The 125,754-nt window shown below is 39.9% G+C and overlaps 1 protein-coding gene across 32 annotated transcripts; it reads right to left on the reverse strand.

The window, feature by feature from the left end:
• Nucleotides 1-64,006: 64,006 nt before the first annotated feature.
• GALC (galactosylceramidase) lies at nucleotides 64,007-121,691 on the reverse strand. Of its 32 annotated transcripts, none has more exons than XM_001495134.7 (17): nucleotides 121,151-121,691; nucleotides 112,623-112,691; nucleotides 112,311-112,374; nucleotides 110,477-110,590; nucleotides 108,366-108,505; nucleotides 105,756-105,794; nucleotides 102,505-102,635; nucleotides 94,800-94,955; nucleotides 91,476-91,600; nucleotides 88,911-89,038; nucleotides 82,230-82,319; nucleotides 81,168-81,254; nucleotides 78,930-79,080; nucleotides 76,723-76,903; nucleotides 72,604-72,767; nucleotides 71,104-71,180; nucleotides 64,007-65,919 (listed from the first exon to the last, which is right to left on the reverse strand). In XM_001495134.7, exons 1-17 carry the CDS (start codon nucleotides 121,343-121,345, stop codon nucleotides 65,773-65,775), a joined length of 2,058 nt encoding a protein of 685 aa, XP_001495184.3. In that variant the 5' UTR covers nucleotides 121,346-121,691; the 3' UTR covers nucleotides 64,007-65,772. The 32 variants fall into 32 exon arrangements, with proteins under 32 accessions (XP_001495184.3, XP_070105672.1, XP_070105662.1 ...); XM_070249571.1 differs by having other exon boundaries at nucleotides 121,137-121,450; XM_070249561.1 differs by having other exon boundaries at nucleotides 76,723-76,882; nucleotides 121,151-121,436.
• Nucleotides 121,692-125,754: the final 4,063 nt, after the last annotated feature.

The following is a 125,754-nucleotide window of genomic DNA, read 5'->3' on the forward strand; positions in this document are numbered from 1 at the left end:
TTCACCCGCCATTTATGTGCCAATAACTGCTGCTCAGTTTCAACCTGTCCTCTGACCTCCGACCCACATTTACCAATGCATCTTGATTACGTCTACCAATAAATGCTTCAAAGGCAACATGTTGAAAGAAACATGAGAAAACCTGTGAATCCTCCTTATCGCTTAACCCCACATATTACTGATGCTACTTTCAAACATCTGTAGAATCCATACTCTCTCCATCCCAATATGAGTGTGTCAACATCTGTTTTCTGGTTATTCCAACAGTCCCACAATTGGTCACCCTATCTAGGGATTTCACTCCTTTGATGGTGAACTAACGCAAGGGTAGTCTTTCTAAAACACAAATTTAATGGCAACACTAGATGAAACCAGACTCCAAGGTTTTTTTAAATCCTTTTTAAGGAGACACTGAAAAGAAAATGCCATGAATCAACAACAGGATGCAGAAATTCATCAGACCCGGTCCATATCTTTAAGCACTTCCCTCTCCTAGTCTGGTGAAAGATCGAGTGAGGGAGACAGACAAGGAAATGATTGGACTACATTGTGAAAAGTACTATGAGCGAAATATGCATAAGACTCTGAAAGAACCCCGGGCAAGCCCTCCAATTTAGACAGGAGGACCCTGGGAAGATTTTCAGGAGAAATTACATCCCATCTACACTCTGAAGAAGGGAGACTCTGGAGAAGGTACACTAGCTCAGCAAGGAAGAGAGGAAATGGCATTCCAGACATTAGGAGAAGTATAGAAAGACCCAGCGGTGTGATGAAGCAGTGTCCTAGAAATTTGGCATGGCAGCAAGGAAGGGCTCATGTAGAAGAGAGGCAAGTGCTGGTACTACAGATGGGACAGTGCCAGATGAGGAAGCATCTTGCTTACTAAGCAAAGTAGGCTGGATTTCCGCCTCTCCATTATCATCACGCTAGCTCTGGGTGGGGGAAAATGTCTTTAGGATAAGTCATACCACCCAGCCTGTACTACGACAGGTGTAGAATCCAAATTTATTTTAGGTACACAGTTCAAGAATATCAAGCTGAAAACTTAACGTCAAAACTGGTCATGGAACAGTGAAAATTCTGGGTCCCCCCCAGAATAAAACCAAACCTATAGGAGGTATTCCCACTACTCAAATACATAAGACTCCCACAGGAGAAAAAACCCACTGAAGATAAGTTCACAATGAAAATTTAAAAATCACAGGGAGACAAATACCAACCTAAGGAGAATCAGCAGTTGCAGCAAATAGTAGAATTAACATTCTAAGAACTAGAAATGTCTACAATACCTAAATACTAAAATTTGATATTCTTGAAATCATTAAAGATAAAAGAAAGAACAGAAACACTAATAATAGAATAGAACACTAGGTTTTAAAAAATGGATTTTTAAACAAATCAAGTAAGACTGAAAAAAATGGAAAACATGGGGACTGAAATAAAAGATGCAATGGGAAAATTAAACAACAGATTAATGAACTAGAAGGCATTGCTACATCCAGAATACGCACAGGCATATAAACAGATGAACAATATCAACAAGAGGTTCAAATATGCAGTGAATAGATTGAGACCATCTAACATATATCTAATAGGATTTACAGAAGGAGAAAATAAAGACAGGAGAAAGGCAAATTTGAATTTCCTAGGATTGAAGAAAAATTTAAGTTCCCAGATTGAAAAATCAAAGTGAGTTCTAATCTTGATCAATAAAAACAATTAGAGAAAATTATTCCTTTCAAGCATACATTGATCTAATAATAAAAAAAATCATTCTCTACAAGTCCACAAAAAAGGATCTTGACAAATTCCAAAGACTCAATATCATACAGACCAAGTTCTTTGTATGATCTTTGACAACGATATTTAAAAAGGAAGCCATAAGAAAGAGATAGTCAAGGAATTTGGAATTTGTACTAAAAGTTTTGGATGGCCATTGGAAGTCTGAAGCAAGAGAGTGACATGACCAGGTGTTATGTTTTAGAAAGTTCTCTCTAGATGTAACATGGAGGATGGCTCTGAGAATGGAAGGCTGACTGGAGGTAGGGAAGAATCTAGATGAGAATAAGTGACTGGAACCAAGACAGGAACAGAAGGAATGGAGAGAAAGGGAAGTATCTGAGAAGCATTTTAAGGAGCTAGAAACTGATGACTTATTGATTGGATATGGGACGGGGGGAACACTGTTTCACCCCACCTTTCTCACTATAAGATACTACCTCTCATATTTCATGTGAGTGGTAGCTAAAGTCATGAGTACAGATGAGGTTGCCACAGAAAGCATATAGAGTGAGAGGAGCAGAGCCCCAAGAGCACTCTGAGAAACATTTAAGGTCTCAGAGACCTTGAAAGACATCAAGAAGAAATAAAGATGGCCAACAGATACATGAAAGGATGTTCAACATCCCTAATTATTAGGGAAATTCAAATCAAAACTACAATATCACTTTACACCAATCAGAATGACTATAATTACCAAGATAAAAAACAACAAACGTTAGAGAGGATGTGTAGAAAAGGGGACATTCATACACTGCTGGTGGGAATGCAAACTGACGCAGCCACTATGGGAAACAGTATGGAGATTTCTCAAAAAACTAAAAATAGAAATGCCATATGATCCAGCCATCCCACTACTTGGTATTTATCCAAAGAACTTGAAATCGCTGATCCAAAGAGATTTATGCACCCCTATGTTCATTGCAGCATCATTCACAATAGCCAAGATGTGGAAGCAACCCAAGTGCCCTTCTATGGATGAATGGATAAAGAAGATCTGGTATCTATATACAATGGAATACGACTTGGCCATAAAAAAGACAAAACCATCCCATTTGCAAACAACATGGATGCACCTTGAGGGTATGATGTTAAGCAAAATAAGCTAGAAAGAGAAAGACAAAACCTGTATGATTTCAGGGCCAGCTAGGTGGCACAGCAGTTAAGTGCGTGCATTCCACTTCAGTGGCCCGGGGTTTGCTGGTTCGGATCCCGGGTGCGTACCTAGGCACAGCTTGTCAAGCCATGCGGTGGTAAGCGTCCCACATAAAATAGAGGAAGATGGGCACAGATGTTAGCTCAGGGCCACTCTTCCTCAGCAAAAAGAGGAGGATTGGCAGCAGATGTTAGCTCAGGGCTAATCTTCCTCAAAAAAAAAAAATGTATGATTTCACTCATATGTGGAAGATAACAAATACACGGATATAGAGAACAGATTAGCGGCTACCAGAGGGGAAGGGGACTGGGGGGTGGGCGAAAGGGATAAAGGGGCACATAGCTATGGTGATGGACAAAAATTAGACTACTAGGGGTGAGTACAATGAAGTGTATTCAGGAATTGATAAGTAATAATGTATACCTGAAATTACCCAATGTTATAAGCCATTATGATTTCAGTTTAGAAAAAAGAAGGAATAGCCACAGTTTCATGAGAAGAACCAAGATTTCATAAGATGAGGGAATAGCAAGTACAAAGGAGAATGATATAAATAGATCCTTTTCTCAAGAGAAGTCACAAACTGAGGAGAGAGGGCGTCCATTGGATTCCCAGTTGTGAGAATCTTGCTGAACTTGACAAGAAGAGTTTCAGCAAAACGTCAGGAGTAGATGTGGAAAGGATGTGGATTGAGGAGCGAGTGTAGGATGTGGAAAGGTAAAAGCTCATTGAGGTTACTCTTTCATGAAGCTTGATGGTGCGGGGAAGGAGAGAGACAAGATAGTGACCCGAGTGTTACCTGACTCAAAAGAACACGAAGTCTTTCAAATAGGTGAAATGGAATGTAGTGATTTGTTGGAAGGAAGGAAGGAAGGAAAGAAAGAAAGGAAGGGTGGAAGAGAAGGAGGATCATTTCACTGAGATTTAGTTCCTGGTACAATTTTGTTTCTGCAGATAAATTTGTATCTTTTAAGCTAACAGAGATCTTAAATTATACAACTCATCTTGTTCTCATCTTGGTTTAAAAAGTATGTACGAGTCATCCTATTCCAAGGTAGCCTCATATTTCAACATGAGCGCTGCAAGCATTCACTACTTCAGCTTCGTGCAGATTCAAGCCCCTGTTTTAATTCTTCATTGTGTTTCCAACAGGGTGTCTTTAAAGCTCTCAGGAAGTGGGCAGCGGAATTCAAACCAGAGAGAAGACAGTGGTTCTGCTCTGTCTCTCATCACTACAATCAAGAAACAATTGCTCAACAAATTAAATAAATTTCTCTAAGGCCCACCCCTAGTGGAGATAACTGAGTTGGGGGGCTACCGTATAAAGTGGCCTGCCTGACACCTTCAGGTACACATCCTTTTGATACGTAAATGTAGGGGCTCCATTCTTTACCTAAAGTCCTCTCCACTGAGAGCAATTAAATAAATTCAATAAATGACCACTCCTTAAAGTTCAGGGAATCATTTTTGTTTTGTTTTGTTTTGTTGTTGCTTGTTTGTGTGTCATAACAGCGGCAGAAAAAAAGAGTTTACCCACATAACTTTGACCGAATAATATCATACAATAGGGGTTTGGGGTAGAGATTTTAATGGGAAAAGCAGAAAAATACAGTATGAACAACCCCATTTAGAATCATGATTTATTTCACTGATTTGGATTCTCTGCCCTTTTCTGAAAAAAAATTATAAATATAGTTGAAAGCGTTTATCACCTGAGATGCACCATTTGGGAAAGAAAACAGGAGAACGTATTTTTAAACCATAAATTTCTACCGTGTTCACCCGTTGCATAAATAAGCAGCCCCAGCCTTTGCAAGAAATATTAAAGTTCATTTAAATTGCAAATCTGACCTTATTAAAATGGCTTTCTCAAAGAGCCATAAACAAATAGAGTGCGTTAGTAATACTGCAAACAACAGAATACATTCTCAACCAGTTCTGTAATTAAAGTGGAAAAATAGAATTTTCGCAGTTCTGAATGACTTAGAGATGGAAGAAGAAATATGCTATGACAATAACTTGAGGTAGGAAAAATGCGTCCATCTGGGAGGGTCCCTTTAAAAAACGTCTCAGCACAATTACTCTTTGAAAGTCCATACAAGTTCTTAGGAACAGCTTGGAAATGTTATTATATTGTTGCTCATCGAATGTGTTTTGAATACTTTTTCCTACAGCTACCACATTCCCTCTTAATGTTGAAAGCACAGCCATTAAAGATTTACTATGTTTGGGGTAAGAATAAAAATGAACAATTAAGAATGAGCTGGTATCTGCAAATGGCTAGGAAGAGCTAATAAATTTCAGAATTAAGAGGCAAACAGGCTGGGCTGGTTACCAGGTTTATGGAAAATCCATACCTGAAGGTATATTTAAATTAGTGGATTGTCAGCAAGCAAATGGTTTTCTTTTACTTAGAAAAGTAATCCACACAAATCAGATGGAGTTGAGGTGAAACTTGACTTGGTTCTAACTGAGTTTTGCAACTTTGGATTTATGGCTAAGTAAGTGCTTCCATGCAGATCCAGGGCAAAGTGATGAGTTTAAAAAAATAATAAAATAAAATGAAGGTGCAGGATGGACCACAAACTCTTAAAGCTCTCCACTGGTTTGAAATGAGATCACCACCAAAACAGGCTAACTTCTTTAAACTTCATTATGTTCTATTTAGATGTATTTTTTGGTTTATTCATTGATTCATTCAATAAATGTTTATAGAATACCTACTCTGTGCCTGATACAGAGCTAGGAGCTAAGGACGTAACAGGAGCAAAATAGAAGGATTCCTGCCCTCACAAAGTTCAAGACTGATTCTGTATAAACTCTTTAAGAAGGTAGGATACGTTTCACTCCATTTTATAAACATTTCTATCAAAAATGGTTAAAATAAGTTTTGATGCTTAAATAAGTTTTCTTTTTGTTGTGCCTTTAAGAGGTGATGGCGGGGTGTGTGTCAAAGGTATTTTCATTTGTGGATATTCTCTGAGATCTTAATGATTCCAAGTCCCTTTTGCAGAGAGCAGTTTGTTGTGTTCCTCAGACAAGCTGACATCTAACCCAAAGACATACATCTCTTCGCTGAGTTTGCCCATGAGCCCTTGCTAAATAGACCTCTTCCCTGAAGCTTGCTCTTCACCAGCTTCCTACATTGTCCCAGAATAGAGAGAGAACTACATGAGCCAAAATTCCAGCACTGAGTTCAAACTTTACAGCATACTGTCCTGAGTGGACTTAGATATAACCTCTCTGAGCCTTGATTTCTTTATCTGAAGTGAGAAAATAACTCTTACTTCCCATGGTTGTTCGGAAGACTAAATGAGATAATACACGAGAAAGCTTCCGTAAACTCTAGTCTACAGACGCCATTGCTGCATCTACCACTTTTACAAATTATCACAGTCACCACAACTACTAACACTACCTCTGATACTACAACCATGGTAGTAGAAGCCAGAAGAAATCTGAACAAAGCAATCTAAATTAGCCCAGAGAACCTAAACCTAAGCTCATTTGCTTGAGCAGCCAAATATTGTAGAGTCAGCAACTGGCAAGCGTGCAAATCCACTGGAAATTCCTGGGAGATTTACAAGCTGATGTACCCTATCACAACGGGAGAATGTAGAGGAGGAAAAATTTTCCTCTGCCCATCTTAGTTTCTCAGCCTGGGCTCTGTAATAAAAGATAGAGTCATAAGAGAAAAACAAAACAAGTTTATTAACACATGTATTGCACATGTAACACACAAGAGTTTCCAGAGATGTGTAACTCAAAGAAGTAGCTTAGAATATAGCATCTTCAACAAAGAACAACAAATTTATAGAGAAATGATAAGACAGAGGAAAGAGATTTTAATCTTCCAAGGGTGGCAAATTGTAGGAAAATAATTATGAGGGAAACAAATGGTAGATAAAAGCTAGTTAGCAAAGTTTGTTATGTAGGCTCCTCTGCTGCCATCTCCAGGCTGATAAGGGTCTAAAGTTGTCTCTGGTCATTAACTTTTGTCCTTCCTGGGCAAGAGGGACACCTCTGAAAATTTATACCCCGTTTTTAGGCAAATAGAAAGAGGACAGGGAGCTCTTCTTGTATCTGCTTCTCTATTGTCTTCAGTTCAAAATAATCCTCATGCCAAAGTGGCATATTTTGGAGTGACTTATTCTGGTTGCCCTCAAGGACAATAGCTCTCTGCAGACCACCCAGCTGTCTATACTCAGATGCTGAGATTAACCTCGAATTAGGCCGGGGTTGCATCCAGGCTCCAAAGGCAGGTATGTCTGTCTGACGCTGATATATCTAAAGATAAAAATCAACAGTTTAAAATGCCCCAGGATTTGCAGAATATCTGCCTCCATTTGCATGGAGTTGAGGTTTCGTTGTTTGATCCCATTCAGTTCAATAATCAAATGTTAACTGAGCACCTTCCTTGAACAATGGTTGGGAGTTGGATTTCATTATGGGTGCCACAGGGACCCTTTGAAGAGTTAATACATACGCATAGGTATCCGGCACAGTGTGCATTCAATTTTTCTGAGTTCCCACATAATAAAAGATTTGAATACAACAAGGCTACTAAAACAGAAATAGAAAAAGAAGCAAACCACCAGGCTAATAGAATTACCGAACTTAAGCATTTCATTTTGTTCTATACAAGCAATTCAGAGCTAGGAATATGTTTTAGTTCTTGTCATTTTTTTCTCTCTGTAACACCAGGAGAGAAAGTTTCAAATGACTAATGACTAAAATGGTCCCAGATTTCTCATTCAGAAAAGACCGTTTTCTATGTTTGAAATGTAATGAGAAAAATATCCATCAATGTTAAGCGCTTGAGTGTGGCTATTCCCAACTAATAAATCACAAACTTCGGTCAATCTGTTGATCCCAAAGCCTGTCCGGAGAGACTACCATGCTCCTACTTTTTTCTACTCCTTCCACATGTCAGAGGCCTCATGGGTAATTGCCACCAGGGAGAAGGTATGGGTATGAGCAACCCCCATACCACTATCCCTTTCTCTATATTTATATATATATAGGAATATATATATGACTCATATGATTCATGGTGCCATTACTACATCAAATTACTATCAAATTATAGCCAACGTTGCAATGTAACAATCTTTTATTATCACCCACAATTCCATCCTCTCCACGCAACCCAGTAACATCAAGACTCAGTGAAACTGAAATGTAATTCACTGGTAAGGAAGCTATTTGAACAGAATTCCAAGTGATCTGATTATTAGCATTAAAGTGAAGGAAACTGCCTCTGCTGTAGTTTACCCAAAAGTTGTGGAAGAATATGCTAAACTGGGAAGGAAAAAGAGAGTTTTGGGAAGAAGGCAGGCCCTCATTGGGCAGGCTCCATTACCCCAATAAACAACCTGTTGTCTCCACTAAGACTATGCATGTGCCCTTCCTCCCATGAATTCCAGCTCAGGAAATAAAATCAAGAGACTGGAACTGAGGGACAACAAGAGGCAAACTTGATTTAAGCTTCGATTTTCCATGTAACACAGCTTGAAAATAGCAAGCTATATGACTCCTTGAGGGGATAATAAAGAATGTGATGCATTTCTCTGAAGACTTCGAAAAGGCTGTCCCAGCACAGTATACGGTTTTGTTTTTCCAGAAGTTGTGAAGAAAACATTCTTCCCTTCCCTGATGCTATTTTTCTATGACTTACACAACTTCCTAGAAATGCCTCCTAAGCAATAGCTACAGACCAAGGCTATGGTCTAGTCTGAAAGTCGGCTGAATGAACAGGTATTTATCACCTACTGTATGCATTGTCAGGTGTCAGGCAAGAAACTCGAACATTCTTCTCCCTAGAGAAGTTAAGTCAGAGTGGAGAAGCAGTACCTACACACATAAAAGCAGAGACTAAAAGAGAGGAGCACAGAATCTAGGACTGGGGATCACACCGGTGTATGTGAAGTAGAAATAAAGGTGATCAGGACAGAAGGAAGGCCTTGGGAAAGGCACCATTGGCCCGTCAAAGTCTGGGCAGACTTAGAAGAATGCGTAGTGTTCTGCTGGTGGAGTTCCAGGCACTCATTGGGAGCTTCCAACCCCTCCACTGTCCAGTTGTGTCACACAGAGTGAGATCCAGTCTTCTGGATCCCTGCCACCTGCCACCTGTCTTTCCAAGAGCCTGTCCAGGACTAGAAAATTCCTATCTACTCAAAAATCTCAGGGTGAGCAAAAACAGGCACGCTCTAACTAATGGAAATGTTCACGCAAGCAACAATTACCTGAGAGGCGGGCGGGAATTTGGCAGGATGTTTCCAAAATCTCAAAAATATGCCTTTTTTTTACTCAATAATTCTACTTGGAAGAATTTATGCTAAGGAAAAAATAAGGCTATGCATAAAGATTTAGCTATGTCTATTTTTGTATATATAGTGAAAAGTTTGAAGCCACCTAAACAACCCAGAACAGGAAATTGGTTAAGAAAATTATGCTCCATTGATATGATGAGGTACTATTAGCTATTAAAACTGAAACAGATAAATATGCATTGGCATGAAAAGATGTTCATGACGTATTAAGCATTATACAAAATGTTATGTATAATATTCTAATTTTGTAAAAAAATAAAAAGTGTGTATAACACATGCACACACTACCTTATTATGTGTCCTTATGTGGATGTCTACAATTGTAGATATGATAAAATCCCAAGGTGGTTATCTCTGGATGGTGAGATTCAGATATGTTTATTTTGTTTTTAATTATCTGCATTTTATAATTTTTATATGACACATTTATTGCCTTGGATATTAGAGAAAGTTTATTTTTTATTTTTAAAAAATGTTAAAAAGAAAACTCTCAGGGGAAACTAATACATGAAACAAGTCTAAGAGCCACAGCAATGGGCCCACAACTCGGTCTGTGGGGGCCATAGGTTGATATATGACTATAATTCAGCTCCAAGCAAAAGTGTGGAAGAGAAAAAGAAATGCATTTTGATTCTTATTTGGTAGGCTTGGTCATTGTATCCAAGGCACCCCAAAGATGGGTCTGGAAAATAAAGTTCACTGCCACTCGAGCTCAGCAGACTGAACTGACCTCAAGTTATTGCTTGTGAATCAGATCAAGACAAGAAGCGGGCATGGACAGCAGGGTCCAGTCACGCGTGAAGGCAGCAAGGCAAGGCTGGAGTTTGTCGGATTTTAAGAGAGCTGGAATTGCACCGCTTCCTTTCTGTGCAGACAAACAGGGAGGAGATGATGGGAAGACCCCCTGGAAGCCAGCCGGAACCTTCTCAGTGGGATGAAGCGCACGCCCTCAGAGAAGTGACGCTGTTACTATGCACCTTAATAACAGTTTTTAGGCGAATGACAGAAAGCACATTGAAACCACATTACCCACTGAATAGTGTAAAAATAAATAAGGCAGAGTTTATTAACTGGTGGAGAAAATGATTATAGGGCAAATAAAAACGACTCAGGGAAATGGAGATGAGGATGTATTAAGGAAGAAAGAAAGATATTTCAGCCAAAGAGGGTCTATAGAATGAGGTGGGGAAAGGGCAGGCTGTACGATGAAGCGGGGAGGATGGGCTGGCTCTAAACACAAAGGGAAAACTCATTCATGGTTTTCCTAATACAACGGCGGGCAAGACAGAAATAAAATAGTGGCCACTCACGCCCACACTGTTGGGAAATGCAGAAATCAGTCTTGGCATGGGCCACACACAGCACAGGAAGGGACAGATGCCTTTATATGAAAGCATCTAAAGGGCATGAGGCAGACCTGCAAGACAAACTAAATGGCTTCTTTGAACAATTTCATTCATACCTGCCTGCTATGGAACGGGACAATGTAACCCATAACCCGATAGAGAAACAAACCCCATTGTCAATGCCTTGTGCGAGCAGAGGGCTTGCTTTTCTTTTCTGTCTCTCCCGACATATTTCACTCCTATTCTGGAAGAGATTCTCTGGAGCTAATCCATGTCTCTAAAAGTCACGTCAAAGACACTGGCTCCACTCTGCCAAGTACTTATTGCTTTGGACACATAGGTGTGCAAAGTCATACTCCACATGACATAGCCCCAACCTAAGCATTTTATCTAAGATTTTGTGGGTGAAAGTAATAGTAGTCATGCCTGAGCTGCAGTCCTTGCAACATTTATCTCTTTGCTTGGGAGACATCTTACTTTCTGTACTTTTCCTGACACACAACTTATGAAAAATTCCCCTATCCCCTTAACAACCAGGCTCTTTGGCAACCTGGAGGCTTTAGGGTGACGCTCCCTGTTTAAAATACTTCTTTTCACCTTGCTAACTCATGGACTAAATTCCAGCGGCATTTCCTCTCAGGAGATTTCTGTGCCAGCCCTTCCTCACTCCGGGTAGGATTCCATAGCAACCTGTCGTAACCTCTTTCTGTTGCTGGACCGACGGTTCCTTGAAGACACGGATGAAGTCTTTTTCCGCTTTCACATCTGTCCACCAAGCCTAGAAGCTGGGACTTAGAAGATGCTCAATAAACGTTCGCTAAATGAGTGAGAAACTTAATATCCAAACAGTTTCCTCTTAAAGCCACCTCCTCCCTCCTTTTGTTCATGTTTTGCGAAGAAGAATACAGACTCAGGGAGAGAAAGGCTAGAATATATTCTTGCACTGGTGGTCTCTGATTCTGCCCCAGTTGCTGGGCAGATTTCATCCCGATCTCCTTGCTCTCTATTTATCCCTTCAGAGTATGTGAAGTACTTATTGCGGGCAAGGCCTCCGCTTGGCACAATGGTTCCCAAATGCCCTGCCCTTCAGGAATCTATAGTCTAATTCTAAATTTATGGCTCGTAGTACTCATGCAGAGTTTAAATATTAGCTTCCATTTCTTTAACACCTGCTACTGACTCCCTACAACTCAAGCCTCCTTGGCTGTCCCTGAGGCCTTGCCAGCCATCATAATAATTCTGCCACCTGGTTTCCAGTGGTTAAGCCCTGCTCCCTCACCTCTATAATTTCAGGGTTCCTTCATAAATGGAGTGTCTACATAAATTACTTCTCCCTAATCCATGTAGCATTATCATTCCCTTTTCCAGATGAGAATACTAAGACACATAGATGTTACGAAACTCACTACAGGGCACAGGGTTAGTGGGTATCTGAGCTGGGATCAGAACTTCCCCGAATTTATTTTCCAAAAATACCAGAATGCCACTCTAACTCTGTAATTCATCTCTCTCTTAACCCTTTTCTTTGTGATTTCCTTTAGACAGTTAAAAAAAAAAACTATAAAAAAATAGTACAATAACTGTCACAAAACAGAACAGTTGGCGGTAAGAGCTGAGCGAGTGGCCCAGGTAATAACAGCTCTGTGTTCTGAAATTAGAGAAATCACTTGGAGGAACGGATGGAGCCAGTCTCTTTCTAAACAAGTTTATGAACTCTGCCTTCGGAGTTACATTGTCAGAAGGAGAGAGAAGGATGGCAAATTGCTTCAGAAGGAAACAGATCAATGCTGAGTCCCTGGGAAAGGTGTTTGATTTGTAGCATCTTTGCAAAAGGAATGCCTAGTGAGGAGTTGGTATTCTGAGCTATTGAGAGGCATTCTTTGGCAAAACCCACATTACCGAAGAGCAGGCTCAAATCCTTGAGCTAGCTGTCATCAAGCAAATATTTAAGAAGACAATGGAGCAATGTGGCATTTTATCTCCTCTTGACGTGACCACAGTCCTGCCAGCTAATGAACACATTTCACTCTGTTGCTTTATATTAATTGAAGGGACAAGTGATTTGACCTACCCATTATTAAAGCAAGACTCCAACCAAATAGCATGTTCAGCCACACGCATCAACAAGGTCCTACCTACAATTCTTATTATGTTAGTTTGGGTTCTCCAAGAAGTAGATGCCAAAATGGGATTAGATGTGCAAGAGATTTATTGGGGGGAACTGCCAGTGAGGGAAAATGGAAAGGGAGCAGGTGGAACTGAGAGAGCCATCAGACCAAAATGCCAGTCTGACATGTTTGAAGGAGAGAGGGAAAGAAGAAAGTTTGAGTGAAGTGTCCTCGACTGCCATGCAGTCTAAAGCTGGTTCCATCAGGCTATCTGGGAGTCCTTGAGCCAACGTTGCCCATCAGAGGAGTCCTGCATCTTGCAGAAATGAAACTGCATCTGTGTCCCCTCAGTGCTCAGTCATTGGCTGGAACAGCCTGGGGAAAGCCTGGGGAAATGACAGCTGAGGTTGTCCATGGAGCCTGGGGGCCCACTGTGAACTAGACCTTATCCAGAACATCATGTATTACCACTCCCTTAGGCCCTTACTGTAACAGGGGGCCTCAATGATGCTTTTGGTCTCTCAGAAGCAATGTCAGTTGGGATCCTGTGTCTAATCATCCTCAAATGTCTGGTTATTCCACTTTCCCCATGGTACAGTCATCCAAGTGAATGGCCACAGGGTACTTCAGGGAAAAGCTAGGGGCATCATCACGGTGCATACTTAGCATGATCAAAGAGTTCTAGATCTAAAAATTGGCTCTGATAAGGGAACTTGGCAGGGGATCATGGCTTCTTATTGAGAGAACACCCTCAGCCTCCTGCTTCTCTGTTCTTCCCATTTTGTTGTTGTTGTTGTCGTCAATGTTGTAGATGTTAAGCAGCATCCTTGTTGTCCACTTCCCTATTTTGCCTTAGGAATGCCACGTTCTATTAACTTCTTCCACAGCTCCCTGTGGGTCAAGCCCCTGTGGCCGCAGCTCTGACCTTGCCATGGTAATTGTGGCCTTCTGGCTTCCAACAGGTAAGCCCTGTCCTGTGACCTCTATTACTACAGGGCTCTGGAGATTAACAAACCCACCTCTCCTGCCATCAACCCTGGCTTGCATAGCAACCACCACTGAACTTCTTAGTGATATTGGTGCCCCTCTCACAGGCACATTCCTAATGACTTCAGTGAATGGTGTGACCTTCAGACCTTCCCCAGGGACACAGACCTCTGGTAGGTTGTTAGGCCTTATATAACGGACACATTCCAGCAAGCCTACATCCCTCAGCCCCTTTATTCCTTCCCTTACTGACTACCAGGGCAGCTCAGACATTTGACTTTGCTCAGCATTGACCATCATTTCCTCCAGCACTCTATGAGCCATCCTAACAGTGAGTTTGCTTCCTCGCCTGGCGTGCTAGCAGAGTGTGGTCTGTGTCCCAAGAAAGTGCCCCCCGTCAATGAATTCTTGCTCATCTAGTCTTATATTCTGTTCCCTTTAATCAAAAGCCTCAAAACCCAATCCCTAGGCTATTTCTCTGTTTCCTGCCAGAATATTCTAGCTAATTCCTGTAGCTCCTTTGGGATATAACCTCTTTTCTCCCTCATTGGGCCCAGCATGTTCCCAGCCAGATTATGCTGGGATTTGACCTTAGTCATCAGCCTGACAGTCTGCACGTGGGGGCAGCTTTGGAGAGGGGGCGGCTGGTTGCCTTGTGGAAGAAGGGCCTCAGCAGTGTCTTCCAGGCCACTTATGCAAATTCTGAGAGTTCAGAAGGGGTGTCTGCACAGTCAACGTCCTCAAGGGTATCCATCAAGATGTCCTCCTCTCTCATTTCAGGATCCCAGGTTTTCCCATCAAGGACCCTGGCTGAACATTTAAACTTCTCCGGAGCTCTGGAGCTCTAAATATCAGATCTTCAGTTTGCCGCTCAGCTACATCCACTCCTCCCAGGCAGAAGACAAAGGACTCTCTAAACTACCATGGAGGTACTCTGGCTCTCACACTTAGTCTTTAACTGCTTGTCAATGGCCTTGAATTTCTCATTCCTCGGGAGGGCACCAATAGAATTTAGCAGCCAACACCTCTATCTTTGTAGGCATTATTCCCTTTATATCTTTCAAATACTTGAACCATCACACCTGCTAGGGAATTCCTTTCCACCAACTGGTCTTCCCAGTCACCTAGGGAAACTCTTATCAGTTGGGCCAAGTATTAGTCAGCGCAGGGTGCTATAACAAAATACCACAAACAAACTATCGTAGACTGCTTAATCAGCAGAAATTTATTTTCTCACTGTTCTGGATGCTGAAAGTACAAGATTAGAGTGCCAGCATGGCAGGGTTCTGGCAAGAACTCTTCCTGACTTGCAGATGGCTATTTTCTTGCTGTGTTCTCACATGGTAGAGAGAGTGAAATCTCTCTCTTCCTCTTTTTTTAAGGCCATCAATCTTATCAGATTAGGTCCAGACTGTATGAGTCCATTTAACTTTAATTACCTCCTAAAAGCTCTATCTCCAAATGCGGTCACATTGGGAGTTAGAGATTCAACATATGAATTTTAGGGGAACACAATTCAGTCCATAGCAGGCCACCAGCTTGTGCCAAGGACTATCCATGCCCTATAGTCCACTCAGAACAGCATTCTGTTTGCCCACTGGGCATTGAGTGAACCAGTCCCAGGACCCTATCTTACTGCCTGTTTCCTAGGACTACTCCTGGCACCTCTTGTGTTTATTCAGGTTTTCAAACAAGTAGATGTCAAGATGGGGTTATATGTACAAGAGATTTATTTGGGAAAATGACTATGAGGAAAATGGAGAGGGAACCAGAGAAGGTAGAGAAGCCATCAGACTGCAGTGCAGATCTGGGCACTGGGAAGAAGAGAAGGAAGGGAAGGTCAAGGAAGTCTCTGACTGCAATGCAGTTCTAAAAAGTTCCAACCAGGCCAACAGGGAGTCCTCAAGCCAAGGTAGCTCATCATTAATCTTCCTGCTGAGCAGTCATTGGCTGGACAGCCCGTGGAAAGTGAAGCTTTGTATGAGGGTGGCAATGGATTCAGAGCTGAGGTCAATGACCTTCTCTGCAGCTGTGACTCTGAACAGCATATATGCATGGTCATCAAAGCTATTTGCTGCAAAGATTTACTAGAAAACATAGAAAGGCTCTAGGATCTAGCAGGAAACCAGGGGACAATCAGAACTGAAAACCAGGTAAAGAACATACTGGTCCTCTTTAGAGGAATTGCTAACAACATCTATCCCCTCGTGGGAGTCAGAATTCTAAGATGATCTCCATGGCCGTCATCCTTGTATAATCTTCCCCCTTTGAGTGTATGTGATGTCTGTGAATACAATGAGATATCACGCTCATGACCATGTTATATTATACAGCAAAAGGAATTCTTCCAGATGTAATTAAAGTTACCAAGCAGTTCCCTTTGGGTTAATCAAAAGGGAGATTATCCGGATGGGCCAGAGAGTTTTCTCCAGCTGGTAGCAGAGGAAAGAGTGAAAGTGATTGAAAGCATGAAAGGGATTCAGCTTGAGGGATGAGGATGGTGCTGCTGCTGCTGCAATGAGGTAAGAGGCCCTGTGATAAGGTTCACCACAAGAAACTTCAAATGGCCTCTAGTAGCTGAGAGCAGCTGCCTGCTGACAGCCAGGAAATGGGTGCCTCAGTCCTCCCCACGGGAACTGAAACCTACCAACAACCTGAACGCACTGAGAAGCAGATTCCCCCTCAGAGCCTCGGATGAGATTGCAGCCACCCGAGATGCCTTGAGTATGAGACCCTGAACAGAGAACCCAGCTGAGCCATGCTGAAGTCCTGACCCAAGAAATTGTGGGATAACAAATGGATGTTTTAAACTACTATGTGTGTGGTGAATTGTTATGTAGTGAAAGAAAACTAATACTCAAATGGAGTATTTGTGTGTTAATACACACACAAATTAGTTATGTATATATGATGGATGGATGGATGGATGGATAGATGGATGAGTGGATGGATGGATGAGGGGATGGATGGATGGAGGAATGGAGGGATGGTTGGATGGAGGGATGGATGAGTGGATGGATGGAAGGAGAGAGAGAGAGAGATGACAGAGATAGATAGATGGATGGATGGATAGATAAATAGGTTGATTAATTGATTAGACTCATCATAGTGCTCCCAAAAGCTTGTGTCCTCAAACAAGTTGCTCAAGCTCTCCCACAACCCAGTTTCCTTATGCATAAAAAGTGACAATGAACAAAAACAAAAGACGGTTCGTCTTGCTAACTAATCTCTACGTTTCTTTCCAGTTCTAAGATTACGAAGACTCTATTGTTGTAATGACTTGCATAACTTGACAGATCACACTTTATCATTTACTAATCTTCCTTTATTCATGTTTATTCATAACAATTTTAATAAAAATAGTGAACCTTTCTTAAGCCTTTACTTTGCACCAAATACATGTCTCATCTCATTTACTCCTCATCAAAATCCTATAATGTATAATGTAGAAATCATCTACATTCTTACACATTTGTTTGTTTGGTCACAATATTTATTGAGCACTGACTGTATAACGAACATTGATCAAGGCTCTGGGGATAAAGCGGTAAACAAAGTTTTAAAAAATCTTGCTGCTTTCATAAAGCTTATTCTAGTGGGAGAGCTAGACAATAAATGAGTAAACAAGCAAGTGAGTAGGAGAGTTTCAGATTTGATAAATGCTCTAAGGCAAATAAAGCAAGGTAATGGGGCAACGAGTGACTGAGGTAGAGAGTGGCCACTTTAGGCTGTGATCTGATTAATTACAAAGATCCCATAACCAAAAATTCTGAAGGAAGAGCATTGCAAGCAGAAGCTACTACAAGAACAAAGGACAAATGTCTGAAGCAGGAAAGAGCTCGACAAAGTCGCAGAAATAAGGGCCAATGTGAAAACTGAGGCTCAAAGTAGCTGAGGAAGTGGCCAAGTTCACCCAGCTAGTAACTTGTAGAAGTGGGATTTGAATGCAGGTCTATGTCCTGGGCCTGGGATATTACCCATGATGCTCTTCAGCAGGGGTCAGCAAACTGCTGCCTCCAGGCCACATCCAGCCCACCACCTGTCCTTGTAGGGCCCATGAGATAGATAAGAATGGCTTTTAGATTTTAAAAGTGGTTCAAAAAGTCAAAAGAAGAATAATATTGCACAACATGTTAAAACTATACGAAATTCAAATTTCATTGTCCTTGAACAAAGTGTATTGGTATACACCCATATCCACTGGTTTATGAATGGTCTATGGCTGCTTCTACACTCCAAAAGCAGAGTAGAGTAGCTATGACAGATACCGTAAGGTCCACAAAGCCTACGATGTTTCCTATCTGGCCCTTTACAGAAAAGGTTTATGTACTCCTGCTCTGCAACCTCTTATCACACCACTTAAATGAGTAGGAAAGATTTGTAATGATGAACCCCTGTGACTCGCACCATAAAACCCGAGGGAAGGAGATTGAGAAGCCACGCTTTCCCAGGGACAGAGCTTACAGGAAGGCAAGAGTACCTGAAGACCTGTAAACAGTAGTTAATGCTCTTTGTTCTATTGTTAGGGTTATTTATTCCGCTTTAACTGCTGTTACCATATCTTCAGCCCTACAGGAATGATTAGGAGAGAGAGAGCTAGAGAGGAAAATGCACGGAGTAAAAAGGGGAGTGGTCACACTTCAGAAAAGGGGACAGATGAGGCAAATTACTTATGAGCACGAGGAAGAGAGTTAGGAAATAGAGCAATTTAAATGGAGTCCTTGGAGACCCTCTGAAAGTAGCTTTGAAAGAGTCACACAGATGGCGAGGAATCCTGGCCTCATTACTTACTAGTCAGCACTAGCCCCAATTTTCTCCACTGCAAACCCTATTAGGGGAGGGGCTCCGGCTATGCATTCTCGACTCACCCTCTACCTCTGCAGCCTGGCACCATTAGACCCACACGGCTATCCTCTTCACTAGTTCTACGTGCTCACCTTGTAAACCCAGCACCTTACCTAGTATCTGCTCATTGGTAGGCACTGAATGAATAAAGAAATGTTGTGACGATCAAATTAGATGTGTGTGAAATTAGATGTAAATTAGACATATGTTAAAGCCCCTGGCCCAGGACCCAGTACATCCAAAACACTCAATACATGTTAGTTTCTTTTCCTCCTTCTCTATCATATATGAAAGAAGCCAAATCAACTTGCCTCTCTCGTTGCTGGCTGTCGCCATTTCACAAGCTTGTCATGCTAAACACCAAAATGCCACCTGCTGAAGTTTCATAAACCCCAGGGAAAAGAACAAAGTCAAAAGCAGTTTCCTTGATAAATTACCCTGGGTGTTTCTTTCAAAAGCTGTTTGCCGATGACATAATCAAGTAGAAGACCAGACTTGCATTCTCGGCTACCATTCTCAGATACAATGACTTATTTCCTAGAGAAAATTGAAGAAGAAAAAAGTGTCTTCCTTTTTTGCAATTCCTCCTGAAGAGCAGGCATTTTCCTTTTTTGTTGTTGTTGTTTTTTACTTTCAACAAAAAAGACTTTGAACACCATGATCAAAAAGTTGTAACTTAGGTGATCTGGTCTCAGAGTAGTGGGGATAAAAGAATGAGAACAGCCATTAACAGAGATTTCACAGTACCTCCTGTTTTTTATATGAATTTCCAGACCCCTTGTAGATCACAACAAACTTCTTTAAAAGCCTCTTTTTCCTCCTTCCTGTTACTTCCTTCTGTGAGACTCCCACACCTGCACAGGTGAGACGCAATACCTGGGTTTTTCTTGTTTTAAAGGCTGCAGGACGTCCTGAACAGTTAATGGCTTGTCTTCTCACTTAGCAGCTGGGAGGCTTTGGGAAAGCTGTGTAACTTCCCCAAGCCTCCATTTCCTCATCTGCAAACTGGGTATGACAATGCCTACATCGCAAACTGTCGTAATGAACAGATGTACTGATGAGAAATGTACGTAAAGCACTTAATACAGTACCCTCGCTCACTAGGGGTTATTATTGTCTTCGCAAATTATATTAATGATGTGATGCTTTATTAATGATGCTTCTAAAAGCAGCCTCATGTCATCTAATAATAGCTGTCATTGACATGTTCTAAACGCTGTTCTAAGTGTTTTCTCCACATTTTCATGTTATCCCTACAGTAGCTATGAGACAGAAAGTTTTACAATCCCCACTTTGCAGGTGAGAAAACTTGTCCAGGTTTGCTCCACAGGTGAGCAGCAGAGCTGGGATTTGAACCAGGCCCTCTGGCTCTGGGACTGGGGCACTTGACTGCTAGTCTGGACGGCTCGCCTTTGAAATACCGCTGTAGTTTTATAGTCCAGAGAGACTCATGGAGACGCTAACAACCAACGGGGAAAGAAAAAAATGTTCTAACAGTAATAATGGGTTTTCTCTTTAAATTTTTACAGTCCTTTGTTCTGATTTCCAGAGAAATTAGCTCCCCTCCTTGGACAATTTGGCCACACTTTCATAAATTTTCAATAAATATTCCTTTTACATAAACAGAAGAAAAGAATAATACAAATGACGTGTATTACAACATAATGCACCTATGTAAAATCTAAACTTTAAGAAGAGGCGTAGAAAAGGAGACTGAAAGAAAATACTCCAAAATGTTGGTAATAATCATCTTTCAAAAGTGATTCCCATCCTACCTTCTATCTTTCTGTAATTTCCAAATTGTCAATATTTTCCTATGCATCACTTTTATGAAGGAAAAAATATTATTTCATAGAATGAATATTATGCATTTTATCAGCTGATTGCACAAAAACCAGCATTTCTCTTATTATGTAAGCTATACAGTGGAGGCCAATTGTGCTTGTTTAAATATTTCAAGGTTCCATTAAACACATAAAAAATTAACATTTTCTTTTATTTAAATTCAACAACCTATTCTCTTCCACTTTTCACATGTGCTAGTTTAAGTCTGACATTTAGAAACTGCATAAAACCCTTTCTGTAAATGGAATTCTGCCAAAAAAATAAAAGTTTATTTCCTCTCTGGTTTTATCCCATTGGACTGCTTTGCCCTCTCTTGTCCAGGTGTTGTACAAAATTCTTGCATATGTTTACTAACCATTACCATTGTGCTAAATACTATGCAAACATCAACCTGAAAATAGAGAAAAGAAACTATATTAAATGTCTGTCTGCATCAGACCTAAAGGCCAGCCAACTCACCACAGTTAGAAAGCTTCATAGCTCCAAACAATCATTTTCTAAGATGTGCCAAGCACGGTGCTAGGTACGTTCTCAGACAGTTAACATTCTGAGAAGCCTGTTGTGTTACGAACAGTTTTCCGGGAAACTGAACCAACAAGATAGAGATAGAGACAGAGAGAAAGAAAGAGAGATTAATTTTAAGGAACTGGCTCATACAATTGTGAAGGTTCAAGTCCAAAATGTACAGAGTAGGCCAGCAGACTGGAGATTCAGGGAAGAGTGGCAGTCCAGTTCAAAGGCCATTTGGTGGCAGAATTCCTTCTTCCTCGGGAGAGGTCAATCTTTGTTCTATTAAGGCCTTCATCTGATTGGATGAGGCCCGTCCAATCATGGAGGGTAATCTGCTTTACTCGAAGTCTCCCAGTTTAAATGTTAATCTCATCCAAGAAAATACCTTTATAGAAACAGCCAGAACAATGTTTCACCAAATATCTAGAGACCATGGTTCAGCCAAGTTGACTTATGAAATCAACCATCACACCTGTGATGCCAGCCAAGCTTAAGGAAGGAGCCTCAAAGCAGGTCCAACTCCCCTTACTAAATCCTTATACAGTTGTCATTTATTAATATTTTCAAAACCCCTGTGCAATCTGTTTTTATTTCTAGGAATAAAAAATTCTTGAATGCAAAATTTAAACATATGAAAACAAAGCTGTCAACAAGAAATACAGAAAAATCTCATTAATTAGATTGATTCTGCGTAAGATCAGCCAGAGAAAAAAGTCCTGAATTATTGGATATTCAAAGATAGGCAAGGCTATTAAGTCCAGCCATATATTTTAGCCAAAACAGGAGGGCTACGAATTAGCAAGTCAATTTCTTTCTGCATCTGCTTTAATAATCAGATTTAAATGATCAGTAAACAGCACACCAATTATTGATATGGAAATAGATACTGAATGGACTTTCAAATATTGTGTTCTCAGGGGAAGTCAACCGTGTATCATGCAGCCTAGTTTTTGTTATTAATCAATGCAATTTTTCAAGTGTACATCTGACGTGAAGTAGACTCTACGTTAGTAAGGTCCAAATTATTATGCTCTTCTAAGGAGAGGAAAGGCAGGGTTAGTCTAACAATTTTACTGGGCATCTGGACTTTTTTCCTTTTTTAAGACACAATAGTTTCCACTGGTGCAATTCCAGAGAAGAGAACAGAAAATGTCCTTTGTCTTCCACAGTGAGGGATGGTCCTTTTAGTGTGGGCAATAGAATTCTCGAGGGGAGGAATATTTCAGAAGGACATATAAGCAAATCTCTAGCAGAGGACTTGATTAATGCCTGCTGGATCAGAGTGTGAGACCTGTATAAGGCCAAGCTGAGGAGCAATTTGCAGGTTGATTCAAGTGCAAAACTGTTTCACAATAGGCTCAAGAAAGACAGAACAAATTATGGTAGTTTATCAAATGGGGAGTGAAGAGTTATCCTAACAATAAAACTGGATTGATGGGGTCCCCTTCCAAGGAAGGTTTTTCCTAAAATTCCAAAGTTCTTTCACAAACATGACTTCGTTCACGTGTAATCTGAGGTCTCCCCTTTTAATCAGCAGAGAGATAGTCAAACAAAAAATGAAAAATTCTTTGAGATCTTTTGCATGTTACATACAAGACGTATCCAGTCTTACTTTTCCGCATCACCACAATTAATGCTTTTTCTTGATAGCCAATCATTGTCCACTCACGACTCTGTTTTTAAAAAATTTTTCAAATACATAACATAGAACATAATCACCATCGTTAGCCACACTCTTCTCAGTTCAGCTTACCCCATTCTTCAGCCTTTTTGCCTTGAACTACATTGATTGGTGATTAAACTCGCGTCCTCCCCCCCACATGTCTTGGCGAAGTTGCTGAAATTCCATTTCCTATGAAAAGTTGCTGGGTAAACATGGGGTGTGATTGGAGACCCTCTGCAACGATTCTACTTCCGGCTGGGGCTCAGAACTATTAGCCTTGAATATATTGCCCATGTATTTATATTTGTTCAGAAAGGCCCCCAAAATTCAGGAGCAGCTGTTTCCTGGGCATCCCCCTGAGGTGATGAGCAGAAAGTGGGCTGAGGGGCCAGGAAAACCTTGGTTCAAACACTTGCTTTGGCGCTGAGCAGGTTAGGTTACTTAGGCCAATCGGAGCCTCAGTTTCATCACTGGTAAAATGGGGATAACCCCACACACCCTGCAGGCATAACTAGAGATAACACAAACACAAATGGCTGAGCACAGTGGCTGTCCCATACTAGGCACTCTACAAATGTTGGCTTCTCCGTATTAGAAAAGGAAAAACGTTGACCAGAGAATTCCAATAGTTTGAGAGAATGGCTGTAGGAAGATGTAGCCAAAAGGAAAGAAATAATTTCATTGTCATATTGATGCGGCTTTTTTTGTATAAGAAGTTTGGCACATGCACTTTCAGTTTTAATAAAGAGAAGACAGATATTCAAACTGGCCGCCTGTGAATTCAGCTCAGCCTAGCTCAGCCCCTGAAGGGCATGCTGATTCAGAAAGGCCTGGGCCCCTCAGGGCTCTTCCTGTACAAGGAGTAGAGAGACAGATGCACGAGTTCTCCTGGGTATGGGCCCAAGTGGTCTTGGAAAGGCCTCGCTAATACCAGCTGCCAATGCCAATGCTCTTCCCACCTTTCTTCCATGGCACCTACCTCCCTGCTCACCTTCCTTCCCCCCGCCCCGGGGAGTCTTCAAAGTCCTGGGCAGCGTATTTCCGTGTAACACTAAAAGCCTTCCACCAAAAAGGCTAGGAACATCAAAGACCATCCGAACTTGGACCTATGCTGATCGTTGGGACACATCTGCCCGCCTGCTTTCGACATCAGAGCTAAAGGAATCATCTGGCAAAGGAAACCCCCCAAGAGAAAAGTGCCTTGCATGCTCTCTAATGCTGGCTTGCTGATTGCGCAGAGGTGGATGCTGAAATTGTTTGATGTATTTATGGCGCCTACTCCGTGTGAGACCTTCGAAGAATGCAATGACCAAATGCCACAAGGCTTCCTCAGAAATGCACTGTGGACCCAATAAATACATACATAATTTGACATTTCTTTGACATTTATTGGCTTCCCAGAGCCTTATGGTATATGAAAGACAGGCCACTTGAATTTTAAACAGTATCCTACTGACATAGATTGGGTTATTGTTTAAAAATACTTTTATCTATGCACCATCCCCCCAAGACAAGTAAAACAAAGCAAAAGGGCATTAAGGAACTACATACATGGATATTGGCAGCTGCTTGAAGGTGGATGGAGACAGATGCCCGTTTCTTCCCTGAGAAACGGAGAAGCGGCAGTGCAGAAGATGACCCCTCCTCCAGGAGTCTGACCTCCCATCTTGTAAGAAGGAACCACTGCTCTAAAGGTTTAATGGCATCCAGTTTGTTTGGGGTGAATTTAACAAACTGCATTAGTCAGTACATAAAGGCTCTCCTTTGATATAGGTGACGATAGCGCTATGAATGACCAACATTACTTCAGGGCACAAAGTCAAGTCAAGGTTTTCCATAGGAACCACCTGCACCAAGAGGTAACATAAAATTCCCAAGGAGAAGCACCAGGCTGAGGAATTGACATGCTTCCTCTGACATCTTGCATCAATATGCTATAACCCATCGAGGAAGCCGTATCTCACCTTCAAATGGCTGAGCTTTCTACTGTGGCGCTTAAGAAATGCTATTTGTAATTGTAACCAGATTGTCCCCCCAAACACACCATAGAATCTGGTAATAAAGGTAATGTTCTTCTATAAAACAACAGTTTCATAAAATGATCAGAGCCCGGCCCAATGTCCTAAACACTTACCTACCCCCTTAAAGTGTTGGATTAGATTAAATTGCCATGGGGACATAACTGATGTAATGTTTCAAAATCATAAATGCGGGGGGAGGGATGGTAAAGCTGGATAATGGAGAGAATGGAATAATGCAATAAAAGCTGGCTCAAACGCTGAGTCTGTGATACTTGATTTATTGTTTTAATATAATACTGTAAAGGCCACGCTTGAATATACAGCAGTATTTTATTTATTTGATAGTTGCGATCCTAACAATGGGTGTTTAACAATGGCTTTATACTGGAGCTCGTGGCACACACAAATGAAGCCGGATTCAGGATGCTCCCCGAGAAAAGTAACAGAGCAGCAGCAAAAGGTTGAAAAGCTGTGTTTCAGCTGTACCTGAGAGCCCCTCTAAAAAAGAGAATTCCTCACCTCCAGCATGACTCTGCAGCTGTAAGAACTGCCTTATCCCCGCAGAGCTCAGCAAGCTGGACATAAGACGAAGACCCTGGAGAACAATCACAGCCCACAGTGCTGGCCCTGAACTTACAGTTCGGAGTCCTTCCTGACACTAGCAGTGGGGAGCATACACACAGGGGAAGAGGGCCACAGGGAGCTGGGGAAAGCAGCACCCCCATGTTCCCTGTCTCCCTGATGGCCCAGCTCTGCCCTCTTGGAATGTGCCAGAGAAAATACCACAAGCCATGGAGCCAAAGTCTCCCTTCTTTCTGGGGAGTTTTCAGGTTGTCCTCAATTGGGAATTGGAGAATAGTGTTGGCACATTGGCCATCATCCTTCTTTTTTAAAAAAATCAAAACCTGCCACCCATGAGCTATTTCCAACAGTTCATTGTCAGGCTGTCCAGTGGAGGGGTCCTTTATTGCTTCCTGGGTAGCATGGCACAGTGGCGAAGAGAACTGGGTCCAAACCCTGTTCAACTCCCTACTAGTCCTGGGATCTCATGCTGATTAATAGAAACTCTCCAAGCCTTAACTTCTTCATCTTTATAATGGGGATAAGACTATTACCCACCTCAGAGAGGGTAAAATAAAATGCCCTATGTAACCAGTGATGTTGGACAAGAGTGGTTCAGGAGTTATAATCAAATCTCAAAGCTTCTCTTTAAAATTTTTTCAGAGGGGTAAGTTTTCTCTTTGCACTTGGTGGAAGTCTGTTTGAAGCATGGCCCCCAACATATGGGCCCTGGATCATAAAAAGTCTCCCAATCACATCTCAAATACAGTCTCAATTCAGAAACTGGAAGGTCCAGTTTTAGATAATAATTACATTTGACTTGGCTTGAATCCTCCCCTCCCCAAGCCAGTGACCGTTCCACAAAGAACTTGGTCCCTCTAGAAGGACCTCTTGGGCAGAGTCTCCTGTTAAATGAACCCAGACTCAACATTCTGACCAGTCTGCACCTCCGGCCCACCATTGACGTATCTTTGACCCACTTCCCGACTTCCTCCTCCCTCACCTGTCTCCTGTCCCTCCTGCCCACTCTCCTGTGTCAGATCCACTTACAACATGCCCCCAAAATGCCAGCACAAACAACCCATTCTTCAAGTGGTCTCATTGGAGCCCCTTGTTGCAGGGGAGGGAGGAATTTGGCATCAGCTGTCTGTAAAGAAATTCTCTTCACAAATCCATTCTTTCTAACCTTTTATATCCTCCTGGTGGGTTTTCCCAACATCCAACCAAAAATCTGCATTTGAAAATCTGTATTTGGCCTGCCTGGTATCTCACTTAGGAATTTCATATCTATAGTATCCTGGTGCCTCTGTTGAAATTTCCAATTTACTTCCTATCATATGTGTGCAGAGTGGTTAGCACATGCCTGGCATACAGTAAGTACTTAATAAATGCATCTATTTACGGTAATCACACAAATCATAAATTACAGAACTTAGAAAGCACAATAATATCAACCTTGAAACACTGATCAAGGCATGTCTCCACTTGGCTAAAACCCTCCCAGGGCTTCCCCCTGCACTTAGGATAAAAGCTCTCCCACCATTCACACTCCAGCCCCTGCCCATCCCCAAATGTCGGCTCCCACCACTTACCTCTCCATGCATTACCTCCAGCCACACTGGGCTTTCCATGGTCTTGTTTCCTCAATCCATTGAGCTTTTCCCATCTCAGGGCCTTTGCTCTCCTGCTCCCATTTCCTAAATTTCCCTCCCAGACCTCTGCTCTCACTCAGATCCCAAAGAGGCCGCCCTGACCATCCAACTGGAGTAGATTTCCGTGACCCTCCCCAATCCCGGGCACAAACAAGCCCATTCTTACAAAACATTTTCTTCATAGCATTTACCACAATCTGAAAACATCTTCTTAACTTTTCTAGTTGCTAATATCATGGACTGAATGTGTATGTTTCCCCAAAATTTATATGTTGAAGCCCAAACCCACAGTGTGATGGTTGTTGGAAGTGGGGCTTTGTGAGGAAATTAGATTTAGATGAGTTCATGAGGGTGGGGCCCTTATGATGGGATTAGTGCCCTTCTCTGAAGAGGGAGAGAGACCAGGTCTCAAGCTCTGTCTACACTTTGTGAGCACACAGAGAGAAGGCAGCCATTTGCAAGGCAGGAAGAGGGCTCTCACCAGAACCCAACCATGCTGGCACCCTGACCTTGGATTTCTAGCCTCTAAAAACATGAGAAATGAATGTCTGTTGTTTAAGCACCCAGTCTATGGTATTTTGTTATAGTAGGCCAAGTTGACTAAGCTTATTATCTGTCTCTTTGCCTCTCCCAAACAAGGAGTGCCTCCCTTATAATTTCCATCAGAAGAAAACCATCTCCCTCTTTCCAAATGCATGGCACTCTCCCAAGCCCATTAGATATGATAAGGGATAATAATAACCATTAACACGTATTGAGTACTTATGTGGGAGGCAAAATGATGTGATGGGTGTTAACCCATTGAATACAACAGCCCTATAAGGTGGGTACCATTATTGTGGCCACTTTCTCCTGAAGAAAGTAAGGCACAGCAAGATTAAGGAAACCTGGCCAGGATTACACAGTAGCTGGTGGCATCAGACTTTGAACACAGACCATCTGGCCCCAGAGCCTGGATTGTCATCCACCATGCAGTGTGCCATTTTGTCCTTCCCACCACCTCTGTGGGCAGAGTAGAGGTCTGCCAAGGGGGAGATGAGCATGATCACCTCGCACCACTCCACCCATTGCCTGCCTTAACAAATTCTCAGCACGGCTACAGATTTAAGGCAGAATTTTTACACAAATGCACAGAGTAGTCATTAATCTATAGATTTAAGACTCTAAAGTTTTACCATTCAAATTCTTTTTAGCTTAATCATCATTTTATGATGTTTCTCTGAAATCTGTCTGCCAACATCTGGTTGGCACTAACTTAAATGCTAGACTACGAAATCTGTTAATTGCTTACTTAAAGTGTCACCCACATGCATGTTGCTCACCCACAAGATGGGTGTGACTTCTAGATCAAGTCAACAAGGACTTCTCTCACCCTTTGTTATTTTTTTCTGAAAGAAAACAGAAGGAGAAAGGAGCAGAACTGCAGGAGGCAGACTCCAAAACACTTACTTCTAATCTCTATAAAAACATTAATAACCATCATGTATTGAAGACTTCCTTTTTTTTTTCTGAGGAAGATTAGACCTGAGCTAACATCCGCCACCAATCCTCCTCTTTTTTGCTGAGGAAGAGTGCCCCTGAGCTAAGATCTGTGCCCATCTTCCTCTACTTTATATGTGAGATGCCTGCCACAGCATGGCTTGATAAGCAGTGTGAAGATGTGCGCCTGGCATCTAAACCAGCAAACCCCGGGCTGCTGAAGTGGAGCGTGTGAACTTAACCACTATGCCACCCTGCTGGCCCCCTATTGAGGGCTTCTTGCAGTGAGGCAGACGAGGAGAGTGTCTGAAAGTATGGGCTCTGGAACAGACATGTTTTGAACATTCACTTGAGACTTTGAACAAATTACGTCTCCTTTCAGTGCTTCAATTCCTTCATCTGAAAAATTGGGATACATCCATCATAGAATATTCTGAATATTAAATGAGTTAATATATAGAAAGTGTTTAGAACAGTGCTGGTATATAAGTGCTATATAAATGTGGTAGACCTGTCAGTTTGGGGCAGGAGAGTGCAAAAGAGGAAGGAAAAGTGTCAGAAGGGTGGGGGACCCCCAAAAAGAGTAGGAGAGGGGCTAGGCTGGCCTGTGGATTAGTGCAAATTGCATGAAACATAACCCCAAGAAAATGCATTTATCCATAAAAGTATTGCCAAGTTGAGATGAAACATTACAACACAAGGCAGAGAGGAAAAGAAAAACACTCTCATTTGGGGGTGGGACAATTTTCCCCATTGTCTCCTATTTAAAAAGGCAGATTCGAAATGCCCACAGGTCCCTCCTAAATAAGCTTCCAGTCAGTACAAGTATCACCCTCTCCAATGCCCGCCCCCCGCAAGAGGTCCACATCCTAATTCGCAGACCCTATGAACGTTACTGCATACGGCAAAAAGGACTTGGCAGGTGCAATTAAGCTAAGGCTCTTGAGAGGGGGTGATTACCCTCAATTATCCAGGTGGGTCCAAAGTAATCGAGAGCATCCTTATGAAAGAGACATTTGACTACAGAAATAGAAGATGATGGGAGCAAGAGGTTGGAGGGATGGGAGGAAGGGCTTGTAAGCCCAGGAATGAAGGAGGCCTCCAGAAGCTAGAAAAGGCAAAGAAACCGAATCTCCTGCAGATTCTCCAGAAGGAGCCAGCTCTGCCAACACCTGCCCGGGGAGGCTGATTTCAGCCTTCCGGCTTCCAGAGCGTTAAGAGGATTCATCCGTGTTAAGGCACCAGGTTTGAGTCATCTGTTACAGCAGCAGCAGGGAACGAATACAGACCAGCACACCGTTGTGATTATTACTGACACAGTGGGTCTCCAACCTCGCACCTGTGAAATGCTGAGGCCTCATAACCCAGACATCCAATAGCTAAAGTTGAATAATGAATAAAGTTATTATAGACAAAATTATAATTTATCAGTTTTTGAAAATATGCTACCATTGTCTTACTCCTTTTGGGCTGTTATAACAAAATACCACAGACTAGATAGCTTATAAAACAAAAATTTATTGCCCACAGCTCTGGAGGCTGGAAAGTCCAAGATCAATGTGCCAGCATGGCTGCCTTCCGGTAAAGGCTCCCTTTCTGGTTCATAGTTGGCTCCCTCCTGATATGTCCTCACATGGTGGAGGGTGCTAGAGATCTCTCTGGAGCCTCTTTTATAAAGGCACTAATCTCATTCATGAGAGTTCCACCCTCATGACTGAAGCACCTTCCAAAGACCCCACCTACTGACACCATCACCTTTGGGGGTTAAGATTTATCATATGAATTTTAAGGGGACACATTCAGACCACAGCAACCATGACACTTTTCCCTGTGTAATTTCGTTAAATTTAATTCTCACAACAATTCCGTTTTAAAGAGGAGAAAACAGGTTTAAAATGATTAAGTAATTTGTCCAAAGTCATGAAGCTATTGAAGCAGCCAAATGGGAATTCAAACCCAGTTTGAGTCCAAAAATAATAACATTGAATTTAACAAATAAAAATATACAAAACTTAAGTTTTCCTCAGTAGCTTTTCTTATACCTTTGGGGTCTGCTATCGTTTGTCTGCTGGCGTGTGGGGCAGACAGCCACACAAAAGAACTGGGAAGAACCAATATTAACAGCAAAATTCAGAATCGCCAATGCATATGATCACTTCGTTTCTCTAAAAACAGTGCGTACGTGGGCTTGTAACTGTAATGTTATCTTGTTTTATGGAACGTACCATTGAGCTATATTCACATTTCTAAACAGTGTAAATGTGAAACAATTCATTACAGAGGGCCTGGTGAGATTGTCATTTATATGGAAGTACCTGTCATTATTACCAGGTGCCAGGCCATGATAAGCATTTAATTCTCGCAACTACACGAAGAGGCTGGTGATTTTTATTTTTCCCATTTTACAAATGGGGAAACCAAGGCTTGGAGAGTTTAAATAACTTGCCTAAAGTCAGCCAGCTTATGAGCAGCACGGTCTGATTCCAAAATCACTGCTCTTTTCTGTACCCCACTGAGAGGGGAGAAAACTATCAACTCTATCCACCTTCTCCCTGCAAAAAATGGTGCATTCTTCTCTAAGAAAGATAGCACAGCAAAAAGACCTCGCCACCCACCTCCCAAGCAAAAATCCCCTAAAACAGATTCGTAGTAAAAGAAAAGAGCATAGACTTGATCTGGGTTATACCCAAAAACAATCTATTTAAACACATACTGACCCAGGATGAGGAGTAACATGTTGCAAGCCAGATGCAAGGCTCCTGACAAGGAACCTCTGACTTTCTGACAGTGTGCTTTGGGCTTAGGTGTCCCCATGGACTTTGGTCCCATTACCATTTCTGACCAGGATGTGGGAGCTCTGTGGTCCAGTGGAGCAAGTAGAGTCAGGAATCCAGGGTTCAAGTCTGCCCTCTGCTGATTTTCTTTCTGGGATTTTGCCCTTGTGAGCTTTGATTACCTCTTCTGTGGAATCATTATTCTGTCTCACAATACTTACCTCCTAGAGTCGTGAGAAATAATGAGGAAACTGCTACGTCGCACAAGCATAACTTGCAGGATCTGATCAAGGAGCAGCTTCGGTTCTCTCACGCACCCTTTCAGATCATTCCGTGGGACTGGTTTTTCTTACCCCTGTATCAGATTTAGGGCAAGTCTGATGATTCTTCTGGACACTTTACCGTAATCAAACTAGTCTTGATTGGGTAATTCATACCTTCGGGTCCAAAGGAAGAAATAAAACTTTCCACTGCTTTGTTCCCACTTACAGCCTCTGCACGTTCACAGCCGGCCGGAGCAGACTGACTGCCCTGGAGAAGATGGTGTTCGACTTCTCTTTCCCCACCCTGCACATTCATCCCTTCTCCTCAAACTTGTTAATTGTGGTTTCTGACCCTTCTGGATCAGAGTGTAAGGGGGAGAGAGAAGAAAAGGGGCCTCATCTTAGGATGACCTAGCATGGGGCCCTCAGCTTCTCTCCTGGGGCTGTTCCCTGTGTCTCCGAAACAAGCCTTGCTTCACCCCGCAGCTGGGCGTTTCTCTCCTGTAGTTCTGTTGACTTGGGCAAATGCTTCTCTTCCAGCTTACACTTACAGACCCTTCTTCAGCCCCTGGAAATCCAGGCCTCTGTCCCCTCCCCGGTGGGAGAGATCTCGCCCCTGAGGCGGCCATCTTGGTCAGGATCTGAGACAGCCCCGTGCCTGCTCACAAGCACGGCCCCATCTGCTCCACAGGACTCACTTCCTTTACCTAGAGAAACGCTGGGAGTGTGTTTCTTGGTGTCTTGGGACCCACCCAAAGACAGCAGCAATCCCTCCTTCACTCCATTCTCTCAGCAACTAGCCAGTCAGTCTCACACTCTGGATTTTGGAGATGAGTCATGCTCCAGTCCATGGCATCCCCTAAATGACCAGAAATGTACTAAGTCCTCTGGGTAGATTCCTTACACCCTTTTTTTCTGGACCTGAGATGAAGCATCCCACCCTCCTACCTTCTGTCCATCTCTCCAACCTTTTTGAGGCTGGTGGTGGCAGGAGCCAAGTTATGTTCAACAACTTTTGCTAAGCCTTGCTGGTGGTTCTGCACCTCACTTTGCATTGTAGCCTCTATTAACGTGAAGGCACAGCTGAACTTGGGGCAGGCAGACCTTTGTTTTAATACCTCTTTATAGTAATAGTAACAATAGTTCCTATTATTAATAGTGATTAATAGGAATACTAATAGTAATATTATTAATCATAATTAATGTAATCATAGTAACAATGGTAACAATGGCAGCCAATATTGATTGGTCACTGAGATGTGCCAGGCTCTGAGCCCAGTGCTTTAGGGGTATTCTCTTTTGAATCCACACTACAATACTATCAGAAAACTATGATGTTCTCCTCATTTGACAAGTGAAGAAACTGAGGCTCAGAGAGGGTCAGGGGACTTGGCTGGGATCGAAGAGTTCATAAGGGGGCAATGGTAGGATTCAAAAGTAGGTCGGTGTGATTCTGAGGCCAGTGCTCCAACTTCTGTCCTCACACTACAATGCTGGGGTAACCATCAAATCAGTCATTTATGTGATAGCCTGTGAGAAAGCCTTCTGTAAAAATATATTCTTCAATTATTTATATTGTTATTGTAGTTATAAAAAACTACAATTTTTATTATTCCATTCTATTGGTATGGCTTTAGGCTGCTTACACGGGATAGATTAAAAACTCCAAAATGATTTAAACTGAGGCTGGGGATTGGGAGGTGACAGAGTAAGTGTTACAGTGGTCGTTAAAATGTCTTAAACATTAAGGCGCCTAAAAATGGAATATTTAACTATATTAAGATTGCCAAATTATCTTGGCTCTTTTCCCAAGCATGATCACTAGTAATTGCCACTTGATTGAAGAGTGAACCAAACGGACTGAAATGAAGGCAATGCCAATGATGTTTAACCCCCACCCCCTGTTAGGTACATGTAGCTTTACAACACCTATCATTTGCTTTGGATTCATACAAACCTCAGAAATATTTGCACAGGTTTCCCCACAACTTAGAAGGATTTAAAAAGAAACCTTTCTATTAAAACATTACATGGATGAAAAGGGTAATAACATTAGCAGCTAAAATGTAATGAGTTGCTGCTCTGTGCCAGGCATCGGCCTGAGTGCTTCATGGGAAGGACTTCCTTTAACCCTCTCAACTACATTGTGAAGTAAAAACACTAAGCTGAGTTACAGAGAGGGCTTAGGAGCATCACTGCCGGAGGCAGCATAATTCTCCCCTAAAGAGGTCCCTGTCTCAATGCCTGGAATCTGTGAGTACGTTACCCTCCATGGCAAAGGGACTTTGCAGAAAAGATTCAGTGCGGGACTTGACCTGGCGCAATACTAGATTATCCTGCTGGTGATCACAAGGATCCTTAAAATCACAATGGAAGCACAGGATCCTTGAAAGATGGAAGAGGGAGGCAGATGGTCCAAGTCAAATTCAAAGAGAGATTTGCAGACGTTACCTTGCTGGCTTGAAAGATGGAAGAAGAGGCCACTAGCCAAAGAATGCAGGCAGCTTCTAGAAGCTGGAAAAGGCAAGAAACAGATTCTCCCCTGAAACCTCCACCAGGAACACAGCCCTACCAACTCCTTGATTTTAGCCCAGGGGGCCCCATTTCAACTTCTTACCTCTAGAACTCTAAGATAGCAAATTTGTGTTGTTGTAAGCCTCTGAATGTGCGTAATTTGTTACAGCTGCTATGGGAGACTAACTCAGTCACCTTGTGCTAACAAATGGTGGAGACTGGATTTGACCTCTGGTGTGCCCCACTCCAAATGTCATCCCTGTGCTCACACTGTTATGGGTTGAATTGTGTCCTTCCCCTCAGACCTCAAAAATAAAAATAATAATAATAATGTTGACATCCTAATCCCCAGTATCTGTAAATGTGACCTAAAGTTTTTGCAGATGATCAAGTTGAGATCATCAGGATGGGCCCTAATCCAATATCACTGATGTCCTTATGAAAAGGGGAAATTCGGACACAGACATGCACAGAGGGAAGAGGATGTGAAGAGACATCTCCATGAGAACCTTATGAGGCAGGAACTATAATTATTATTCCTATTATACAGATGAGGTGAAAGTGTTCTATAAAATAAAATATCATGAAGATGGCCGCCTACAAGCCAACGAATGCCTGAGGCCACCAGAAGCTGGGAGAGATGCCTGGAACGGACCCTCGTGCTTTCACAGGAGCGTGGCCCTGGAGGCATCTCGATTTTGAATTTGTGGCCTTCAGAATTGTGAGACGATAAAATTGGGCTGCTTTAAGTCATTCTGTGGGTGGCACTTTGTTACAGAAGCCCTAGGAAGCGAGTACACCCACTGTGCCAGGCAGCCTCGCTGCCCTTGAGTCTACAGTCCTGGGTAGACACACTCTCCACCTCTAACATTGAGGAGGCTATCAATAAGAAACTGAAAACAACAGCACCTCACATTTGCACGAGTTTTTATTTTATAGAACACTTCTCACCAGTATTAACTCATCTGAGCATACCACCATCCTGTAACTGAGGCAAGCATTGTGTCTTCAGGGTGTCTCCATGGTAGTAGCGTATATGCAGTGGTTTCAACACCAGCCTTAGTCTATCTGTGTCCAAATCCTGCCCCTGTCACTGACTTGGGGAAGTCACTAACCTTTGGGGCACCTCAGTTTCCTCATCTGTATAACAGGAATAATAATGATAGTTCCTGCCTCATAAGGTGCTTGAGATGGTTAAACTAGGCAACATATGTGCACCTAGCCCATAATAAGCTCCCAGAAAACCCTCTTTTACAGATGGGGAAACTTAAGCTCAGAGAAGTTAAGTGATATATATACCCAAGGACAAAGGGCTCTTAAGTCACAAAACCAGGATTAAAATCCAAGTCTTCTCAATTCTAGGGCAGAACTATTTGCATTGTAATATCCTCCTCAGTACTACCTTTCATTTTCATCATCCTTCGGTGTCCTGGGTTTATATCAACCCAAACCCTTTTGTCCTTTAAGCAATTCTAAACTTAGTTCCTCCTCCCGTGCCCACCCCAGTCAGTCAATAGGGATTGCAATTTCTATAAACCACAAAATCTTCTTGTCCAAATTCTTTTCATGAGACCCTTTATCCCAAGAAGTAAGTCATCTTATTGCCCCACAGCAAAGCAGCTCTCTCAGAATAATGCCTTCGCTAAATAAAACATCGACGACCTCAAAAGATGGAGGACACAGCAGCCCCCACCACCAACCACCAAACTGCTCCCTCCCCCAAACCCGCCGTGTTTGCTTTCTGGGTCGTCTTTGCTCAGTGAGGGAGACCCTCATCACTTATGAGTTCTTCTGATGTTTGTAAATAAACTCAGCCCCCCGAAGATTGAAAAGCTGCCTTGGGACGTCGTTTCCACCTTACTCTGTTTTCTGCATTTATCCAACATCTCGGAAAGTGGTGCTCCTTAAACTCATGGGATGCAGAATGAAAAGCCCATCAGGATTTAATGACCATATTTCAGCATCTTACTGCTTAAAAGAACTTGGCTTTTTCAGCGCTTTTGCAATTGTGCAAACTGGAAGCAGATCAGAAAGGTAGAGCGAGGGTTTGATTTTTTTTTTTTAACTGCCACAAACCATCTATCAAAGTTAAACTATTGATAGGGAGATGGGAGAAGGAATGAAGAGCCATGAGTGAGGAGGGTTGGAGAATATTCAAAAAGACAATCTCTCAGTCTAATAAAATACAATTAACTGAATTTCATCAAGGCTTCTATAAAAAATACACAAAGAATCAATATTAGGCATAAAACCCAAAAATGGGTTGTTATCTCTAAACCAGAGAAAACATTTCATTAGGCTGAAGGATTTTATACTCCCATTGGGAAAATTGCTTTTTCCTCACACCTCTTCTTTTCTTACTACAGAAACTCAGTTGAGAAGTCAATCATCAAAATCACTTAGCAAATGTCAAAGGTGCTGCCACTTTCTAAATATGTTCTAAATTTGTTTCTTTATGGAAAATTCAGGCCCTAGAAACCCTGGCACCTTTCTTTCCTCCAGACTCAAACTCTTCCAACATTTTGCTGTTTTTACTTTTTCACAGTTTTCTTTTTCTGTTTGTCTGCTTGTTTTTGTTGCTGTTGGAAACAGAAAGCCTGTTTTATAAGGTTACGGGCAACAGCTTTTCCCTTTAACATTTCAATGTTCTTTCACAGCCACAGCACCGGTGAGACCTCCTGTTGCCAGCGTTATAAATGAACATCGCTCTCAAGTCCCACTCGCCACACCGAGGAAATTCTTTTCCAGGCTAATCGCATGAGGTATAGTCTTTTCACATCTCATCTTTGGAAAGTCTTGTTGCTTAATTTACACTCTGCCCAGTAACAATGCTGGTTTGGTTTATGGTCCTGCCGACCACAGACCGACAAGGCGCGCCCTCTCCTTCCACCGCTCACAAAGACACAAGCAGAGCAGATGCACACAGATGCACAAAGCCCCCAGGAGCAGAATTTGAAGATCAGGCACACACACACACTCAGGCAAAGCAGTTGCTCAGAGAATCATCTGAAGACCTCAAGTATAAATTATTGAACTGGAAAGAGCATGATATAAGACTACTCTGCCTGGGTACCAATGGCCGGGCTTCTAGTAAATAGTAGCCATAGTAAAATAGCAATTTACTGTGCCTCCAATGTACACTTGATGTGTTTTATCACTCTGCTTCTGAATTCTCTCTTTACTGGCTAGCTACAGGAGCTGGGGCAGGTCGCTACATTTTCTGAGCACAAGGTTGTTAAACTCACGTATGATATATTTGAACACGCTTTATCAACCATCAAGTGCTTGAAGAAGGAAAGAATTATTTTGCCTAGCACAATGACTTGTTCTATTCCTTGACCAGTCTGTGTGTGTATACATTTATTTAGCTAGCTAAATTAACCAGAGTGTCTGCATATTTCTAACTTACTTTGTCTTGGCCTTGTGGATGTGTCCTGAAGACAACAGATGGTGACAATATCAGACAGCTGCAGCCCGGCCCTGTCCCCAACGAACGCATCTGGCATTGGTCTTCTCCTAATAATCCTTAAATTTGGAAAGCCACCTCTGATATTTTTAGGCCAAACCCTTTTTCTTGACCACCCAGCTATTTCTGAAAGAACTTTCCATAACCAACTAAGTATCTAAATCTTAAAAGGACTTGTAAAAAAGAATTTATATGTACTAAAGCATGTACTTTCCATACGTGTCATGGTGTAGTCTACTAGCATGTACTTTCCATGATAGTCATTTTTGCATTGCCAACAGCTCCCACACACCCTGGCACTCAGTAAAGACGTAATGCTTTAACATATTGCATCCAGGCGGTATCAAAACTTAGGCTGTAGCTAAATCACGGTAGAAAAAAGAAGCAGTTGACCACACCATACGACTGAGTGAAAATCATAATAGACCGGTAATGAACAGGATCACAGCTATGCGGCTAATGCTGTAGGCTAAAGCCATTTAATAAACAAACATTCTCTGCCCTTTGAAAAATGTAGTTTTAGCCAGGCAAAAGCTGAGATTAGCTAAGCAGAGGCTGTCATAGCCACCAAAGGACTTCTAGCCATAACATTAAACTTGCTTAAATCACATGGTATAAGTAACGATAGCAAGAATTAGTAAGAATGCCAATATGATACTTTACACAACAATGGTAAGAATTATATATTAGTTATCTGTATCTATACTCTATAGTTTAGAATACTTTAATAGCAGATGCGTATTCATAAAACCTTTTGAGTTCCAACCTCTGTTCACAATTTTAAGAATCCCTTAAGCCAAAGAAAGCCAATGTGGTACTTTAACCATGGTCATGCTGCCATCTAGTGGTCATTCCCTAGAACTGAGGTTCTTCTGAAAATTGTCAAGAAAGGATTTGAAGCCTGAGGGATCCTGTCAGACACGTATTTTTCTTTAGGAGACTAATTTTTGGAATACCTCTATAGATTTCCCTGAGTGTCTGTGGGAGTATTTTCACACTATCCCTTTCTCCCATTTTAGTAGAAAGATATTTTCAAATGTATCAGTCACACTCAGTGAGCTGGAATAGAATTTCTGTCTATCTGCTTTTGTGGAAAACAGAGAAGCTTCTCACAAGAGAAAATGTGTCCCCCTGGAAAGAAGCGCCATCAAACTGGCAATAGCCTACCTTTTGTTTAGCTGCGTGTGTGTCTTTGAGGAACTGGACTTCAAACAGAAATGCAGAATGATTGCTTCTTTTTCTTCTTGTTGTTGTTGTTGTCCTAAGACATGTATGAACACTGTTGTGTGACAAACACGCTGCATTTGCAAAGGGACGTTGTACTTTAGCCCCTCACATGCATTGCTGCAGTATTGAAGTGGCCCCAAGGAGGACAGAGGAAGCGAAGGAGAAAGCAGAGAATCTAGGCTCCTTCCTCCGCTGTGGGGTCTGAGTCATTTCCTGTCTCTGAGCTCCAGTTCTCCCCCTGCCAGGTGAGGAGTGCCCGGAGATGATGTTTAATGTACCTCCTCCCTCAAAGGCACAGTCTGATCTATCTATATAGGTGAGTTTGACCCACTATGAGCAAGGCGAGTACTATGCCAGGATCTCCCCCGTTTCACCCTCCTCAGTTGGTATCAGGCCCTCACTGTGATCTGGAAAGACTTGGGGAGAAGAGTTGCTTCTTCAGTGGACAGAATTGCCACTACAGGACATAGATCTCAACTTTGGGGCCCATTGGAATCATCTGAGGAACTTTAACAACACTCAAGCCTAGGCCCTACTCAGATTTAATTGGCATGAGAAGCTTCTGGGACCTTGGGGGTGGTCTTAAAGCTCTCCAGGTGATTGTAATTTGCAATAATGCTTGAGACCCACCACTCTAGAGAAAATAAAACACAGAGCCCTCGGATACTGTCTCTTTCCAGGAAACAGCAGAAGACCAAGGCACCTAAACCCAGTCACCTCGTTCCTTATCATCCTTCCCCTTGAGAACTACGGCCCACTCTGGCTTCCTTTAAGCCCCTCTCCTCACAGTTGTGAATTTCAAACCCCGTTACTTGGTTCCTTAATGTATATGCATGTGCTGAGATAACTAATTCTTTGCCAAAGAAGGATAAATAAAAGCTAGAGGGAATATTAAATTCTCCTTGCTCAAGGCTTTTAAAGGACCATAGATGTTTTAAAGAGAAAGGGGAATTTAGAGAACATCTATTCCATTCTTGATTTGACAGGCAAAGATGTAAACCAGGAAAGATGGAGAGCTAGATATGGGTTGCACCCGCTCCGTGTTGGCTGGACTCCTTGCTCTCACTTTCATGTACATTACACCATTAACTCTTCACACAACCCAAAAAGGTGGTCATTTTACAATTATGCTGAGACTTCTAAAGACTAAGCCAACATAGGTAACTTTGGACACAGACTTGAACCTAGGCCCATTCGGCTCCTATTCCATGCAAAGTGCTCCTCCCAGAGTTCATAGATGGCGGAGTCAGACCCGACGCCCCACAGCACTCTCTCCACTCTCCACGAGCCCTCAGCTGCCCTCTACTGTCCATGTGACCAACCTGGACACTTGCTTTATAAAGCAGTCCGTCTGCCAGCTCTTGTCAGAAACCTACTTTAAAAAACCTTGACTTTTCTCTCCCCTCAAATTCCTACAACATCTTATTTCCCAACCCAAAATGAAACTACATAATCTAACAACAGGACAGAAATTGGAAATTGAGATAATTTGGGAAAATCTAGACAATGTGGTTTTTCTCTAGTGGCTTCATATGCACAAATGTTTTCTATGTGTATTTGTTGTGCTCATGGAAGAAAATGTGTAAACTTTACAGTAATGTATAAAGAAAATAAACCCCCCTATTGTGACCTCCCAGAAAGAATCACCATTTTCATTTTCATATTTTCATGCATTTATTTCCAGTTGTGTTCTATGAATACTTTATTTTCTTTGCAAAACTGGAAACATAATGTGAATACTATTTTACATGCTGCCTTTTAAAAACTTAATATTACATCATGAGCAGTTTCCCCTGTCGTTAAATATTCTTTGCAAGCCTGTTATTTTTTTAAAAGCCTCAATTCCATAACATGGGTATGCAAAATGTCTTTATCCATTTTGCTATCACTGGACATTTAAGTAATGTCTAACTTTCCACTATTACAAAGAACTCTCTAATAAACATCCTCACATAGACATATTTGCACCTATAGCTATATTTTTAAACATATGTAAATATATATAAACATACATAATATTTATAAATACACAATGTTTTGTTTTAGGTATTACCTATTATATAGAAAATAACATACATAATATATAAATGTTAAATATTTAAATATATAAGTATTTACATATACATGCATTTGCCAATACACTAAGACAAAAAATGCTGCCTTTTTATCATTTAACTTATACATTTTCATAATATCCCATATGAACTAGAGCAATGCAAGTCGGAAACAGTAGTCATTGAGATAACTTGGTCGACTTGGTCATTGCTTGGGAATAGCAGCTCAGATGGCTTCTCTTTCCAGAAACTGCTAGAAAGTTCATTCCCTGTGGATCCTCCAGACCTTTCACCGGTCCTCAAGGGTAGAGCTGTTGTACATGCACACACCAGGCATCTCTGTTCTTGGAGGTGTCGCACTCAAGGAAACAGTCCTGGGAACACAGTCAGCTGCTGCTGAGCAGCTGGCAGCCATTTTCTCTCTGTTCGCTCTGCAGTGTCCTAATTTACTCAGCTGGAAAGGCAAGCTTTTGAGTTTAATGGCAATGCAGAACTGGCCCTTTACTGGTCTAAGGCTGTTAACTCGGCTCCCAGAGGCACCCAGATGGGTGTCCCTTAGGGTTCCGCAGCTCACTCTCAGGGAAGTCCTTATGGACATGCCCCACAACATGCCAGCTGTTGACCTGGGCAACTTAACGCCACCTCTCTGTGCCTTAGTTTCTCCATCTGTTTATCTGGGATATTACTGACTTTATAGAGTAAATAGTACTTTATAAGATTAAATGAGCTCACAGTTAGCAGCAGAAGCAGAAGTTGCCTTCAAGATGCTGGCTCCCTCTTCTCCCTGTTAGAAGGGACTTCTGCCTCAGTCATCGTCTCCTTCCTTCCCTGCCGAACTGAGTAGGTCAATCCAGAAAGCAACCTCAAGGTTCCCTCTGCCTCTCGCCACTCAGCTGGAGTCAGCCGTGTGTAGCCAGCCTGGTGCTATCCTCTCCCTTGGGACCCCTCGACCCCATCCGCACTGCTGCTGGTTCTCCAGAAGCACGTGGGAGCCTCAGTCCTCCACCCCAAACACCTCAGCTGCGGTTCCTCTTCCCAGCCTCAAGGAAAGGGCCCAACTCTTCCAATTCTCCAAATCTAGAAACCCTGGACTCCTCCTACAAGAGATAGTCATCCCTCCAAGAGCCAGAAGCAATCGAAATGACTAAAAACAGGGACTGCTGCATGAGGGTCCAGAACCTCAACGAAATGTTATACAGCTACAAACAATTACAATTAGGGGCCACATAAAAAGGGTTTGCAGTATATTTTGTGAACATGCAGACTATAGAATAATGCTAAGGAACACTGATTACAATGGTCACTGATTACACTGAGGTCAAAATGTGCCTACACATGGGCAAGGGAATCCAGAAAGAGGAAAATCACTGTTTTGTCAGGATACAAGGATTATGAATAAATTATTTTAATTTTTTAAATTTTCCTTTCCATTGTTGTAATGTGTTCTTATAACAAATAAAATTTAGCCAAACAGGCAGCAAGAGCAGAATTTATTTAAAATTTCCATCTTAGGGGCCAGCCCCATGGCACAGCGTTTAAGTTTGGACACTCTGCTTCAGCAGCCCAGGGTTCACCAGTCTGGATCCTGAGTGCAGACTTACACATTGCTCAGCATCCCACATATAAAAAATAGACGAAGGTGGGCACAAATGTTAGCTCAGGGCCAATCTTCCTCAGCAGAAGACGAGGATTGGTGGCAGACATTAGCTCAGAGCTAATCTTCCTCAAAAAAAGAAAAGAAAAGAAAAGAAAATTTCCATCTCAAATAGTTAAAATAAATAGACTTCTGACTCTCAAAAGAATAGTGTTGAGTGAAATACTACAAGCTTATAATAATAACAGCTATCACTTATGGAGGACGTAGTATACGCCAGGCTTGAGCTAAGTACTTTGCATGCATTATCTCATTTAACCTGAATAGCAGTAGTCATGGGATTAATTAACCTAGTTTTACACATAAGGAACCTGCAGCCCAACGAAGGGAAGTGTTGTGCCCAAGATCAGAGAACAGGAGGCAGTGGTGAGGGAGGTCTGTGTGGCCCTCAAAACCCAACATGGAGGGCTTTTCACTTATGCTGCACAATTCATTCCCAGCACAGCCAAGCACGGAAGGAGTATCAGTAACATAAAAGTTTGGTGAAGTTTTCTGCCTCTTTTAGCAGTGCAAGCATGCCCAGATACTTCATTCAGGTAATTTATATGAGTGGAAAATGCCTAAAAGCAGATTACACGTTTCACTTTTCCTATCTCTAGAATGCACTTAATGGGCTCCAGGTAAACTATGCGATACTTAGGAAAATGGACTTTTATTGCATCCTAAATAGCTGTGGTAGCTTCCCTGTGAATTTAAATTTGCACTGCCTTTATTTTCACTCTGAAAACACAATTTATGTGATTCCTGGCTAATACGTTCCTTATCAGAATAACATTTGATGACTCCAGCCCAGCAGCTGGCACATACTAATGACGCCGTAAGGTACGGTGGGGTAGGGGAGGGGCAGTGTTGACCCCTCCAATGAGCACTTGTGATATTATAGGTTAATTCACATCTGCAAAGCCTTTTAAGACTTCAGGAAAGCAGTGTATTTGTGTTTTCTCATTTGGCCGTTCAGAAACTTGCATGAAAATATCATTCATATTACACAACTGGTGTCCTACAAGTTCTGTGTAAACCAAGTTGCCTACATTGAATTATATGTTTAAGCCCCTGAGTAAAAATCCTCTTGAAAGGACCCTACCTCCCAAGCCACTGAAGATGATCACACCTTCACCCCTAACAGTTTTGTCTGCTAAAATAGGTTCACGTGCCTTCTTTAAAGGAGATGGAAAGTTGTCTGAAGATGACAACTAAAGAGGAGTACAAAGGTAGAGGCACAATGCACATGATTTGCTTTGTTGCAAGTGGAGGGCTGTTATGGTCAGATTGTAAATCTGTCAGCCTCAGGCCTTTCTATTTCTCTAGGAGTTAACGGAGCCTACACAACACATCCCGAACACATCATCCACCAGCATCACGGGCCCCCTATAATCTAGAGAAGATTGGTGTAACTCCCGTTTCATTTCAACGTCCCTCAAGATTTCTACTCTTCACGCCTTCCCACCACATCTGTTTAGAGGCCTGCTTCTGCTGAATTCACTGCATTTCTGGATTACCTCCTCATCCAGTCCCTGTTCGGCACGGCAGCAGCCCTCTTGGGAGAATCTGTTTCTTCTATCTACACAAACCACCCTCTCTGCCTTTGTCTTTCTCTATTTCTCTCTCACACACACACACGCACAAACACACATACACTCACTCACACAAGCATACCACTTAAAAAAAGCATACACTTGTGTGCACGACACTCTTGAATAAAGATTTCAGCAAACTGGGAGAGACAGGAGAGTTACATTTCTAAAATGCAGCCCCTTCCAATTGAGCCCTCATCATCTCTGTGCATAAAATTCCTTTGGGCTCCTTACAACGGGGGTGCTGTAATGGTTAATTTTACGTGTCAACCGAACTGGGCCACAAGACGCACAGATATGGAATGAAACATTATTTTCTGAGTGTGTCCATCACTGGATTTCCTGAAGAGATTAGCATTTGAATTGGAGGGCTGAGTAAAGCAGATGGCCCTCCACAAGGTGGGCAGACATCACCCAATCTGCTGAGGGCCTGAATAAAACAAAAAGAAGTGGAGGAAGGTTGAATTAACTCAGTCTGACTGCTTGAGCTGGCACCTCAATTTTCTGCCTGTGGTGCTCCTGATTCTTGAGCCTTCAGACCTGGACTGGAATCTATGCCACCGACTCTCCAGCTCCCAGGACTTCAAACTCCACCACCAGCATTTCTGGGTCTCCAGGTGGCAGAGAGCAGATCGTAGGATTTCTCAGCCTCCATAATTGCATGAGCCTATTCCTTATAATAAATCTCTTGATATGGATATACGTATAGATATACACATATACATATACATACACATATATGTTTACATATAGATAGATATCCTAGTGGTTCTGTTTCTCTGAAGAACCCTGAGTATTAGAATAGAGGCACTTCGCACTTCCCTGGCCTCCAGCCCCTCTCCAGCACCTTCCTTTCTTCTCCTTCTCCCCAAGTCCTAAAATCTTGTGCATAGCACTTTTGAAATGTCTATGGCTGTCTTGACTCCTGAAGGCCTTCAGTGCCCCCCGCTTCCATCCTCAAATGACTTGTCAAGATACTTTCCTAAAATAGCTCTCTTCCTGGAAATATTTCTGGTAGCAGATGATAAACTAATACATTCTTCTATCACCTACATGCCCCTTTCTCCCCTGCCTATTTTTCTCATGACTCGCAACCTGGTAGCCAGGACAATAAATGAATGCTGTATCTAGGATTTGATAAAGTCCAGTAACAAAAAGAAGCATTAAATAACGTTAAAACCATTCCATCTTTATGGGTACCTCACTAACCTAAAGGACTTTCCTGGCCTGTGTTGTGTTAAACACAGGGCATACCTGTATATCCCTTGGCTTGGGATCCATCCAGAGGCCCCATCGACTCCATGGCTCTCAGCCTTATTCAGAGACAGCTGGTCATCCATCAACCAGAAGATTTGAAGTCTAGAAGACAGATGTTCAATAATCCAAGAAGACTGCCGGGGGGAGTGCCAAGTGTATGATTCCATGTCAAAACAGAGGCCCGCCCAAGACTCTGCTTAGTGGGAACTAAAGAAAGCCATGCCAAGCAGAAGAGGTTTCAAGATAATTCAGTAGGAGTGGGCATGGAGGGGACAGCTGGAGTGTCGCTTTCAAACCTCAGTCCGTCATGCCAAACACCCAAATTGAACAGAGTAGGAGAAATTAGAACAAAGCTATGAGCAGATGCAAGCTCAGAGTGCCAGGTGTCATCTTTGCTGTGAGGAAAAAAGAAGAGAGGAAGGAGGAAACCAATTTCCTGGATCCATGACCTTAAACATGGGGCCAATTGTAGGTCAAAAACACTCAAGACGACGCACAAAAAAGCCTGCCACCTCCATAAACACCATTTCTGCATTGGTCTGTCTCCTTTCGCCAGCAGTCTCCTTTGGTCAGGCCCTCAGGCCATTCTCTCTCGCCTCTCTGCCCACCCACCTTCTCACCCCACACCTGCCCTTACACACACACACACACACACACACACACGCACTCTAGCCCACTCATGGAAGACCATTGCTGGTGCTTTGCCTGCTTGTGAAAGCCAGAATATTTGCACACCTCTCAGAGGTAGCTGCATTGTTACCCTGTGAGAGGAAAACTGCCATCTTGGCGAGGAGATTGCATGCTGCTCCAGGGAACAGGGAAAGCAGGATGACGAGTATACGATGTGCGTGTATTTTTGTGAGAAAATTTTCCTCTTTGCTCCAGAAATCATTCTCTGACTCTGCTGGCTTCTCTTTTCAGGACAAAGGGAGACGCTTAGGCAAGGATTATGAGCAATTTGGGAGGTACAACTTTCCTGCCAAGTTGCCAAGTCACAAAGAAAATGCAACTTGTCTGGCCCTAAGGGGATCAGGAAAGGGTGATGTCCTGGGAGTTGTCTGAAAGCAGTAGCAGGAAACCACAGAGGGAAATGAAATGCGTGGTCCAAGAGGAAGCGCAAAGAGCTCTCCTGCTGAGCTCTAGCCTGTAATCACAGGAAGCCCTGAGGGCAGGGTTTGAGAAGAGTCATTCTCAGCCTGAATCCTGGTCACCCCACCCCACCAGCGGCATAAGGCTCACCAATCACACTCTCCGCCCTGAGCCCACCCTCCCTTGCCTCTCTGCTACCAGGCTGGCCACTCCTTCCCAGTCTCCTCAGCTGGTGCCTCCTTCTCCCTGGTCCCCTCTCCCTGACCTCCAAACCCTGGAACATCCCAGGGCTCAATCCTTCGTCCTCTCTTCTACATCAGTTCTTACTCCCTCGCTGATCTCATTCACACTGCAAGGACCATCCACATGCTGTTGACTCAAATTTATAACACCAGACATTCCACCTTAATCTCAGATGCACATATTCAACTGCCTACTCAACATCTTTACTCTGGTGTTTGATAGGCACCTCAAATTTAACATCTCCCAACCAAAACTCTCATCCTTCTGCCCAAATCCTGCTCCTCCTTCTCTCTTTTCATCTCAGTAGATGGAAAACCCATTCTTTCAACTGCTCAGACTAAAATCTTAGATCATCTTTAAACTCCCCTTTCTCATACACCTTTTTTCTAGACCATCAGCAAAACATACTGGTTCTGTGTTCTAAATCTATCTAGAATCTAACCACCTCTTACCATCTCATCACTCCCATCCTGGCACCAACCACCATCCCTTTGCATCTGGACCATTGCAATAACCTTCCAACTGGTCTTCAGTTTCCATCCTTTCTACATGTGCTCCACACAGCAGCCACATCTTCTGGGAGTCAGATTGGACCATTTCCCTGTTCAAATCTTCCAAGGATATCCAATCTCACTCAGCATCAATCCCTACATGATCTGCCCCCTGCTATTCACCATGCCTTATTTTTATTCTTAGCACCTAGTGACAACCCCCATATTATATATCTATTTCATTGTTAGAACAGGAGTCCTCAAACTACAACACCCAGGCCAGTCACCTGTTTTGTAAATAAAGTTCTGTTGGAAGACAGCCATGTCCATTCATTTATATCTTGTCTATGGCTGATTTAGTGCTAAAATGTCAGAGCTGAGTAGTTATAAACCAAGATCCATGGCCCACAAAGCCTAAAATATTTACTGTCTGACCACTAACAGACAGAAAAAATTTGCTGATCCCTGTTCTAAGAATGTAAACTCCATGGAAACAAGGACTTTATAAATATTCAATAAATATTTGTTAAATAAATACTAAACAAATATAAGTGCAAAGCAGTGACTGGGTTTCTAACAAAGATATGAGAATGTGACATCCAAATGAGGGTTGTTTTGCAAAAAACGTTAATTATATAAATAAGGTAATGGTGGTAGACCTCACTGAAATAGATCCACAAATTTTTGATGCTGCAAATGGTTTTTGCCTTCTAAGGAAGGAGTCTTGAATGCACTTTCAGCGAAGACTATATTTTGGTTTAGGAAAATATGTATTAGCTGGTTCCCACCTGTTGCCCCTGGGAAGACCTATGTGCAGTGGAATAATCGGAACGTTGATGTTCCAGACTTTTCATTGAATAATGCAGATAGTTGTGTCTTTCAGCAGAGGGGTGGGCTTTAGATTAAGGAAAGGCAAAAACAAACAAACAACTCCTCTTCTTTTTAGATGCTAAGGGAGGCTTGTCCTGGACCCTGAGGGAGAGAAACACCTGGGGCCTTCCCAGTGCTGGGTGAGGAGCTGCGCCTGTTGCTCCGTGACTGGCCCGGAGGTAGGCAAGGAAGCAGCCCTGAGACGGACTGTCTGAGGACAGGTTTGGGCCTGGTAGTTTGTTGGTTCTGATTCTAATGGTGGTTTTAAGTCATTCTCTGTGGTTTTGGGGTTTCTCTTGTGCTCCTGGGAATTAGAGGAAGAGTTGCCCCAGGCTAACATGGAAGAGCAAAGGGGAGAGGGAAGTCCACGCTCCCCTGAAGCCAGAATAAGGGTGCTAAAGAGGGACACCAACACAGGGAGCCATGCCCACTGAAGAGGCCCCCTGGGAGGGTCACCAGAAGCTGGGGCAGCAGTGTGGGCACATCACAGGGGGTCTGGAGAACAACAGAGAGAGCTGGGTACAGTTCTCCTGAGCACTATGAGAGACAGCCCCTCAAATAATTCCCAGAATTCCCCTGGGGAGGAGACTCCTACGATCAAGACAGTGTAGAACATTACAATATGGATACTTACAAAGGAAACATGACCTTATTTTGGACCACAGCCTAGTGAGACCAAGACATTTAGCTTACAACAAAATTAGCAATTTAAAGAACATTATTTTAATGACCACCATTGAGTGTTCATGTATTCATTCATTTAATAAATGTTGATTGAGTGCCTGCCATGTGCCCATCATTGGGCTCGTAATGAAGGTAGAATGGTGAGCCCAACAGACATGGCTGTGTTCTCAGAAGCTTATGGTTTAGTGGAGGAGGCAGACAATAAACAGAAATTAAATAAATATTTTTGCACTTGTTACAAATTCTAAAAGGAGACGCACAGGAAGGGGAGACACAATGAAAGAAAGAAGGATGGAAGGTAGAAAGGAAGGAAGGAAGAGAGGGAGGGAGGGAGGAAGGATGGGTTTTCTGAGTTCCCTGCACTCCTAAGTTCATGCAATCCGTTGTGATTTTCTGGTTTAAGGGACATGCCTTATTCATAGCTGGTTGGCTGGGTAACTCGATCTTACACTCCTAATGAATCTCCTTCCTTTGATCAGGGTCAAAAGACCCCACGTAATCACTACACCACACACCTACAGAAAGGAGAGAGCTTTCTCTTCGCAACCTCCTTCACCAAACCAGACGACTTTCTAAAAATGGGAAGGTGACCCAGCCTCTCATCAGCCTCCATCATGTACAGTTTTATGGACTCATCAGTTGTTTACAAATATACCCAAAGACGCTGATTCACAGGTGGTCCCACTCTTTGGTGGCGTAAACATGAAATGGTCTTATTTCCACAGTAACTACCCTTTCAGAAGGATCTGGTCTGCAAATGCCTCCCCGCTGGAGAGAAGGGGATTTTAATAACATCTCAACCCAGCTCCACCACTTTTTGGTCACTTTCAATTCTTAGAAAAGTATAATTCCAGTTCTTGAAGATCTGTTCTTCATTTTAACTCTTCAAATTCCTAGTTGATTCAAAGCACTCCCTGCAGGTAGTGCGGGGTGCTGCAGCTCCCCACACACTCTCTCTGTCTCTTTTTTCATTTCCACTTTTGTGGTGTTGGGGCAGAAAGACAGAGAGGAGGCCCAGGCACCCACCTGCTGAGCTGCCTGTGGCCAAGCACCAGCCCCTTTCTGTTGGTGACGGGTGATTGGGAATCAGATGGACCCTCTCACCTTGAGTGACTGTCAGTCTAACGGAGAAGATGGATCTGAATACAAGCCCCCTGACCACAGGGGAAGGAGCAGCGACAAGAGCAGGTAGCTCCTGAGGGAACCAGGACACCTTCCCAGAAGCATAGCATTTGTCCTGGTGTTCAAAGCATAACTAGATCCAAAGGAAAATGTTAGGGGGAAAAGAAGAGAAACTACATCAGCTTTTCAAATAAGACTGTAAAGGGGTGGAGGCAAGCCTGCTTTACCTTTACACCCCTGGTTCCTAAGAACTCCTGAAATCTCTATCCCAGACAATAATTACCACTTTCCAAAATGGTCCATGACAGTGACCTTTATCTATTTAAAGGGCTTTGAAGATAAGAGTTTGACTTTCTCAGAGTTGAATCTGAGCTAGAATTGAACTAATTGATGGAAGTTCTAGAAAGGCAGATTTGGGGCTCAAAACAACAATTTCTAATGATCATAACTCTCCTACAATGAATACACTTCTCTAGACAAGTAGGGACACCTGTCACTAGAGGGGTCAGGCAGAAGATAAGCCATCATCAGTCGGAGCTGTAGAAGTGGGGGCTCCCCTCTCAATCAGCCTCTGAAACACCTTCCAAATAACTCAGAGATTGGCTAATTCTGTTTTGAAGAGGGTACCACTGATTTCCATGCCTCATTTCCAACATTTTTATTAAAAAATAATCTCCAGAATCTATGGGTCATCAGAACAAGACAACACTGCTGTTTATGAAAAGGGCTTATATGCCAAGTCATTCATTAGTTGTCTGAACCTACGGTCAAAAGACTGGAATTTTTGCTTTGGGACTTTGGTGACAGAAGAAAGAGGGTTGCTGTCAAAAACATAAAAATTATAAGCTTCTTATTTTTATGCCTCTAATGAAAAAGAGAGGCGCTTTCTTCCCCCAAAACCAGTTTCTTCCGGCTTTCCATTGTGGTTGCCATGGTGATCTGAGATGGTGCCTGACTCCTACTAGGAGACCCCGGCTCCCTGCTGTGGTCCACTGTGTTTCCAAGCATTGCAAACGCTCCCAGTTTCTCTTTGGGGACCTTGGGGCCCTGTCCACCAGTAGTGGGCTGCCTTATTTTAGTCAGAATAATAAAAGAAAAGAGTTTAATCCCTGGCCTTTTGTGGGTTTTTTTAATAACTTTTTTAAAACGCTATATATTTTTTGAATAACTTTCATAAAACGCTATATAGCACATGATAAACACACATGCATATACACACACAAATACAAGACAGTGCAAATAGAGTTAACTCACCTGAAATTCCATTCAAAGAGCACCTCTGCTGCTATCTTGAACACACTCCGGAAAATTCTATTGTTGCCTCTGTCATTTATGTATGTGTGCTCACGTGTATACTGCTTTTTATATCAAATGGATCATAATGTACTTGATCCCTTGAAATCTTAATTTATCACTTAACATGTGATGCCATAGTCATTGATCTTGAGCAATAAACATCGTAACATCTAATAGTCGCTGAGAGCTAAAAAGGAGGCATTGTATTAACTCATTTAATTCTCACAAAACCCCAGCCAAGAAGGTTATTATCTGTTATGATGCCTACTTTGCTGTTATTATCTCTATTTGACAAATGGCAAAACTGATTAAGTTCCAAGATCACATAGCTAGTAGCTGGTAGAATCGGGGTTCAAACCCAGGCATTTTAGTTCCAAAGCCTGTGCACTTAATTGCCACATGATGCCATCCCCGAGCGATGCCTCTCTTTTTCAAAAGTGGTATGATATTTTGTGGTGCAAATGTACCATCATTTATCTCCTTAGTCCCCGTTTGATAGGCATTTATATTGTCTGCAATACTTTGCAATTGAGAGCAATACTCTGATGCTTGGATACGCCTCTTGTTAACTTCATGAGAACGTCTCCTTCCCTGGCAGATACTCCCTGGAGCAGGAGTGCTAAGTCAGGTGGTTGACTGCCCTTTACAAAGGTTTTCTGACTTTGCAGTGGCCTGAGGGTGCCTCCTCCTCTCACATCCTTGACAATACCATGTTTGTCACTGATTTCACTTGTACAATAAAGTTGAACAGCTTTTCATTTTTGTTGACCTCTTAATTTTCTTTTTATGAGTTACCTGCCTTCTCCTTTGCCTGTTTTTTAAGTTAGAGCACCTATCTTTTAGTGCTTAGCTGCTCACAGCTCTGTGTACACACCAGGGTGCATGATTATAAGCAGTAGAGTAGATCGGCTCCTTCAGCACCTGCCTTAATGTCCTCCTGTTCCAGTAGAGCTAAAAATCATACTTCCCAGACTCCCTTGCAGCTAAGATTTCAAATGCGATGTTGATGTACCACTGGGACATGCTGGCAGGGACTTGAGTGAGAAACAGAGTCAGCACACTAGGCACATATAGCATTCACATTTGCTGCTGGGGGGGGGTCACTGGCCTCAGTGGGCTCATGAGCCAACAGTTCCGTCTGCAGCTTTCTGCTCCCTGGCTCACAGCTGTGACCCTGGGACCCAATGACCAGCAGAGGAGACTGCACTTTCCTGGGTGAACAACAGCAATAGTTGCCCTGGCAGGCTGGCTCTGGCATCTCCTCCTTTGGTCCTTCCAATGATTCAGTAACCACTTAATTCCTTAAATTAAATCCTTTCCTGGTTAACAAGCCAGGGTGGGTTCTGTAATCCACAACTGAACCCTGACCACAAAATGTTAAACCATCCACGGAAGAGAAACAGTAACTGTTTAATACAAGTTACTGTTGCTAATAAAAGATGCTAAATACGTCTTGCAAATATTTTTCCAAGTTTGTCATTTGTCTTTCAACATTGTTTTCACTGTTGCCCTGCCATTTAAGTAATTTTTTGTTTGTGGTCATATTTTAAAAGTCTTTCTTTATTCTCATTTATAACATCTCTGGAAAAAGTTCTTCCACCGCAAGTTGATAAAAGCTATATTTTCTTTCTGTACAATTATTAGTATTTGCAATTTGTACGTGTTGCGGGGGGAGGAGGGGGGCTGGGGAGAAGCACAAGAAATAAGACAAGTTCTGTAATCATTTAGTCCCATTGATTTTTAAGTGCCATCTATAGACCCCTGAACGTGCATCTCATTCTATGCCAAGGGTTGGCAAACTTTGTAAATATTTTTGGCTTTACTGGCCATATGGTCTCTGTTGCAACTAATCAGCCCTACTGTTGCACCACAAAAGTAGCCATAGATGATACATAAATGGATGGGCAAGGCTGTGTGTCGCCTGCTAGACTTAGTTTGTTGACTCTGTTCCATGTCCTCCTATTGTTTATTCCTGGGCCATTTCCATGCTCACTGCATTACTGCAACTTCAAATCCTTTCTCATTATACTCCTTTACAGATTTTTTTCTGGTTATTCTTGAATGTCTATTCCTCTGGGGGAACTTTATAATCATTGTTTCAAGTTAAGAAAATCTTGCTGGAATTATAATTGGAGTACAACTTAACTCATTAATAAATTTAGAGGGAATGTGATCTTTACAAAATTATCTTTTGATCTCCATTTATTCAAGTCTCCTATTATCAAGAATTTTCCCCTAGAGGAACAGTATAAACACAGATTCTAATCTCAGCTCTGTCACTTCCCAGCAGTGTGACTTTGGGCAAGTTACTTCTCTGTGCTTTTATTGTCACATCCGTAAAGTGGGAATAATAGTATCTCTTCTTGCAAAGTTTTGAGAAGATTAAATGATTCGCCTGGAACGCAGAAAGCACTGTTCATGTGGTGCCGAAAACTCCTTGTTATATCTGTCAAATCATCTAGCTATCGCTGTGAGCATCCCATCTATTTCTAACTTTAAAAACTGGTTCTAGTGTTTCACCATTAAGCATAATGAAAATAACTCATCAAAATTTCCCCAATAATGATCTGTTACTACTTTACTGTTTTGTTTATCCAGAAGATATATTGACTTTTATCAAATGCGTTTGCCACATTTATTGAAATCAACATACTTTTTCCTCTCCGTTACCCACCAAAATAGAGAATTGCATGAGCAGATTTCTATTACTGATCCATCTTTGATTTATTAAACATGAACCTCACTTGGCCATGGCACTATTCTTTCATGCATTGCTAGATTCTATTTGCTTATAATTTATTTGGGATTTTCATAACAGTGTTCTTAGGAAAGTTTAGATTGCTCAGCTAGTTAAGCGCTACTCTCACCCCTTATTTTAAACCAATGTTGTGCTTGCTTGACAAAGATAATTCAGAGGCTGTACTTCTTTCTCTCTGCTCTAGAACATTTTTGAACAGACTAAGAACCATCTGATCCTCCATAGTTTAAAATTATGCAACTGGAAACTATTTGTGCCTGATGTTTTATGGCTCAATTTCTTACATAATAATTGGTCACTTTCTCTTTTCTTCAGTTCCTCTTGAGTCAGTGTTATGAAACTCTTGTCTTAGAAAAGCATTCATTTAGCCTAACTTTTCCATTTGTTAGAAGATAATCTGTTCTCAGATTTACTGGTTATAGAAAAACCATAAAAATTTTCTAGTTCATACTTGTTTAGTTTTTATTGTTTCTTTTTTAAGTTTCTTCATTAATTTTTAATTAAAACTAAGAACATTCCATGGTTATGTACACCTCACTTTGTGCTTTTCATAAAAGTCTTCCTCTCTGTGCCCTCCCTTCCTCCAATCAAATGCACAGTCTTTGATAGTCCTTAGAAATGCCAGAAGTGGGGAAAGGCAAAGAAAATCAATTATTACTGGGGCAGGAGCCTCGTGACACTACAAGAATGACTCTCAACCCTGACTATGCATTTGGAATCATCTGCGATGCTTCTACAATAAGCATCAATGCCTGGACTCCTCCCCAAACCAATTAAATCAGATCTTTTGGGGATAGAATCTGGGCATCATTATTTTAGGACTCCTCAGATTATTCTAATGTGAACACGTGGTTGAGAACAGCGAAGTTCTAGAAATATGGAGGGACGGAAATAAAGCCTTTAAAGGAATGTAGCCATGTGGTCATCACTCAAAGACTTGAGCCCTAGAACAAGTCTGTCCCACAATCTGCTGTAGAGATTCTATACCAGACACAATGGCTTAGAGCTCTCTGCAGAGGTCTGAGCAACAGGATCACATCCTCACTACCTAACACAGGCTTTTGGCGTTAGAAACGCCTCAAGCAAAAAAAATCACACACACAATAGTTCTCTCCCAACAAGGTGGAAGAGCAGCGCCTGAGGCATAGAAACCACGGTCAGTTCCTGTAGCTCCCAGCTCTCCTCTGCTCCTGTGCAAATTCACCATTTCCTTTGAAAAAGATTTAGCATCATGGAAATAAATCCTGGGAGTAAGATCTCCACATCCCTCATCCATGATGCAGATGTGATAACACCACCAGATGGCATTTTTGTATTGAATGTATGGCTCAGAAGAAAGTCTCTTGACACCACAAACGAGATTGGGTAGAAACTTTATTGAATAACTATTCTCTACCTAACTTCACCTTACTCCCCCAAAATATGCAACAATCTTTGGCTAACCCAACAGGTCAGTCTTTTCCTATTTTATCCTTCCATTTTTTGTAAGGCTAAGTAATTTATCTGTAGTGCTAGATATCATGTCGACTAGTCAGGCTTTTTAAATTCCCCATATTTAATGTAAGAGTAATGTTATACATTTCATAGGATAATCAATGGCAACCCCCAAACCTCCAGCTTCCCTAGTAATTCAGAATGGAGGCTGACAGACAAGTCCAGGCCCTGACATTCATTATGTTTGTATCCTTGGGCATGTTTTCAAATTTTAGTTTCACATAAACCTACCTCATGGGATTGTTATGAGGATGGAATGAGATAAGCCATGCAAAGTGCTTAACACAGTGTCTGCCACCTCATAAACACTACATTCACTCATCCAACAGCTATATTTGTTGTATTATATATTATGCATCAAAGACTATGCTGGGCACGACGGGTACAGTGATGCATAAAATCAGACTTGATCCCTGCTTCGATGGAGCTTACAAATGAACTCTCAATAGATTGCAGCTGTTAGTATTTCAAGATGGTAAGAACGGGAATGATCCTTTCACTGCTAAAAATAAATAGTGGGAGTGGTACAGCAAGAATTTGCAACCTTTTAGTCTGATTGGCTGATTCTTAGATGGTAGGTATTGGTAGAGTTAAATTTCATGGAAAGAAACAACGCAGCCTTGAAGGGCTGGATGACCTTCGGACTTTGATTAAACTTGAAACGACAGAGATAAAGTGGGTGTAGATACAGCCAGAGACTACCAACTTCCTCTCCTAAGTCTTCCCAGGGCACGATAACTCCCACTGAAGTCCCCTCACCTCTCTCGGCTTTAGTTTCTTCCTCTGCAAAAAGAAGCTGTGCCAGGTTATGTCTAAGATCCCCGCCAGCTCCAACATTTCCCAGTGATTTTGTGTGTGTATGTGTATTTTCCCTAAAAACAATGATGATTCAGGTCTGCCAGCTTTAATATAGTGGTACTGAAAATAACTAGGGAAAATGTTTTTCCAAACGCTGAGATTTCTCAAAACGTTAACAAAAATAGGCATCAATGGCAGAGGCTGTTAGTAGCCTGTCCAACATTCATTTTCCCCTTCCTCCTTAGTAACTGAACCCCAATTTTATTTGAAGTGTCAGTGTGCCTGGCTAAAAGACCTTACTTCCCAGCCTCGCTTGTGACTCTGCTAGAATTTTACTAACTTCCAGTCAACGACATGAAAATTGTCTTTCCAGTATGTCTTCTGAAATGGGAAGGGTCAGGCCCTCTTTCCCCTCACGAACAGCAGTAAATGAAAGGAATATGTGGGAAATAAAATGCTACTGAAACATGCAAAAGAGGAATTTTCAAAAGCTAATTTTTTTAACAAACTTTTTTTAAACATCACCACAACCTAGCAAGCCATATGCCCTGTCTTTAGAAGATTAAGTGAATGGTTTTTACACTCTTTACACTGCCAGGGGAAAAAAAAAAAGGTCATCACAGTTAGACTAATTTTAAGCTTTTCACTCAATATTCATTCACAAATGTTTATGATCATTGAAGATTTTCCCATGCACTCCTCTATCCTCTATGAAAAACAGCCAAAAATCCTTGTGTTCTAAGTTACGTTTTTATGAGAAAATGTAATGCAGTACTCCAAATACAAGATTTTATCTACTTTCATTTAAGAATCCCAAGATGCACTACTAAGATAAAGGCATCTATGTTAGTCAGGGTTCTCTAGAGAAACAGGACCACCAGGATGTGTACATATAGAGAGCTTTATTTTAAAGAATTGGCTCATGCGATTATAGAGGTTGGCAAGTCCTCAATTGGCTGAGTGGGCTGGCAGGCTGGACTCCCAAAGAAGAGTTGCAGTTTGAGTTGTCCAAAGACTCTGCTGGCAGAATTCTCTCTTCTTCCAGGGAGGTCAGCCATTTTTTTAAATTAAGTCCTTCAACTGACTGAAGGCCCACTCACATCATGGAGGATAATCGGCTTTACTCAAAGTCCACTAATTTAAATGTAAATCTCATAAAAAAAAAATACCTTCACAGAAACATCTAGAATAATGTTTAACCAAACATCTGGATGCCATGGCCTAGCCAAGTTGACACATAAAATTAACCATCACAGCATCTTAGGTAGTTTTATTTGCAAACCCTAATTATTTGTAAAGATAATTACAGTTTATATAAATTTGTGAGTATGTGGGACGAGACCTCTGGATGCTCCGTGGCCTGGACCAACAGGGGGAGGCTAAGCCTGAGAAACTGACATTCAACTCACCCAGTCTTGCAGTAAATTCTTAAATTATTCTGGGACTCTTATCAGTTACACATAAAGAGTAGCCATGCACATATCTACTACCAGCAGCTGAGAAATCTTGAGAGTCTTCAGGGCCAGAAATTGTGCCACCCCACCTGGGAAGATGCCATTGTGTCCCCCACACTAAAGAGCCATCAAAACACAGGTAAGTTTTAGTATCACTTACTTACATTAAAATAGTGTATCTTCTGTCTGTGTCTAGTAGGGTCTTCCAGCTGAGAGGCTGACAGCCTGTTATCAAATAGAGCAGTAGTCCACACAGCAATGTCATAGATGCCAATGTCCATGCTGACTCCCAAAGCACATGGTACCACCTCGCATATAAAATCTTTAACATGGGCTTAAAAACACTTCCCACATTGTGTTAAATACATACCACACAATTCAAAAACATTAATCAGTGCAATATGTTAAGCAGATGCAAAACATAATAAACTGACTTTACAGTATAAGCTTCAAATCACTTAATTCTATAATGTTTCCCACCCCAGGAGTATGAAAACTATAAATATCCTGTTGGAACAAAGTTATTTCAAGTTTCTTGCTCAATAATCCCCCACAATTCCTCAAAGTGTTTGCATTTTTCCCAGTTGTGTAACAATTATCAATTCTATGGAGCATCAAGTTCAATTTTATTGGAGAAGGAAGAAGGCAGGAGGAGGAGAACGCATTTAAAACAGATTGAAATTATCCATGTGCTTGAATTAAACAAAAGGCTATTTTCAGAATATGATCAAATTGCAATATTCTGACATACAAAGAAAAAACAGTCTTTCTTTCAAGTGAAAGTAAAATATTAACAAGACAAAAGAAAAATCAAGTGTTAGGAAGAATCCATCTCTGAGGAAAAGCTATAGAATGCTGGTTTCCAAGTTATGCCTCTTGATTCTTGTCTAACTTATCGCAATGTTTGGACATCACGATAGTTTAAAATATGACTAATAGTTCTGTGAGAGTGATAAAGACAGGCCTTTTTAAGCAGGTCACACATCTAGAAGAGTGGAATCTGCCCTAAGTCTTACCTATATTACTTTAAAATGCAGTAAAGTACCATTTGCAAAATCATTTCACTTGAAGCCATTTTGCCGCAGTGAAAAGTTCAAGGCCTTGTAGCATCATCTTCAGAATGGGAAACTGGGTGGCAGAACTTAATGATTTAGAAAAAAAATCACCTCTTCAGGTAAGCAAGATTTGAGTTAAATAAACAAATGCAGATTTACAAGTCACAGAATTACAGGGTAAGAGCTGGAAGGTGTCTCAGTGACCAGCCTAGCTTCTTTGCTTTCCAGAAGCAGCAGTTTCAGTCCAGAATGCTTAAGTGAGTCAATCAAAGTCAGATAAATAAGTAGCAGAACTGGCATTCAACCCAGAGCTTAGGACTCAAGTCCAGGACTCTTACCACAGTGTTCCTCTAGGTGTGGCTTTTAGTCCTCCCAAATTCACATATTGGACTCCTAATGCTCAGTGTGATGGTGTTAGGAGGTGGGGCCTTTGGGAAGTGCTTAGGTCATGAGGGTGGAAGCCTCGTGAATATAATAAATGCTTTTATAAAGGAGACCCCACAGAGCTCCTAGCCGCTTCCACCATGTGAGGACACAGTGAGCAGTCAGCAGTCTGCAACCTGGAAGAGGGCCTTCAACCCTCCTCCAGAAAAGGACCACGCTGGCACCTTGATCTTGGACTTTCAGCCTCCAGAACTGTGAGGAATAAATTTCTGTTATTTATAAGCCACCCATTCTGTGGTATTTTGTTATAGCAGCCAGAACAGACTAATAAGGTGTGTGAAGTAACTTAGCCAGTTACAATGTGTTTTCATCTAGAAGCTCAGCTAGGTCTGCTTCAACAGATACAATTCATGGTTACCAGTAGCCTTATGTAAGTACAGTGTATCAAATCAACCCTGACGAGAAATCAAATCCTTGCCGAGCATCTGCTAAGAAGCGTGCACCTATACAGGGAATGTAGTATGAGACTCATTCTTTATATTCAAAGAGTTAAAAGCTACTTGAGAGGATCAAGCTACCACCTGAAACAGCATCAAAGTCACAACAATATGTGGTTCAAATGATCTGTATTGAAAGATTTTGGAAAAGGTCCATGAATGCTGAATATTAAATTAAATGGGTGGAGAGTTCCATTTCCAGCCATGAGAGAATAATAACTGGAACTGGACCGCTCCTTCCATTGTAAGCACTTGATTCAGAGAGTAGACGACAGGCATCGCAGGACTGTGATAGAAGGGGAGATAAATGAGGTGAACCCTATGATCCCCAGTTTCTGTCTGGAGGCATTTATTAGATTCCAGCATAGGAAGGAGAAATGCAGAGTGTGGGGGTCTTGTAGAGCTGTGGAGATAAAGATCAGAGTTCAAGGAGGCTAGGGAACCTGGATTTTGCAGTGCAGAGCACCTGAGAGAAGGGAGCTACACAGAAACAGAGGTCCAGAAATCTGCAGAGGGGGCCATTTGTGTCTGGCTCTAGACTAAGCTGTGTATTCATGGTGTGAAACCCGGTGGGCCAGGCAAAGAACAGCCAGGGAAAGAAGAGTTACCAGGGACCTCTTAGGTGAACGACTCTCAAATTTCTCACAGGGCTGGCAGATGTTCAAGAGCTGAACAACTATGGTGGAGAGAACTCATTCAGCTCCCAGAGAATTCCATGCCTTAGGACGAGGGCTATCTAGACTAGGCTTAAAGCAAAGGCGACTCTAGACCTGCCCCAACAAAGCTCTAAAACCCCGGAGAGAATCAAGCTGTCAGAACCGAGAGGAGAGACAGAAAGCACACAACTGTGTTTGGAAACTTTAACACTCCTTTTTCAGTCATTGATAAAACAAGTCGAAAATCGGTACGGAAGTAGAATTCTTAACACGATCAGCCAACATGACTTAATTAATATTTGTAAAGCATTACAGCCACTCACTGCAGAAGGTGGATTCTTTTCAAGGGTACGTTGACGAAGATAAATTGGGTCATAAAGCAATAAAAAGCAATTGAAATCAAAATAATTGAAACTAATTAAAATAAAATAATTGAAATCAAACAGAGCATATTCTCTGACCACAACAGAATTAAGTTAAATACCCATAACAAAAACATATCCGGAAAAATCCTCAAATATTTAGAAATTAAATAGCACACTTCTGATTAGCACTAAGATGAAAAAAAGGGGGAGGAAGAATTGGAAAACATTTTGAACTGAATGAAAATAAAAATATGACATGTCAAAATATGTGAGATGCAGCTAAATCAGTGTCTAGAGAAAATTTTATAGTGTTAAATGTGTATATTTAGAAAAAAGAAGATCCAAAATCAAAGATCTAAACTTACACCTTAAGAAATTAGAAAACAAGCAAATTAAACCTCAAGCAAGTAGAAGAAAATAAATAATAAAGGTACAAGCAGTGATTAATGAAATAGAAAATAAACAATAGAAAAAAATCTAAGAAACTAAAAGCTGGTTCTTTGAAAGATAAATAAAATTGACAAAACTCTAACTATGCTAATAAAGATTAAAAGAGAGAAAGCACAAATTGGCCATATCAAGAATGTCTTATAGACATTAAAATAAGGTAACATTATAAACAAGTTTATGACAATCTATATGAAATGAATAAATTCTTTGAAAGACACAAATTGCGAAAACTGACACAAGAAATTTTTAAAACTTTAAAAAATAGGAATAGCCCTATTTCTGTTAAAGTTTCTCAGCCCCAATGCCTCTTCTTTGACCTGCGTTGTGACACAGGTGAATATTTCTCTTTTGACAGACAGCCTAGAGGGTACTGGAGGGACACTGCAGGAGGAAGGAGCCTATTGTCCTTGTTCCAGTGTGTTTTATTCTTGCTCCTGTGACGTGTGGCTGCCAGCAGCAGCGGGACACCCAGCGATGCACCCTTTCCAATGAGGACGGGAACAACCAGTGGTACTTACCCTCCAGTGATTTTCACCAGCACTCCAGATGGTTTCCCAGAAAGTTTCACCAGCACCACAAAGTCTAACTTTCTAGGGAGTTTCAGTAGCAGCCCAGGAGGCAGCTTCCTAATGTGTCTCAAACACAGCCCAGAAGGCAGTTTCCTGCTTGCCAGCCCCAGCAGGCACAATGTCAGCCAACATCCACGCCATTCCCAGGGCCACAGACACACCATCTCCAATGAGATCTGAGTTCCACCTTTGCAAGCAAGCCCTCTTCCGAATTTGCTTCATCCTTGAGTACTCTGCCTGGGCCAAGAAAATGGCCAGTCTCTATACCTGCTATTCCTGTGGTTTTTAGAGTTTTCTTTACCACTTAGTGGTTAATCCTGTTACTAGTTAATAACTCTTTGTGTCAAGTTTTTCTGATGTGGCTTCTAACTCCTTCCTGGACCCTGACTGACACAACTGACAAATTCTATCTAAGATTTAAGAAACTCACAAAGTCTTTCAGAAAATAAAGGAGGACAGGAGGGATCACTTCCCAAGTGATGTTACAAGGTATCACCCTGTTATCAAAACCAGACAAAGACATTACAAGAAAAAATACTAAATCAGTATTCTGCATAAACATAGACACAAGAACTCTTAACCAAATATTGGCAAACTGAATCCACTAATATATAAAAGGATAATAAACTCCATGTGGTCATGACATATCTCAGGAATGCAAAAATTGTTTTAATATTTGAAAATCAAACAATGTGGTATACTGCCTTAACAAAACGGAGAAAAATCATATAAATATCTCATTAAGTGTAGAAAAAGCATTTAACAAATCCAATCACTATTCATAATAAAAATTCTCAGCAAACTGGAAATAGAGGTAATGTTCTCTTGATAAAGCAAATCTACAAAAAATTCTATAGCTGGGGCCAGCCCCATGGCTGCGTGGTTAAGTTCTTGTGCTCCACTTGGGCGGCCCAGGGTTTTGCCAGTTCAGATCCTGGGCGTGGACATGGCACCGCTCATCAGGCCATGCTGAGGTGGCGTCCCACATAGCACAGCCAGAAGGACCTACATCTAGAATATACAACTATGTACTAGGGAGCTTAGGGGAGAAGAAGAACAAGAAAAGAAAAAAGATTGGCAGCAGATGTTAGCTCAGGTGCCAATCTTTTAAAAAAAAATTCTATAGCTAATGTCACACTTAATGGTGAAACACACTTTCCCCTTAAGATCAGGAACAAGCTAAGGACACCTGTTCTGACTACTTTCCTACATTGTACCTGAAGTCCCAACCAGTGCAACAACATCAGAAATAAAGGAGACATATTGGAAAGGAAGAAGTAAAACCACCTGTATTCACAGATGATATTATTGTGTATATAAAAAATCCTAAAGAATTTACCCAAAAAAAGCCAGTAGAACTAACGAGTGAATTTAGCAATGCAGTAGGATTGCAGGTCAACATAAGAAAAGCAACTGTATTCCAATGTATGTGCAACAAATAATTGAAAAATGAAATTAGAAAAAAACACCATTTACAATAGCATCAAAAGGCAAAATATTTAAGGATAGATTTAATAAAATATGTGCAAAAGCTGTACACTGAAATCTATGTAAATCACTGAAAGAAATTCTGGAAAGCCTAAAAACATGGAGATGTAACATGCTCCTGGACTGAAGGGTCAACATTATTAAGATAGCCATTCTCCCCAAATTGATCTGTAATTTCAATGTAACCCCAATCAAAATTCCAGAAAGGTCTTTGCAGAAATATAGAGGGTGAGTTTAAAATTTATATGGAAATGTAAATGACTTAGACTAGCCAGAACAATTTTGAAGAACAAAGTTGGAGGATTTATACTGAGTTCAAAATTTACTATAAAGCTTCAGTAATGAAAACGTGTGGTATTTGCCTAAGGATAGACATATAGATCAATAGAACAGAATAGAGAGTTTATTTCTGGATGTACACACTTAAAGTCAATTGATTTTTGACAAAGAATGGTCTTTTCAACAAATTATGCTGGAAAAACTGAATATCCATATAGGAAAAAAGATTGAACCTCAACCGTCACCTCTCGTTGTCATATACAAAAAGGAATGCAACATAGATCACAGATTTAAATGTTAAAGCTAAAAATATAACCCCTCTAGAAGAAAACAAAGGAGAAAATCTCTGTGAACTTGAGGTAGACAATGATTTCTTAGGACACAAAAAAACACCTACCATAAAAGGAAAAAATGATAAACTCGACTTCTAAAGTAAATTTTGGTACTCTTCAAAAGATACAGACTTGAAAAAATAATTTGCAAAACATATCTGATTTTTTAAAAAACTTGTATCTGGAATAAAGAGCTCTGACAACTCAATAATAAGAGAGACAACCCAATTTTTTAAAAAGCAAAAAATTTGAACAGATATTTCACAAAAGAAAATACATAAATAAATAAGCTCATGAAAAGATTGTCAACATCTAATGCCCCTACTATACACTCACAAGAAAGGGTTAAAATTAGAAATAATAACAATATGAAGCATTGACAAGAATGTGGAGCAACTGAAACTCTCAAACATTCCTGATGAGTGTGAAAAATCATACAATCATTTTGGAAAATAGTTTGGCAGTTTCTCATAAAACTAAAGAAGACACACTTCCCAAAAGATCCAGTAATTTCACTTCTTAGTATTTACCCAGAAGAAATGAAAACGTATGTCCACACAAAGACTTGTACACAAATTTTCATAACAGCTTTATTTGTAATACTAAAAACTGGGGGAGACAAATTGTGGTACATCCATACGATGGAATACTCTTTGAAATAAGGAGCAAACCACTGATACACAGAGCAACATGGACAAATCTCAAAAGCCTTATGCTGAACGAAAGAAACTATTCACAAAAGAGTACACAGTGTATGATCCCACTTTTATAATGTTTTGGATCAAAGAAAACTAATCAATAGTGATAGAAATCAAGTCAATGGTTGGCTGAGACAGGGGGTAGGGTGAGAGGAAATGACTGCACAGGCATACAAGAGAACTTCCTCGGGTGATGGAAATGCTCGATAACTTGGTTGGGGTGTTGACTACACGGATATAGCCATTCATCAAGACTCACTGAACTGTACACTTAAAATGGGAACATTTTATGGTATGTAAATTATGCCTCAATAAAGTTAATTTTAAAAGATATGTAGAGACCTGAACTGGAAATCACTTAGACTTGGTTTTAATTTAAAAATTTTCTCTGTAATCTGATTTATTCTAATATTTAGCTTCTTGTCTTTAATAGTAATAGAAAACTTCATGTCCATTTACTCTATGTTAGACCATTATAAATGCTAAAATTGTAGAATTAGTTCAATGAAGTTTTAAACTTTCATTATAAAGAATTCCAGAATTTACTTTATCCAGATGAATAATTGAGTTGTTTCTAGGAGGTACACTAATAATTAGATATAAATTATACTGCGTGAGAAATATGTTCACCCATACTTAAATATAAACATATTTGTATTTAATGAAATAAACACATCTAACCACACAAATATTAGAGGATGACCCAATTCTACGAACTAGCAAAAGGCTAAGTGTTTCCCTTCTTCCATGCACAAGGAGAGAAAAGAATTCACTAGCTATTTTAGTCTGCTACCAGTACCACATGAGAAGACAGACCATGAAAGGCACAACGAAATGAGACACAAGAAAATTGCTACAATTTTATCTTTAGACCCATTTACAGCATTGGCTCTGTGGGATTTTCTTCCTCTTTCCAGCACCTGGGAAAACATTCTCAGAGAGTTATAAGGGTTTCAAGACTAAAACTGGGATCTGAAAGAATTTAAACATGCAGACAGCCCAATTAAACCTGCTAATATTTATTATTGCAGAAATCGTTTTAGAGGTAGTTTATTAATAAGGCATTTTTCAAATCATGCTATCTATATTCAAAAGCATCATCTTAAAAAAGAAAAGAAAAAATATGTTTTAGAGTTTAAGGATAACATGTTGAAGTGGTTTTCAAAAAGCAGCACTTCCAGTGTCTTCAGCTTCCTATTACGCAAGCATTATCCTGAGACGAGGACATCAACTCACTCGAACACACATCAGCATTGATCAGTACATCTCAGTGATGATCAAGTTATTGCCATCCACATGATCACTTGGAAATACGATGAAAAGAGCTACCTGAGCATTAACACCAAGGCTTGAGGTCTGGCCACCAAAACCACTTCTAAGGATAGGACCAATGTACCGTTTGAATTTCAGGGGACATCTCAGGTAAGATTCATCTGTTTCCCCTTAGAATTAGTTCTAAAAAAAGTCTTCCAGAGTATCAAACAAAAATATATCTTTCTCCTCATTTACTCTTCATTATTTTTAGCCTCCAAAAGGCTCATACATTTATCCCTCAAAACAAATATTGGTTCTGAACCAAAACCAAAAAGAAAGAAAGAATCTCCAAAGAGTGTGCTATGGTGCTCTGTGAATACTAGCCCATGGCTTCCACATAAAAGTTGTCAAATTGTGCAAATTCAAAGAAGTGAGTTCCAATCGCAGCCCAGCCATTCTTCGGGAAATTCACAGGGACATTTGTCCAGAGAGGCTTGCCATTCAACATGCCAGAGGAGAAATGGCCCTGGAGGACAGAGAAATGCACACCTTGAAGACATATGAAAATGATTCTTCCAAGTCTGTTTCTTAATAATGTATGGCCCACCTACTTAGTGGAGCCAATATTCTTCTCCCTTAAGACTTACCACAGCAAAACAGTTTGAGCAAAAGTTTGAAACACAGGAAAAATTTTCTCAGAGGAAATTCTTATCTACTTACGTAAAAAGTTTCCAAGGCACATACCTCCATATTTCCTTGTAGCCACCAAAATGTTGTAAAACCAACAGAAATATAAAACTTTTTATAACATTCTTATAAAATTCTAGACAAAGGCACACTAAAATAAAAAACATTTGTTATTTATAAGTAGTTGCATATACATGTGTTGTGGCTAACGGCCACCAGCTCCTCAGACATGACGGCTGAAGCCAAAGGGCCCACGTCTGCCTCATTAATTAAGGTCTTTGTTAAGGAACCCTAGCTCAGCCATTGCTTTGTCCCCGTGTATAGAATATCACTTCGAAGTCATGTGACGAGCCCACCCTTAAGTTAGAGAAACAGCAACCATCAGTTAAACTAATAATTTGGTCGGGTAGAGACTGGAAGAAAGGGAGAATCCATAGAAACGACTTACTGGTCACCGACAAAGATAAAACTAATGTCTTCCACAAAGGGCCGCCACTCCTACTTAGCTGGGTGCCTGGCACATGGTGAACCATAAGTGTTCGCTCTGATCATCATTATGACAGCACACTTACAAGTGTATATTCACAGTACACCAATGGCAGCTAAACACTTAAAACTGGCTAATTTCAAAGGGTGAAGAGCTAGCGACCCAGATCACTAGGCCAAGAATCAAAACAAAATCTTTTCTTAAGTCATAGAATTATAATGCCATGGGCTTTAATTTTGTTCTTGTATTTTCTGGATGGAGATACTGAGACTTCACAAGATTGAAACTCAAAGTCCCATACTGACCAGAGAGCTAGGACTCGAACCCAAGCTGTCCAACTCCACATGCAGCGCCACACACATTCCTCTTACTACACCCTGCACAGCTATCTTCAGCTCTACAAGCGCTTACTGAACATCTTCTCCCACTTAGAGCACGGTGAATATTAACACTGTCTGTGAGCCAAGGGACTCACAGACACAAGTCACCCTAAGCACAAAACCTGTTAACAGTAGTTTATCTCCTCCTCCCCCTGCTCCTCCCTCCTAGGAGTCAGTCAACCCAGCCTCCTGGATGCTCCTCACACGAGACCAGTCACCACAGGTGCCCTCTGCTCAGACTGCTCTTCCCATCATTCAGGTCTCAGCTCAAACAACAGCAACTCCTAGAGGTCTTCCCTGATGTCTCTGTCTAGAAAGTCCAGGCAGGGGAGTTACTTTACCTCATTATCCCCCCCTTTTTTTTTTTTCATAATTGTATTTCTTTCTTTATTTACAAGTTTACTGTCTTAGAACAGGAATCAGCCAACTATGGCCCACGGGCCAGCCATCTATTTCTATACATAAAGTTTTACTGGAACACAGCCACATCCATCCATTTGCCTATTTCCATGGCTGCTTTGTCACTACAAGAGGAGAGCTGAGTAGTTGCAGCACAGACATGTGGCTCACAAAGCTGAAAATACTTACTAACTGGCTTTTGACAGAAAAAGTTTGCCAATCCCTGTACTAGAAGAATATGGGCTTTCAGAGAGCAGAAACCTTGTCTGCCTTGTTCCCTGCTGTATTGCTAGCACTTAGAAAAGGGCACATAATAGATGCTTAATAAAAATGTGTCAAATGAAAGAATGAAAAACATGTAACCCTAAAACAACCTTACAAAAGTAACCCCCTTATACAGATAAGAAAACAGAAGCTCCAAGAGGTGAATAACTTGCTGGAAGTCTCAGTATGTGTCAGCAAGGAAATATGAGCACTGGTCTCTCTGGTTCCAAACGTGCCTGCTCCTAAGAATATCAACGTGATTCGTTAAGTGCTTACCGCATACTGGATACTGTACCAAACTTTCATATCTACGATCTCATTCAATCTTTCTAAAAAGAGTGTGTCTGCATGATATTACAGATGAGAAAATAGAAGCTCAGCAACATAAAATACTTGCAAATTGAACATAGTAGACTTCAAAGTCTACCCTTCTAACCACCATGCAACCATGTACTGTGGGTACAGCGCCTGACGTGTGCTGAGAATTCAAAAACGGCCAACATTAAGATGAGAAAAATCCTCACATTCGCCGTAATTTGGAAAATGGACATCACAGAAGAAGTTGTTTTGTTTCATTTATGCAGCAAATATTCATATGTCAAATGCTGCTTAATGCACTTGGAATTTAGGCTGAACAAGAAAGACAAGGTCCCTGCTCTTATGGAGCTCACATTCTAGCAGAAGGACACACACACACACACACAACAAATAAGAGCTAAGCAATAAGTGGCATTTGAAGAATTAGAACAGGGTGATGTGGTGATGGGTGCCTGAGAGATACTTTAGACTGGAGAGTTGGAGAAAGACTCTCAGAGGACGTGCATAGACTTGAGATGCGATGGAGCAGCAGAATGCCCAGAGCTGATGGAACAAGAAACATGGCGCTGGGAGCAGAGTGAGAGCAAGTCAGCAAAAGCCCCACCCGTCCCAGAAGCAAGACCAGAGCTAATTTCTGAAAGTAGCAAATCGCACTGTGCTAAACAGACAGCAGAAGAAACAGCTAAACCAGTATAGGTGGCTGATCAGAGGGACAGAACAAGAATGGGGTCAGGAGGAAGGAACAAGCGGGGGAGGCAGGAGGTGGCTGTTGTCAATAAGCCCTTTTGATTTTTCTAACCATGTACGCAAAGTACCCGAAAAAATGTATCCTTTAAATCCCATTCACAGTTTCAAAAAATTCATAAAATTACTAAAAATAAGCCTAAGATGAAATGTGCGAGAACTACAAAAATAAAAGTGAAGGACATAGTGGGAGATCTTGATAAATGGTGAGAGGCAATACGTGCTGGTTCCCATGTTCTTTCATGGAGAAACACAGTATTCTAAAAAAAATGCTATTTTTGCCTAAACTGATGTACAAACTTAGTGTAATACTGGCAGCATTTTTCATGGAGTTGAAAAGATGTTTTAAAAATTCAAATAGAAGAGTAAATATACTAGAATAGCAACAATAATTTTGAAGAAGAAATAATGAGGAACTTGCCCACTGACATCCACTCACTCATTCAACCAGGGGTCACTGGGCCCTTGCCCCAACAGGGGGTGTACCAGGCACTTTCTAGGTGCTGGAGCCAACAGTGAATAACACGGACAGAGGCCTGAGTAAAGGAGCTATGTTCTAGTGAAGGGAGCAGGACGAACACATGAACGATCCACAGAAGATGTATGATGCCAGGAGGAAATAAGAGCTTTGGAGAAAAAAAGGAGAGAGGGACGGAGTGTGATGCGCAGTACTACGTTATGTAAGGTAGTCAGGAAAGAACTCTGAAGGAAGTACAGGCTAACCCTACAGTCAAAGATTTTAGAAAGCTATGAAATTTAAAGCGTGACATTGGATAGTAATACCAAAGCAATATAAAAAACAAAGTTCAAAAACAAGACTATGCACATGTGATGATTTGTTACATCAAAAACACGGCCTTTAAATCAATGAAAAATCTATGTAATAAATGATGGTGGCTATCCATTCATTTAAAAAAAATTACATTGGGCTCTTCTCCCTACAATTAACAAATAAATTCCAGATGGACTAAAGACTTAAACATTAAAAAAAAATCCTAAACATTGTTCACTTTTGGGGGGAAAAACGTTCCTAACCTTGAGAAAGGGGAAGGTCTTTTTAAATAAAACTTAAAACATAAAGCCATGAAAAAAAAGTGAAATATTTGACAGTACCACAAGTTAAAATTTCTATTCATGAAAATACCACAAGCAAAATAAAAATACACACAACAGAACAGAAGAAAATATTTGCAACATATATAACAGACAATGGGTTACTAACCAAAATATATAATAAATTCATAAAAATCCATCAGAATAAGACAATACAATAGGAAAATAAGGAAAGAATGGGAATGGGAAACTTCAGAGAAGAGAAAATGGAAATAGCCAATAAACATAATAAGATGTGAAACTTTCCTAACTATCAAGGAAATACAAATCATGTCTATTAGTTTGAAAAAAAAAATCTTTAAAAATCAATAATGTCAAATTATATTATGTTTTATACATATATTATTTATAAGTGCTGTAAAATTGAAGTACAGTTTGGCTAGCAATAGGGCAGAATCTGTTAAAATTCAAAATACGATTTCACTTCTAAATATCTACCTATACAAGTAACAGCACACATGTACCCCAACAGGCACGTAAAAGATCCTTCCCCTCCACCTGCAAGTAAAGCCAGCCCTCACTGGCTCAGTTCACTGTAAAAGGGAAGAACTGGGAACAAAGTAGTTATTATGCCCATCAAGTGTGGTCTAGTTAAATAAACTATGCTACACCCAAACCAGATATTCAATATACATTGTTACTGCCTGAAAATTAGTACTGTCATTTTTGGTGGTTGGGTAAGAGAAGAGAACAAGTTCAAAAAGCTATTTAAATTCCATTTTTAATCTCTATTGTAATCCAAACAAAATTATGACAGGACCATCTTGGCAGAGGGCAGCATATTATACAGAAGAATTTCTCTACACAATCTCCCTTGGAAGCATGTCGATCAATAACTCACAATCAACCAGTGAGTCTGACAAATATTTTTAGATGTCCACATTACTATGATTAATCTGGTATCCTCTCTGACAAAATATTCATGGAAACTAACTTCTAAAAGATTGTGCTCAGAGTTGAAAACCGAAGTATTCTCAACCATCAAAAATAAATTTATGTAATTTTGCTTGTACCTATAAGCTCCAATTATAACTTAGTTCAAAAAACTTGAAAAAATAGTTCAATCATTGACTTTACCAATTACTCCTTAATTTAAAAAACAAAACAAAATTTTAAAAAATAGTAGGGTGATAAAGTCAACTGCTGATGGTTCTCATGTGGGTTTACCCAGACACACGCTATCATCCTAGAGACTGGTGGTTTGCTGGTATCATGGAGACTCTCTGTCTATTTCCATTATTTATCACACTTATCTCCTCTCATTTGATAACAGAAAATGCTAGAAAGGCACAAGAAAAGAAGATTTAAGCATACTTACCTTAATAGTTAAAGTGAGTGTATACCATTTTTTTGCTCTAATGTCAGCTTGTCCTAAAGCATATATCATCCACCCAGCTGTTAACACAAAAAGATTACCAGAATTGATATTTTTTTAAAATCTAAATCACAGAATCACATAACTCAGTGGGGGTTCTCAGGTGGTTTTGTATGTAGTAAAGTCAGCCTTATTAAAGATCTACATTTCCAGATCTACAACTGATTTGAAACAAAACATCCTTCATTCAGGCATGCATTCAACAAGCATGTATTGAGATCCTGCTCTGAGCCATATGCTATGTGTAAGCTCATAGGAGAACCAGTGAAATAAACTTAAAAGCCAATCATAAGACATAATGCGTTAGCATCTATCATTCAAGTATATATTTATACCTGATTGGAATGAATATAGAGGATAAGAAGGAGTAATCAAAGGCTACCACGAGATTTCCAGCTAGTGCAATTATTACATGGTAATAGCATTCACTGAGAATTAGAGAAAACAATGCGTTCAGCTTTGAATGTATTATATTTGAATGACTGAGAGAAACTCAGGATGAGATGTTGAGTGGGCAATTTAAGACACAGAGCAGTGGGGACTGAAGATACAGATTTAAAATTCCTAGTTCCAGTTCTGCCACTAACTCATTTTGAGACCGTGGGCAAATCCACTAACCTCTGACTCTCTGTTTTGAATTGGAAAGTCAGTGAGGTACCTTCTAGATCGGTCATGCTGTGATTATGCAATTGTTACTCTAATGTCCTTACGACCCACTCTCTCTTTCACTTTCATTTTATTTATGGAGCCCTCTTCACCTTAGGTAGAGGCAAAGAGAGGCAACTGTAGGAGAGGAGATTTTTATTAATGTAGGAGGAGAGTCAAGAGACCGAGAATCAAGAAAAGTCACCACCAATAAGGTCTAGTTTCAACAGAGCGATGTGTGCCAAAACCAAAGTGAACTGGATGGAATTCAACTTGAACATCTTCTGAGCACCTATTCCGGGTACAATACTATTCTACGTAAGACAAGGGCTGTTAAGATGAATGAGAAGAGTCAAGCTGTTTTCAAGTTAACTAAATTAAGAAATAGAATTTCTCCATTTTACGCAAATCAATCCCTCTCTTTATATTTCCATAATCACACTAGCAACAGTCTTATAGTCTTGTTTTTATTATGGGGTTTCCTGAGCATTCTTTCCCTACTACACCCACCTCACCCCAGTTCCTGCAAATCCTACCCTGACAGCCTAGCTCAACTCTACAGTACCCAAAAAGGCTTGGCACAGTTTTCTGTTTTACTGAGCTGCCTCTCTCTGTACTAATTAATTAACTCTACAATTTTGAATCGGTTGGCATTTACTTACATATGTTGAATCTCTTCCCAATTAGATGTCCAAGCGCCTTGAGGTAAAGCTCTTTCATTGACCCCATAAGTAACAAGCAGATGCTCACAGTAACACATTACATAGTAAGTCATGTGCTATAGAAGAAGTCACTTACCTAGATCACCTGTAACTCTGTAGGTTCCATTTGCAAAAATCCAGAAGAAAACCCCTCTGGCACTCCTAATCAAGATACCACCTTTATTTACTCTTCCTGCAATGAACACACCTCCCGTCTGAGGGGTCTCTATGTAAACATCACACTTTATAGTCACATTGGACCTGCAGAGTGAAACTGCTGGTTAGTGTTTTTAATTATGCCATTCCAAATGTAGTGCAAATGTGTCATTTCACAGCCACATGCTTCCCAACTTCTAATTGAGGTGAGTATGTGATTGGCCAAGTCTGTGCTTGCAGCAGGGATAGGCTTCAAGAATCATTGACGACAGTTTTAAATTTTACGTGACTAAAGTCAAGTCATTTCATTGCCTCTTTTAATGAGTTACTGGAAAATAACATTTACTGTTTTTAAAAGTCTTAAGAACATATTTCTTGTCTCTCTATAATAAAACAACTTCTCATCCTAAGAATATAATATTAAAAGAAGCCATTCTTTTCTAGGAATACATAAAACGTAAGTTTCCATACAATTCTAATCAAAAAGGTTTATTAAATTTCCATCAGCAAAGAAAATCAGTGAAGGGTATTAGGAGCCTCTGGGAGAACATAAGCTACTTTGGGGCTAATTTTTACATTCAACTCTAACAAGACTTAAAAACTCCAGAAGAAAGATCTGAAATTATTTCTCTGCAAAAACACAGTCATCTCTATGTTGACTCCAGAGCATGGGTTTTCAATGTGATTAGCCCTGAAATTGCCTGGAGGGTGTGATAGATTCAGTCTGCTGCACCCCCAGTGTCTGATTCAGTAGGTCTAGGATGGGTCCTTGAATTTGCAAGTCTAACAAATTCCCAGGTGATGCTGATGCTGCTGGTCCAGGAATTCCACTTTGAGAACCATTTTGCCCCATAGAGCATCTCTGTCTACACAGAGGCAGTAAAATCCTGGTTCTGGGATCACTGATTGACAGGAGTATATCAAAGAAGAGGAAAGACTCAGCCAACTAGGAACCACAGAGCTTTAACAATGAGCCCTCCTCCAGGCTTCCTTTTACAAATGCTACTTGATACCTCCTGCAATGATGCAACCACCCCAAACCAACACGATCTCTGAAAAAAAAATCACCTCCTACTCAAAATCTAACGCAAATGGAAAGAAAGCAAGCCTGCACACAGCCAAGTAATAAAGCAAGCAATTTATCTAAAACAAAACTCAGAATGCCAAGAAACAAATTTTGGAAATAGGGAAACACTGCATCCAGAATTATGTGGCTTTTACATTTCTCAGAGTTTCTTATCAGTGAATTTTGCACAGTGAAATTTTACTACGTAAAGGAAAATATAAAAAAGAAGCAGCAGAAACAGGTACACAACAATCAGGAAAGTCCACATTCAATCATCTAACCAAAGTTGGGCTACTTTACAGGAAAATCCACTGCTAAGTAGCTGAAGCCCAGTCCCTCTCTTATGTCCTCCCATAGCAGAGGGAGCTTTTCTCTCTGCTGCTTATCACCAGCGTGAAACCACTAAGGACCAACGTCAGTCCTTACATCCCCATCCTCTTTTCTGGTCCATGAGAAGTTTGGAAGTGCCGCAGATACTGTCAGCACCATAAACTTATTCTTTTTAGAGTTAGAGTGAGAGAAGATCAAACTACTTTCTTTTCTCACATCACATTCCAGGATAAATGATTCTTGCATCAGAACTTACAGGCAATTTTACAGATAATGAATGAAACAGAACAAAATTGTCGTTTAGTCTTCCACAGCCATAAACTCTTGGGAGTGCTGAGAGAAAAAAGCCCAGCCAATATATTAGGCAAATTTGATCAAAGGGATGCAGAGTTCAGATGTGTGCGGTGAAAGGTAATTTTGTGATTGACTCTAGATCCCAACCAAAGCTTACTAACAAGATGGAAAGTCTTAAGTAACTTCAGTAAAGTCTACCAAATACAAAGGTATTCAAATCACTGTGCTGGTACTTTAAATCTAAGTTCCAGAGAGGAAGTTCTACTGCAAACACAATCCTAAGAACTGATGGCACTGTCCACGCATCCAGAGTTGATTTACTAACATAGCACTAGATAAACTGTACTATTTTCCCTTCCCTACTCTTAGGAAGAAGACAATAATTAAAATGAGGCTTTGGAGGTGTAGTCCAAATGGCATGGGCTACAGCACCAGACAGACCTGGCCTCTCGCCTTGGTTCTGGAAATTGCAAGTATGAGATCTCGGGCAAATCTTACTCTGAAGCCTCAGTTTCCCAATCTATAAGGTAGGGAGGATGATACCTCTGGCATAAGGTGGTTGTGGATGCTCATACCAGTGTTAGTATGACCCAGTTTTCATTCCCTCCTCTCCCCACAATAAGTAGGCATCACAGCCAGAGAACAGAAATGAACATGGGACGTGTGTGGATCTCTGAACAGATCTGGCTCCCTTGAATACAGGATGAAATACTGGGAAGTAACACATAATAAATAGGATGAGACCAAATTTTAAAGGGTCTTGGAAGTCAGGCATAGGGAAGTGTAGATCTGATTTGGTAGCAGGAGAGAGTGACTGCACATTAATAACACGATAAGAGTAGGGCTGAAGAAAGATGAAAACAGCCCTTTCTTGACATGCGTAACTGCCATTCCCTGATCCTTTTCATTTCAGAATATGTCTCTCTTTCTCTCTCCCCCCACATACCCTGCCCTTCTCTTCTCTACCTCCTTACCCACTGCAATAGCAAAGATTGAGTATTGCTATTTAAATACTGCAAAATCTTCAAAGTTATGAAGAGTTTTGGTTAATCTTTGGATGATGCTCTATCTCATCTCCCTACTACAATCAAAGAGTCTCTTGATTTTTCTAGAGTCCTAGCAAGAAATAAGAGAGTTTAGGGTCGGAGAGAGCCCTCTGTAGTATCCATGGGCATAGATGATAAGGGCTGTCACAGAAAGTTAAAGGTTTCCTATGGTGACCAGCTTCCAAACTGGTGATCAAATAAATGGGGCCCATCTCTTAGACACTTAAACCCAGACACCTGTTTTACAGTAAGACCATTAGAAATAAATGAGGAAATCACAAACCTCACTGACATGATCAGAAAATCCAAGTAAAGTGTCTACTACAGAGATGATGGGATAAATGGCATTTAAAAAGGCAAGCCACCAAAGTTGTCCTAAATTAGGCAAGAATTCTCACTCCACCCCAGTAACTCTCCATGTGCTATATAAGGGTCCCAGAAACTCTGGATAACTGAAACTTTCTCAAGACTTCTCTCAGAGCTTGGGACCAGAATTGGGGTTTATAACAGAGGGTACGGCAGTACAGAAGGTATGGAGACTTTCTGCAGCGGTCCACAGCTAAACAGTTCAAGGCGCTTTTCTTCCCTGTCCAAGCTACAGATGGGGCTGTTCAGTGGCTTGGCATTAACAGTTACCATCACTCAACCTGGAATGCTTGTGTTTTATGTTTCACAGTGGAATCATACTAGTTAAAAGGAAAAGTATAAAAGAAACGCCTGAAACAGATAAAAATAAGTCAGTATATTGGAATTCTCTCATTGACTTAAAGGGGAAGGTGAAGTTTTGGTTTGGTCTTTATATTTTAAGTGAAGAATAAATACAACTTTTCTCTTTACCAGATGCCTAAAGAAAAGAGTTGAATTCACTAGCCAACGAAAAGCTGATTTCCTTTTTACTATTGCCATCTACCGTCACTTAGCGAATAGATTTTCTACAGAATAAAACAGTGTCATTCTAGTATGGATCCAGCAGGTGGCAACACCAGATCAACAAATCAACTTTCCAGAAAAATTAAAACAAAAACACAAATCACAGTCTGTTTATAAATAAATAATATAATTGGATCCAAAAGTCCTCAATTTTTATACTAAAATCAATCTGCTCCTGCAATAATCACTATTCAGTCGTGCCAATCTGAGGGAAGGACACTAAGGCAGCGAAACAGCCCGCTGGCTGTGGCCACCACGATACTCGACAATATCACACACCTACTAGGTTCTCGGACAAGGAGGACCATTGAAGAGTCTTCACTTCAGAAGGTACCCGACAACATTACAAGGTTATTTCAGCCAGATCCCCATTAACGACATCGATTTTACATACCATTTGTAATCTCCTATAACGCTGATCGTGTTGTATGCGTCAGCAGCCCAAGTAATGGGTCGTTGATTGAGAACTTGGCGTAGTGTGAAGCGATGCTCTCCAGGGTCTTCCATATTTGTAAAGTATTCAAATACACCAGTCTGATCAGCAAAATTTGGAGCTTCAGTAAAAAAGGGGTAATCTGCTCAGAGCACAATAAATTCTCTGTTTAGTAGCAAATACTGACAGAATCTCTCCTCTCTCTTCTTTTATGGTACATTTTGAAACTTTAGAAAATTTTAAAGAAGTAAGTGATATCTTATAACCAGTCAAAGTTTAGGGTTTACTTTAATAAAGATTTATTGATTTTTATATCATCATTATTAAATATCAAGGTGATCAGTTCGACATACAGACTTTACATATTTAATCCATGCAATTGCTTAAGAGGAAAGACCATGAGTTTTGGAGTAGGGCAGACCTGGGTTCCAATTCTAGCTCAGGCTGTCCCCCTGAGCACATTGCTAAACTGCCCTGTGTCGAGTTTCCTCATTTCCAAGTGAGCAAGGAGACAAGATAACTAAATGAAGGAACGTATATAAAATGTGTACATAAGTCAGCTCCTAGCAAGGACTCAATAAGGGACAGTTTTGTTATTTCTAATATCTGTCAAACAGGGTTCTAAATCTCTGGGCACAGTCACCAGCTGAGAGAACATTAGAAAGGCTTACTACAGCAAGTACAGAATTTACAAATTACAAATTTTCTTCTATTTCTAAAATGGAGCAAAAACCAGTTTGGGGCCTAAACTATCTGTCAATCTCTTCCTAGTTTTATTAAATTGAATTATAGTCTTACAATGATGAAGGCTATAGAAGAGCAATTTTAGTCATAATATCTTACAGCTATTTCACACTTCATGCTCTTCATTCATGTGAATGAAGTAATTTCATTCATCACATCATTTGAGATATTAGAACCCTATAAAGTAGTTCTAAAGCCTGGCTGGCAGTTTTTAACTTTAATGTTTAGTTTATTCTGTAGCCAATAAAGCGTTACATTTTAGATTTGATGGCTCAGAATTGCCTTTCAGCCTTCAGGTCACAGGAGAGAGAGCTTTGGTGTTGGCAGAAGTTCTTCAGTCTCCTTAACTAGGCCATCTCCCAGACTCCTCACCTACTGAAGGCAAGAAGAGTTACCTTTGCCAACAGAGAACTGAGCCACAGATTGCTACGATACTCGTGGGCGACAAAATTAATAGATTCACCTAAGAGGCCATTACAGAGAGTTGTAAGAAAACAAAGCACCAAGCTCCCTTGAGGGTCACTGTTGTCTGTGTTATCCAAATAATTGAGACGACTCCAGCGCACAGTCTCAAGGGCCTTGCACTCCAATCAACCAGGAGATCACTTCCTGGGAAAGGGAGCCGAGACCCCATGGCAGTGACCTGGAGGGGGTGGTGGAGTCTCCATCTATGGTGGAACAAGCAGCCCTCCAGCAACAAGAGGTTCAAGTCACTCTCTAGCAAGGCCAGTCTCCCTCCCTACTTCTCTCCTACAGCTACAGATTTGAAGAGCAGAGAATAAGCCACCTGATCCTGTCTGTGAGGTCCATATTGCTACACATGTATTGTCAACAAGTTTTGTCGCTTACTGAGTGATCTAGGAAGATAACCACAATGACCATGTCTTCTAACTTTTCAGTTTCCCTAAATTACCTATAATCAAAAGTTTTTCTAACAGCTTTAGGACAGATTTTCCTAGAACACCAGGAGAGCTCAAATATAAAACTCCCAGGCATAGCTGACGGCGAATGGGTTGGATTACCCAAGGAGAACATAACTGCCCTTAGCACACAGTGTGCCAGCACTGTGGAAAGATATTAATGTGCCTTAACTTCCAACAAAAGAAAGACATCGGTAATGGCTTTCATGAGACATGGCTAAGCGGGCAGTGGCAGTGTTACAAATCTTAAGTTTCACAAAAAACAAGTGAGAATTATAACTCTCATTCTGGGAGTCTTCTCTGGCACTGAAAAATACAAGATTCCCAAGTTGAGATTTACCTTGAAGTCATGCAAAAACTAGGTCTTGTTTACCGCGTAGAGATTTAGAGTTCAGTGAATGTACTTTTCACAGCCACTCCATCATGCACTGGTTTGACAGGCAAAAATCTACCCACTACTGCTAAAAATGGAAACCAAGTTAAGTTTTAATGAAAAAAACTTACCAACATTGAAATCATCCTTATAGATGCGTGGGAAGGGCTGGGATCTTGGAGGCACTGGATAGCTGCCCTTGGTACCGGCGGTGAGAGTGGTGAGCGTGAACAGCTCATCTGCTTGCAGCTCCAGTGTGAAACTGTCACTGCCATCGGGGAGCTGGAAGAGAAGACACCACTGTACTCAAGGCCAGGGGCTTTGGCTCATCTTATAGCATGTTAAAAAAAATAAGCTAAAAGAAAAGCCAAACTCATTCCTGTTAGAACTTCCTAACTGCTTGTGAAGGACACACCAAATATCAAGGCCCTTGGGATCTTTTTTCATAAGTCATTTAGAAGCCTTAATAAAATTATACTTTATAGAAAGGATTTTAAAAGAATTTCACTACATAGAGGGAAGGAGGACTAGACGGTCCCAGAATCTATTTCTATTGGTCTATTCCTTGCCATTGGACAGCAAGCTCCTTAAAGCTTGTGTACATTCAACACATGTAACTAAAAGATCTGCTTATTATTTTTTAGGACTTTACTAAGGTATAAAAATCCATAAAATCTCACTGTTGACTCAGCTGTTAATTATGGAAAACCTTTTACTATTAAGAAAAAAAGTACTACTCATGATATGTTCAATACATACTTCAATTAGTAAGTTGGGTTTAAGTCACATTTATAATCTCAGCAACTCACTTTCTTTAAGCCACAATCTCCTCACCTACAAAATGAGGGAAAAAATACATACCTCCTAGGGCTGTACTGAGGATTAAATGAGATAATGTTTATAAAGTGCTCAGCTCACTGGGTGACCTACGAGAAACACACCCCATATCATAGCTGTTCTATGTTAAACGTAGACCTTGGAAGACACTGGAATCTTTTGCATAACTAATGTAGGCATTAAATGTATGCCCATTTTATGAAAGGTGAGCAGCTCTTTTTTTCCTACTATGAATTAAAGGGGTTTATAGCCTATCTTTGCTATAATAATAAATTGGTCAGATCTATGAAATATCTAACATCATATTTTGGCTCAGGAATAGCCCCAAATGATATCATTTTTCCTGTAAGGAAAATCAATTTTATTATGCTATTGCTAGCAATTTATTGTGCAAAAAGTAGAGACTGTTCTTTTTTTAGAATTTAATATATAATGGGTATTCAATCATTGATAGTGACTAGCTGATTTGCAAAACATTAATAATTATCAAAAAAAGTAGCAGATTTGTGTCAATAAGTAATGCACTTGCTTGGGCCAATTCATTCTTTGAAACATTTCTGAGAAACCACCATGTGCTAAGCATTAGAGCAGCACCTGAGATAAAAAGCTAACTAAGGCAGGGCCCCACTCACGGGGCCAGTGTAGTGGGAAAGTGTTTAACTGAGTACGCACAGATTGCTAGGTGGCCATGAGCTAAGACTGCTGGGGAAAGCTTCAGAGGAAGTGACCCATGAGCTGAGTCTTGAAGGATGACAAAGATATGAGGAGAAGGCATTCGACGAGGAAGAAAAAGCATGTGCAAAGTCACAGAAGCACGTAAACTGGCATGCCATGCTCTGAAAAACGCGGGAAGTTTAGTCTGTGAGCAGAGGCCAGCTGAGTAGGACATGCACCTAGAAAGGACAGCAGTCTTTACCTCATGAATAACGAGGGTCAGGTGCTACGTTAAGGGACGTGAACTTAGAGGAAAAATCACAGAGGTACTTTGAGCAAGGGATTGACGAAAATCAGACCTGCATTTTAGACACACCATTCTGGCAGAGGGTGATGGGCTGGATGGAGAGAGTCAGATTGGAGGGAGGAAAAACAGGAGGTAGTTTCTGAAATCCAGGAGAGAATGAGGAACTGGAACAAGCAGTAGCAGAGGGAATGGAGAATAAGGAAGGAGTAAGACAGAGACGCAGATGACAGAATCGTCTACACTTGGTCACTGGTGATACATAAAGCGTAAGTGGAAAAGACAGAGTCCCAAATGAGACTCGAATTTATGACTTGGGCAGCCAACTGATGGTGGTACCATTCATGAAGACAAACTAAATACTAAGAGCAAGCACACCTACAAACACACAAGCTTCTACAAGGCTTGAAGAGGATTTCTACTAAAAAGAAAAAAAGCTGGGGACCACTTGAGCCCTATTATGCTTCCACCACAAACGCAATTATAAAATTAAAAATTCTTAGTTCATTAACCAAATTTCTGTTCCCTTTTACTGTTGCAGTGTTCAAAATAGAGGAATTTATTTTAAAACTACCCATAGAGAATCCAGTTGTTTAAAAAGAAACCTCTCAGATGGTTTTCCGAGTTTGGTATACCACACCTGTAGCCCTGGTATTTCACTCTGAGGAAAAAACACAGAAAAAGCACAGTTGAATGTTTCATCATACGCTCTTTGAGGATTTCCAAAGCCAGTACCAGCAAGAACAAACCAATGACAATGTGCACTCTATTTACCACGAGACCCACCTCCAATTTTAAGTAGTAACATTTTGAAAGTAGGAAGACAGTATTCAAGCAAATACTTTATGCCAAAAAATACTACAGACTTTTGGCAAATGTTTAAAAAGATTTTAGTGCCTTTACTTCAAAAATATTCATTATCGTACTTGTGTAAAAAAACCTTCTAAGAATTTTCTAGTATTAACAAACAATTCCTGGACCGGCCTTGTGGCCTAATGGTTAAGTTCAGTGTGCTCTGCTTCGGTGGCTTGGGTTCAGTTCTCAGGTGCAGACCAACACCATTTGTAGGCAGCCATGATGTGGAGGCATCCCACACACAAAATAGAGGAAGACTGGCACAGATGTTGGCTCAGGGATAATCTTCCTCAAGCAAAAAGAGGAAAATTGGCAACAGATGTTAGCTCAGTGCCAATCTTCCTCAGGAAAAAAAAAGAAACAACAACAATTCTTAAGGGATTAGCAGTCAGAAAGGGCATTGTATTTTCTGTATTCAAATCTAACAATAGGTAGAAATAGCAAGAATCTGGTGTCTTTTTCTTTTTGTACAGAGTACTGTAAAGATCAACACCTAAAATCTCCCTCGACTACCTAACTGATGCTCCTACCAACAAGAACAACTTTCTTGCAAGTGACTTTTGTTAAGCGTTCTTCAAAGCCACAGAGAGGTTTACCTCCTAGTGGCTTCTGTACCGTTTGACTAAAACCAGTCAGCAGACAGAAGACACCAGGGCATTTGTCCATCCATATAACTCTTAATAGCTCATAATATAAGACTTTACCAAGAACTGCTAGCCTGTGATAAAATATATAAACTCTCAAATCAAAACCAAAATTAAAGTCCCATGCATTTACTTACAAAAGAACCCTTAAGAATGAAGGTAGCATATTGTCGTGACACATTGAAATAAGGAAGAAATGGTCGTATACACTTAGACTGTTTATGGCTCTGAGGAGAAAAAAAAAATTACGTAAGTTACCCAAATGATGTACAAGCCTTAGTGGAAAAACAAATTAAACAGTTTATGCCCTGAGATTAACAGAAATGGCACACATTAGGTGATAAATATGAGTTTATTTCAAAGTTTTAAAGACTTTTTTCTAATACAACCTTTATTGAATATCTATTGTGTACGCCTAGTCAAAGTAAAGCTCAATGGCATTTTGACTGAATCAAACTTTAAATTCATAGCTAAATTCCAGAGTCATTTTATGGCACACACAGATTAATTTTTATGTTATAACTGTTTTTCAAGTAAAATACATCAAATAAAAAGCAAACACTTAAGATGTTTTCACTGAAAATGCATCTCATCTAAACATAACCTTCAAATACACAAGTAAGTTCAGTAAATACATAGAACAAATAGTTCTCACATTGCCAACATCATCTTTTACTAAATAGTCACTGCTATGGGCTGGGATCAAAAGAAGTATGAGGCATAATCCCAACTTTAGAGGATTCAACAATCACAGAGCACTTACAATATAAGGTTCTGGGCTAGGCTTGGTGAACAATAAAAAAAATTACAACTATAGGGGACAGCCCCGTGGCCTAGTGGTTAAGTTTGGCGAGCTCTGCTTTAGCAGCCTGGGTTCGGTTCCTGGGCACAGGCCCACACCACTCATTGGCAGCCAAGATGTGGCAGTGACCCACATACAAACTAAAGGAAATAGAGGAAGATTGGCAGAGATGTTAACTCAGGGTTAATCTTTGTCAAGCAAAAAGAGGGAGACTGGCAACAGATGGTAGCTCAGGGCCAATCTTCCTCAGGAAAAAAAAAAGATTTATATTAAGTTGCTTCTTTGAAAAGATGAACAAAACTGACACACCTTTAGGTTTACTAACCAAGGAGGAAAAAAAGGAAAGACTCAAATTACTAAAATCAGGAATGAAAGGGGAACATTTCTACCAACCTGACAGAAATAAAAAGGGAATGTAAGGGAATACTATGAACAATTGCATGCAAACAAATTAAATAACATAGATAAAATAGACAAATTCCCAGAAAAACACAAACTACCAAAGCTGATCCATAAAGTAACACAAAATCTGAATTGACCTATAACAAGAGGCTGAATCAGTAAACCAAAACTTTCTTGAAGGAAAATACCAGAACCAGATGGCTTCACTGATGAGTTCTACCAAATATTTAAAGAATAAATACCAATATTTCACAAATTCTTCTAAGAAACAGAAGAGGAAGGAACATTTCCCCACTCATTCTGTGGAGTCAGTATTACCTTAATATCAAACCAGTACTACCTTGATATCAAAGCCAAAACTACTGGTCCATAATTTTCTTCTTTTTACAAGAAAAGAAAACTCAGGACCAATATCTCTTACGATTTTGGACACAAAAATCCTCAACAAAATACTAGCAAATCAAATCCAGCAACAAATAAAAAGGACTATACATGATGACAAAGCGGGACTTACCCCAGAAATGCAAAGTTCAGCGTACAAAAATCAATGTAGTACATCACATTAATAAAGAAGGACAAAACCACATGATTATCTCAATAGATACAGACAGCATTTGGCGAAATCCAGTCCAATATCCTTTCATGACAAAAACACTCAACAAAGTAGGAATAAAAGAGAAGTTCCTCAACCTTACAAAAAAAATTTACAAAAAACCACAGCTAACATTACACTTAATGGGAAAGACTGAAAGTGTTTCCCCTAAGACCAGGAACAGAACAAGGATGTACAGACTCATTATTTCTATTCAACATTGTACGAGTGGACAATTTGTCAGGGAAAAGAAATAAAAAGTATCTAGATTGGAAAGGAAGAAGTAAAACTATCTCTATTTGCAGATGCCATAATCTCGTACATAGAAAACCCTCCGAGAATCCACTAAAAAACCAATGAGTACACAATGCTTGTGTGATACAAGATCAATCTATAAAAATCAGTTGTATTTCTATACACTAGGAATGAGAAATATGAAAATGATATTAAGAAAACAATTCATTAACAGTTGTACCAAAATAATAAAATACTTAAGAATAATAATTTTAACAAAAAGAAGTGTAAGACTTGTACACTGAGAACTACAAACATCACTGAAAGAAATTAAATAAGACATAAATGAGTGAAAAGACATCCCATGGTCATGGATTGAAAGATTTGATATTGTTATAATGGCAAAATGATCTACAGATTAAATATAATCCCTATCAAAATCCAAGCTGGCCTCATTGCAGAAATTGACAAACTGATCCTAAAATTTATATGGAAATGCAAGGGACCCAGAACAGCCAAACAATGTTGAAAAGTAACAGGGTTCGAGGACTCGTGCCTCTTGATTTCAAAGCATACCATGCAGCTGCAGTAATTAAGACAGTGTGACGCTTACATAAGGATAGATATAGACCAACGGAATAAAATTGAGAGTCCAGAAGAAAACTCTCGCATTTATTGCCAATTGATTTTCAACAAAGAAGCCAAACAATTCAATGGGAATGGATAGTCAACAAATTGGTGCAGGGACAATTAAATATCCACATGCAAAAAGAATGAAGTTGGAAACATATCTAACCTTATATTTAAAACAATGAAATGTGCCAAAGACCTAAATGTAAGAGCTAAAACTATAAAACTCTTAAAAGAAAGCATAGGTGTAAATCTTCAAGACCTTGCATTAGGCAATAATTTCCTAGATATGACACCAAAAGCACAAGAAATAGGTATACTGGACTTCATCAAAATTCAAAACTTTTGTACTTCAAAGGGCACCATTGAGAAAATGAAAGACAACCTACAGAATGGGAGAAAATGTCTGAAAATCATATATCTGACAAGGGACTTTTATCTAGAATACATAGAGAACACTTACAATTCAATAATAAAAGACAAGTATCCCAATTTAAGAATGGCAAAGGGTTTAAATGGACATTTCTCCAACGAAGATATACAGATGGTCAAAACACACATGAATAGATGTGCAGCATCATTAGTTACTAGGAAAATACAAATCAAAACTGAAATAAGACACCACTTCACAACCACTAGCATGGCTATAACCAAAGAGACAGACAATAACACTGCTGGTGAGGATGTGGAGAAACTGGAAGCCTCAAACGCTGCTGACAGCAATGTTAAATGGTGCAGCAACTTTGAAAATCAATTTGGCAGTTCCTAAAAATGTTAAAGATGTTAGCATTTGACCCAGTTATTCCACTCCTAGAAACACATCCAAGAGAAATGAAAACACATGTCCACAGAAAAACTTATACACAAACGTTAACCTCACCATTATTCCTAACAACCACAAATTGGAAACAAACCAAATATACATCAACTGAATGAACAAAATGTGGTATATCCATATAATGGAATATTATACAAGCATAAAAATAATGAAGTACTGAGATAGAACCATGAAAACATTAACCTAAGTGAAGGAAGTCAGGCACAAAAGGCCATATATTGTGTCATTCCATTTATATGAAATGTCAAGAATAGACAAATCCACAGAGATGAAAAGTAGAGTCGTGGTTGCCAGGGGATGGAGGAGAAGGGAATGGGGAGTACCTGCTAATGAGTATGGGGTTACTTTTTGGGGTGATGAAAATGTTCTGGAATTAGATAGTAGTAATGGTTGCACATCTCTATGAGTATACTAAAAAGTATTGAATTGTATACTTTAAAGCGTAAATTTTATAGTATGTGAATTAAATTTCAATTAAAAAATCAATTAATATAATTCATTATTTTACTAAACAAAAAAAATAGAAACCGTGCAATGCTTTCAATAAATACAGGAAAACATTTGACAAAATCCAACTTCTATTCCTGACTAGAAAGAAAAAAAAGCTACAAATAGAAGGAAACTTCATCCTGAAAAAGGGTATCTATGAAAAACATACTTTATTATAAAAGACTCAATGCTTTCTCTTAAGATCAAGGACAAGACAGGGATATCTCACAACTTCCATTCAACATTGTACTGGAGATTCTAGCCAGTCCAATCAGGCAAGAAAAAGAAAGGAAATATATCCAGATTGGAAGGGAAGATGTAAAATTATTTTTATTTGCAGCTCATCTACAAAGAAAATCCAATATAATTTACAAAAAAGCTACTAGAACTATACGTGAGTTTAGCAAGGTTGCAGAAAACAAGATCATTATACAAAAACCTGTCTTACTATATACTAGTTATTAATAGACTTAAAATACCATTTAAAATAAAATTGAAAATGTGACCTACTTAGCCAAAAATTTGACAAAAGATGTGAAAGATCTGTACACTGAAAACTGTAAAATATTACTGATAGAACTTAAAGAAAATCTAAATAAATCTGAGAATATGCCTTGTTAACAAGTTGGAAGACTTGATGTTCAGATATAAATTCTCCCCAAATTGATCTATAGATTCAAGTCATCCCAAACAAAATCTGAGCAGACATTTTTTTTTGGTAGAAATCAACAAGCTGTGAATTTTAAAAATTCCATGTGAATTTGTCAAATTCACATGGAAATGCAAATGACCTAGAATAGCCAAAACAACTTTGAAAAAGAACAAAGTTGGAGGGCTAACACTACCTGTCTCTAGGAATTATTATATATATGTAATAATAAATATACGTACATATATACACACACATACATAATAATCATAGTATTGGTGTAAAGATATATAAACAGAGAAAAGGAACAGAACAGAGTCCAGAAATAAGCCTACATATATATGGACAACTGATTTTGTACAAAGGTGCAAAGGCAATGCAATGGAGAATAAACAGCCTTTTCAACAAATGGTGCTAGAATAAATGGATATCCATATGGAAAATTTTCTTAGATACCACACCAAGGGCATGTCCTATGAAAGAACAAATGGATAAATCGGGCTTCTTAAAAATTACAAACTCCTGCTCTTCCAAAGACACTGTTTAACACGTGAAAAGAAAAGCTACAGACTAGGAGAAAATTTTTACAAAGTACCTATCTGTAAAGGACTTATATCCAAAATATATAAATAACTCAACAACAAGAAAGTAATCCAATAAAACATAGGCAAAAGACTTGAACAGACACAATCACCAAAGAAAATATATAAATGCCAAACAAGCACATGAAAACTCAACATCATTACTTATTAGCGAAATGCAAACTGAAACCAAAATGAAATACCACATCATACCTGCTAATACCTAAAATTAAAAAAACTGATTACATCAAGCATTGGCAAGGATAAAGTAAAACTGGAACTCTTACTCTGCTGCTGATGGGAATTTAAAATGGTACAATCACTTTGGAGAACAGTTTGGTAGTTCCCTAAAAAGCTAAACATAAACATATTACATAATAAACATAGCATACTATCCAGCCATTCCACTCCTGTGTATTTACTCAAAAGAAAAGAAATATGTCCTTATAAAACTTGTATATAAATGTTTATAGCTTTATGCATAATAGCCAAAAAGTAGAAACAACCCAAATGTCCTTCAGCAGGTGAGTGGATAAACAAACTGCGGTATGTCTTTGCAATGGAATACTACTCAGCAATAACAGGAATCACACAAAATAATTACGGTGAGTGAAAGCAGCAAGACAAAAAGCAGTATATATTGTATGATTCTATTGATATAAAACTCTAGAAAATGCACACTAATCCATGATGACAGAAAGCAATTATAAGGGAAGTCACGGTGCAGGGGAGGAGCAGGACAGAGGGAATATTTAGAAAGAGACAGGAGCACTGCTTTTGGGCCATGATGGATGCATTCATCATCTTGATTGTGATGATGGTTTATTGGGCATACACGTTAAAACTTATGAAATTGTGTACTTTAAGCATCTGTTTAAAGAGAATCAGAATATGCCAACCCAAAATATGCCACTTTAGTATAAAGATTTTTTTTTAAGTTGAAGTTATCTGAGACTGAACAGATAATAGAAAAAAGGCTTCTCTGAGCTTCCCTTATCTGACTAATAGCAGCAACTTCTGGGAAATAAGGCTGAGATAAATTCTTCTTTGGGGTGGATCTATTCCCAAAAAGGAAGAATCGGAATAAAACCTACCCAAGTCTCCAGGGGAGTTTTATGGCACTGAAAGAGAGGAAAGATGACTCATACCAGTATAGACAATTATCACAAACTTTCTCATTTCCAGTTTGTTCTCCTGAAGACCCATTTAGCTTTCCGAAAAATCATTTCTTTTCCCCTAAGTGCCCTTTCTCCCCCTCCTCATTACCCACTAAACTAGGTATATAAACCCAAATTCTAACCACCCCTTTGAGTTACTCATCGCTGAGTTTCTCTCATATGTATGTGCATTGCATGCACAAATAAACTTTATTTTTATTTCTCCTGTTAATCTGTCTTTTGTCAGTTTAATTTGTGGGGCCCCATCGCTGAACCTACGGGAGTATAGGAAAAAGTTTCTTCCCCCTCCCCACGTGTTGTTTATTATATGTCAATTATATTTCAGTCAAGTTGGTTTTAAAAGAAAAGTGTTCAGTTGAGTTTCATGCTGTTTTTCCAAAACTAACAAAGTGAGTTAATCCAACAAAAACAACAAAGACTTACCATAGTTTCAATGATGATGGTGAGGTTACCTAAGCCATCAGTTAGAGCTACGTAGCTTCCTCCTTTCTCTAAATGGCCAACTGTCTTCAGGTAATACCAACCTGGTTGAGTAAACTGAGTGGTATGAGCTACAGAAAAGCAGAGAAAGATGCAAATAAGATTAAAATGGTGATAATAGGGTTTCTTAGAAAAAGAAAAACATCTACTGATTTGAGTCTAACAAGCTATTTTCTATTTTGGAGGAAAAACTTTGTCAACCTCATGTTTCAACTTTGAATAATTAGTACAGTTAAATGGCACAATTGTGGGAACATTCATAGAATGACTGGTAAAAATAAATCAATGTCACTCTGTCAGCTCAAGAATATTGACTAAAGTCCTTTTGTTTCCAAGAGTAAAATAAAATTATGCCCTCCCAACCTTTGTTCATCTCTATTTAACCCATCCGAATACAACTACAAAAAACATAAGGTAGGGGCTGGCCCCATGGCCGAGTGGTTAAGTTCGCGTGCTCCGCTGTAGGCGGCCCAGTGTTTCGTTGGTTTGGGTCCTGGGCGCGGACATGGCACTGTTCGTCAGGCCATGCTGGGGCAGGGTCCCACATGCCACAGCTGGAAAGACCCACAATGAAGAATATACAACTATGTACCGGGGGGCTTTGGGGAGAAAAAGGAAAAAATAAAATCTTTAAAAAAAAAAATAAGGTAAAAAAGTTAATACATTTCAAAAACTAAGCTTTATAGTTTAACAAGCTTCTTTCCACAATATATATTTATTGGGCACCTCCAAAGTTGGCCCTGAAAAATGTACTCAGCAATATTTTATGTCCCCACTCCATCTCCCAAAAAACAGTGACAGAATTAGAAAGTACATTAGTTCATATAGATAATGAGCAACCAGCGATTTCAACAGTTAAGGGGTTAACCAACCAGGACACACAAATCCAAGTCAATGTTTCCATTTTATTGGAAGAATAATTTAAGGAGTTTAGAATAATGTTGTGATTACATGATTAATGTCATGACTTCAGATCTCTCTGAGGGAAACACATCAACTAAAAAAGAAAATCACCAAAGTGAAGGTTTAAAATTAAAACAAATTTACTTCGCATTCATAATTTTCCTACAAAAGCATCCTACCTTTGAAGAAATTGATTATTTTTTTAAAAAGATTGTAGTTATGATGTTAAAATGAAATGGTCATAAATGTTTAACTTTTTTGCAAAAAAACTGCAGAAAGAACTTAAATATTATTCAACAACTTAAATATTATTCAACAACAAAACTTTGTTTAAATTACACTCATTATTAGCATGGTTACATCCCTTCATGAAAAAGTGATACCACGTGATCCACTGTCTGCGTGATCTCAACTTCCCTTGTGACTAGTGATAGTGTAGAAAGAGGCTTGTGGTTCAGTGGAAAAGGATGCATCACCTATCGCCCTGTTCATTGTCTTTAAACTATTTTGAAACTCTTTGTAATCTGTAGATAACTGATAGATATGGACATTGCGTGCTGGCTGGCGAGGATTTGATTGATTTCCTCTCCTCTCTGTGAAGGGGACCCAGTCTGTCTCCATTCGCAGTTCATCTCAAGTTCCTTTGCTGCAAATAAATTTGTACTGTGTTGACTTTTCCTTGGCATTGGTTGGTTCATCTGCTTGACTCCTTCATAGCACATGAGTAATATAAAATCTTTAACGTGCTCATTTTTATATGTGCATCAGAGTCGTGATTCTATCTTTTCCTGAAAATTTTTTTTATTGCAGTAACATTGGTTACCATTATATAAATTTCAGGTGTACGTCATAATATATTTCGAATTCTGTGTAGAACCCAAAGACTAATTACAATCCATCACCACACACATGTGCCTAATCACCCCTTTCGTTCTCTTCCCTTTCCCCTTCCCCTCTACTACCAATCCAATCTCTGTCGCTATGCATTTATCTCTAATTTTTCTAAATTGTCATTAACCCACTCATCAGCAGACTTAGAGCACAATCTAAAGCCAAAATATGTCACTTAACTTTTTCATTTCTTTATTCATTTAAGAATTCAATAAATACAACACTTGTTCATCATCCACCTTTGATTTTGCTAGCACACTATTCTAATCAACCAAACTATTTTAATGTAAATAAGAAGAAAGTATCCCCAAGACCAATTTTAAGACTTTTAGATACTTTGAGTTGTAACGAATCTTTAAAAATACACCATTTTATTAGCAATTATCATAATTTGTGCGTATATATTCAGATGATTATTTAGTTTATTTCTGTCTCCATCTCTAGATAGCAGTTCCTTTCCCTCCCCGTCTCCCCCTTTCCTTTACTTTTCTGAGAGCCTGGTCTTGGAATAATCAAGAATGGAAAACAGATAGTAGTCTAGTTACCCAAAAGATTCTTAGAAAACACTACGGCAAATCTTACTCAAAACAGAGACACACATTTAAAACTCACACTCACACACACACACACGGTTTGAATAAGCCCCTCTAAGTGTTTTCTCCTTTGTCTCTTAGAGAGAAATTTAGGGAATGAGAGATGGAATCTGATTCATACCTGATATCCAGATAGGAGATTCGACTACATAGTGCCCACTCCAGGGCTCCTGAGCTGTCATCAGTCCACATCGCCCATACGGCAACTGTTCATAGTAACTAGCCACCAAATTCCAAGCAATTGTGCTAAAAGATTTGTTTGATAAAAGAGAAACACCAAAACAGCTTGTGATAAAAATGTAAATGTCTAGAAGTCTATAGTAAATAAAAGGACCTTACCACAGTTTATAGAAATATATGTAAATGACCACCCAAAACAAGAAAATATAAATTGCCTAAGTTCATTCACATTTTGAAACATCCAGGGTTGGAAGCATCTAAATATTTTAATGGTGAATCACACAATAAAAAAATACAAATGTACATGAGGCACACAATTTTTACTAAACAATGGTGTAGCCAGAGATGACTCATGCCCTATCAGTACCAGAGGTGTCATAAATTTGAGTCCAATACAAACAAAGATCTTATCCATACCTGCTTTCCTTTTGACAGTCAGCCTTCTTAATGCCCCAGTTTCATGACATAATTTTATGAACTTGACTCTGAGCTGTTGCAAAGTTAACAATTGAGAACCTTGGAGTCACACTGCCTGGGTTGAAATCATGGTTCCACCACTTAACCTCTCTGGATCTCAGTTTCCTCATCCGTGAAATGAGGATAATAACTGTACCCAGCTCATGTGACTGTTGTGAGGATTAAATGTACTGATGCATATGAAGAGTACAGAACAAGGGCTGGACTGTAGTACTCCTATGATTCTGCTTCATCTACAAGTACTAATTGGATCAGCTTGCTGGGCTGTATTTTGGTCCATTCTTTCAGATGTCCACAGCTGGTGTTGAACCCTAAGATTGTGACTCTGTGGTTCTCAGGAAAATCCAAGGGCAAAAGGGAAGCTCTGGACCCTGGTACTGCTGGGTTCCTCACAGCTAAAAAAAAAAACAACCCAGAGCTTACCCACAGAATTTACTTTTTCGTATTGAGTCCTCACCCATCATAAAATGACAGACTGATGTTAGAAAATCAAAGCCTTCTAAATTCTGTCAACACAAAGTAGAAATAATAAACCAAATTTTCAAAAATCCTTACTACCAGTGAAAATGCTGAGTTCTCATGATTTTCCCCATAGATCGCAAGATGTATGGTATCTCCTCTGGCTAGTGATAGAAGTACAAATTAAACTACCTGGAGAACATTTTGTAATATCTGCGAAAGCCTTTAAAATCTATAAACCACTGACTCAGACTTTCATTCCACTTCTAAGAATATACCCTAAGGAAAGAATCATAGATGTGCACAGAGATATTTCAGTGTGTACAGAGCTGTTAATTAAAAAAGAAACAACTTCCATTTCCAGGAAGAGGAACATGGACAATGAGGTATAATATATTTTCTACATCAGTGTTTCCCAAACTTGTGCAGCATCAGACTCATCTGGGGCACTGGCTAGACCGACAGGGTCCCAGGAGCCTGCCCTAGAGATTCTGATCCAGCGCATCCGAGCAGCTGCCAAGGAATCACTATCACAAGGGTCTCAGGTGCTTCCTAAGACAAGGCAAATTTTGGAAATTCTACTTTATGTAACAGAATATATATAAGTATTAAAAATGATGAAGTAGACATATACTTTAAAAAGTGAGAAAAAGAGGGGCTGGCTCAGCGGCATAGTGGTTAAGTTCTCGCGCTTTGCTTCAGGGGCCTGGGGTTCACGGGTTCAGAGCCCAGGCGAGGACCTACACACTACTCATCAAGCCATGCTGTGGTGGCATCCCGCATGTGAAATAGAGGAAGATTGGCATGGATGTTAGCTCAGGGCCAATCATCCTCAAACAAAAGGAAGATTGGCAACAGATGTGAGCTCAGGGCCAATCTTCCTCACCAAAAAAAAGAGAAAGAGACAGAAAAAGAAAAAGTTAAGTGTTAAGTGAAAAGCAGTCTATTTGGTAAGTATTACATAGTATGGTCTTAATTTTATATTGAAATTTTATACTTATAAGTGGGAGAACATACATCAAAAATTTGAGGGTGATTACTTCTGGACAGCAAGATTAGGGGTGATATTGTTTCTTTCTTTGTATTTATATGCAGTTACTAAATTCTCTGCCATTAGCATGTATTACTCTTAATATCAAATTCAGTTATGATGACCTAACTCTCCAGGATAAGCATCTTTTCTCTCAGAAAGAGAAGAAAAAGAACAAAGGTTGTAAGAAGAACATTTCAGTTCCCATTAACATCACAAAAGTATGTATTGGCTTGCTTTTGGTCTATTTATCATTGTTTTAGGAAGCTAATTTGAATCTAATTACAATTAAAGCTTCTCAAAGCATTTAAGAAATGCTTCCCTGAGAAATTAAAGAGTCTGTGTTCTCCCTTAAGAACCTCTGTTTTGTAACAAACAGTTAAACAAATTAAGTGATGATTTGAGTAACTGATCAGGCAGATTAAGAAGTAGACAGTCCACAAGACAACTTGCCTGGCCTTTTTAAAAGGTCACTGTCGGGGCCAGCCTTGTGGCCAAGTGGTTAAGTTCGCACACTCCGCTTCAGCGGCCCAGGGTTTCACCAGTTTGGATCCTGGGCACGGACATGGCACCGCTCATCAGGCCATGCTGAGGTGGCATCCCACATAGCACAACTAGAAGGACCTACAACTGGAATACACAGCTATGTACCAGGGGACTTTGGGGAGAAAAAGGAAAAATAAAATTAAAAAAAAAAAAGGTCACTGTCATAAAAATGAGGAGGGAAGGAAACTGTTCTAGATTAAAAGAGATTTGTAGGGCATGACATCTAAATGCAATGCATGGTGCTTGATTGGCTTTTAGCTTTAAAAAGAAAAGCTATGAATGACATTTTGGGGACAATTAAGAAAATTTGAATATAGACTAACTATTAGAAATATTTTTTAAAACGTTCCTTTGCTCTTATGTATCAAAATGACATTGTGATCCTGTAGGAGAATATCCTTATGTTTCGGAGCCACATGCTAAAATATTTAGGGGTGAAACATCATGACATCTGTAACCTACTTTATCATTGTTCATTAAGATATATAGAGAGCTTGGCAAAAACCATAGAACTGCGTGAATTTTACTATGTATAAATTATATCTCAATTAGCCTGACTTCACTCAATTCAGAATATATTCAAATATAGAAAAATAGATCGATATAGCTTAGGTGTAGGTGAAGCTAATAAGGAAAAGTGTTTACAATCACTGAATGTAGGTTATGAGAATATAGAAGTCCACCCTACTTTTTTCTACTTGTGTTTTTGAAATATTTCAAAATAAAAACTTTCAACAGTTTTTAACAACTTACGAAGTCATGTAGCCATTGATATAATTCTGATTCAATACTCGAGCCCAGCAGCCTGCACCCACATCATTATTTAAGGTGCTGAAATCTTCAGAAGACCAAAGCTTCTTCTCAGTCAACCTCGCATCCTTTACTGTATGGGTCCCAGGATAATGAGCTCTAGAAAAGAAAGGGTGGGAAGAAAGGGGAAAAGGTCAGAACGTGGCACTTTAGCTGTTTGTTGAGTGAATAGAAATACATGTTTTCTTCAATGTTTTCTTCTTTAAAACAATGGGCAGCTTCCAGGTAGATGTCAGACTGACCATAAGCATCTGCTTCCGTTCTAGTGTCTGAGGATGCTCTTAAAATGAGATAAACCCATAACAATACACAGAATGGGAAGGAAGATCATCCATGGATGAGAAATTTCTATCTGTTTCTGAAAACACAGAAGCATGTTGACAGATGGAGGTAACAGAGGAGACCACAGCCTAAAACACTCCAAGAGATGAATGAGGTGGAGACAGGACTCAGACTTCCCAGGGAAAGTAGAGAGCTTGGGACAGTAGGAAGGAAGGAGTAAGAAGGAAGCCAAAACTAAAACTACTGATTCTCTTATATAAAGTAGTACTTCCTCCCTTAATCCCATCCCTCGCAGACAGAGGAAAGAGAGCTTCGTATTTATTCTAATGCAAAAACAACAACAACCCAGAGAGAGTCCTGTCTTGAATAAAAAGAATAAACTACCTTGGGAAAACTCTAAGTTATTATCCCAGAGCAGGGGTGGTTCTCCCTCTGGGTGAGCTTGCCCGGCGGAGAAGGCAGGGCAGGATTTGCTACTGGCATTTAGTGAGCAGAGGCCAGAGATGCTGCTAAACATCCCACAAAGCACAGAGCAGATCCCCACAAGAAAGAATTATCCAGTGAAAATATCAAAAGTGCAGAAGTTGAGAACCTCTGGCCCAGAACAATGAACCCCTCCCTTATTCTAGCATTTGAGAGGAGTCAGTCAGTTAAAGTATAAATGCATATTTATTATTCCAGGAGGAAAATACTGCCATAATGACGACCATGGAAGCTAGTGATTATTGAATAAAACTACTAAGAAATTTCAAATGTAAAATAGGAAACAGACTGACAGTTAATAAAATAATAGGAGAGCATATTAGCTAATTAACTTTCAGGACATCAGTGTATACTTTTTAGGCCAACAATTATTTGCAAAAAATTTAATAATAATACAAGCAGAATAATGGAGAATGGATTATATCATAATTCTAATCTTTGTAGTTCAGCGTAGTAGCATTCATTACATTGAAAGAGTGATTGTGAAGATCTGTCTTGGTTTCTAGTTATTTAATTCCATTTAAGTCATGAATCTTTTAAGAAAAAGTCCTACTTGGGAATTCATTAAACCTAGTAAAGATAAATTAGGGCACAACATCAATTTGGGATTCCAGGATTTCACGAGGAAGAAAAGAACATATAATAGAGAAAATTTAAAAAAAGTATTTCAGGAAAATGCGGTTCCTACCAAACTTTTGTCGAGTCACTGAACTCTGCTGAAACAGCCATCTGTTCAATATTGTGAATATACGCCACAGAGACCCCAGGAGCAAGTTAGCACCTAACAGGGTTAAGAAATTGTTGTTCGGCCACCAGAATGCCCAACTCGAAAAATCTGACTACTGATCTTTGTGACAATATAATTTTAATAAATTTTTACATTTTATATTTATTCTTATATCCCAGAACTTCATCCTATGATCATGATATTCAGCTTTGACACCTCAACCAAATACTCATTTTAAGACTCATCTAGTTGTCACTCAGTCAAATGTATGTTTGTGTATCTCTGGTTAATATATACTTGTGTAAACAATGAAAGCCTGGGAAGTAATATGCTATTATGTTACTAATGATCTGTAGATGTAAGGATTATGAGTAAGCTCTAATTCTATTTTTACACTTTTCTACATTTTCCAAATTTTCTATAATGAGCGTGCATTATTTTTATAATCTGAAAAAGTCTCTGTTTTAAAGTTATAGAAATAGGTGTCACTCCCTCATTCAGAAAACAATGGAACTGTTATACTACATTTAAAACCTGAGTGATTTATTAAATGATCTGAGCAAAGAAGGGCAGAACTGATACTAAAATCCAGGTCTCTCCCAATGTCCAGATCCATTGCTAGTTCAACAAAATGGAAAGGTTATATTCTTAAAGGAGAATATAATTTTTAAATGTATGTAATTAGGCAAAACATCTCTATCATTTCACAGCATGATTTTTCAAACTTCAATGGCAAAGTTATGATCATTGAAAGTAACCAAAGTTTATCCTAACAGAGGAACATGTTTGCATTAAAAGAAAATTAGAACTTATGATATACGAATGGCCAATAGGCACCTGAAAAGATGTTCAATCTCACTAGTCATCAGGGAAATGCAAATCAAAACTACACTTAGATATCACCTTACATCCCTTAGAATGGCTATAATCACCAAGACAAAAAATAACAAATGTTAGAGAGGTTGTGGAGAAAAGGGAAACCTCACACACTGCTGGTGGGAATGCAAACTGGTACAGCCACTATGGAAAACAGAATGGAGACTTCTCAAAAAATTAAAAATAGAAATACCATATGACCCAGCCATCCCACTACTGGGTATTTATCCAAAGACCCTGAAATCAACAATACAAAAAGACTTATGCACCTATGTTCACTGCAGCATTACTCACAATAGCCAAGAATGTGGAAGCCACCCAAGTGCCTATCGACTGATGACTGGATAAAGGAGAAGAAGATGTGCCATATATACACACACACACTCACACACACACACACACACACACAATGGAGCACTACTCAGCCATAAAAAAGACAAAATTGTCCCATTAGCAACAACATGGATAGACCTTGAGGATATTATGTTAAGCGAAATAAGCCAGACAGAGAAAGACAAACACCATATGATTTCACTCATATGTGGAAGATAAACAAACACACAGATAAAGAGAACAGTTTGGTGGTTACCGGGGGAAGGGGGTAGGGGGATGGGCACAAGGGGACATTTATACAGTGACCAACAAATAATAATGTACAATTGAAATTTTACAATGTTATAAACTATTATGACCTCAATAAAAAATAATAGCACACTTGTATTGGCTCAAAATATTCAGATATTAGAAATGGATGTATTCATGAATTTGCATAAGGAATTTTCTTTCAGGGTTACAATACTGTAAACATAATGAGTACCTGTGGATTACGATAATGTGGTAGAGTCCAAATTGTGTTGTGTCAATGTATATTTTTATCCAAAAATGTATATTAAAATTGAATGTGTGAAAAAAAGAAATTAGAACTTATGGACAAGGTGGATCATGGTAAGACTCCAGTTTCTGAAACTCCCCAGTACTCCTCCTGAAACCAAACAGATCAACCAGACAAAGGAAAGGACAAACCCATTGACAATATACTCATCAAAACGAGGTGACAGGGAATCTCCGGAAGTCCTACAACATGAGGACTGGCCCAGGATCAGCAGCCGGAATGTGGAAACTGTGAAAATGAAAGGGGACTAACAGGTACTCACCCCCATGGGAGTGGACCCTACCCTAAGCGGAGGCATGAAGAACTACAGGTGAAACTGGGAACGTCTTCACAGGCTCGAAGCTGGGGGTGAACACCAAAACAGTGAATTTGCTAAGAGATCAAACCCAATACTGCAACAGTTTACACCAGATTTGTCCAATAGAAATATAATGTGAGCCATACGTGTAAATTAAAATTTTCTAGTAGCTACATTTTAAAAAGTAAGAGGGAATTTTAAAGATATACTTTGTTTAACCCAACATATCCAAAATATTATCATTCAACATGTAATCAATATAAAAATTAATATTTTACATTCTTTTTTATATTAAATCTTTAAAATCTAGTGTGTATTTTACACTTACAACACACTTAAATTTGCACTAGCCACATGTCAAGTGCTCTGTAGCCACATGTGACTACTGGCTTCTGCATTGGACAAGGGAGGCTTAAAGCCTTAAGAATTTTAGAATAGGTAGCAAACAATCCTATCTGGAACAGTAGATCCTCACCGTAAGAATAAGCTGCTTGAATTAGAATCCAAATGGAATAAGGTAGGAAAACTTAGGGTGAGAGACAGACAATATTTAGACAGTAGGGAGAATAGGACACAGAGAGAGCAGACCCCAGAAAGCACTGTAACTGCAAAACAGAAATCAGCAAACACAGCACCGGCCAAGCACGACATTAACGGGGCAGGGAGGGACACTCTTCCTAGGGAAGTGGGAGCCTCAGACTAAATGTCTCATGAACAAAATTCCATTAAGCCACAATAGCCCAAAACTGGAAACAATCCAAATGACCACTAACAAAGAACAGAAGGATAAACTGTGGTATATTCCTACAAAAGAATGTGGAACAGCAACTAAAATGAACTACATCTACACCTGGCAGCAGAGTTAATCTTATCAATATAATGCTGACCAAAATAATAGATACTCTAAAATGCCGTTTAAATAAAGTTTTTAACAGGTGAACTTAGTCTGTGGGGTTAGAGGTCAGATTAGCAGTTGCCTTTGGGGCAAAAGAAGAGGCTAATGATTAGAAAGATTTCCAAGGGGGGAAATGTATGTATGTTATACTTCAATTTAAAAAATTTTAAGGAAACAAAACTATTAGACAACAGAGGTATATGAAACTAAATTAAGAGACTTATAGACTAATTATAAAAAAAGAAAAAACATTTTAGAAAAGAAGACTAAAGTAAAAGGAACATAAGATAGAAGAGACACTGTGGAAAACACAATAAGGGAACTAGAGGATAGTAAGAATAAAATTTAGAAAAGCAGACAGGAATAAAGAGAGAAAAAAGTTTTGAAAGAAATATAGAATAAAGGCAATATGTAAAGGAGATCCAAAATGTGTAACTGGGGCTTCTAAAAAGATAACCAAAGTAATGGAGCAGGATAATTATTTAAATTAAAATTTAAGTAAACTTTACTGAAATAAGAAAACACTTAAATATAGATATTGAAAGGGCATATACTATATACCTGGAAATTATAATTAGTGTAAAACTACTAGACTTTAAAGTTAAGAAAAACATTCTCTGGACATATAGGAATTGTGTCAGAGTCATTTAATAAGGAAAAGAAAATAAGTCTGAACGAGGGCAATACACTCAAGAATGGCAGAATCACAAGACTGAAGAAGCATCCTGTAGAACAGAGCTGCTCTATCCTCCTGTATATTGTTTTGGACTTTTACTCAAGAAATAAGCATCCGTCTTGCTTAAACCACATACTGTTTTGGTCTGTTAAAACAATTTAAATGATATACTAACACTTGGAAGCTAGAGATGGAAATGTCTAACATAGTTCAGCGATCCAGGGGCCAGGCTATAGTTTCAATTTTCCCACCATGGAAATAGAGGTAATCCTTCATACTGGAGTATAAGATAAACATATCTACAAAAAGATATCTGCTATTCTTGGAGAAGTTTCATTGACTAATATGAGGCTTTTTGGTTATTTCCATTCTGCAAAGATATGGAATTCTCAGGAATGAAACAGAATATCTATGTGAAAAATTAAGAAATATTATTTAGAGCCCCCAGACTACAAAGAACTTAGTGACTTAAAGAAAAAGAGTTTATTCCACTTCCATATAATCATCCCAAGGTAGAGAGTCAAGGTTGGTGGAGGCAGCTCAGTCCCAAGAAATCACTGAGGCAATTAGGTTCTGTCCATTGTCATCTTCTCCATGGTCAACATGGTTGCTTCAGATTCCAGCGAATAGGAAGCAAAAGGGGAAAAACAGAAAGTACCTAAAGACTTAAAGTGAAACCCAAAGGTGTTACTTACCACTTTTGCTCTAATTTCATTTCTAAGAACTTAATCATATCACTACATGTTAACTGCAAAGAATGCTGAGAGTCTTGCCTTGTACCCAGGAAGAATAGGCTAGGTTTTGGTAGACCACTAGCAGCTTCTTCCAAATTAGGATAAATGAGAGGTGCAAGAGAGGGGGAGAGAAAAAGAAAGGAAAAGAAGTCTGGCATCAGAATTCTCAACAGCAACACTTTACGTAAGTAACCAATGGAGTAAATTTTATGATACTCAAGGATGAAGAAAATGTGAGTCAAAGATTTTATATCCAGCCAAACTATTATTCAAGTATAAAGGCCACAGATAGACAGTAGTAAACATGTAAAAGATGAAAAAATATCGTTCCCATTAGCACTTCCTGAGAAATATAGTAAATATTAAGTTTCTGACATTCAATAAACTAAGGGAGAAATCAACAAAAAACTTGAAGGTGAGCATTACATATGCTTAATGGTAGAGTCAGACTAAAAGAAAGAGAAATTAAATGGTATATAAATATTACATGCTCTGATAATGTATAAATAACATAGCTGACAAAAAATAGAAGGAGGAAGTAAAGTGAAATGTAAACTGAGTTTGCCAATTGGCTTGGAGTAAAAGGTTACAACTTGCAGCTGATGAATCAAGATAGTAGAAGCTTAAGCTCATGTAGCAGCACAAAGATTAAGAAATTCTGGTAATTAAAATTCCAATGAAGAAGAGAGAAAAAGAAAGGAAGAAGAGGTCATGAAATAATTTTAGCATTGCTTATAGTAAACCAATAGACAATATCTACATAGAGAGGGAACTAAGAGTGTCGTATAGAGCAGTTTCTCAACTTCAGCACTATTGACATTTTGGCTGGATAATTCTTTGTTGTAGGGGAGTTATTCTGTGCATTAGAGGATCTTTAGAAACATCCCTGCCTCCACCCATCAGACGCCAGTAGCATTTACACCAGTGACAATCAAAAATATTTCCAGATATAGCATGGGAGGCAAAATTATCCCCAGCTGAGAATCACTGGCATAAAGTACTAGTATAAATGTAATCAATAGAACCAAAAATCAAACCTTGCTGAATAACAAAAAAAAAATAACTCCTTAAAAAAGAGCAAAGAAAGTAAATCACATAGCAAAAGATTTTGTATTTGTGTGTGCGTATGTATATATATATATATATATATATATATATATATATACATGATTAAATAACAAAAGATAATATAGTAGAATAGAAAACAAAGCCTTCAGTTATATCAATAAGTATAAATGAGTTTAATTCACTCATTAAAATATGAAGATTTTTAGAGCAACTAAAAAAGCAAAATCTAAATCTACACGTTATGCAAGCAACACACCTAAAACAAAATGACCTTGAAAGGTAAAGAATAAAAGTATGAGCAAAGACATATCAGGCAAATGCAAATGAAAAGAAAGCAGAGTCTCTATTTTAGTCACATGCAAAGCAAGTTGAAGAGTTAGGAACTAATTTCACAACATTGCGTTTATGACTTGTAAAGTTTAACCACTACTCTGCCCCTTAATCTAAACAAAGTCATGTTTTATCACTCCAAATAGTAACACAATTTTTTAAAAAGTTACTAATACTTTTCATTGTCATAGAAAGATATCAAAGCATGGACATTTCAAAGAAAAAGGAATGAAATATCAGTTACACAAATATCAGCTTTAGTTGAGTAAATACAAGGAAGCTGCCTTCTGAGAATGTGATCAAATGGGAGGAGAAGGCAAAAAAACCACAGTCAATATCCAGGGCAAGCAACCAAAAACTTAGTTTTCACAGCAAAGCAGTGCTTACCCTATAACATCAATCACCTTCAAGAGCTCAGGGTCAAGCAGCATAGACGCAGCAATGGGCTCCCAGAGATTATCACTCGCGATGATTTTCACTCGCTGGAGACCTTGATAGTTGAGCATTCTTCTTAACACCTTTGAGAGAGAGAAACGGATCATAGGGAAGGTTACAAATGAGCTTTCAGCTGTTGAATTATGACCAAGATAGCCAAAGAATCTTCAAAAATCAGCATCCTAGATGATAATGTCAATATTATTTCTCAATAGAAAAGTGCCTCCTGTGGAAAATAAAAGCGTTATCATTAAGATAACCTATTTCATGAGAATGCAAAAAGAAAAGAAAAACAAACCCAAGAGGGAAAAAGGTTTTAGAGGGATTTTCCCTATGACTTTAAAATTATGTTTAACCACAGAAAATTTGGGTAAGAGCGTGGAAATTAAAAAAAAAAAAAAAATCACAATACTACTACCCAGAAATAACTACTATATTTTGGTATGCATTCTCTTAGGAATTTTCTTATGCAGACACAATGATAAAATTAGGATCAAATTAAACCTACCATTTGGTAAAATGCTTTAACCTAGCATTTTATTTTGAGTATTTTCCAATGTCTTTAAAGATTCAAATTTGCACTTATCACTATGGACATATCTAGTTTTTTTCTAGTGCTATTCTTAGATCATCACTTCTAAGATTACTTACTTTTATATACAGCATATATTTGAAGAACGCTCCAAAATATACAAGTCTATATGCTGTGTTTTATAAATAAGTTTCCAACCCAAAGTCAGTATGAATAGCAGCATTTTTCGAGCAAATTTTTATCTAGTATATTTTCAAATGTTGCTTTTGTCATGGAACCCTTCCCTTCCCCCAAAAAAGCTTAGATGGAAACCCTATTTATAAGATAAATGAAAGGGAAGCTGTTCTGGTTGAACTGAGTGAGGGTCCAGAGACACACACATCCATTTCCATCAACCACCCTCAGATCTTAGATGAGACTTTCCTGACACAATTTAAAAACCACATCACTGAAAACTAGAGCAAATCATAGATTCAACATAAATAGCAAAAATAAACTTAAAAGAAACAATAGCCCTGCCATCTTTACATAAACCGCTTGTTTGTATTGTATTTATTCTACTCTTAAAAACAAATCTTTATTATTTCCACGGGCTATCTTACCATATTACACGGAATATATATTCATTAAGCTTATCAGACCTGCACACCTACATTCATTTGCCATTATTGAACTCTCCCCAATAGGCATTTTAACAAACAGAAAACGAATTCCAATAAAATCTTGCTACAAAAATAGTAAATACAAACTAAAAGTTTTTACATCCTTTTACGTATTTTACTGTGGATAAACTAAAGGTTGAGAGAAAAGGGAATGACGTCTGAGCTGTTTAAAACACTGATGATGAGTCTTAGAACAGCAAGCCATCTTTCAAACCACGTAAGCTGAATTAGAATGCAATGGAATCAGCAACAGTCACTTAATAATAAAAAATACGTAAAATAAAACAACCACCTCAGTTGCAGACCATTAGTTTAAAAGAAAGAGGAACCAGATTCTAATGCTTCCTTCAAATGAAATGAACACCACTAGAGAGATACATGTATAAACACAAGAGAAAAAAATAATAATAAGCTGTGAAATGTCAAATTGGGGTAAATAAAAAGTTTACCACTTTTCACTATTAAGACCCTGCCGGAACACCATCCCCCCAGCAGAGGGTTGGACAGTACACATGCACTGACAGGCCTTTCTCTGCGCCCTCGCTGCTCTCAGCAGACCTGGACTCACAGCACTCATGACTTTGCACCAACAGCCCTGGTCCTTCAATCTTACCCCAGCTCCACTGCCCCACCTCCCACTCCCACCCCACCCCCACTCTCACACTCTCACCCCTTCACTGGGAATGCCTGCAGCCTGCAGTTGACCTTGAGGTTCCTGGCTCTGGATGCAATCCATGCTATCAAATCCCACCACTACAGATGAGTTAAAATGTGCCATTACTCCAATGAACATATTGGCCCACCAGCGGCTCAGTGCTCCCACTTTTCCTCCCTTGTCTAGTCCATCTTTCCCCTAAATCCCTTGACCTCTCAGTCGTGACTTCTTTGCAATGTCATTCCCCTGTCTTAGCAACTTGGGAAGTTCCTGTCCATCCCGATTCCAGCTACACGTCACCTCCTCTAACAGACTTCCCTAAGCCACCAGGGCAGAGGTGTCATCTCTTCTCTGTACCTTCTGACAACAGACGTGTATAGGCATTATTCTGCTGGAGAAATTATGACTGATGTTTCAGCTGTCCATATGGCACTCTACAGCCCCCAAATGTGAACTCCTCTTGGGCAGGAACATTATTTTATTCCTTGTATTCCAAGCATGTGCACAATACCTGACAAACTAGGTGTTGAGTAAATGCTTGCTCATTGACTGAATAAAGAAAGAAAGAAATTTAGTGGATATTACCTACTTAAAAACATAAGACACTCAATTTAAAGAAATTGTTTTAAAAACTAAAAAAATATAACTGCAAATCATATTTCTTAGGGAAAAGACATGTAAAATAAGGCAAAAGGAACTGAAAAGTAAATCAGAGAATAGCTCCACCTGAAAAGTTAAACTGCCACTTGTTATTCAATGACAAAAGGGGTTATTATTCTCAGTTTTTCCTTTCCTGAAAAATAGCAATAGTAGTATTTACCTTATAAGGGAGGTAATGAGAATTAAATGGAGATAAATATTTAGGAAAAGTAGCTCAGAAATAACATACCTTTGCAAAAATTATTTGCTATCATTTTGCTAATCACAAATAGAAACATATAACACACTGCAATATAATAGGCATTCCAAAGAAAGCAAGAATGAGACGATATACTAGACATTTTGATATAAGACAATGAAAGAAAAAGCTACATTTCTTGAAGTTCCAAAAGTCTAAAATGATAAAATTGTTTTTATACTAATTATCACAATTCCACAAATAATGAATTTTAAAATAGGAAATTCAACACAATTCTTCAGACAAAGGTAATTCAGGGCTTACAGGGAATTACATATGCTTCAACAGCAGGAATATAAACATTATTAAGATTTTACCTGAATTTTATGTCACAACTAGCAAAATAAATAAATTTGCTGTAAAAAATACAATGTTCCTATTACTAATTTCCACAGGGCCATAAAGGATATATTCATTAATAACTTAGAGATAAAAAGATTTTAAAGTTGTACATACCTTGATATAATCGCTATCAAATGTCCTCTCATTCCAAATCTGCAAAACAAGAAGTCGAAAAGCCTGAAATTGAAAGTTTTTAAGTTTCAGAAAGTAGACCTTATCATTAAGATGCCACTTCTCTCATCATCTTTCACATCATCTGAAAAGCCATTTTTCTTACTTTGTGGAATGTTCTGTGACAGAATTTATAGATATTTATAAGATAACATAACTTTTTAAAATTAAAATATTAGTTTTGAAAAATCTGAAAACATTTGGTGAGTATTTTTCAAAAAATCATTTATTCCAGAGATTTCTAAAAATGGAATATTCATTCAATCATTCAACAAATATTGAAAATGCAATGTGTGCCAGGAACCATACTAGGCCCTGGAGTCCTAACAGACATGGGGGTTGTTGTAATAATTCTTACAGGATCCCTACAGGCACATCTGAAAGCCAAGGATTAAGTACGCTGTACAGCAGTGATTTTCTTAGCACACACAGAGAAGCACTATGATGTGCTACATTGCAAAAGCAAACTCTTAATGAGGATAAAAGGAACATACACAACTCTCATAGGTTTAGAATGTAGGGGCGTTAGCTGGTGTGCCCCTTTAAAAACCATGTGTTCTTGAGGCTCCTGTCTGGACTACAGGATAGCACTCACGATGGTGACAGTACTGGGCTTGGCTGACCCAGCTGCTTCCTCGTGGGAGAGTTAGCACCAAGAGCCTCATGGTTTGAGGGAACACAGAGGCCCCCCAGGGACCTCTGGTCTTTGGAATGCAGGTCATACAGGGATGATCCCCCTTGGCAAGCACGCAGGCTGTGTTCCTCTGCCTACTTAAGCAAGCATCTCTCAGGGGGCGGTAGTGCCTGCACGTTGCTGTCCAGCCACCGCCACTGGACCTTCCCCATAAGTAACTCCCAATAAACCCATGTGTCTCGTTCACTGTCTCTGGGTCTTTTCTTTGGTCTCTCGGCAACCTGTCCTACACTGCTCACCCAGATGGGCGTGTGGCAGAACAAGAATCATGAAGCATGAGGTCTGGGAGCTCAAAGAGAACTTCCATGACTTTGATTGTGCAGCTGAGAAAACCGTTAATAAGAGAGATGGACCTAAAGTCCAGTGACACAGGAAAGAGTTTCTTATCAAAGAAGCTCTTCACCACGGGACGTGATTATCAAGAGTCTAAAAAAGATGTGAATCACCATTATTTCCCAGAAACATTTTCTAAGTGTGACTTTACCATAATAGAAAGCTATTAGACCCAAATCTACATTTAGTCTCACTGTGAGTTAAAAATACCCTAACATTTAAGAAAGTTCTCAAATACAAAACCATTTTCGGTTATAATTTGGAGAAGGATAACAAAATCAAGTATATTCTTTCTTCTGGTTTCCTACAGCCCTTGGCTCATCCTCATGTCCTATATCATCCTGCGGTACTGCATTTATCTGTTCCAGCGTCTACCTCTCTCGCTGAACTCCTCAAGAGCTTATTAATCCTGGTATCTCTAGAACAGAATAGCCACAGTGCTTGCAACACAGCAGGAGCCCGATAATGGCTCGGTGACTGCATGAAAACTTTTAAAATCAGTTTTGACAGATGGCATATTAATGGACAAAAGTGTATGGAGACCCACTACGTGCGTGTATAAGGCTCTGCAGGGTGCAATGCAGCCTGAGGCACACCTCCTGCCTGCCAGCAGACCAGCTGGAAAGACAGGCTATCATGTTTTACATTTTTTAAATCATTAAAATGTGTTAAATAACAATTTAGGATAAGGGCAGGCAGATTTCAGCCGGCCTGCCAAATTTGGCCCATCTTTTGTATTTTCATAGCTTGAGAGCTAAAAATGGTTTTTACAGTTTAAAATGGTTATATAATTACCTACATAATATCCTTAATAATATCTTTTGACCCACAAAACAAAACATTTACTCTCTGTTCCTTTAAGGAAAAGTTTGCCGTCCCCTGCTTAGGACAACAGAAGACACATAGAGCGAAATGAGAGCGATCATTAAACTGTGTAGGCAAGAGTGTACTGCTGTATGAACTACAGAAACTAAGGAAAGCTTTGAAGAAGAACTGAAGCTGGGTGGTACCAAAAACAAAACAACAACAATAAATTAAAAAACCAGTTCAGAGAAGGTATATACTTAAGTACAGTTTTCAAAAGTGGGAAGAATTTCGGGGCTGGCCCCGTGGCCGAGTGGTTAAGTTTGCGCACTCTGCTGCAGGCGGCCCAGTGTTTCGTTAGTTCGAATCCTGGGCGCGGACATGGCACTGCTCATCAAACCACGCTGAGGCAGCCCCCCACATGCCACAACTAGAAGAACCCACAACGAAGAATACACAACTATGTGTGGGGGGGGGGGGCTTTGGGGAGAAAAAGGAAAAAATAAAATCTTTAAAAAAAAAAAAAGTGGGAAGAATTTAGACGGGCAAAGAGGAGGAATAAAAGAATACATGTAGTTAATTTGTTATGATCTGACACTAATAGAACAAATTAGTCTCGTGACAAGACATGGTTAGTCAACAAAGTGCCACAGAATCAAATTACTTGAAAAAATTACAAATAAATGTCCAAAAGTTAATCATGTTTTAAATATATTACTAACCCCAATATAATCAATGTCCAAATCATGATAATACTTGGCACCCACAATCCAGCTCACGACATAGTAGGCAGTCAGCTGAAGATTTACATAGGGCCAGTTGAAACCTTTTCCCAGCCATCCAGGGAAGGACCACGGCAACCCTGCAGAAGGAAGAGGCAGAGGGGGCGTGGGTATAACAGGGCTGGCACTATGAAAAACAGAGCAAAATAAACCAAAAAGAACACAGGCTAAGCAAAAAGCCAGTACAGATCCGACTAAAGGAAAGGTTATATACTGTACACAAATTCTCAAAATCCCTTCTCCTCTATGGACACTACTCCTTAATTGTGCTCTAGATTCAGGTTCTATAATTTCAAATGCTCTTTCTAGAAAAAGAAATAAAAACAAACAACAATAAAAACACCTGTCTCAACTTGGCACTTACCAATAGAAAGAAATGCAACCTACAATTTCATTTAACATCCCTACCATCTGCTATAAGGATGTTCGATATTCAATTTCTGTTCTCTAAGGTCAAATCAAAGAGTTTTGAGGTTTATGCTTAACTACTTCTAAGAGCTAAGTATAATACAACTTCCTCATTCACTAGTACATCTTCTTACAACTTGAGGCTACTTAAAATATTAATCAGTCAGGTAATCAAACGTAGCAAAACTAGTTTGTCCTTATATCAATATAAATGCCAATGACTCAATAGGGAAACATATCTTTGTTAAATGACAAAGATCAAATAATCCACATTCTTCCATACCTTATTATTTTTAAGTGAAAAAAATGAGTAGAGAAGCACTAATTAAATTCTAAATCCTAATTGTTACAAATATATTAAAATAAGCTCAACGGTTAAGTTTCTTAACTGTTAATATATATTACTAATCTAGTTCACCACTGCAAAAATCAAAATCAAAATGACGAAATGCTTGTTTTTCTAAACACAGGAAGAGAGTGCATCTACACAGAAATGTGACATTAAAATAATGGTACATTTTAAAACAATGAAACGCAAATACATTCTGAAGGCCACCATGAGTAAGTCTTTGTTAGGACACGGATCAGTATGCCAGATTTTCTACATCTAAATGAGAACTGACCTTGAAAGCAGCCCGATGGGCCTGGGCTGAGTATGTGCTAAAGTCAATGATGCTTTTTACTGCTCAAAACATTTCTGGAATGTCTTACAAAAGTCCGTTTAGAAAGAACACATGGACTCATTTTTTTAATTTGGAAAAACTTATGCTTGTCCCTTAATTTGATTGTTGAAAGTGATTTTAAAAATATCTTGAAATCAAGTCTACAAAATGGACCTCATTAGTCTCACTTAATTTAGTCTGAATACGTTAGGCTTTTTCAAAAAATCAAACTCATTTCCACAGATGATGGTATGCCACCCCTGTGGATGTTTGAAATATTCCACAGGTCTGTACGTTGCTACAGGAGAACTGGGAAATGAATATAGTTCCATCTGAGAAATCATGCAACAATCCTGCCCTAGAACCTAAGCTCCCCAAGGACAGGAATCGAGGGCTGGATTGTTTGGTATCCCCCGTGCCTGGAACAGTGACTACCACATCTACCACACTGCTGAGGTTCAAAACAATCAAACAAAAAAGGTTTGTATGTACTTCTTCTAGAAATAGGGTCTGCTACTGCATGTAATATACAATTTTGCAAATAGGGTATACTACTGCAGGTAATATACATTTTTATAAACAGTATTGCCCTTTTACAAATTTTGATGAGAAATTTTGTTGAGGAAAGTAGTTTAGCATCACAAAAAAAACTGAGAATGGAATTAGGTTCTAAATCTGATTTTGCTGTTTACTAATTATCTGACCTTAAGTCAGTAGCATAAACTCTCTAAGCCTCCACTGCTTCTTCCATAAAATGAGAAGAGCAGTATCTTACTCCAGAGGTATTATAAAGATCAGACATAATATACAAGGACAGAGAAAGGGTCATGCCTAGCACATGCTTTGCTTCTGGGTAGCATATGGGTAGTATTAACACCATTATTAGTACTTCAATATTAATGCAGACTCCACATAGATGATTCAGAATTTAAAAGTTAAAGGAAAACAAACTGCAAAAGTATGGCAAACTTCACTTCTTACCCATGAGCGTAATGTTAGGGTTCCGCTTCTTAGCTTCCTTCATTAACCACCACTCATATCCTCGGAAGTAATTCTCATCTAGTGCATAGTGCATGTGGGAGGGCTCAGTGCCGTCTGCATGGGAGAGAGCACGAGAGAAAGGAAACTCTCCATCAATGGTGTCGCGCAGGGCCACTCTCCCCTACACACATACACTCATTTCACAGAAGTAGTGTCCAGTTTCAATCCTAAAGCACGGCAAATAAGAATAATCTTACCTAACTTGAGGATGGTTGATCAAAGCACATTATTTCATCTTTTTTCATTTTCCTAAGAATCATAAAGGTCTTAAATAAGAAAACCACAACTTTCTATTATCAGCAGTGTTAAGAGAAGTGTTATCACCTCACATAATTGAATATCCCCAGGACTGCATTCTGCTGGGCTTTTGTTCTCTCCAGGGTTTTTAAATTCCCACGTCCAACTTTAAGTTCACATCACCTCAGCTTCCAGCTTCTCATTCTTGGATGTGAATTCCCGGGCTCCTAAGCCCCAATTCTCATACCGTATGCCTTGAGCCTATAACATGCCTTGTTAGACCAAGACAACAGAGTTTTGAGAAAAAAGGAATGAGTACACATTCCCATTATAAGAAAATTCTATACTGACCACTATTATGTGTTAAGGTAGGTAACTGACATCAGTCCTCATGTGTTACTACACATCACAAAGATCTGCCCTTGTTAAGAAGGACCTCACAAGGAGAAGGGCCCTTGCTCTTTATTCTTTAAGGTAAACATCAAAATTCGTAAGAACTACTTGCTTCTGCATCTCTCCCTCTAATTTAGCATCAGCAAACGAAGCTGACCAGTCGTTTTCAATTCTGCATAGACAGGTTTGACCATAAAATATATGCTCTCTTACAATAGCTTGGGGTACCAACACACAGATATATCTGTTTAATAAAAATTACTTCCAAATCACTAACAGGAATACAAGTATATGGACAATACTGTACAGTTCACTATAATGTAATCTGGCCTATAATTTTATTGTGAGTTTTGAACAAGTTACGCATTTTCCCCAAAGGAGTCACTGCTCATTGCTTCTTATAAACACGTGTGTGTGCATGTGTGTGTGCGTGTGTCTGTTCGCACGTTCCACTTCGGCGGCCCGGGGTTTGCTGGTTCAGATCTCGGGTGCAGACCTATGCATGGCTTCTCAAGCCATGCTGTGGCAGGCGTCCCACATATAAAATAGAGAAAGATGGGCATGGATGTTAGCTCAGGGCCAGTCTTCCGCAACAAAAAGAGGAGGATTTGTGGGAGATGTTAGTTCAGGGATAGTCTTCCTCAAAAAAAAAAAAAAAAAGGTGACAATGAAGATTGAAGATTTAGTTGTTAAAAATAATTTTGTTTTTAAAAGAAAAAAAGCTATATATTTTAAAATATTGATCACTTACATTTTTACCACATATTTTATTTAAAGCTGATAACATTTTACATGTTTTATACAACATTAAAAGCTTTCTTTTTCTAACTTTTCAATAAAATTCCAAACTGTCCCTATGCTCTGTCTAGTGAAGATAGTTTTTAGAAAACTGCGGATTTGTTTACTACTGATTACTTCAACTAAACATGCAATCTAAAGTCCAAATGCTGTTTTTGATGGAAAAAATGCATATTTTGATATAATTTTTAAAAAATAACTAGAGTAAAAAAGGAATAAGAAACTACTAAGCAATAATTGATATCAAAAATGTTGGCATCATTTCTATTCTGAGATCACAGCCCATAAATTTAGGTATAGATTCAAATGTTGGGGGAAAACAATCCCATTTCCCAAACATTCCTACCTGTTGTCTGCCCATCACCACCTATTTCGACTTTTAGAATATGCAAAGAGGCACCGAAGTTTGGCTGGGAAAAGAAGCAACAGTATTAACACTCTGCTTCACTGCATGAAGGACAAATCACTTCAAGACAATTACTAATTACTACCTTTGGTGTTACAGATGAGAAAACCAAATAAACAGCACCTTATTCCAAAAGTAATCTGCCATTTTTAAAAAAACTAGAATTGTGAAGGGGACAAATTCTATCGGTGAAATTAACCATACAGTTTCTACAATATCACAGGTACCAACAAATAATTATTTTGCCATTACCTTAAAGAGATAATCCAATATTTGAGAACGATAGGGCTCTGGGTAATTTACTAGAAGCCGGGAAGTTGCCTAAGAAAAGAAATTTCAGAAGATGAATAAAACAAATCCAATCACAAATACTTGTTCATAGTGCTTATGCACTCCACCTAGCATGCCCATAGGTAGCCAGCTCTTGGACAGGGCTGAGCTGTGGAAAGTCACTTCCCAGCTTATTTGCTTGCCTGGCTTTGTTTTGCCCATCATGGGGCAAACGGGACTGTTGTCCTCATGATTACATGATTACATAAAAATCTTTCCTGCCCTACATTACGCTGTTAGAACTGTGTATTTTGCAGTTTCTAGGTTATTTCTCCCTCTGTGTACTCATATCCTTAATACAGAATGTGCCACTTAAAGCAAACACACCACATCATTATGCAAGCCTATAGCCCCATTCAATGCAAAAGATTCGTCAAAGGCAACAGTCAGTTAAGAGCAGTATAACCAAATATTGAAACGCACCATCAGGCAATAACAAATAACCATGTTACTAATCACATTCCCCAAATAAGGCCTGGATTGCAACCAGCTGTTTACAACCAGACCAGGAAGAAGCATGAGGACAAGTTTTTCATTCAAAGGCCTTGGGATAACTTCCTCCTCCCTAATCTCTGAAACAGGATGATATTAACCAAAATCAGTCACGTGCCAGACACCATCCTAGGTACTTTATATCTTTCCTCACAAGGCTCCTACCAGGCAGGTATCACTGTATCCCCATAAAAGAAACTGATGCACAAAGAGGTTAAATAACCTGCCTAAGGCTGTAGAGTGAGTGACGGCCCAGAACAGACCCTGGGCAATCTGCTCTTAAGTCCACAGGGGTTTTTTTGGTTTTTGGGGGGTTTTTGGTGAGGAAGATTGGCCCTGAGCTAACATCTGTGCCAATCTTCCTCTATTTTGTATGTGGGACACTGCCGCAGCATGGCTTGATGAGCAGTGTGCAGGTCTGCCCCTGGGATCCAAACCCTCAAACCCCGGGCCGCTGAAGCAGAACACGTGAACTCAACCACTACACCACCAGGCTGGCCCCTTAAGTCCACATTCTTAACCACTACACCATGCTGCCTTCCCCATATGATATGAATGAAGTTTTAACGAGAACTTTCCAAATACTTACTGCCACAAACTGTGCAAGATACCAGGGACTCCACAGAGAAGTTTAAGGCAGTGTGCAAATATAGTGTTGCAACCATTTTCATTCAATCAGTATTTATTTACTTATTTATTTATTTGGTGAGGAAGCTTAGCCCTGAGCCAACATCTGTGCCAATCTTTCTCTATTTTGTATATGAGATACCACCACAGGACAGCTTGACAAGCGACGTCTAGGTCTGCACCCAGGATCCGAACCCACGAACCCCAGGCCACTGAAGCAGAGTGCATAAATTTAACCACTATGCCACTGGGCCAGCCCCTCACTCACTATTTATTGAGCTTCTAAGATGAGTAATGCACTATATACAGGGACACTGTTGGATGTCCTATCATTACATAAGTCTCCTACACCAAGTTATGAAACAATTCTCACTTTAATAATTTTAAACTGAGCTAAATAAACAAAATAACCAAAGACTCCATTTTTCAGCAAGTCTAAATACTAGATTTAATATTACAAGTAAAGATAACAAGCTGGATGAATCTTCATTCCATGAACTATTGGCTACTCCAGGTTTAAACCACAAAAATAAAAAGCAGAATGGTGGTAACAAAGGACAAATACGTTAGCCAATTAGTCCACAGGTTACCTTGAAATATGCACCAGCACTCATGAGGTTGCAACATTAGGTAATAAAAGTGTAAAGATCAAGAAGAGTCAGTTGGGTTGGTTAGAGAGATTTGTTCCCCCAGCAGAAGGTCAGGTCTGTGACCAGGCTACAGACCAAGTCATCCGCTGTAGTGTGGGCCCTGAGAGTTGGCTTTTTCTTTTTGTAATACAAGTGCCTGACTTAAGCTTTGATTGCTGAAGCATCCACATTTCAATAATAATTATGTTTTATGGTATATGTACTTAAAAATATTTCCACAAATCTTTTTGGTAACTTAGCGTTTTGCTAAGTTAAGTGATGGAAATTCATTAAAAATATAGATCACTGTGAAATAAGACAAAATATTGAAATATTAATTACTGAACATGGCTTTACCTACTTTTGGTTTCTTACTACGGAGAAACTAAAGATATTTGGATCTGTTAGTAAACATACCCTGTGCAACACTGAAAATCATACTATTAAGAAAAAGAGGTATATGCTTCTAGAAATAATGAAATGTAGACAGAAATTTGACAGTCTAGAGAATGCTGGTATAACAGACAGTTCACAATTGCTTATTTCCTAGTTTTCACTAGAAATTAAGGTTTTTAAGAGTTAAGAATTCTAATTACTATACATAATGAAAACTACTAGAAATAATAAAGGAAAAATCTCTATGCAAGGAAAGTAGGATGTATTTTGGCCAAGAAAAGGTATGAGGGATGGAGATCCATTTTTATTAGGGGAAATGAAAGTAATTTTGTCCTAAAGTAGACAAACTAAATGGATATAGAAAGTGGGGAAAAGAGAGAAAGAAGGAAAGAATTTTATTTTGTGTAGTCAAGCCAGCTAAAACTGAAATAAATTTATGATAAGGAATATTTTAAAATAAACTTTAATAGTGTACTTATGTAAAACTAAAACTTAATTTTCTTTCATTTGACAAAAGGACAAAATTTTCTTAGACTATTGTTCTCCTCTTGCTGAGATTGTGAAAGGTTTTTCTTTACTTTTTAAGTAATCTGCCTAGGAAACAAAGATTCTGTGTTGTATTAAAATAATTTCCTGTGCCTCACATTGTCTTTAGCACTTCTTGGGTTACTTAAGAAAACTGAGTCTTCTCTACTAAAAGAGCTAGTTGTTTTTAATAACTATGTAACTTTCTGTATTGCCTACTAAGTCTTTGTCACTTTGGTTAAATGGATAACTAAGTATCGTTTCACAGTGATCTATGATCCTATTTAATCATTCTAAAACCTTTCAATAATTTTGACAAACTTCTCAAATCAAATTCTAAATGAAGTCTTTTTGACCTTGAACTAACTTTGAGATTTTCCAGAGGGACCTCAGAATATTTCAAAGGTTTTTTTTTCTCTCTCCTTATAAAAAGAGAGACATTAGAGGGGCCAGCCTGATGGCGCAGCAGTTAAATGCACACGTTCTACTACAGCGGCCCAGGGTTCCCTGGTTCGGATCCCAGGTGCGGACATGGCATCGCTTGGTAAGCCATGCTGTGGTAGGCGTCCCACATATAAAGTAGAGGAAGATGGGCAAGGATGTTAGCTCAGGGCCAGTCTTCCTCAGCAAAAAGAGGAGGATTGGCAGCAGTTAGCTCAGGGCTAATCTTCCTCAAAAAAAAAATTTAAAAAAAAAGAGAGACATTAGATTAATTCCTCATATTTGATATGCTAAACTACAAAGGAAGTATTGTCAAATAAGAAGTAACACTAAACCTACTTCAGGTTATATTTGTATGGACATATGTCATTAATATGTGTTCCAGAAATTATATGAAATTCCTAGACATCTGCTATGTCTTGGTATAACATTATCACTTGTAATTCTGTTTTATCTTAAAATGTATCTTAAAATTTTATCTCAAAACGTAGGTCACAGAAATAACCAGATTTCCTTGTAAATTGCATTATAATGAACATTCATCAGATTTTTAACATGGTCATTTTTAAGTCTTTTTTTCATTTACAGACAGTTACTGTTGTACTCTGAACCTTTGGAAAAGTGTTTCTGAAAGGTGCTTAAAAGGACTCTAACAAGTATAGAGTTCTGATAACTTTCAGATCATACCACTGAACTGAGTAAGAATTTATACAACTCTAAGGAGAAACAGGATTTATAAGACTGCTAACAAACAAGCCAGACCAACAAGAATTGATTACATGAGACTGAAGGAACTGATGAGGATGCTTATAAGTTGTACGACTTTTTATTTGAAACAGTTGGTTCTTTAATGTTTTGGTTTTTCCAGATTTAAGGTAACGGTTTTTCTTAAGCTATCTACAACTTACAACAATTTGGTAAAGTATAGCCTTGTGAACAAAGATGAAACAATTATATTTTCTCCCTACTTGATCTCTCCAAAATTCAGCAACTCTTCATGAGCATTCTTATTTTCATTACAATATAGTTATTTGCATAAGTTCAACAACAACCTGCTCTCCTTGTAATAGGACACAATTGGAAACATTAGTTATATTACCAAGGCTTTGATTGGAATGTCACATTTGAGAGAGATGTACATAGACTCAGATATGACCATACACCCTTAAGGAACTATGGTTGACTTTATGGGGCCAATAAAACCCCTTGGAAAAATCAGCCTGGTACCCCACTTACAGGATTCTCAGCAGCCTTTACCAGGTGAGTAAGGAAGGTCACTTCCTGGCAGGCCCAGGAAATGCAGGATATTTTGGGGACCTCAAGAAAAGAATTCATCCAACTCTAAAGGTATTGCAGATGAAGTCTGATTGTGAGTCCTTGGCTTGTCTTCCTAGACTCAAGAGGCTTTTGAGTCCAATCTGAGATTCCTTATGAAAAGGGTCATCAAAGTAGACCTAAAAGAGCCTATCTGATCAATCACCATTCTTGCTGCATTAATGTAAATAATCAGGCTGAGTTTAAAGAGACTAGACTTATTTTGCAAGCAAATTAGTCTTACTTTAGTTATCTCTGATATAAGAGGGGCTGCCCATAGAGAAAAAAATTATGTTTCAACGGAAAACTATAGTACACCCTTCTGGATATCAGATTCTAGTCCTGTTAACTGTCTTGGAGATTTGTTTTCTACCGGTAAACTAAACTAGATACTGAATTCTTCTCATTTCTTCCCATATCTGGCTATAACAGTCCAAACCAATGTTTCCAATCTTTCTTCCACCCTTCTGACTTGGAATCATGGAGCACTAAAACTGCCATGCAAGCTAAAGTAGAACTTGACATAAACTTCAAAGAAGTCATTGTTCATGTACGGACAATCTTCATGCCTATTGCTGTGTGGGCCCCTCCAAAATATCACCAAAGACATTCAAACTGCAAGCCAGGAAAATCTATCAGATTGTCACTGTCTGCCCCTACTCCATCTTGAAGATGCTTCAAGCCCTACAGCTAGAAATCTTCACTGGCCTTGCTCAGGACTTGGACTGAGTTTACAGTCTGCTCTAACCATTAACCATTGTTTTTCTATTGCCTCTTATTAAATAACCTGATGCAAATATTTGTACCATGTAGGCCTAACTTTGGGAGCCCACTTGGATCCCTACCTACTGAAATGAGACATAACCCTTTAACTAAACTGAGCTGTTCTCAGGACTGAGACTGGCTCCATGAGATACAAAGCCATCTACCAGCTCAGGACAGGTTCAAACCTACTTACACCGGGTGGCCTAAGATGTTAAAATATTTCACAATATTACTGACATCTTTGAACAAATTCCTAGGACCTCAAGTTCACTGACCTGGTTTCATGGTAGGAGCCTTCAAGTTTGAGACAATGGCTACAGACTGCATTTCAGATTATTGCCTATAAAATTATTACAGGATTTGCTTGTATAACCCTATTTAGATGTGTGCTTCCTGGGTTCCAAAGTACCCTACCCCTGACTTTTAGCACATAGCTACCCAGGCAGTTAAGGTCCTCACCATTGACTCTGATGCCTGGACATCACAGGGTGATTTGTAGTGTAAGCCCTGACAGTTTGGCTTTTTTTCTTTTCTTGTAATGCAAGTGTCTGACTTAAGCTTTGATTGCCAAGGCATCCACTTCAAAGAGGGCTATCTTGAATAAACACATGGGGGCGGGGGAGCAGGGGGACTAGGCATTTTGATTTAGAGATCTTGGTTGATTCAATAACTGTTTGTTTTCTCTCTTTCTGTGATTTAAATTCCCACTCATGTTTTAAATTCACTAATAAAGTGAACCCATGAAACTGTAGGCCCACACCCTCAACCCCACTAAAAGCAGAACCCTAGGCCACACTATCTTTCTCTCTTTCACTCCCGGTGACCTCACTGTGAGGTCCCAGGTGTGCCAGTGCTTTCCAGGACCTGTGAGTAATAAACCTTTTTTTTTTTTCCCAACGTTTCCTGATGGTTATTGCTGAGGGCATCTTACAATCATAAAAAGAACCACAAGGTCCAGTCCAGCCACACCACTGGTTATTGAGAGACTGAGACCGGCACAAAACATCCACCCAGCAAGCAAGCATTCAAGCTAGATCTGAACTGCATCTGAGGATACAAGCTCCACCTGACTCAACCCAACAAACGACCCATTCAAGAGTTCAGCCTTAACGTTTCCAAACAAAATTAGCTCTAGCTGTGATGTGGGGTACAAAAAAGAAAATCCCAAAGGTCTGCCACCATAAACTCCGTGGACCCAAAGGTCACAAACAGAAGGGGAAAACAACCGACAGGACAAAGCTTATAAGAGCATGGGACAGGAGCAAGCAAATTTTGTTAGTGGAACAGCTAGATCTTAAGTTAACATGAGGGAAGCCATCTTAGGGAAAGGAAGCAACGTTGTAACCATGACCCTGACTCACTAGTCTCTGTGAATACATTCTAGCCTGCACTGTAGCCTAGATGATTAAGCACCTATCGCTTTTACAAAATACATGATGTGCTAGTTCTACGACTCTTGCTTACGTATATCTCCCAGCTATGCTAAGACAATAACTTCGTTCTTGGAGTTCCCTTAGAACATGACGACCTCCAGCAAGGAAAACTCTGTGCTGGTACCCATCATGACAGACAGAAGAAAGAGATAATGAGGCACCTTGAACTCGGTCACACAGATGGGTGACCTTCCTAAACGCCCCCTCCCTTGCCCATTTCCCCCAGATAACTACCTCAAGGTTCTGTATAATTTTAAGATGGTTCTTGAGGACATTAGTCTGCCATCTTCTCATTATGCTAGCTAATCTTACACATTTTCCTTTCTCAACCACCAGCTTGTTTGCAATTGATCGGCTCCAGATTGTGGGGAGCAGAACGAGCCCCTTTTTGCTCTGTCACATTAGGAGCCAAGAACAATCATGCTACTGGAGAAGCGCTCACACCTGGAGGCCACCTGTCAGCATGACCAGGGAGCTAAGAAAATGACCAGCAGCCTACACAATTTTGCCCAAAGCTGGAATGGCCCTCATGTCTCCCTTCACATAAATCTTATGGAATGCCCAGATAATAAGAACACATCTTAACTGTCACACACAAGAGAGGCCTAAGGAGGCATGCCAGTTAGAGGTAACTGGTATCCTGGATGGGATCCTGGAACAGAAAACGTACATTAGGTAAAAACTAAGAAAATATGAAGCGAACTAAGGACTTTCACTAAGGTTATCAATATTAGTTGTGACAAATGTACCATACCAATGTGGGATACCGATTATAGGAGAAACTAGCTCCAGGGTATATGAGAACTCTGTACCATCTTGGCAACTTTTCTGTAAATCTAAAACTATTCTAAAATTAAAATTTTTTATTTTTAAAAAACCAACTCATCCCTTGATCCAGAGATCCTTGAATCAAGAAAAAGGTCTCAATACCGAGTATGAGAATCAACTGGTATATTTGTTAAAATGCAGATTCTCAGGCCCCACTGGCGAACTACAAAGTCAGAATCGGGGGCGGGGGAAGGCCAGATTCTGCATCTTAACAAGCACAGCAGGTGATTCTTATTCACCCTAAAGGTCGTGAGCCACTATCGTGGCTGTTGACTCAACGTTTCCCCCTCCTCACACACAAAAATAGTCACCACTGACGCACAGCAGCACTGATCTTTCCAGGGGACAACTCACTCCCTTGGGCCTTGACCAACTGAGGAACACAGTCCCTTAACAGTAAACAACCCTAGACTCACTATCAGTTGATACCTGTATTAAAAAAAAAAAAAAAGTCCCAGATAGTTTGAGGCCTTTTACCTTCCTAAAGAGGCCTTGAGGCAACTATCGTGCCTCCAAAGAAAAACCTATTCGGCACTCTCTGCACTAGTAGTCCGGGGCTTCCGACCCCCGACCCACCTCCCTAAAGAGGAAGAGGCACAGCCAAAGAATCCCACCGGGGCATCCTCTTGGACACGGAGATGTTCCCCGGCTCCCTGGCCATTTCTGAAGCGACCCTCCCAGAATGCCCTCTGCACGGCCAGGAGAGCCCAGGCCCGGTTGCCCAGGGTGAGGGTTCGAGCCCCAGCCTCGTCATTATCTAGACCTGTCACTCACTCGGCGGACCTCCAGATCGTCATCCGTTAAACCTAACTGCCTCTAGGTTCATCTCAAACGAGGAAGCGCCGGACCCAGGCCCGCAGCGGGCACGCCCAGGTCGAGAGGCGCCGGCCGGCAGCTGGGCCGGGACCGGAGCGCGGCGAAATGCGGGGCTGCGCCGCGGGGGCTTGTGGGCGGGGCGGGACGGGGCGGGTCCCCGGTGCACCTACCGCCCGCAGCTCACCCCGCCGCCGCTGACCGCGCCGATGCCGTCGAACTCCCGGCCCAGCCCGTCGGAGTCGTCGAGCACGTACGCGCCGCCGGGCGCCAACAGCGCACACAGCAGCAGGGACACGGCGGCGCGGCCCGCCGAACCCGCGGCTGCCGTCATGGCTTTCGCTCGGCGTTGCCGGGAAGCCTGGAGTAGGCTCTCAGCCATTGTGTGGGTCACATGACTACGGCACCCAGGGAGGCGGGACCGGCCGCCGCCATGATGGAGACGGGCAGGAGGCCGCTGACCTCGCCGCCGCCATCTTGAGTGCGGGCCACACGGCGCCGACGCAGCCACCGTAGGGATGTCGGAGGGCAGAGTGAGCCTTTTCTAGTCAACCCCCTGCCAGGGTCAGGCGCAGGCCTTCACGTGGTCGCCCTTCTGTGCCTCTCTGCCCGCCTCACCCGCTGGAGAGCTTTACTGAAGGGCAGGTGGATGTCCAAAGCCTGCCAAGGTGCCCGGGCAAGTGAGTGGCCCACCGTGGACCTCCCCCAGCATTTCATGGCAATCTACCACGTGCCTGTTGGTGGCAGTGCAAGAAAGAGGAATCGCCTTACATAGCCCCAGTTCAGCTGCCACGTTGGTGGAGCCACTTAGCTTTGTGAGCCTGGTTTCCTCCTATGTAAGATGAAACAAGAAGAGCAGCTGCATGGGGGACATCAGTTTAAATGAAATACAAGTACAGTGATAGGCACCGAGTAAATTTTAGCTGAATGCATTACACAGTGACAAACGTTAGTTGGGAAGGTTCTCCATTCTGGTCACCCTCTGTATGGTTAGCTTTTAGCTTGGTAAACTACCTTCCACTGCCAGTTGAAGTGGTTCCAGGCAGATAACCCTAAATTGGTAGGGAAGTTGTGAATTGTCCTGGGATTTCTGCCACATCCTGCGTTGGCCTGAGATTTCTGATTTCCTTGGTATTGGAGCAAGTTGAAGAGACTGTGAGAGGCTGCAGAGAAAGCATTTCTGATCCCAAAATCTCCCTTGACAGAGCCGTAGAATTGGTTATCAGTGTCTGCACAAGCCGTAGAGACACCAAAATGACAAGGAGAAGACCCAAAGGCTATAGGACATGAGCCTTTGTCTACAGGGTCCATGGAATCAGATTATTTTGCCCCTTAACCACAAACCTAAATTTAAGTTTAGGACCCCAGTTATGCTAGAAGGAAAAATCTGTATCTGGGCAGTCCCATAGACACACTCATCAGGCCATTCTGATGTCGCTAGGTTCTTAATGGACAATAACTATACTAGCTCTTTCTCTCTTCTTAAATTACTGTAGGTCTCGTGATTTACCAAGGACAATCCCAGCTATGTCTTTTGTCTCAACATAATTAATTTTTTCTTTTTTTAAATTAATTTTATATTGAGGTAACATTGGTTTATAACATTATGTAAATTTCAGGTATACATCATTGTATTTCAACTTCTGTAGAGACTACGTCATGTTCACCACCAAAAGTCCACCAGCATAGTTAGTAATAGTGCCCCTTTCACTCTCAGAATTGTTCTGGTTTGGATGATGTTATATGATCCCCTATGTATGGGCCACTTGCCTTCTTCTATTTCTTATTCCCCCAGTATAGCACATATCTGAACTCTCTACCTTCCCTACCACCACCATTCTATGAGACAAGTCAGTAACTGTCCAAGTTCCATAGATTTACTTTCCCAGAACTCACTCTGATCCATCTGGTTTAACACAGTATTTTAACTTTATCTGGAGCAACAGTACATGCAAGCCACAAAGGATAAATCAAGTGAATGCTAAACTTCCCACCAACGCTGAGATTTTATATCTGAGACATGCATATATCATATGCATAATAATGTGACCAGAAGAGAAGTACCAAGGTGAAAATAGAGGAAAGTACCATACACATGAAGTTGCGAAATTGAAACCATTACCCAGCATACGTCATCCTGTAGCACACCATTGCACCTAGTACTTGGAAGGCACACCACAAATATCTGTGTGATGTGTGGTACGCGAAGGAGGGGAAACACAGAATATTTAGCAGAAAAGTTGTTATCACCACCTAGGACACACCACTGGTTTCTCTTAATTCATTTGCCAAGGTAATTCCTTACCAGAGAAAATATCTCTTGTTTCAACATTCAAAATATCTCTTGTTTCTTGAAACAAGAAAGTTTCTAATAAAAAAGTGATAAATACAAGCTAAGAAAGAGAGATCATTGCCTACTGGGTGCAGCACTCCAGTGTGCTCGAGATGTTAGATAAAGAGAAATGGCAGTTATCAGACAAGTGATCATGTGTTTGGCTTCCCTTGCCTCTGTGGTTTTGGGGTCCCTGAGATGAGTTTAAAAAATGACTGTTTTTCTCTTACATGAGCAGTGTTTCTGAGTATCACAACTGTACTTCAGCCACAGCAAATTTCTCATTTTTTCTGAAGTGAAAAATGGGATCAAAATAGGGGGTCTCTTAAGAGAGATGAGAGATCTTCCCTTTTAGTGAGAAGTTATTGATAAAGTCTGATGCAATCTGTTGTCTCACTACAGAAAGTGGCTTTAGTCTTAGAAATCTGAATTAGGCTGTCAGAAATTCCAGGGCAGAGGCCAAGTGTTTTTCCTCCTTTGTATTTCCTAAGTGCGGTGTCTAACTCCTGGTAGGTGTTCAGTGTATTTTAGTTGAATTGAACTTTTAAAAAAAACACCGTGAAGATGTTGCTCAAATCACTGAGGAAAGGATGGACTTTTTAAAACATGGTGTTGGGATAACTGGATAACTATTTGGAAAGAAGTCAAATTTTAGGTCTATGCCTCACACCACACATAAGTATAAACTCCAAATGGATAAAACTCTAAATGTAAAAATTGAAACCTTACAAGTTCTAGTAGAAGACATGGGTAAGTTCCTGTATAACCTGGGGGTGTAAATATGACTCAGTATCTTGATACAACAAAATGAAAGTTTGATTTAAAAAATCCATAATCATGTAAGGGGTTAAGAGAAAGAGGATTATTTACTAAAGAAGTTGGAAACATTGCTTAAAGTAAGAGTTCCCTGGGGCATAAAAGAGTACATTAGTGCCCCTTCATTCACGGGGGATATGTTCCAAGACCCCTACTGGAGGCCTGAAAGTGCAGATAGTACCGAACCTTATACATACTATGGTTTTTCCTATACATACATAACTATGATTAAGTTTAATTTATAAATTAGACACAGAGATTAACAACTAATAATATAATAATTATAACAATATACTGTAATAAAAGTTATGTGAATGTGGTCTCTCAAAACATCTTATTGTACTATACTCACCCTTCTTATGATGTGAAATGATACAATACCAATGTGATGAGCTAAAGTGAGGTGAATGGCATTGGCATTTTGACATAGTGTTAGGCTACCGTTGACCTTCTCATGGTACTGAGAAGGATCATCATCGAGCCATGATGATGTTGATGGTTGCATGATGTCACTGGTTGAGGATCCAACAAAAAGATGATTCATGTCCTGGGTGAGACGGAGTGGGATGGCTGGAGATGTCATCATGCTACTCAGAATGGTGTGCAATTTAAAACTTTGGGATCTTCCGTTTAGTGTTTTCAGACCACGGTTGACCTCAGGTAACTGAAACCACGTAAAGCAAAACTGTAGATAAGTGGGGACTAGCAGATGAAGTATTTTCTCTTCATGAACTATCCTATAATCTGCCATTTATCTGATCTTTTCAACTTTTACTTATGTTGCTTGATTGCAGTTGTTAATTACATCACCCTGTTTGGTGGCTTCTCTGTAAAATATGTGTAGGGGTTCTGCTAACTCAGGGCTTTCTATAAGGACAATAAAAATAGTTCAGAAGACAGAATCCACATAATGGGATAAACTATATATTTCTTATGAAACATTTTCTTAAGTTAACTACGGATAAAAACTGCTATAGCAAGGAGCAATGTGGTGTGTTGTTAGAATATCAGCCCTGGAGCCCCATACTGCATAGCTTCCAGTCTCTCCTACCACCTACTAGTTGTGTGATTTGGGCCAAGTTATTTTACTTCTTTAGGCTTCAGTTTCCCCATCCATAAATAGAGATGATGATAGTAATTAGTTGATATGAAGGTTAGCTGTGTTAACATTCATACAACACTTAGAAGAGTGAGCGGCATATTCTGCAGGCTATAGAGGTGTTTATTATATAAACTATAACGTAAATGGCATACAGACTTAACTGTAGTATAACTTTTGAGTTTACTGCTCTCTGAAAAACTACGACAATCCTGAGTAAAAGGATTATTCCTGTCTTTGTACTGGTCTGAATTTTTTTATTTCATTTTTGTTGGGTACAATCATCCAAACCCATGTCCTATGTGGCTGGTTCCCCATGGTGTGAGGGTTGGTAAGAGTCAAGAGGCCAGATCCTCTCTCTTCCTGCTCCCAGCAGCACGGCTCTGGCAGGGACCAGGCTCCCTCACCCACTTCCTCCAACCTGTGACTTTGATCTCGGAAGAGTGCCTGTACATACAGACAGCTGGGTAAGCACGCTGGAGCCATGTCAGACTCCAGAGGAGGCAGCGGCATAGAGGCTCCATCAGAGGGGCCTGGAGTGTCC

This window comes from Equus caballus, chromosome 24 (assembly GCF_041296265.1).
Source record: "Equus caballus isolate H_3958 breed thoroughbred chromosome 24, TB-T2T, whole genome shotgun sequence".
Classification (NCBI taxonomy): Eukaryota; Metazoa; Chordata; class Mammalia; order Perissodactyla; family Equidae; genus Equus; species Equus caballus.

Excerpts from the sequence above, each read along its gene's own strand:
- GALC (XM_023628213.2), bottom strand. The coding sequence starts at position 121,345 with ATGGCTGAGAGCCTACTCCAGGCTTCCCGGCAACGCCGAGCGAAAGCC. Across the intron at positions 108,506-110,476 it reads CCCTAACATTACGCTCATGG|GGTTGCCGTGGTCCTTCCCT; the intron begins GTAAGAAGTGAA and ends TTCCTTCTGCAG. Across the intron at positions 76,904-78,929 it reads TAAGGATGATTTCAATGTTG|ATTACCCCTTTTTTACTGAA; the intron begins GTAAGTTTTTTT and ends TGCTCTGAGCAG.